Here is a 144179-nt window from a genome sequence, read left to right as displayed (position 1 = left end):
GTCCTCCATGTCCTTCACGATGGTGATATAATAACCCATCCATTTGCTTTTTTCCTCCCTATCACTCCAAATTTACCTGCTCTATCCTAACTTGCAGAACAAATTCAATGTCATGAAGCACCTGTGAACACAGATAGGTCTTAGGTAGAAAATATTTTTTAAGTACAAGTGGTTTTTTAAGTATAAAAAAAGGTGCAATGTTTATCTTGACAGGCTGAGAGAAGTGGGGCTGTTGAGCATGGAGAAGAGAGAGGGCTTTGAGGAGACCTCAGTGTGGCCTTTCTGTACTTAAAAAGGGGGGTTGTGGAAAGAGGGAGACTGATTTTGCAGATAGTGATAGGACAAGGGGGAACATTTTTAAACTAAAAGAGGAGTGATTTAGATATTAGGAAGGAATTCTTCCCTCTGAGGGTGGTGAGGACCTGACACAGGGTGCCCAGAGAAGCTGTGGCTGCCCCTGGATCCCTGGCAGTGTCCAAGACCAGGCTGGACAGGGCTTGGAGCAACCTGGGACAGTGGAAGGTGTCCCTGCCCATGGCAGAGCATGCCACTGGATGATCTTCAAGGTCTCTTCCAACCCAAACCATTCTGTGATTCAGGCTGATAAATGTCCTCCCACACAGGTGAAGAGCAGGTGAGGTGGAAATCAAGGTGTCATCTCTCTCATGTGAGCTCCCAGGCTGGATCAAAGGGAATGGCAGTATTCACCTTTCCATCACTCAGCCTTTCCTCCCACGCTGGAAATCTCTCCATGCCCTGGTCCCCTCTGGTTGGGCCATGAGGGTGTCAGGTAGGAGAGGTTTTCACAGCTCTTCTTCCATTCTGAGCAAACCTTTCCTGGGCTGTCCTGAGCTGACCTGCTTTTATCTCATCCCACATTTTCCCTCAGCGTGGTGCCAGGATAAGAGGACGAATTTCTCTGCAATAAACGGCCAATTCTTCTTTTACATGTTTATCTTTTTGTGCCAGTTGCCTGATAATTTATTTCTTATTTGGAAGGGTTGGCACCAGAATAAACCACACCCAGTTATCTTTGGGTTTGCAGAGAATGGATGATCCCCTTTTCCCCCCTCCTCTTGCCAACGAATTAAAAGCACACCATCTTCTGATGCACAAATTGCTCTGTCAGATATAATGATTTTTATCCCAGCTCTTAATTTGCTTAATATGTTAAGGCTGGTGCCAAATTCACTCCTGCTCCGATAGTCAATTGCTCATGTTCAAGCAAAGTGGGTGTAAATTGATAATCTTCCTGATTAACTTGCTGGGACAGTCTGCAGAGCTGAGGCATTGGGGAATCAAGCTCAAGGCTTGAATTTCTGCACAAATTCAGCTTCACAGGCTGTCAAGGGATGCTGTGATTGTTCATCAGCATGGGCTCTGGTCTTTTTGGCCAACCTGCCGTGTTTGGGTTGTGGCAAGCCCAGGAGGATGCTGAGTGCTCATCTAGATGAAGGCTGAGTCCATGGGAAAACACCATTTCTGTCTGGAGAGGGGAAGGAAGAATTCTTCCAGAGGTTAATCCTACACACAGAGTTTAAACATAACTCATCATAAAATTCTTTAAAGGCACCTCAGGGAGAAATCTGGGAGCAGGAGTGATGACAGAAACAAGTTCACTTCATGGTGGTCACTGCTATTCCTCCTCTCCAGAGATTCTGACTGCAAGGCTGGCATCCACACCCAGGGCTGCCAGCTTGGGAACAGCAGGGCTTTAACAGTGCTGCAGCCACAGGAGGGACCCACTCTGGCTGTTCCTGCTGCTCTCTGCTCTGGGAAAGCAGGTCCTTTACCTCCCTGGGCTGTGAGTGCACAAATCAAGAACAGGACACAACCCAGGGCAAAATATGTGTGTAATTCAACGCCTTCAGTGGGATGTTCTCTCCCCACGCAGCAGTGACTCCAGCAAACAGCAGCTGGTAAATCTGCTGCTGCCTCTGGGTTGCAAAAATCAGCTTTTTTTTTATCTGCTGTACGTGGTGGCTCTTGATGTAAGAGCCAGAAGAATGAGGTTTGTGCCTGTTGGAGATGACTTGGCCAGGAATTCAGTGTTACTCACACAGGACTCATCAGTCATTTCAGTTATTTCATTTGTTTTAACCCCGTGCTTTCAGCAGCCACAGTTTGGGGTGTGGGAGCACTTTCAACTCTGTCCTTAAGCAATGTTCCTGTAGCTCCAGGCATCCTTTTCGAAAGCCCTGTGATGATTTTTATTTTTTTTTTATATAATAGAAAAATATTTCATAGAATAATTGAATCATTTAGGTTGGAAGGCATCCTTAAGATCATCAAGTCCAGCTGTTTGTACATCTCTCGTTGAAAATCATCCAGCAGCCGGTGTTACCCCAGCGATACTATCATCAAGGGACCTCAAACAAACTAAAGAGCCTTTTATCCTGGATTTGGGAAGGTTTTTAACACGGGAAGGTGGAAGAGGCTGCCCTCGCGTGGTGGAATTGGCAAAACATCCCTTTCTAACATACGGCTTTCCCAAATTTAGGGGATTCCCTGGGAAAGGGGAATCCGGAGGGGCATTCCCTGGGTTACATCTGCATTCCAGCCAGAGACACTGGGGATTCAAGAGGTGAGTGAAGGAATAGCCCTCTCCCACAGTTAATCCAGGAAAGAAACACTCTGAATTAGTGTTGGTCAAATTAAAACCAAAGAAAAATCCAACACCCAAACCACAAACAAAAACATCAAAGAAGTTTCCAAAAGCAAAGCAAGATCACATCTCAGCAGGTGCTGTGATGAAGAAACAGGTTTGGGTTTTTTTTTCCCAAAAGTATTGAAACTTTTGTGCAACCTCTGCCTTTGCTGTTACCTTGGTGTTTCCTGCTGTGCCCTTGAAAACAGACACGGGAAAAACCTCCAAAAACCACAGAACCACAGAACAGTTTGGGTTGGACAGGACCTTAAAGAATCCACTTCCAAGGGACACATTCAAAACTCCATATTGAAGCCCTGTCCAACATGGTCTTGGACGCTTCCAAGGATCCAGGGGCAGCCACAGCTGCTCTGTGCCCCCTGTGCCAGGGCCTCACCACCCTCACAGGGTAGAAAATGCAGCCTTCATTTGGAGAAAATTCAGCTGTGTCCCCAGCAGGAAGATGCTCATGGCATCCCCAGGCAGTATTTTTGCTTGTCCAGGTGGAGCAGCTTTTGTTCCCCTCTCCTGCCACCCAAGGACATCTTCACGTTCTCTCCCTTCCCTTCCAGCTGTGAGATCTCCAGAAGAGCAGGAGGTGCTGTCAGAGGGGAGCAGGGACACAGCTGTAGGAAAAGTGCTGGCACCACTCCTGCCTCCAACCTCTGGCTCCTTGTGCACTGATGGGCATTGTCCCCTCCTTGCCTTGGTGACAATCCTGGATTGGGGAGCTGTAGGGGGGGATCTCCGCTGTTTCTTACACAGCAATGTCCTTGTTCCTGTGCAGACACGCCTGGTGGGGGTAGATGGGGTGAAAAAGCAGCACAGCTGAATGCAGGGACCCTTCTGTGTCAGACTCTGCTGTGGGGATGATGGGAGCATGCTCTTTGTTGGCAGAGTGACAAAACTATTCTTTGTGTCCAAAAGAAAAGAAGCCCAGGAGTTTCTCTTTTTGATTAGGTGAAAAAGGACACCTCACAGGCTTAGGGGACTTCACCTCAAACTTAAAGATAGTTAATTGGACAGAAGCTAAAAACTCTCGCCTAGGTAATTAACTAGAGAAATGAGTGAACAAAAAAAAACTAATGGCTTTTGTAAGGTGTTTTACCAGAAGCAAGAACGTCTGGCACCTGGCTCAGTTTTTCTCGGTTTGTTATTTTGCCTTTTAGTAAACCTTTTCGTTTCCAACACTGCAACAGAAGCCATCCTGCTGATTTTTATGCCTCCAAGAGTAGCTGAGCTATCTTGAGTGTGTTATTAGCCTCCGAAAGCTTATTTGACCTAGCTCAAAGAAGTTCCTATATCAGCTGATCCAGCTGAGGTCTCTGTAGGAGGAAAAGGCATCAGTTCTCCTCTGTAGGAATGAGGAATCAGCCAGGGATGAGCTTCTATCCATTGCACATCTGCAGAAAGTTTGAAAGTCCTTAGAAATGGCAGAGCCAAGCCAGGTCTCCACTGGTTACCCTGGTGCGCTTGTAAGAGAAGCAGAACATCCTCATTTCACAGATGAGGGAAGCTGAGGCACGGGGGAAAGGCTTGTCCCACCATCTGTGAGGAAAACAAATGAGCCCTGAGGAGCTTGTTTGGAGATGTTGTAATTATGGATTTTTGACTCTGTTGAGTTCACAGTGTTCCTTCCACTACACAACCCACACAAAGCTTTATTGCACAAACAGAAGTTGGCAAATTTCCTAAACAACCCAAGATGGCAAAACCCACCTGAAAGACACTTCCATTTTCCTGGGAATCTGCCCTAAAAAACTTTCAGACACTTTATAACCATTAAACTGATTTACATGTGGACCCACAAGCAGCCAGGAGGGTGCACCACGTCCTCTCAGTCCCATGACATCATAGTGACATTAAATAGTGACATTGCTGCTAATTCACTCATGCTCTGAGTGATGCTGCCTGAGGCAATGGCTGGAGCAGGGCCAGAGGAGGTTTAGGTTGGATATCAGGAAAAGTTTCCTCATCCAGAGGGTGGTGGGGCACTGGCCAGACATCCCAGGGAATGGGCACAGCCAGAGCTCCAGGAGAGTTTGGACAACATTCCCAGGAATGCACAGGGTGGGATTGCTGTGGTGTCTGTGCAGGGCCAGGGGCTGCACTGGATGATGATTGTAGGTCTCCAACTCAGGGTATTCTGTGATTTTATGGTTGCAATGCCAGAGTAACTGACCTCAATAAATATCCTGTTTTGTGGAATGAATTTTTTCCCCTTCCTCTTGCCCAGGAGCTGATCCCACCCAGTTTAGCGCCCTGTGTTCTGGGAGCCCACTCTACTCACCCCTCATCAAGTGTAAATCCCTCTTTCCCTGTCTACCACCAACATTTTACAAATCAGACCTCTGTCTCTCAAGCTCCTCCAGCATTTCCAGTGCTTTCCCTGCTAGCTGTGACACTGGAATTAAGAATTAACACAGCCCATTATGGAAAGCTCAGCTTTTCTCTGCTCTGGTACCCCCAGCTCTGGTTGTGCCTCTTCATTGGAGAGAGGGGCAGCACCAAACGGTGCCTGAATGATGCTGAGGTGAATTCTCCTCTTCCTCCTGACTTGGAGGTGGCTGGGATTTTGGAAATGGAGCACTTTGCACCGCGGAGAGCTGCCAGCTGAGGGCAGGAGAAGCCCGTGCATCGGCGCTGGGTGTTCGCACAGTCTGACTGAGAAGAGGAGGGGGAAGGAGATGGGGGAGGGAATAAAGCAGCGCTGTGTTCAGCGTGCCTCCTGCACTGATTGCCCCTATTTTATATCGCCACAACTCAGGGTGATCCCAAAAGAGGGCCTGGAGAGAGGCTGGGGTGGGAGGTGGTGGTGTTGAGCACCACAGAGCTGGAATGATGGAAGAGAAGGAGCTCTGGGGCTTTGCACTGGAAAAATGGAAACGTTTGGGTTGGAAAGGACCTTAAAGATCATCTCATTCCAACCCCCTGTCATGGGCAGGGACACCTTCCACTATCCCAGGGTGCTCCAAGCCCTGTCCAGCCTGGCCTTGGACACTTCCAGGGATTCAGGGACAGCTTCTCTGGGCCCCCTGTGCCAGGGCCCCCCACCCTGGAGCACAAAGAGAAGTCCCCAAGAGCCTCAGGGGTCACTGTCCAAAGACCCTGGGATGGAGCAGCCCTGCCTGGGACCCTGCTGGGACTATCCCACCCCAGCAACTGGTGGATAATGAGCTCAGGCAGGCAGAGGCAGCCTGATATCCTTGGATCTCCCGTCCCTGAGGAAGGATGCTGGCCAGGCAATGAGCAAAGTTTTTGTGATGGGAACAACTGGGAGTAGTGGTCCTTCTGTACTGCTTTCCCATCCCAAGATGATGTGCAAGAAGGATGGTTAAAATTTGCTCTTTGTACCCTTAATTTTAAACCTGACTCCTGAAGGGTTTTGTGTTTTTATCAGTATCTTCTTCTCAGATTAATCTTCAGTCTTCAAAATTGCTTTGCCAATCCACATTTTCCTGCAGCTTTGTTCCAGAAAGTTTGCAGGAGTCTCATACCTACTGTCTGTGAGTATTTTCACCTTAGCAGGAAGGAACAGAATTTTGAATCTCTGGCAAAAATTGGTCTTTCTCCCAAGTCTGATGCTGGAATTTGTGTTAATTAAGAAATCAACCCAAAATAAAGGGGTCAATAAAGGGGTCTAAATTGTTTGGCCCCTTTTTGCAATGACTGTTCCCGATTCACCATCTGTACAGATGCAATAGTGTGTTCTCTTGGAAATATCATATTTTCAGTGCCTCAACCAGCATCCATCTTCTCTAATTTTACTCATCTAAAAGTTAAACAGCCAAATTTTAACTGATTACAAAATTTCCTTCCGAGGGTAAATTGAATTTTGCATTGACTGGGGCACATCAGCCGTTCCATTACATTGAGATGTTGAAATGATGTTTGATATTAACAGCAAAAAAAAACCCCCAACAACAACAAAAAAACCAACCCCACAATTGTGATATCTCTATATTAGAAAACTGGTTATGTAGGAAGAACTCATTTCAGGTTTGAATCAAATACAAAGGGAAACTGCAATCCTAATATAACCATAGCAACGCAATAATATGTGCTTGAAATGATCTGTGTGGTCAAAAAGAGCAGAATATCTGAATGTCTCAGCTAGAAGGGCTAGGAAAAGAGTATGGGAAAATAAGATTTGAAGGAGCATGTTTAAAGAGAGGTGGCTGTTGGGAACTTTCTGGGGTGAATGTTTCTGAATGCACCCGAGGATAAAACCTTGGTGGGAAATAACTGCATGTATTCTAAGCCTGGATTTCAACAGAGATTTATCTGTGGGGAATTGAAGCCTGATTGACCTGAGTTGGAGCAAGATGTGCTGATCAGATCCTTTTAATGTTTCCTTCTGTCTGATGGACATCAACTTTTGGGCTTTCCTCAGCACTCAGACTGGGAAACCTCCCCACATTCTACAACAGAAAAGAGTTTTTGCCCCAAACCATAGAAACAGAGAATCACAGAATGGTTTGGGTTGGAAGGGACCTTAAAGATCATCCAGTTCCCTCCTCTGTCATGGGCAGGGACACCTTCCATTATCCCAGGGTGCTTCAATCCCCATCCAGCCTGGCCTTGGACACTTCCAGGGATCCAGGGGCAGCCACAGCTTCTCTGGGCACCCTGTGCCAGGGTCTCACCATCCTCATAGGGAAGGATTTCTTCTTGATATCCAATCTAAATGTGCCCTTTACATCTCTAAAATCTCTTAAGTTTTGCTCACCAACACCAGAGTTTCAAGGCACACCCCACCAGGGCTGTGCCCAAATGATCTCAGGAATGGCCCATGGAAGTGCAGCAGGTACCACTTGTAACACAGACCCAAATACCTATGAAAAATACCCAAAGCAGAGCTGTTTGCCATCACTTCAAGCTTGTCTTGCACCCAGCCTGCATCCCTGGGGATGCACAGACAGAGGAAAGGACATCTGTACCTTCTGACTGTGCTTGATTAGTTAAATCACCTCTAGGAAATAATTTGCCTTCTCTGTTAGTACAACACAGCCAATTTTCTTCTCCTTGCCCCAGGGAGGCAGCAGCAATGTCTGTCAGTGCTACAAGGCTGGTGGCCAGACCTGGAAATCACAGAAATCCTGTGTTTCAGTAAAGAATTCAGCCTAATCACTGCAGAATGGTGTAAAAAGCCACTTCATTCCTCTCTGTAAGTCCCTTGGAAGGTGCAGGGGGGGATTTCTCAGAGCAGAGAGTTTGACCATTCAGCAAGTAAAAGATCCATGCAGCTGGCATCCATGGCAAGGAGAAAATCATTTGTGAGTGTTGAAAACTGGGGAAATGACACTTTTAAAACATTGTACTGATGGAGGGCGGAGGAGAGAAAGATAATAGGGACCAGGTGGATTGTCCTCTAAGGAAAGAAAAACTGGATATCTCTTTTTCACAGACCCTCTTGTGCCAGCCCAAGCCCGGGATTTAACACCAGGATGCTCAGGGCAAAGCCACAGGGATGTGGGAGGTCAGGGAGCAAGGACAGAATATGGGCTGGGGTTTGAGGGCAGAGCCTCAGGCAAAGGGCAGACTACTCAGGTTAGAAACAAAGGCAATGTTTTTTTTTTTCCTTCTTAGGATTTGCTTTAAAAAATTGAATTAAAAAGAGAAACAGAAGAACAAAAGAGCGAGGAAAGAACGCCTGAAATACAACATGCAAGTCTGCCTCTGTTTAGGGCCTGGCTGGAGATGAAACCCGAATGTTTCTGAATTAGAATAAAAACAACAAAGTGAAGGACATTGTGTTTTGATGGGTTTCATTTTATCCTTTGATAATTTTTCATTTGTATCCCGCAATGGCATTTCATTTGGGTCTCTGCCTGACTGCACATTTTATTCTGGAGCTTGATTTCACTCTATTACTGCATACATCAGTGGCTCCCCAGATTCAGTAACTTGGTCCTGCTCCTTAGCAAATAGACATGTCTGTGCTGTGCTTTGCTGTAGATACTTTTACAAACCATTTCCCCATTGTGCAGGCTCATAAATATTCCTCTGGCATGGCCTTTTCTTCTGTAGGAAAAAAAAAAAAGCCCACGGCAGTGAAACTGAGAGTCAGTAAAAACTAACCAATTTGTCAGTGGCATCTTTGGACAATTAAGAAAGCTTGTGTCTCTCCTTGGTTTTTTTTAATCTTTCAGAAGAATAGAGAAGTACAGAAATGAGAGGAAATGCACCTGCTGGTCATTTAACTTAATTAAAATCCAGGAATAAGGGGAAAATGCAAATGAATTGGATGCTTTTAATACTGGATCTTCTAAAAACAATAAACAACTGATATTAGGAATAGCTGGGAATAACAGAGGCATAGAGAGTCTTGGCTTTGAGCAGAGGGGAGGGTTTAGAAAACCTCCAAGTCCCTTTAAGCTCTGTTTGCTGATCCCATTTGATGCTGAGATTTGGAGAGAAGCTGTGTCAGAACACGAGTTCAGTGCTCTGTGTCTCAGTCAACCCACCAGAAAAATAAAAGTGCTCCTTCTTTGTGACACAGGCAGTTAGTCAGGGTTCAAAGCCCTGTGCCCTCCTCCTGAGAGGAGATGCTCAAGTGGTCTGCACTGGCTGTGCAGTCAGTGTGCATAAGAAGAGGTGAAAATTTGCAAATGTTTTCTGTTCTCCCAGTTTGCTCTTTCTCTCTGACATTGCCATCAGGATTCAGAGGTGTCTCTGCATCCAGCTCTTGGGCCTCAGTACAGGAAGGACTTGGACCTGTTGGAACAACTCCAGAGGAAACCACTAAATTGATCACAGGGCTGGAGAATCTTTGTTATAAAACAGGCTGAGTGACTTGGAGATTTCAGCCTGGAGGAGAGAAGGCTCCAGGGAGAATTGAGAGCCTCTTCCAGTACCTGCAGGGGCTCCAGGAGAGCTGAAGACAGACTCTGGACAAGGGCCTGGAGGGACAGGACAAATGGGAATGGCTTCAAATTGACAGAGGGTAGGTTTGGGTTCGATACTGGGTAGAAATCCTTCCCTGGGAGGGAGGTGAGACCCTGGCACAGAGGAGGAGCTGTGGCTGCCCTGGATCCCTGGAAGTGTCCAAGGCCAGGCTGGACAGGGCTTGGAGCACCTGGGACAGTGGGAGGTGTCCCTGCCATGTCAGGGGGGGAACTGGATGGGCTTTAAGGTCCCTCCAACCCAAACCATTCTGTGGTTCTCAATCTTCAACTTTTCTGGCCTCTCCTACAATACAGAGACAGAGGTTGTGGATCCATCAACAACCTCCAGGGAGAGGTCCAGCCCAAGGGAATGCCATCCTGAGGCCCAGCATGCTGCAGATTCCACTTCTGGGGGACGTGGAGGGTTGTGAACCTCCCTGGGGACATCTCTCTGCACACTGGGGTGTCTGCTCTGCCACGGAGGGAGAAAATGGGAGAGGAGCAGAGCAGGTCAACAGCACTTGGAAAAGAGCTGAACCTCCCAGCTAATGCAAATATTCCCTTCACCATGTCCTAGAGCATTTGGCCTCCCTAAAGTTGATAAAATATCTCCAGGAGCAGCTGCTTCCAGCATTTCCCTTTGAAAACAGTCAAATATCCAAGAGACTGTTTGGGGAGCTTTCCCCAGCCATCTAATATTTTAACTCCACAGTCCTGCCCATTAACCTGTTAAATAAAGCCTTTTATGTTTTCCTGAGTAACCCCACTTCCTCTGTCCAACCCACACCCATCCCATGCTCATCTTGGTTCCCTTGGTCATTTCCATTTGGCCAAAACTGTTTGGTTCTGCAGGGATGGAAAGCTGACCTGAAGTCAGGATTTTAGTTTCAAATTCTCTCCCTCTTCTACCAAAAATGGATCCCTACTGAATCTTTCCTTGAGCTCATAATTTCTGGTTCAGACATGAAGAACAGAGTCTGTGCTGCAAGTCCTTTAGATACCAGGATTGTGCTCCCTCAGAAAAGAACCCCTTCCTACAAATAGTTCAGCCACCCCAGTTACAAACAGTGTGGTCACAATGCCAAAAAGTGAAATTTCTTTTGGCTGAAATGATAAAGAATGGTGAGTTTGGGGCCAGGGAATGGTGTTTTATGCTCTTGTACTTCATGCTGCTGATTGTGGCTGTGATTTACAGCCTGGGATTGTACTGTCCCCCCAAAAATGGCAATCTGAGCCCCAAAAATGTGACCTTCTAAACTGAGCAGCCAGACTGGAAAAAGGGGAGTTATTTATCTATTTTGTATAAATGAATCCCCGGGAGTTCTGTAATTAATAGATGTAAAATACACTGTGATCCTGTGGCCAGGTGAGGCTCTGAGCCCAGATCCCTGCCCAGCAATCACAAACCCTTCCCTCCTGTATTCCCAGTGCATGAACAAAAGGTCTCTGTGACCTAGAAAGATCATTCAGTGACTCACTTTTCAATCTTCCAGCGTCCTCTTGGAAGGGAGGAGGGATGGGGAGAGAGGCAGAGCTTTGGTTATTGTTGTTTTCCATCTTTTTAATTTGCAGCTACATTGCTTGTTAGTCTAAAAGCAAATTGAGACAAGGCTGAAGAAACCATCTCAGCAATAAAAGCTCTCTGCCAGAGAGACAGACCAAACACTCCAGGAAAGTGCAAGCAAGGGGGGAAAATTGGCTGCTGGAGCTAAACAGCTGCTCAGGTTGACTTTCAAAGGCAGTTGAATCTCATGTCCTGCAGGGGACACCCCTTGATGTCCCCTCCCCACCCTTCCCACCTAGATTTAGAGCCCCTTTCCTGCTCTGGGTCTCTGTGGGACACAGCTGGGGGAGCAGATCCGTGTTGTGCTCACAGGGATATTTTGCCAGGTGTTTTGTAAAGTGGGAGATGTTTGCTGGGCTGCTGTGATTAAAGCAGTCCTAATGCTTCCAGGCAGGCAAATTCCATGTAATTCCTTGTCATTCCTTGAGGGAATGTCTTGTCCAGGCAGCCCTTTGGCAGCAGGGAACCTCAAATCTCAGGTGTGGGAGGGAAGGAACCAAGTGTCACACTGGGGTTTTGGTGGGAGCAGACACTCAGCAGGATTTCTGGCTAAGGGAGAGCAACATCCTCTCCTCTGGAACCCCAAAACTATCAATTCTCAATAACTTCACCTTTGCCTACACAAATATTGAAATCCCCAGCCTTTCACCCTAGCTTGAAGGGGTCTATGGAAGGGAGGGAGAGGGAGGTGGTATGATGGGCAGACAGGGATAGGACAAGGGGCAATGGTTTCAAACTGAAGGAAGGCAGGTTTAAGCTGGATATTAGGAACAAATTCTTTATTCAGAGGGTGGTGAAGCAGCTGTGGCTGCTCCATTCCTGGAAGTGTCCAAGAGGGCTTGGAGCAACCTGGGATAGGGGAAGGTGTCCCTGCCCCTGTCAGGGTGTTGGAACAAGATTATCTTTAAGACCCCTTCCAACCCAACCCATTCTAGGATTCTATAACCACAACAACAAAAACTTGAAGAGAAATTGAAAAAAAATTAAAAATCCTAAAGTCTGAAAATATTCATATAACTCCAGAAACAGAGGCTCCCAGAAAGCCACAGGAGTCAGCAGCCATCAGACTGGTGGCTTTGTCTTTAAGCTCAAGTTCCTCAGGAAATGTGATCCCAGACGTGATTCCCTAGTAGGAGCCAGAGTGGTGCTTTACTTGGAGGTTTCCATGGGTAAATACAGAGTATTCAAGTGAGAGTGTGAAAAAAGGACCTGCAGAATGCTTTCACAGCTCAGCAGGGAATGTTCACTTCCCTGCAGAGCCAGGGGATGGTACCAGCCCCACTCCTGTGCTGGGGCCAGGATCTGCTCTTTGGTGAGGGGCTTTTCCTCAGCAGCTGCCTCCTGAACAGGGGATGCATGTCATTAATGTGTGGCAGCTTTTCCAGATTTATCTGTACTGACCCTCTCAAGGCTCCCTCCCTAAACCCTTCTGTCTAATGAAATAATTGGATTAATGGGCAAACAGCAAATCAGTGAGCTTAACTGATGTTCCCAGGTAAATCAGCACAGGTAGTGCTTGTGTTTAAGGGCTGTTCCTGAAGGAAAAGCACAACTGAATTAAATCCTTTTTTGCTGCTTTCTTATGATGTCTGAGACTGATGTGAAAGGTTATCATTTTCTCCCCATTTGATTTTTGCATTAGGAATAATTTTGGTCTCTCCTGTCCTGTTTGTATGTGCCTCAGACTCCTGAAAGATACCACGGGTGACTGGAAAACTGATGGGGCTGCAATGCTGAACACTGAGAAGTGTGAAGGGACTAATATTTAGGGATGGAGAATTTTTTTTTTCCTAGCCCTGGTTTAATTTGCACTCTTCATTTACCTGCATGTAGCTGAAATGCCTGTGGGATGCTTGAGAGGAAAAGCATTTTTGCTTCAAACCAAACACCCTGGCTCCTTGTTAGAGGCTGTGCAGGAATCAGGAGCTTCTGCCTCTGACCTCCCAAAGGAACATTCCCCCAAAGAGGGAAAATCTTCATGCCACCCTGCTCTTCCTCAGGATTGAAAAAGCACAGAAAAGAATTCCCCTATGTTGAAATAATGCTGTTAAGAGCAGAAACAAATATTCCAGGCTTTTCAGACTCCCTTTCCAGCTTCCTGTCACAGACAGAGCACTGCTGCTGCTGTTCCAAAGGCCTTTTAAATCAGGGGAATTCAGGATGTAATAGAAAATATCCTAAATTAAAAATAACCAGGAATTTGGGATGTAACATCAAACATCCTAAAGTAACTATGCAATATATATATCCCAAATGATCTCTCCTATTTATGCTAAATAATAAGTTTTACACCTTTAAGACTAGTTCCAAGAACAAAGATGGGGGGGGGGAAGAGAAGAGTTTGTTTTCAGAAACTACACTCACCCCTTCACATTCCAACCCCTTAAGGTGGTTTTTCAGAGACTCTAGAGAGACACCACAGTTAGCTGGACCCCTGTGCTCCACCACAGAGTCTGTCCCCAGAGAGAGGGACAATGATGAGCAGGAGGGGACAGGGGAGAAGAGAATGGCCTGGTTTGGGAGCTGAGGTCAGAGAGAGCACAGCAAGGACGGGAAGCTCTGGGGCAGCTCTTCCTCACAGGGATTTCTCCCTGCCCCAGAACAGGGCAAAACTGTTTGAAGAAACTCTGGGACACCAGAAGTGTCTCCCTAGAGGTTTGTTCTGGATGGAGGGACAGCCTCTCTTGCTCCTTGGGGCATTTAGGGGTGGCTCAGAGCCTGCGTTAGGAGGAAAACAGGCAAAGCTGATGCACAGGCAGAAACCTTCCTGCATCCTTTGGATTTAGAGCAAGGCTTTCCTCGCAGCCCTTCACCTCAGGAGTGAAGTGAAAGGAGTCCCTGCTCCAGGGAGTTATTCTGAAGTTTTTACAGCCGTCCTGGTGCCTCTGCTCCCTGCGAACAGTCCTTGTCTCCGGGCTCACGATGGCAGCAATGCGCTGCGGCAGAGCACAGCCCGGCACTGCCTTCCCCCACCCAGAAATTCATCCTCCTCCTGGAGCATCCTGGCCCTTCCCTAGGGCTGGGAACACCAGAGGGCAGCTGAGCCTGTTCCTGCACCCCGGGGTGAGGAGAAGCCAGGCTGGACAGAAGCTGGGACCTCGCTTCCTTGGGGCAAGCAGAGTCTCCATCCAAAGGAGCTTTTTGCAGCTGAATTCTCCCCTTTTTCGGGACAGACCCAAGGGGTTCCTGTTGTTTGGCCCCTGCTTTTTCCTGGCTGCTGAGCTAAGGCAGTGGTGGCTTTGTGGGGAGCAGACCTTGGAGAAATGTCACTTTTGGGAGCTTCCCAGTGAAGGGACATGGGTGTCTGTGACTGACACCCTGCTCCACCCTGGCTTCGGTGAGGAGGGAGGTGGCTGCTTGGTCCAGCAGGAGAGGGCAGCAACACCCTCTGTGCTCGGTGTAACTGCATTTTGTGCCCAGTTTGGCACAGGTGCCTCAAGGTTGGTGCCCTGCAGAGCCCGTGGGTCACTCACTGCTCTCTCTTGGGCAGCAGCTCCCGGCCAGACCCCACAGAGCATCTCCTGCCACCATCGAGCACCTTCCTCTGTCATCCTCCTGCACCTTCCTCCACCTCCTCCTGGCCTAGGGAGGACAACAAGGATGGTGGGGCACAGGAGATTCCTTTTCTGCTCCTGCATTTACCATCAGCTTTTTACCTGGCCATGCACAGGCTGTAAAGCCTTTCCCAGTGTGACCTGGGAGGGCTGTGAGATCCCTCTGGGAGCTGGGACTGGAGTTTGGGAAGTGCTCAGGCAGGGTTTTGCACAAGGCAGGACGGGCTGTGTGAGGACTCCAGGCAGCACTGGGACAGAACAACAATAAATAATTTTTTTAAAGGGTCAACAGATTTACTTCCTTCTGATCTGGTGTGTATGCTTATCTGGACCTGTGCTGGAGCAGTCCAAGACATTAATCTGCCAGAAACCCAATATTTTTTCAGTTGGGTTTATTTTATTCCTCTTTAGAGAGCTGGGCTGTCACACTGAGGTGTGTGCAAGAGCCAGAGTGTCACCAAGGATGGTCAGAGTGAGGAAGGGGCAAGCTCAGAGGATTTTTTAGACCAGTCCTGCTGGTGTAGTGAAGCCACACTTTCACAGGGCCAGGATGCTGCTGCCTGAGGTCAGATCCAAGGATTTGCTCATCCCTGGATGCCTGAGTGCAAAGACAACCCCACAAGTGAGCTGCTTAGTGGAAACCATCCTTTCCCCTAGAAATAATGGTGTCACGAGCCATCAGTGACCTCCCATGCACCAGACCTCTCCCCCAAAAGTCATGCAGAGGTTTCCCAACTCCTCCTTGTGAAGGAGCCTTAAATCACAGCCAGCAGTTCTCACAAACTTGCCATTGATTTCTGGCAGCTCGCGAATACAGCAAGTGGCACGGAGTTGATACTGCAGATCCATAATTAATGCTTTGTGATCCCACATCTGAAGGCCCTTTCACAGACAGAGGGACTGTTAAACTGCCCCTGAAGATGAGGGATAGAGTCGTGGAAGGGATTAACAGCCAAGCCAGTAATGAGCTCAGAAAAAAACCCACAAGCATGGGAGATGAAAAAAAAAAATAATCGGCGAGTGAAAAACATCCATTTATGAAGTGCTCTTTTGCAGAAGGCGAGTGCTGCTGAAGCCACCTAAAGTTCAGATATTCTCATTGCCTCTGGAAGCCTGAGTCAGACAGTTTGGAGCCTAGAATTCCCAGGATGTGGCTCAGGCAGAGCTAGCTGGGAGGAGGTTTGGGGGCTGCTGTGCTCAGTGCAGAGGGCAGAGCAGTGACACAGCTCCCCAGGCTGGGGGATCCATCCTTGGGATCCTCTTTTTAGGAAATGTCCCAGTGTTTTTTTCTTATGGTTTTTTCACAATTGCATGGGTGGCTCTGGCTGGACAGTGGGGGAAGAGAGTAAAAGGAAGAGAGTAAAAGGAAGTGGTGCATGGAGCTGAGTGAGGACCCAGCAGGAAGAACCCTTATCCAACCCCTTCATCCTAAAAAATCCCAGCAGACAACCTGTTTATTGGGAATGTCTGTGCAGAAGAGCTTTTCCCTGTTTCATCCTGCTCTGTTGTAAAATGCTGCACCCAGAGCCCACCCTGTGGTGTTGGCACCCACTCTGAGCTCACCCACTGTGGGGCTGGTGACATTCAAGTGGCAGATGGGCCATTGGAGGTGTCCTCTCCTCACCAGAAAGGATAGAGCCTGGTCTTGTCAGGCTGGGTGATGGATATTCACTAAAACTTAAACAAACATATATATATAAATAAACACATATATAGAATAATCGTAATTATATAAAAAAATTATTTACAGGCAACAATTCCAATATTTTCATATGGGTTGTGGTAAAAAAAGAAAGAAAAACAGACAGTGGAGAGCCTTTGAGGACAGATGCAGGCAGTCTCCCTCTTAGGAATATTGTCTATCTTGAAAAAGGAGGGATTTATATCAGCTGGAACCAATAGGTAGATAAAGAGCCCACTTCAACAGGAAAAAGAAGCCATTATCCATTGCATAGTTAGCTTATGGGAATGAAAAAAGAGCATTTGGAGAAAATATCTGCCCATTAAATATGGAGTTAAGAGCTTGGCTTAGGCTCAGAAGGGGAAAAAAAGGCTTTTGATTAACCAATAAAGCCAATGGTGATGTTGAGATTATTCAGCGTTTATTGCTTTTATGAAAAGGGGAAAAAAAAAGAAAAAAATGAAAACAAAAAAAAAAGAAAGAAGGAAAGCCAGTCTGTTTTACATTTGTTGGGACTGCAGTAGATTGCTCTTGCCAGGGTAATAAACAGTAGCTTGGATGCATCATGCAAGGCTGGTTATGAAGATGAAAACATGCAGCTCTTTGGGTTTTAAAATGCTTGGAGGCATTTCAGCTGACAGTTCCCCCTGCTGATGCCTCCATGGAGGGAAGATTGACTGCAATGGCCTCGTTTGTGGTTACTTAATCTCAGTGCAATTCTTCTACTTGATGGATCAATGCGAGGCCTTCAGCTGGGTTATGACATTTAGATGGACCCATTAGAAAAAATCGAGAGGAGAGAGATCCCAGGGCTCCCTGTCCATGGGGAAAGGTGGGAGGACGAGGAATGTTTCATCCTCTGAGGTGGGGGCATGGGAGGCACCACCCCCCAAGCTGCAGAAGACCAGCACAGAGGGAAGGGAACGTGCTCTTCTCCATGGGATAAGTCAGTGTCTTGGTTTGAAAAGCCAGGTGTCTGCTAAGGAAGGCAGGAGTCTCCCTTGACATAGAAAATGTAAACCTCTCCCTCTGAATTATTATAATTTTGAAATTAAGGGGCTCTCAGGCAAAGATATGAGAATAGGAATAACAGTTCTTTACTAGGAAAATTAGAAATACAAATGCAATAGTACAAACAAGAAACCAGCCCAGTGGCAGAGTGAGCAGAGCAGTCCCTGTCCCCTGTGTGCCAGGGTGGGGGCACAGCCCCATCCCAGGGGGGCTCAGCCCTCCTGCAGTGCCAGCTGTGGCTCTGCTGCAGCAGGATCCTGCACAAGGGGGGAGTTTTCCTCTGCAGCTGCAGGGCTGCTGGAGATGGGCCTGCTCTCCCTCTGGGAATGCAGGGCAGGAGAAAGCTGCTCCTCTGGGAGTGCAGGGGGCAAAGGCTGCTGTGCTGTTCCAGGGCAGATTGTATCCAGGGAGGAATGCTTGGCTCCTGCCCTGGGCGCAGCATCTCCCCATGGGATGGTGGAATTGGATCAGCCCTGCAGGGACACTCAGTGGCCATGGACAGCAGAGATCTGCTGGAGGGAGGATGGGCTGTGGGAGAGAGAGAGAAAACTGCCCCATGGACAGAGAGAACTGCCCCAGCTCTGACAGATGGGGACAGAACAGACAGCCCCAGCCACATGTTGTAACCTAAGACAGTCAGGAAACTCTACAGCTCTACAGCACAATCAGGGAAGTCTCAAATAATGACCTGTGAGTAATTTCCTAAGGGGACACTGGAGATGGTCTGGGATGGACTGAGGAATCTCACTGCAGGTTAGAGGCACATCAGCCTGCAAGTGCCCAGGCTTGGCAATGCAGGGTAACACAGCTCAAGGCTCCTCCAAGACTTCACTGTCCAAATCAAAGCTATGGGTGGCATAAAATGTGGAAACTCCTGCCTTTCAATGGACTAATGAACAGGATGCAACACTGCTCAGGCCTCTCTTACAGCAAAGCAAAGTTGCTGCTACCTGGAAAGTGAGCATAGGTAAATATGAGTGATAAATAGAGGCAAATTATCTTAAAAAGTAATTTTGAGATTAACTGCTAGAATAACCTGCCAAAGGAGCCACTGCATTCCTCTCTCCAAAGGGAGAGTGGATTGTCCCCTAGTCAAAATTGGAAGTAAGTTTTGGAGAGGTCAATATGATTTATGCAACAAGCACTGTCTGATTTCCTGCTGTGGGCATTGTAGGAGCTCAGAGTTATCTGAGAGGTCCTTTTTAGCCTAGAGTTATCCCCTGTTCCACTGAGTCTATCAGCTCTGGTGTCCCCTCAGCCTGGGGCTCTCTTCATTTTGAAGACATCAGTCACACAGAACTGGACTCTGGCCATGCCCAGGACTTGACACCCAGAGCAGTCAGAGCCTCTTACAAAGAAGGATTCCCTTCTCTGGTCCTGACAGCTGAAATCCCATCAGGTTTCAGCCCAAGTTCCCTCATTTCAGCACTTTTTCTGGTCTGAGTCTGGAAAGGCATTAGGACTCTTCTGAACTAACTATGAGCATCCTATGGGGCCCCGGTAGGCTTTTAATTAAAGCTTTAGGAACCAGGACAGATTAAAGGAGAAACAATCACTGTAGAAATCCAGTTTGGCTTTGCTGAATAATAGGAAAAAAACAGGAAAGAAAGTGGCCCCTTTTTTTTTTTTTTTTGTTTTTTTTTTTTTTTTTTGCTTTTCACCTTTCAGAAGACAATTGTCCAAGAGAAGATCCTGGCTGTTTCTCCCAGTGCTCCACATTACGTGTGCCCCCAGGTGTTTTGGAGGTCCATGTTGTTCCTGAAAATAGACACATTATTTCCATAGGAAAGTTCTCACAGGAGACCATAAAAATGGTCTCCCATTGCTCAGCTCGGTCCTCCTGGCTCCCCAGAGAATTCTAGAGACACTGGAGCTGGAAAAGACTTCTGAGGTCATCAAGCCAAACCCAGCACAGCCAAGGTCACCAGTGACCCATGTCCCCAAGTGCCACATCCACATGGCTTTAAATCCCTCCAGGGATGGGAACTCCACCACTGCCTTGGGCAGCCTGTGCCAGGGCTGGACAGCCCTTCTAGTGAATAAAGTTTTCTGAATATTCCATCTAAACCTCCTCACAACTTGAGGTCATTTTCTCAATTGTGGTTGATCTTAGAAGGCTTTTCCAACCTTAATGATTATATTCCTCTCATCCTGTCTCTTTTTCCCTGGGAGCAGAGCCCAAACTCCCCTGGATGCACTCTTCTGACAGGGAGTTGTGCAGACCAGAAGGTCCCCCCCTGAGCCTCCTTTCCTCCAGGCTGAGCCCCTTTCCCAGCTCCCTCAGCCCCTCCTGCTTCTCCAGACCTTTACTCAGCTCCATTCCCTTCCCTGGACAAGCTCCAGCACCTCAATGCCCTTCTTGCCAAAAACAAACCCAGAATTTGAGGTGGGGCCACAATGCTCCCAGCCTTGAGCAGCTGAGAGCCTCCATTTAGTGGTGAATGACCAGTGGGATGTGAGACTGACCCACCATCCTGCAGCCACCACCAAATCATCCTCCAGCACCCCGTGGGAGGAACTCACCATCCTTTAGTGAGCACCTCCAGGCAGGTTGCAGCACACCCAGGGCATCCCTGCTGTCCCCAGCATGGCTCCAGTCCCAGCCCTCCACTCAAGGTGTAGGGATTTCAGGCTTGACCTCCTGGGCTGGGTCCTGCATCCCACTGCCTCTGCCCACAGCCTCTCTCTAATCTCTGCCTGCCTTCCCAGTGGCTCCCTGCAGCCATCAGCAGAAGCAGGGGCTGTGTGTGCTGCCAGGATAATTAGAGTGCTGCAGGGTGCTTAGTATGCAGGCAACGACTGTGCTACTGCTGGGGAAAAAAAAAAGAAAAAAAAAGAAAAAAAGAAAAAGAAAGGGGGAAAAAAGCAACTGAAAAAAAAGCCCATTTGCCCAAGCTAAAGAAAAACACTTTTTACCACTTGTTTCTCTGTTTCCTCAGGAAAGCCAAAGCTCTGCACAGAGGCACTTCTGGCTGCCATGGGAGGCTGTCTGTGCAGGGATTACCAGGCATTTTTTTGCCCCAAAACATGGCAATGCTTTCTGCTGATGACTGAACAGGGAATGGCTCTGTCCCTCTCTTTCTGCCATGGAGAAGCCTGAGATGGAGCAGGGGGAGGGAAGGTTCTGTGCTCCCTTCAACAGCAGGGGCTGGACTGGAGTCTGATGGAGCTGAAACATTCCAGGTTTGTGTGTTTAGGGCCAGCTGTGCAATGCAGACGTGATGCCCTCCTGGTGTCCTTCATCCTACACAGGATGGGAACCAGCTTGGATGTCCCTGGTGTGGGAAGCAGAATCCAGACACAGCCCCAGGGGTGAGTGAGGGGGCACCTTCTACCCAGGGCCTCGTTCTTCTTCAGGAATTAACAAGGGAAATCACCTCTGGTTCAGTCTGCTCCATGATGAGAAGGGAGAAAGCAGGAGAGGCCACTCATCCAGGAGCATTTCCACAGCAGATGGTAAGCAGGAGGCTGGAAGCTGCCTGGTTGCTGTGTTTGGGAAGGGAATGAAGCAGAGACCTGATGCTTGGCCAGCACGGAGCAATCACCACCTGCCTGCCAGCAACCTCCAGTTTGCAGTGCCCAAGGTCCTCCCCTATTCCCAGCAGGCACTCCACCACAAACCCTGCAGCTTTCAGCTGGAACTGGTGGCTTTTCAGGTGGAAGTGGAAGGGTTAAACTCCTTCCTTCATCTAAAGCACATGCACAAGGCAGGGAGTGTAACAGCAGAGGTTGCAGCAACGCCTCAGAGTCTCAGGCACTACTGGAGCCCAGCACCTGCACACAAAGGCAGCAGGAAGCATCACCCACCTGTAAATCCCAGGTGGAAACAAGGGAGGAGAATGAAAAAAGGGACATTCTCCTTTTTCTGCTCCCCACGGAAGGGGCTGAGGTTGGAGGGGATCAGTGCCATGAGCTGGCTGTGGCATCTCAGGGTTCCTTGATACTGTCAAGAAGCCAGAGCTTCCAGAAAACACAGGCTGGGAAAAGACTTTATCCCCCCTCCCTTACCCTGCAGCCACCAGAGATGTACCCACACCACCTCCTGTCCCTGTTTCTGTGGTGAAAACGTTGCTATTCAGCATCTTTTGCCATTTTGGGTAGCTCCACATTGTTGTGGCGACCCACCAGGGCAGGCAGAGCGGCTGGCCAGCGTCCAGCAATCCCAAGGAATGTCACTGTCACTCCATGGGATTGCCTGTGCCCGTGACACCCATGGAATTGCTGTCTGTGCAGATGTGAGCAGGCAGAATAACCTGTCCCAGCACAAAAGGAGTTGCTGCTTTCCCTCCCCAGGAGCCTCCTCCAGTGTTTCACAGCCTGGGTGTTGAAGACAATTTTCCTCATGTCAGCAACCCTTGCTGGAAATTAAGCAAACTAAGCAACTTGGCTTTCTTGGAGAGCTCCAGGGACAAATGAAAGGAATTGTCCTCCTATCTGCACAAAGTACAGAAATACTCAGTGTTCTCCTTTGTACCTCCCAAAATGAATTTGCTTTCAGCCTCCGAGTGTTCTCCATTCATGTCCCTAATTCTCTGTTCCAAATTTCTGCCTATCCCATCATTTCCCTTTTTTTCAGTCATATCCAATTCTCTTTCATAATTTCAGCCACTTGCACTGGCAACAAGGGGCAAAAATTCCTGGATGAGGAAAGGACACACTCAGGACCATTCCTGCACTGCTGGTGCTTTTTGCCTCTTGTTTTCAGTCCTTATCTCACTGGGCAGGATTCAAAGCAGGTAGGTGTGAGGGAGGGAAATGCCTTTTCCCAAATAAACTGTATTTTCTTCAATCAAACATCTGGAAATGTTGATTTTGAATCCAGCCAGATTTTCCTGACTGGAGATGGAGCAGTGGGCAGGGTGTGTATCAGAATTACAGATGGATAATGCAAACAGCTGTCTCTCTTGCACATTTACTGATACTGATATCCCAGGCAAAAAGTTCTTCTGATGGACCAGGAACTTTGTGAAAAAAGACTCCCTGGGCTTTGGTTGTGATGGTCTGACTTTTTCTCTGGGAACCTCTCAGCCCTTGCATGGTGGGGTCAAATTAATTTCAGTCCACCCCAGCAGACAAGCCTTTGGAAACCTTCAGGTGTTCCTTTCCTCCACTGGAGAGCCCTGTGCTGCACAACCCAAAGCAATTCACCTCCCAGACCTTGTCTCTGTGCAGCTGAGCTGACTCTTAACCTATTTCCAGCAGTTTGTCTCAGTTTTGTTTTCCTCACAAGGTGTTGCTTTGGGCTGTAGACTTGCTGTCCAGGAGTCCTTGATCTTGGGCCAGGAGAAACCTTCCCAATGTAACAACACCTCAGACCCCTCATAAATGCTGCCTTAACAGCAACCAGCTTTTCCTAGGCTTTGATGCAGAAATTGGCTTAAATCACATCGGCTGCTGAGGGATAGATTCTGGTGTCTGGCTCTGTCCCAGAGAGGGGCAGGTTCACCCCTTCTCTGTGGAGAGTCCCAAGCACCCTGCCACAGCCTGGTGGAAGGGAGAAGGGCTGTTTGTCATGGCAAGGGAGAACTGATGCCTTAAATTTCAGTTTTTACATTTTCCAGCTCCTGCCCTGCATTGGTGTGCAGCTCTGAGCTCCATGCAGTGTTTGTGAGCTCCCTTCACAGCGTGGGCAGACAGAACAATCCCTCTGCCCTGGGAACCAAGGACACCTCACAGCCTCAGGCCCAAAAATACAAACAAAAGTGACCTGGGAGGAGCAAACTGGGGGAATGTGACTTCAGCACCTGAAGCTGCAATTGGACAATTAACCCCTGATGTGCAAATGGACCAAACTCATATCTGCCCAAAACACTTGTGACCTTGTAACTCGTGAATCTTGGGAACCCCAATTACAAAATACCACCCAAACCTGTGAAGAAGGTGGTGAAGAAGGTGGTGAAGAAGGACCAGCTACAGCCCTAAACCCTCCATCTTAGCTTTATATATTTTACTCTATTCTAAAACCCCAAACTCCAAGTTTCCCACCCTGTGATATCACGCACTTCTAATCAACTACACACTTGTAATCTCAGTTCTATCATTTAATTTAGAACCCTTCTCCAAGGCCTCAGGTGAAATGCAGTGCTCTCCTGGGAGTCAGAGTCTGTCAGCACAACAAGTCTCAAATTCAGCATCCAGAACTCCAACACTGCCTCTGCCAGGCTCTTGCACTGCCCAGGGTGTATCTATTTAGGCCTTTAATAAATCCCCACTTCATTCTCCAGCTCTGTCCAGCCTCTGTTCCAGGCAGCCAGTCCAAGGCATCAGGACAGGCAAAGCCAACCTGGGGTGCAGTTGTGGATAATCTGAGGAGTGCCTTGGCCTCCTCCTCAAGATCCACATGGACAAGAGGGAAAGTGAAGCACAAGGTCCCTGTTGTGCCCAAGCCAGCCAGGATGTCCTGGGCTATGGGGACTGGCAGTCAGCTACCCTGGAGGGACACCAGGAGATGTTTCTGCACATTGGTTACACCTGGATGATGAGTTCCTTGGTGCATCTCCTGATATTGGTGTGTTCTGGGGCTGGGCAGGCAGGGATGAACCTCCACACCAGGTAATAATGTGTGTTAGGAAAAAGTTCTTCCCCCAGCAGGTGGCTGGGCACTGGGACAGCCCCCCCAGCAAAGTGGGAATGGCACCAAGTCTTAGAGAGTTCAAGGAACAATTTGGAAAATGCTCTCAGGCGCATGGTGGGATTTTGGGGGTGTCCAGCCCAGAATGTTCTCAGATTCTAAGAAGCAAGCTGGACTCAGGCTGGTTCAGATCCCACTGTTTCTTATGTAAGCAACCTCTGGGCTCTCTCAAGAAGGGTCTGGGGCTCTTTTCTCTGTGAGCCATAAGAAATCACTGCAAGATGCCTTGGAGAGGGCTTCCTGCCAAGCCTCAGATGAGTGGAACCAGGGAGCATCCACAGGTTCAAAATTCCCTTGAAAGCTCCATCACCCCCTGGAAGCTGGATGTCCCCAGAGACTCCCCAGAGTTCCCAGGGGAAACTCGTGCAGGAGAGTTTGTTCTCATGCCCTGCACAGCCCCAGCCCATGAGATGTGCAGACACCAGGGCTTGTGCTGGTTTGGGGGCTTGGGGGAAATCTGATGGAGAAGAAATCCTGAGGGACTCCAGGGAGGAATGTGAAACACCTCCTCTAGGAGCCAAGGACAGCTGGGCCAGCAGCTCCTGTGCTGAAGAGAATCCCAAGCACATCCTTGCTCAGGCAAGGGGAGCACAGACAGACTGACCCCACCCTGCAGCTCGCTGGGAAAGAGGGATTGCCAAAATTTTCCCATCGAGTTTTCCTCCCTCTCCTTCTCTGCACCAAGTACTGAGTCATGGTGAATCATTCAGCACTCCGTGGTGTTGAAGTCACTCAGCACATTTTTGATGGGTTTTCCTCCAGCTGAAGGCTTGTGGGACGTGTGGTACAACAGATAAGGCTGTGAATGGGGATGTAGGGGAGTTTGGGAATTCTTTGCCTTGTGCCTCTGTTCCTGCCTTAACTCGAGATGATTCCACATCTGAGGGACCCTGTGAATCGTGACAGCTTTGATGAGGGTTTGGGCTCTGGCCCTGCTCCACTCCTGGAATTTGTGTGTGGTGTGAGTCCCTGTGTCCCTGCTGCCCTCCTCCAGGGAATGAGGTGATCCAGGTGGAAGCTGGTGCTGAGAGGTCTGGCACAGGCTGGGGGGTTGATGGAAAGGCAGGGAGTGATTCTTCTGTTGAAAGCAGGATTTGGGAGTGCAGGATTTGGGCAGTTCTCAAAGGGAGAGGCACTTCTCAGCTGTTGAAAAGTGAAATTTCTTGTAAAAGCGAGTTGTCTAAACTTCTTGGAGGAGGTGGAGGAGAGACAAATGCGTTTTCAGGGAAAGTTTTTGTCCTGCCTCTCTCCAGCTGGGCTAACAACCTTCTGGAAGTGTCTGTCTCTATCCATCTGCTATCAAAGTGGCTGTTCAACCTGGTGAATTTAGCAACCTTGCTAAATTCCACAATTAGGTGGATCCTAAGAGAAAGGGAATTCCTCCAGTGAGGAGGGAGTTGTTTCAGTGCTGGAGACGGGCAAGACAACGTGGAACATTTTTGGATATTACCTGTGGAACCCTCTAAGGGAGAAGACAGTTATCCAATTGGTGAGAATATGGGATTCTGAGCAAATTTCCTCCCTATTTCCTTTTCAGTCTTATTCCTGTCAGGGTACACTGCAAAGCTCAGAGTAGCTGGTTGCCCTTCCTGAGAATGGCTGGTGTGACTGAAATGAGAACAGAGACAGCTTTAGGGCTTCACATTCTTCTTTCTCTCTGCTCCTCCCCGTCCCTCCAGCAGCAGGGAGTTGTTTGAAATCCGTGCTGAATCCCTTTCAACACCTTCACCCACCTCAGCATCTCTAACAGGCACGTGCACAGGCAGGCACAAAAGCTACCACGGTCTTTGTTGCTGCTGCTGTTGTTTTGATGCTAAACAAAAGTCCTGGCTCCAGCCCCCCTCCTTACTGGATCACCTTCAGGAATCAATGCTGCAGATGTTGACTTAAGCCATGGTGCTAGCAGGAGACTTTTAATACATTTCAGATACAACAACAAAGAGCAGATGCCAGTTCATAGGGAGGGAAGGGAGATGTTTTGATCTGGGGTTTTTTGGAAATGAATTTTCATGCAGCCTTTATTTCAAATTTTATAGTTTTTTTCTTTTCCCTGGAATGCATATTAAACGCTGATAGCCTGTTATCCTTGACCTTTAGAGCCTGTGAATTTGAAAATCCAATTCCCTGTGAAAAGCAATGCATACAATATGGACTTTGAAGAAAATGCCAGTAAGTGAGTTATTTTCTTTATGGCCCTGCAAGAGTCTCCTAATGACTGAAAAAAAGCAGGAGCACAACTTGGGTGTGATAGAGGCAACAAGGAGAGAGGTTTCCATGCTTTGCAGGCCGGGGGTCTTGTTCACCCAGTGGGTAGGAAGGAAGATTAAGTTGTTAGGAGAGATAATTCACATTCCTGTTTCTCAGCACTCCAGTTCTTGTGCTTTTTAACTCCTCTAGTGCTGCCAGATGGGCTCGGAGCATCTCGGTAGAACGTGGCACCAGATGTGCTGCTGTGTCCTGGTGGGATTGTCTTCAAACACTGAAAGATTATATTGGGAATATCATAATCACCTTTTCTTTCTGGTGTGCTGATAGAGTTCTGGTGACCTCCAGTCCTGTCAGTGACATCCCTTGGAATCTCTTTTCTGGATGTGCTGGAGATACCCCAAGGGAATTCTCTTCCAGCTGTCCTGGGAACATCCCTGGGGAGTTTTTCCAGGTGATGTGGAGATAGGTCACAACACTACTTGTCCAACAACCCAGCAAACCCAGTGCAGTGCTCAGTTTGCCAAATATTTCCCTTCTCTTTTCCTCAGCCTGTTACAACTTTTTTTAAAAATGCTTTTGCTTGGGCAGAGTTGCCCTGGCACTTACACACTCTGCTTACAACAGCAGAATTCCCCCGCTCTCCAGCTTCTGACCATGCATGATGGTCACCTTATTCTTGCTTTTAAAAAATATCCCATGGAAAAAATATCCCATGGAAAAAATATCCCATGGAAAAAGGCTGTGAGGAGTGTTCAAGGACTGTGTTAAACCCATGACTGTATTTACCAGTGACAGTCATATAGCTGTGTGGTTGGTAAGATGGGAAATCCAGATGTTTTGAGAGCAAAATAAGATATTTCACAAGTAACAGGGTACATTCATCAGTGGCAGTCCCCACAGACCTGCTGTCTTCTCTGAGCATTAGAAGACCCTCAAAACCAAGGAACAGGAGATGGAATTTACAGAAGAAATTCTTCCCTGTGAGGGTGGGGAGGCCCTGGCACAGGGTGCCCAGAGCAACTGTGGCTGCCCCTGGATCTCTGGAAGTGTCCCAGGCCAGGCTGGACAGGGCTTGGAGCACCCTGGGATAGTGGAAGGTGTCCCTGCCCATGACAGGTGTGGGAGCTGGATGATCTTTAAGGTCTCTTCCAACCCAAACCATTCTTTGATTCCATGAGGTTCCACTCCTCCAATCCAGGAGTGATCCTGTTGTTTTCCAAGCTGTAGAATCTTAGCAGACACACAGGACTTCAGCAGGAGGAATTGGAATTACCCCTGTGTGCAGGAACTGCAGTTCAGGACCAGCACAAAGCACAAATTACTTGGGATTAGGTTCTCTGACTTTTATAAGGAAGCCAAATGTTGCATGAAATCCAAAAGCTGTAAAGCCACGTGGACCAAAACTCCCCAAAGCCAGGAGCTTTCAGAATCGTTTTGCTGGCAGCTAAGCCCTGTCTCAAATAAGACACAGCTCCTAAGCCCCTTTGTGCATCTGGACCTTTTCCCCTCACCCAGGCTCAGGCAGGGAACCAGGTCTGTCAGACTGCAGGATGGGTCTGTGATGGGTGGACACCTTGCCTCTGGCTGTGCTGCCTGTGAGTGGCATGAAATGAATCTTCAAAGGGCTCTGTGGATCCCCTGCCCTCTCTCATCTCAGTGGGGGCAGCCCCTCAGGTCTTTGCTCTCAGACAATGACACCATGGGGTGGTTGGCACACACAGATATTCTCTGCCATGCTTGGCTTTTCTGATTTTTTTTTTTCCTCCCCTTCTTATTTTCTCCCCACTCTTTTCCTTCTAATTTAGAGCTCTAGATTAAATTCAACTTAATTAGAAGGATTATACATCTTATAAATTTAATATTTAATATGCAAGCATAGGCTTTTATTAAAGGTGTCCTAGGAGGAATGGTAATGAGTTATTGCACAATAAATAGTTGGGCGGAAATGAGTGTGATAAAGGACTGGAACTTCTGGAGAAAGGGAGGGGGAAAGGGGATGGGAATGCTTAGGGAACATCTCTGGTGACTGCTCAGACTGCTGCTGTCATCTCTCTGCTGCTCACATGGTGACCCCTCCAAAAGCAAGGGGAATTTTCCTTCAGCACAGGCAGGAGAAAAGATTTGAGAGGCCACGGAGGGCAGCAGGGAGGGAAGGATGTGAGGAAGGTCAGGAATGAAAGGTCCTTGCAAAGAGAAGAAACTGGGATGTAGGATCCTGTCCAAAAGCCATGAGTAGGAGCTGTAAACTCACTGTCTCCAGAGCAGATAGAGGTGGCAATTTGGGTCTGTTTGGGGTTGTTTTTTACCCATCTAAATCTCCTGCTCTCAGGAGCAAGAGCCAGTTGTGGCATGTCAAGGAGAGCCTGCTGGGGAACTGGAAGATCCCACTAGGCTGGTCCTGTTGTCCCTCACATCTGCTTTTTTCAGAGCTCATCCACTTACTGTGCCCAGAACAGGAGCTGGGTGATGGAGGGATGGATTCTGTGCATCCCCCCCAACCCTGGTGCAGGGAGAGCTCAGGTGGGACTCACCTCCTGGAGTGTCTCAAAGGTGGGTGGCTGTGAGCTGTGTTCCCACTGCAGATAAGAGGGATCTAATTAACGCCTCATCAGGCTGGGCTGTGAGTCAGGGGCCAGGAGTGGGTGTTTGTTTTAGGATGACACAACTTGTGCTCTGAGTTCTGCACAGGAGGCTCCTCCAGGGACTCTGAGGGATCAAAGGCTTTGTTTGTGCTGGTAAATAAAATGGGCCAGGGATTTGCCCTCTCCAGCCCTGAGGGCAAACAGAGCAGTCTGACTCACACTTGGCATTGTCTGTGAGAGCTCCAGCAGGTCCCTTCACCTGTGGCAGGATGTTCAGCAACAAAATCAAGTGGATGCTGTGGCTGGTGCCTGGTACCACACCCAGTCCCTTTTTGCTTCCCGGGGCAGAGATGATATTTCATGTTCAAACTTAGGTGTTTATTGTTTTTTATTTATATTACAGCCTTACTAGGTGTGAGTTTTGCAGTATTTTATTAACAAGGTACAAAACGGCTCACTATCTTTTTCTATAAGGCCTTTTAAGGCTACACTATTTAATTAAGAAATGGTACTTAAATGAATTTTACTTTTAACCTAATAACTAATCACTCAAAGTCTGCAATGCGGGCTTTTCTGTCTAATTTTAAAATACTGCTCCAACTCATGAAGAAGAAGGAGGAAGAAGGTGAAGAAGAAGGAGGAAGAAGGTGAAGAAGAAGGACTAGCTTCTGTTCTAAAACTTTTATCTTGCTCTATATATGTTACTGTATTCTAAAACTTTAAACTCCAAGTTTTCTACCCTGTGATTTTATATACTTTTATTCAAATGACACACTTGTAGTGTTATTAATCAATTTTGGAAGCTTTCCCTACAGCTTCAGGTCAAATGCAGTATTTTCTTGTGGGTCTGTGCCTTTTAGCACAGAAAGTTTAAAAATTCTCAGCTTCCAGGGTTCCAACAAGAAACCACTGCCCAAACACCGCTGTCCACACTGAAGGCACTCAGGTGAATTTTTCCCCTCCTGTCAAAGGATCTTCACCACCAGGGTTGAACTGGTGGAGTCTCCATCCATGAGGGATTTAAAAGACGTGTAAGTGTGGCACTTGGGGACGTGGTTTAGTGGTGGCCTTGGCCGTGCTGGGTTAATGGTTGGACTTGGTGATCTTGGAGAGCTTTTCCAAGCTAAATAATTCCATGATTCTCTTCTGTCTTGGGTGCCATGTGAAGGCACATCTGGGGTTGGGAAGGGGCTGTGGTCCAGCAGTGAAACACCTCAAGGGGTGTCTGGTGCTGGGGTGGGGACAGAAGGTGCCAGCATGCAGTGGGGCTCAGGGTGAGGGTGTGGGGAGCACTGGGGAAGGGCTGGGAGCATGGGAGTGTGTGATGGCAGAATGGGTTCTGCTGTACCTCCATGCAAACTGGCAAAAACACTGGGCCTGTCGTGGTCTGTGAGGGTAACTGGGATGGGAAACTGGTGGATTTGTGACTGGGAGAGCATCTGGGGCCAAATCTGCCTTGGTTTTATGAGGTCAGCCAGGGGAGAAGGTACCTTTTCCTGGAGGTGAATTCCAGCCAAGGCTTTGGGGAGCTGGAGCATCTCGTGGGGGTGGTCATGCCTCACTTCATTCCTGTACTTTCAGGGACCATCCCCTTATTGTGCCAAAGCCTTTCCCTCCCACTCACCCAGGATTTTCTCAGCCAGATGAAACCTTCTCCATCACTTCCCCTCTGTTTCTGTGTGGGAAACTGCTCTGTGGAGGGTGCACCTGAATCCTGGTCTCCTTGAATCTCAGGATTCATCTCCATGTGCCCTAGTCTGCCTCTAAGGGATGAACAGGATGTAGATAAATCTGCCACCCGTGTGACAGGCAAGCCAGGCCTCAGGGCTTGTGCAAATAAACACCTTTTTATTTCCATCGGGGTGGGAAGGCTGCCCTTGACAAGAAGGGAGTTAAGGAGCCATGTAAATACACAGTGTTAGGCCCTTTGGATTTATGCAGCAGAGCTGGCAAGTAGCTGGAGCCATCTCTGGTCGCTCTGGTCAGCAAACAGGGCAGTTTTTATCTGCCCAGATGGCCCCCCCGGCCCCCCACGCCTGATATTTGTAATTACAAGCAGGGATTATGCAGGAAGGAGATGGAATCAAGTATGAAAGCCCAGCAGGCAGCAGGGGAGCTTAGACACCGGCTGGTTCCTCCTGATGGAGGCAGAGATAGCACCAAGCCCTGAGAGCAGGCTTGGGGTGCATATGTCAAACCTTTAGGGATCCTGATAGAGGGATTAAAGCCAGGAGGAGGGAGGGGGGAAACGTCTGATTAACATTTCTGATGCATGCCCAGGGCTAACATGGTGTGCTAATGAATCCTGGTGCAGGAGCAAAGCTTTCTTAGTGCCCTCTGCCCTGAACAGCCTCCCAGGGAAGCTGGACATGGACAGGATTTAATTCCTGCCTTTTCAAGTACAGCTTGGGACCCTTTGACAGGGACCTTGTGGTGACACAGCCCACAACCTGTCCATGTCCTCGGGAAGTGGGGTGGTGGAGTCAGCAAAGAATCCTCCCAGGGACCAACACATGGCACCAGCTCCAGGAGAAACTTTATCTCCTTCTTTCTCCAAAGGAATGCAGTGGGGATGTCAATGCTCACTCCCACCCTGAGGGTAAAACCAGCACAATTTCCCAGGGAAGCTGAAAGGTGTTCCTGCAAACAGCCAGGGGTGTTTAACTCCCTCAGGATGGTAGGGCTGTAGGAAAAGGGGCATCCAGGCCTTTCCATGGGGTGTCTGCCGTGGCTGAGGAGGTCAGGATAACAGGAGACCAACCAGATTCTGCACAAGCCCAAGGCAGGATGGTCCCTTTGGGCTGGAAACACAAAGCTCCCTTGTCTTTAGGCAAGAAGACACCTGGGGAATGTCAGTCTTGGCAGGGGATGAGGAGATCATCCCATGATGGAGACCTGCAGCAGGCAGTGCCCCCTTTTTGGGCTCCAGCACACCCCACTGGCTCACACTGCCCTACAGACTGCAGGAAACTCCCCTTTTCCTTCCTTCTGTCTCTTCCCTGTGCCAAGGATTGGGAATTCCTGCATGACAGGGAGTGAAAACAGACAGAAAATACGGGTGACAACTCTCTGCTACGTGTTTTTATCAGAAGGAAAGGGAAAATTTATGGTAAAAGAAAAGGAGGAGGAGAGAGGGCGAAGACACTGTGTGGGTCCAAACTGTGTTTTCAGTTTCCTGCATTGTCTTTTTTCCTCAAAGCATCCAAACAAGACAACAGGAGCTGATGATTCAATAATGCAGAGCCAGGAGACAATGGGGGGAAGAACAACAACAAAGTGAAGAGGGTTTTAATAACTGCTTATTGAGGCTGTAATTAAATTTTGGTGTCTGTTTGGAAAACAAGAATCTCATTTTGTGCGTGCCCCTGTCTCCCCACCACATCTGCACCCTTGTTTTCTCCTGGGCAATTACTGAGCATGCTGTGAGCTGATTAGCAAATACAGGTGTGGCAGGCAAGGGAAAAGGAGGAGGAGGAGGAGAGGATGAGGAGATTTTTCCAAGTCTGGCACCCTGTGCAGGTGGGATGCAGGACCCTGGAAACAAGGTGTGGAAGCAGCTTGGCACTTGAGAGAGATGAGGGAAGGTGTGAACAGGGGGGAAAGTGGGGCTGACCCCGCTTTCAGTGGTTGCCAGCCAGGCAAATTTGGCTTGGAAAAGGGATTCAGTCCCTGCAGAAAGGCAAAAGGATGCTCAGAGTTGTGGCACCAAGGGTGTTACAGTCCATGCGCTTTCCAGGTGGGCTAAGGAAAGTTTTTGTGTGGCTAGAGAAAGTTTTCATAGGTGTTGTCATGGATGTAACACAGCAGGGCACATGCCCCGAGGCTGAGGGCACGTAGTACAGATATTTATGTCCACAAATCTCTTCTCCTTTCTTCCACCACATGGTCTGATGGGCTCAGGTGGTGTCCTTGCCATCTCCTCAACCCTGGCAGGGTGCTGTGCCAGGGGCTGTGCCAGCAGCTGTTTTCCTGGCCCTGCACCCTGTTTTTACAGGCTTATTCTCAGAGATGGAGGTTTTTGCAGAGGGATGAAGAGCATGCCAGGAGCACAATGCCCTGCCCACGTGGAGACCCATGGCAAGCCTGGGCTAACACAGCTGTGGCCAGAAAATGGGAGACAGAAAGATGCAGCTCACTGTCCCTCCTGGAGAGAATTCCACTTGGAGCTGCTCTTTTCCAGCAGTTGTCTTTCCTCCCTGTGCTCTCCCAGCCCGATGAAATTCAAGGAATGACCAAGAAAAAGTCAACCCTGGCTGGAGCAGGGTTGCAGGGCTCACTGCCTGGTTTCTGCCTGGTTGTTAGGAGGCACGGCAGTAACAGTGCTCTGGTCACTCCTCAGAGCCCATCCCCTCCTTGCATTAGCTCTGCCTGCTAATTGCCAGGAGCTGGGTGGAGGAGCAGCTCCTGGTCCCTGCCAGAGTTTTCCCAGGGTGGAAGGGCTGCACTCGACCTTCATTTCTATTCTGGGAGCACCACTCACTTAGCGGTATCTCCTGCCATCAATAAACCAATGCAAACAGAGATAAGCCAGATAAAGAGAAAGTAGGTCACTTCTGCAGCACAATGACATCCAGCTCCCTAATTCCTCACGCAGCCTAAAAGTTAACTCTCCCTCCCATCACTGCATTTCTTTTCTTGATTCTTGCTCCTTCTTGCCCAGAGCAGCCAGGGAGCTGGGGCAGGGTGATAGGGCAGGTGTGAAACCCTCCCCACAGCCCCACCACCCACGAGGGCACGTGGAGGGTGTTCAGCTGTGTGCTGGAGGAGCTGATGGAGGGGTTGGTGTCACTCACAGATTCCATCTTTGTTGCTTTTTTACCAATTAAAGCCCTGGAAAGCTGTTTCCTGGTGATGGCTGGGGGAAGCTGGCTTTGGTCCTCTCAAGAGCTGTTCTCCTTGGTTGTCACCATCATATTTTCTGAAAAATCCCTTTGCCAGGATTTCTTTTCCTGGGAAGCTGAGAAGCCTCAGAGAGAAATGAAACCAATGATTATCTGATTTGCTTCTCCTGTGTTTTGCTGCTTTGGAATGTGGTTGGAGATTGTTTACCAACTGGCCATTGTTTGATTGGTTTCCTGTCAGTTAAAACAATTCCTGTGAATTGTTTTAACTTAATGACCAATCACAGCCTGCTGTGTCGAGGCTCTGCAGAGTCACGAGTTTTTCATTCTCATTCTTGTTAAGCCTTCTGTCTGTATCCTTTCTCTATTCTTTAGTATAGTTTTAGTATAGCATTCTTTTATATAACATAACTATCATAAAAGAATAAATTATCCTTCTGAGAACATGGAGTCAGATTCATCAATTCCTCCCAAAAATACCACAAATGGTGACCTCAGATGTTGGCTGTAGCCTGAGCTGAAGAACAGAACCACACTTGATGGCATCCCTGGGGGTTGGAACTGAATCATTTTTAAGGTCCCTTCCAACCCAAACCATTCCATGATTGTGTGAAGGACACAGATTCTGTGCTCTGGAAGTGAGATAAGATTTCATTCCTGTCAATTACATCACTGACTTCTTCACTGAGAGCACTAAGAGCTGGTTAGTGTCCCATAAAATGTCACTCCTGTAACATGAGATGATGGTGGCTTTCTCTTGGTGTCACCTGTTTGGGCTGCTAGCACGAGGTGAAGCTTTGTGACCAAGGCACCACCACCAGACATCTCAGTTATCAGTAATTTTCCTATCAGAAGGTATCTGTGCTGTTTATTGGCTGCTACATAGATTTCAAGTGCTGTTATAAAAGCAGAAGAACCTCTGGAGATGCTTCTAGGACCTTCTAACCCTGCAAAGGAACGTAAGCATTATGTCAGTCTTGGATGATCTCCAGGAAACAAGACAAGCAGGAGTGATTCAGTGCTCCTTTTTGGAGATTTGTGTAAATGCTCTCTTCATTAGCATAAATGCTTATAGGAAATACATTTTAAAATGTCTCGTTTAAGAGTTTGTTCCTACAGAAAGGGGTCCTAAAAGTGACCCTCATCAATCCAAGAAAACAGAAATTACACCATAGTACTGGGCATATCACCAGCTTGAGCAGCAAATAATCTCTGTGCTACCTCTGCAGCAGCAAAGAAACTCATTGCAGAATAAAAATATAAAGGAAACAAATCTCAGAAAGCAGCAGCCAAATTTACAGGTATCAACCAAAACATTTGTCTTGCTCTCTGAACCTTGCTGAAGGTTCCAGCTTCTCCCAAAAGCCTTGGTTGTGCCTCTCTGATGCCTGAGGAAGGACAGAATACCTAGAGAGGAGATGTCTGGAGGGTCTTGTCAAAGCTCTGAAAGACTTTTGTGTGTCCTGAGATGCCCTTCCCCTCAGATATCTCAGTCTGTGACCCTTCAGGCACCATCTGCCCTCCTGATACCCACTGTCTGTGTTTCAGAGGCAGAGGGGGAGCAGGAGTGCTCTGCTTCTTGCCTCAGAGGGGTGGGATGGAATTTTCTCCACCCTTTTCAAGGAGGCAGTGGGGACTGGCACTTCCACAGAGGAGTGCCTGCAGGACAGAGAGGATCTTAGTACGGATGGACTTTCTGTTTGGGCCTGCTACCCCTCAGAGGAGCCATCCTCCCATCTCTGTCAGCTGTATTTCTTCTAGAACTGTCCATTTTTCCATTAAATTTGCCTCTTCCAACGGCCTCCACCCTGCTGGGCTCCTGGGCCAGCAGAAATGCCATGGAAGCCTGTCTGTAGCCAAAGGTAGGGAGATAGGATGCACCTGGCTGCACATCCCCTCCCCTCTGCTCCCTTGGCATCTCCTGCATGGCAGTTACCCAGATGACCTTTCTCAAGTCTCTCTTGGAGCACCAAGTTTATTTACCAGCAGAGGTCAAGTGCAGGGAGCTGAGACAAGAATCCCTGGGGTTTTGTGCCAGATTCTCTCCATCCACTCTGCCTCTCATCCTTCATCCAAGCCTGCTCCTCCCACGTGTTTGCCATTACCAAACTCCCCAGGAGGCAGCAAGGAGCTGCTGCCACATCCTGCCACACCCCAGATTCTCGGGTTTCTGTGATTGAAATGACCACAAGGTATTAAAAGTCTTTTTTCCCAGCCCTGTGACCAAAGAAGAAGTCGAGATTCCTCAGTTCTGCTTTTCAAGGTTGTTTATTTTTTCTTACCTGTTCCATTCTTTCTCTGACCCACTGAGGTCTGTCCAGCAGGTCGGGTTGTGGCACAGTCCCTGCCCTTGGGGTGCTGTTGGCTTTTTATACTCAGAACTACGTGTGCTTTATTTACAATAATTTCCCAATACCCATCACCTGTGTTAGACAGTCTGTCTCTGCTCTAAACCAATCCAGAAGTGTCACCATCCCAGCAGAAGATGGAGGACAAGAAGAAGAAGGACAGGACAGTCCCAGATTCTTCCATCTTGCCTCTTGAACCCCCATTCTAAATCCCCAAAATTCTGCTTTTTCACCCTATGACACATTAACTATCATTCTACTCAAACCCTTGTGGCTTGCAACTCCTCACACAAAGTTGGGAATTGTTTCCATGGGCTAAAATCAAAGGCACAGGTGTTTGTGACTCTGTGCCAAGGTCTCTGAGCCCCCTGCCAGGGTCTGGAATCTCCCAGGGCAGCCAGAGGGATGTCCTGGGTTCCAACAGCAGATTTGGTGTGGGATCATCCCTGCATCCCCTTCATCTGCTCCTGTTTGGAAATGAAGCTCTGCTGGCAGCACGTGGTGTGGGCACATGCCTTGTCTGGCAATGAAACCTCCTCCAGAAGCTCTCCCATCTCCCTCCTATGTTACTATGACCCCGATGGCCTCATTAGTCCTAATTTGTTTGGCCACCAGATTTAGAGGAGTGTTCCAGTGATAACGTGAGACCTGGGGAGTGCAAACAGCAACTAATTAATGCAGTTAAAATTCCTGCCCAGGGTGGCTGTGGAGGAGGAGGAGGACAGTGCTGGAAGGCAGATTTTTGTGTACCTGGATGCTGCTGGGCACAGATTCACAGCTTCTGCAGAGGCTCAGAGCTGGCAGACATCATCTGCAGCCTGGTCTGGAGAGAGCTCAAAGAACCCTCCCAGAAATCACCAAGGCAGGAGCAACACCTCAAGGAGCAGGAAAAGCACAGAAATGTAGGGATCAATCCAAGGGGTGATATTGGGTCTTGGAGAAATAGGATAGAGGTGAAATGGCTCGCTGCCCAGTTTATCTGGATTGTCTGGACCCAGTTCACTTCAATGGGCTCTGAGGAGCTGCCTGCAGAGGCTGGCCCCAGACAGCATCCTGCATGTCAGCACAGCAGAGGGAATTTGCCCCTTCATGTGAAAATGTGTGTCTGGATGGAGGAGTCTCGGGAGGACAGAATGCTGGCCAGGGCAGATTTTCAACTTTACAAGGTATTCCCAGTGGAAAAATAGCTTCAAATGCTTCCTCTTTTGCATACCTTTGCTCTGTCACAGTCCCCGGGGTGTCCTGCTTGGAGTCCTCTGATAAATGAGGGGAAAATAAAGCAGAGAGCAGATGTACTAGAGGGCTTTTTTGGCTCAAGAAAAGTCTCTCAGAAATAGTTGGTCTGTCCTGAATTGTGTTCTTGTGATAAAGTAAATATCCTTCCCTCCTTCCTATTCTCTGTAGCTTCCTGAGGACTGGATTAAATCACTGCAGCCCTTGGATGGACACGGTGGTCCCTCCTGCTCAGTACAGAGTATTCTGGTTCAGACCTTGCCTGTGGCCACAATATTTACTGGCTGTCTTCCAATCTGAAACCTCTTCCTCCTTTTCTTCCATATTTTCCCTGCACTTTGACATTCATGTCCCCCTTTCTGCCTGAAACAAGAGATGAAAAAAGAGAGGACTGTCATAGCAGCAAGTTGGCTGATTTAGCTTGGATTTTATTGCTCCTGAGAAAGACTCATGCAGTGCCCAGCACTGGTTTACTTTCACTGAGGGCTGCATGGAAACTTTAGCCAAGTTCTGGGACAGAGGGACTCGAGCCCTTCTTCATCTCCCGCTGTGTAAATAATATTTTTTATCCTAATGGATTAGTGGCTCCTCTAAGAACAGCGATGCTTGAAAAGAAGAATGTGTGGGAGACTTCCCACCTCGTGTTATCTGTTCCCAAAACACTGAGATTGCTGCAAGCCTTAACTCTATCAGAAAACATCATCTCACCCTTGGCCCCACTCCCGTGCTCCTCCTCACTGATTTCATCTGGTGTCAAACACTGCTTTGCTTTTGCAAGCTGAGAACAAACCCTCTGTGCAGCACTGCAGGGAAATTCCTTTCCTCTCCACGAAGCAACAGCCCCCAGTACCAGGAGAGAGGCAGTTCACCTCTCCCTGTGTGTTTCCTGCCCTGTCTTGGTGGTGGCTGGTCCCCAGAGCAATAAAAGGTGTGTATTTCACAAGGTTTTGCTCTGCTGACAGGTTAAGGATCTCATCTTTGTGACAGAGTGTAGTCACCAGTTGTTGTGGTGTTGTGAGGGTCCCCAGGATGAGGGGAGAGATGAGAATTGACTCCAAGTTCTCAGAAGGCTGATTTATTATGATATGATATGATATGATATGATATGATATGATATGATATGATATGATATGATATATTATATTACATTATATCATATAATATCAAAATTATATACTAAAGAAGGAGAAAGGAGACATCAGAAGGTTAGAAAAGAAAGAATAATAAAAACTCGGGACTGACCAGAGTCCTGACACAGCTGGCTGGGATTGGTCATTAATTGGAAACAATTCACATGGAACTAATCAAAGATACACCTGTTGGTGAGCAACCTCCAAACCTCATTCCAAGCAATCAGATAATTATTGTTTATATTTCTTTTCTGAGGCTTCTCAGCTTCTCAGGAGAAAAATCCTGGTGAAGGGATTTTTCAGAAAATATCATGGTGACAACAGAGACGGCAATGGTTGGAAGTTTCTGACTGTCAAACCCAGCAGGTGAGGACTCATCTGGGCTCAGATTCTCTTTGTTGGGGAAGGCTGAGATGGGGGTGGTTCAGCCTGGGGAAGAGAAGGGTCTGAGGAGACATCAGAGCTGCTTCCAGTGCCTAAAAAGGCTCCAGAAAATCTGGAGAGGAACTTGGGACAAGGGATGGAAGGACAGAACACAGGGAAATGGCTACAGCTGACAGAGGGCAGGGTTGGATGGGATATCAGGAAGAATTTTTTGACTGTGAGGGTGGTGATGCCCTGGCACAGGGTGCCCAGAGAAGCTGTGGCTGCCCCAGGATCCCTGGAAGTGTCCAAGGCCAGGTTGGATGGGTTTTGGAATAGCCTGGGGTTGTGGAAGTTGTCCCTGCCCACAGGAGGGGGTGGAACTGGACGAGATTTAAGGCCCCTTTAAATCCAACCCGTTCTGTGATAGTCATGAATCAGTGGAATAATGAAACCTGGAACTGCCCCCAGAGCCAAATCCCATGCTCCTGCTTCCAGCACAGATCCTGCTGTAGTTAAATTAACCTGTATCAAACCAGGGATGCTAACAGCAAGCCATACATCAAGATTATGTCTTCTCTATTAATTAAGTCGAGGTCAAAGCCCTTCTGCAAGCTCAGGCTCAGGACTGTTAAGGACTCACTTAGACATGAATGGTGCCTGAGCTCTGGAAACACAGCAAGAAATGAGTGTACACGAGCTTTGTAGTGGGTCCCAGCCCTGCATTTTGCGCCCTGGGTGTATTTATTAGGTGTGGGAACAGTGGGCAGGTCTCTGTTCAGCTCAGAGGCAAATGTGTTGGCTGCAGTTCTTCACCTGCCCCTTTCACACCTGAAGCTCCTTCCAAAGGTTGTCAGTGCAGGTGTTTATGATGCTGCATGGATGGGACACTGCTCCCCAGCTCTGGGACTCTGGATTTGCTTCTTTTTCCCAGTTTCAGCCCTGACTTTGGCAAGGCTGAGAGCCAGCACTGTCAGGAACACCAGACAGAACACAAGTAAACGCTCATCATTTTGCAGTTTGAACATATCCTTAAGTTACTTGTGCTCTCTGATATCTCTTCTGCACTGTTTGAGCAGGATCCTCACCATCTGAGCAGTGTAAAAATACCCCCAAATCCACCCACGTCCAGATCCTGAGCGTGGCTGCTTTAGTCTGGTACCTTTACACACCTTCTCCCACCTTCTCTGAAGGGCAGAATTCTCTTTTCAGGAGACAACAGCAGCCCTTGCTCTCATCAGGTCACGCTGCTCATCATTAGCTGTCATCACACAGCATGGGCCAAAGTACAGCTCAGCTAAAGCAGGGCTGACACAATTGCTGGAGGGTTCATTAGAGCCGACCATCCTGGGGAGATGAGCGCCTAAAGAGACGCCGAGGTTGAATTCATGAGCTGCCTGTCTAGACTCCTGCTTTAGCTGGAGCAAAACAGGTGCTCCCAGGGCGTGATTAATCTCATTCTGAAGCAGACATCTCAAATAGGTCAGATGACTCATGTCCTGGCAGGGCTTGTTTCTCTCTGCACGCTCTAAAGGTGTCTGAAGGTGACCAGTGTGGCTGCAGACCACCAGCGTGGTGCACAGCAAGCTCCAGGTGAGATGAATCCCACCCCCAGAGACAAATCAAAGCCGTGGAATTTGCAAGCTGAAAGGAAGAGGTTAGAGTTGTCTGTCTGGCCAGGTGAAGCCATTGGAAAGAGGTGTTGAGGGAGGTGAATTTAAAGAGATGTGGCCAAGGAAAAACAGCTCCTTGTGTGCCTGTTGTCTGGCAAATATTGCCCCAGGAGCTGTATTTTCAGCAAAGAAGGCAGGGAAGCTGAGGAAGAGGGTGGAGCAGAGCCTGGAATGCTGGAGCCAGTGCAGAGGGTCCAAAGAGGTCAGGTGTCATAGTTGAGATGGAGACAATGCAGAGCAGCACACTCCATTTCCAGAAGGCTTCAAACTGTTTTTATTCCAGCCTGCTGCTTTTTATACATTCTTACACAACTGATCCATTTACACTTTACTCATTGGTCAGAGAGACAAACAAGGGGCTCATGGGAACAGCAGCTGCAGTTTCTCTAATTTATCCTTCCTTCTGTCTTGGTTTCTGTGTCAGCAACCTGGGCAGGAAATTCTTTCAGGGGTAAACATGGATCCTCTTATCAAACACAGATCCTCTTATCAAACATGGATCCTCCCATCAAACATGTATCCTCCTATCAAATGTGGATCCCCTTCTTATCAAACGTGGATCCCCTTATCAAACATGGATCCTCCTATCAAACATGGATCCTGTTATCAAACATGGATCCTGTTATCAAACATGGATCCTCTTCTTATCAAACATGGATCCCCTTATCAAACATGGATCCTGTTATCAAACATGGATCCTGTTATCAAACATGGATCCCCTTATTGAACACAGATCCTCCTATCAAACACGGATCCTCTTCTTATCAAACATGGATCCTCTTCTTATCAAACATGGATCCTGTTATCAAACATGGATCCCCTTATTAAACACAGATCCTCCTATCAAACACGGATCCTCTTCTTATCAAACATGGATCCTCTTCTTATCAAACATGGATCCCCTCATCAAACACAGATCCTCTTATCAAACATGGATCCTCCCATCAAACATGTATCCTCCTATCAAACGTGGATCCTCTTCTTATCAAACATGGATCCTGTTATCAAAAACAGATCCCCTTATCAAACATGGATCCCCTTATCAAACATGGATCCCCTTATCAAACATGGATGCTCTTCCCAAACACGAATCCTCCTATCAAACATGGATCCTCCTATCAAACTTCTCTCTGGCTCACAGAAATTGCTGTAAAACCTCTTCCACACTCGGGCACTTCTCACCCCCGCCGTGGCCATCCAGAGCCTCTGAGGGCAGGGACAGAAGTGCAGGTGGCTCTTTGAGAAGACACAAACAGCTGAAGGGCAGTACCTGCAGAGTGAGGGGTAGGCAGGGTGAAACTCCTCAGAGTTTGGAAACAGAGCCTCTTTCTCCATGTTCAGTGCTTCTGCCACCCTCCAGCCCCAGCCTGTGTGTGACATGGGGCTGCAGAGCACGGAGGGGAGGAGGCACAGTGACCTGCCCCTCTTACCCTGTTCAAGGAGTAGACTCTCACCACTCCACAAGGCAGGCAAACTCAAGCCTTGAGGCGTGTGACAGCAGAAAGTGCTTCCAAAAAGCACATTTTGTCTCTGCAAGCGCATTTGGCAGCTTGGATGCATCTCCCTTTCACTGGTGTGCTCAAGGAAGGACCTTACAGCACCCACTTTTGCTATGCTCTGGAAAGTCTTGTCCATACAAGAAGCCTTCCTGTCTGCTGGAGAGGTGGCCTGTGTGCAGCCAGAGCAGCTCACAGCTCACAGCTCCAGGTCTCCTGATCAGCTCCAGCTCTGGCATCCACCGTGGCTCAGCTGCGCTTGGCACGCACGAGGGAGGTGAGACGTCTTGGGACAGGTTTGTTCCAACTGTGCACCCCGGCTGCTGCCAGGAAATCAGCTCCAGCAGCTTATCCAACCATATGGGAACCTTCTGGGGTGTCTCCATGGGATATCCTTGCGCTCTTGGCTTTGCAGGATTGCCATTCCCTCCCTCCTGTGGCCTGCAGTGAAAGCTGGCAGGGAGGGGGCTGAAGGGTGACCCTTCTGTATGTTTGAGATCAGAGATCTTGGAGGATTAAAACCCAAAAAGTGCATATTTAAAATGTGTGAGATTTCACACACTTAAAGCCCTCCCATATAATCAAAAAATATTATAAATATATGTAGATATATAATGCATATTATCTAATAAATTTCTTCTAGCTCCCATTATATTTTAGCATCTGATTCCCTCCCTGTGGGGAGACCTTCCTTCTTTACCTGTGGGGCTATTGAGTGGCATGACACCAGTCCAGGGGTCCTCCTGTTTCTTTCAGTGATTGGCAAAGGAACAAGTAAAAATATCCTCTCTGTCTAACACCTGAGCTTCCTCCCCTACAAAGCCCAGCCCTGCTGTTGTCTGGGCACAGATCCCTTTTGGAAGAGAGCTTTTAGCTCCTCAGGAGCCTTTTCTTCCCAGGAGGAGGCCCATCCCTGTGAGCAGAATTGTTGGTTAGTTAAAACCTCTTGTTTGAGAAGTTCAGATTCACTGTGCTTGGGCTGTGATTGCAATTCATACCGAGCCATCACCGTGTCAGCTGTCACAAAAACAAAACCCTCAATGGATGGACAGGGATGGGCTGTCACCAGAGCTCCAGGGATGGACGTTTGCTCAAAGGGAGATGTCATTCCTTGCTTGACAGGACCTAAATAGTCCCAGGGGCTGCTGGTCCTGGTGTGTCCAGACTTCCCTCAGGCCTTTGTTCTTCCCTGATGCCTGATCCAAGTTACAGTTTTGCCTGACAAGCTCATCAGAAACCCTGCTCTGCTCCTTTTCCTGCAGCATTTCCACCCAACCTGTCTTGCTGCTTCTTCTCACAGGTTCACTCTGCCTGCAGATGAAGGTGAGCACCCATTTTAGGAGCTCCATGTGTGTGCAAGAAGCAGATTTCTTTCTGGTCCCAGGCTGACATGGTCAGCCTGTGGTGTGAAGACAATGTCCTTGTCCTTTTCATGCACAGGAGTTGAAGGCTGGATAAGCCAGGATTGTGATGATGGAGCAACTGCTTGAATTGCATCCTCCTGAGAGGAAACAGAGGGCAAAAAGTCACCCACAGTCAGGCTGAGACAGGAGGTGGTGGGTGTTGCATGGCAGAGCAAGCATCATGGAGCTGAACTTCCCTCTCCCTGGTGTGAGGGATGCTGGGGACAATTCTTCCTCTGGAAGAGGCTGGAAAGGATGGAAAAATAAGAATCTGAGGAGCTGGGAGTGTTCAAATAATTTTAGGAACTCAGGCTTTTACTAGAGAAGGTGAAAGCTTAAATTCACAGAAAATCAACTTTTAATGGAAGTGTTCAGTACATGCCAGAAAGGAAAACTTGCTGTGTGGCTAAAGCTGTATCCATCCAATGGGATGCAGTTCCCTCATCCAAAGTGCCTCTAAAGCAGTAAATTTGGGGTAAATTTGGAGACTGCAAATTTACCAGATTGCACCATCTGGCCCAATCCTTATGCCCAGAGTATGTCCAAAGAGGCTGCTCAGCATCTCTCTGCCACCCTACTCTGCACTGAGTGGAATGGAAACGCAGAACATCCACAGGGGAAAGCTTTGCAAGGTATGGATTACTGCAATATGGAATATGGCATTTGCTGGCCTTAAACTGGCTGTCACATCCACAGAAAGGAGATTGCACCTTCCAAGCAGGGCTGTTCTCTTCCCTTTAGGGGATCAGTCTGCCAAGGGCAACAGTGAAGCAAAAATTGGGAGAACTTATTGATACTGCAAAGTTTGTTGCTTTGCCCAAATACCTCAGTGAATGAGGTCATTGTGTGGTTTTGTTTGGAAAAGGGGCTTGGGGAGGTTTGCAGCATCCTCAGAGGGCATTGCAAATGTTACTGTGAGTTTTATACTCATCCCTTCCTCCTTACCTTGTGCAGGAGACAGTTCCTCAGACAAGAATTTGTTCCAATTTGTAGGGGAAGTTCAGGTTTATCAAAAGATTTAATTCAGAGCTAATGGTTACTCAGGGGAGCTGATGATTTAGAGTTGTTCCCTCAGGTGACATATCCCCATTTGTGATCAGAAGCATGGTGTCCACTGAAAGGCCACCATCCACAGAGTGACCTTCTCCCCAAAAGGACACTGCAGGCTGGGAATGTCTCTGTCGTGGCTGAGGGCTGTCACTCAGGTTTTAGAGCCGAGCAGGTGCAGCTGGGAAGTGGGGATGGTGTGAGAAAAGTGACTTTAGTGAAGTTTCAGAGCGGAGTCAGGAATAGAAGCGATGTCCCTTGGCCCTTTTTGGGATGAATCATCCTTGTAAATCCGCTTGCCTTGGCTGATCTGGTAAATATAGGGTGTGAGAAAGGGTGATTAAGTGACTTATCTGAAGTCACATGTGGCATTTATGGGATTTGGACACAATCCTAAACTGGCTCCACTGCTTTAACTCCTATGCTTTCCCTGCTGTAGCTGTGACCCTGAAAGCATGCAAACACCATCGTGTATTAGAGCAGCAAAGAATAAATTCACAGCCAGCCCGGAAAATCAGCTCCCTAAGGAAATACAAGATTAATCCCATACGGGAGAAGATGCAATCTAAAGCAGCCTGTTAATTAATTATTATTATTATCTTAACCAACCCAAGTATGGAGTCAGGGACACAAGAAAGGTTACAGATTTTGACAGATGCAGACTGATTTCTTAGAGCATCCGCACCAGGCAGAACAGCTAATCCCTTTCACAGAGGTGCAAATTGTTAATCTGATTTGCATGCTTGGCTGGCTGCTTTTGTCCCACCACTAGGCAACAAACAGGAGGAGCTGGAAGAGCTGGAATCATTCAGCAGGAATTTGATAGTTGGACTTGCTGATCCTAGAGGCCTTTTCCAAGCTGAATGATTCAATGAATCTGTGATTAGGAGATTGGGAAGTCACTGGAGTTTGATGAATAAATGAGAAGTTGTGACTCGGCTGCCACCTGAAATTAATTTTTGATTGACTTTGGAAGGCGTCTCTCTGGGGCTGGTTTCTGTCTTCTGAAACAAGGCAAACCAAAAAAGGGGGGAAGGAGGTAGGTGGGGCTGGGGGGAGAAGGAATGAAATTAAACCAAGAACAGCTCTTAATTAAGGCCTAGGAGCACATCTGAAGATCCTGACAGGTGGTAGCTGGCTTTAGTACCTTGCAAGTGAACTCATTAAACACCAGCCTCTCTCTGCATTTTTAATATCTGTGAAGAAGGTGATTGAGTCTCTTCTCCAAGGAAAACAAATGTGTTTAGATTTATATTATATTTAAACCAGTGCTAAAATTGTGACTGGACCCCCAATCCTGTTGAGCCAAAAGGCACAGCTCAACCTGATAAACAATGACTTGCAATGAACTAAACTTTTTTCCCCTCTTAGTGTCTTTCTTATTGCTGATGAAAGTTGGTCTCTTATTTTATCTTTTACTCTTAGGCAAGTGATTTTATGGTCAGTTTGTACACTGCATAGTCCAAATCTCCACACCAAGGGCTCAAACAGGCACTAAATGTGGGTGTCTCTATCTGTGTATCTATCCAGCCCTAACCCTTGATATCAAACCTGTAGATGTTTACAAATGAGCTTTTCCCTTCAGGCTCCTGCAATAACCAGTCAAATGTGACTTTCTGCCTTCTGGAGTAAAATCCTATTGGTTTTGCTGTGTAATTTCAGGGCAAACTCCTCTGACCAAGCTGCCAGTGGAGGACTTGCACTCAGCTGGATTTGGGAGCAAGAAGTGACATAACAAAGCCTGGGTGAGCCAAGGTGGGCAGATCCTTTGGAAGTCAAAGCTCCATGAAGCAGAGACACCTTGAATTGTGTTTTTCCAGCTGGTAAGAGCTTTGCAGACCCCCTGAAGTGATCACCCAGCCCCTGGGATTTCCACCTGCCCCATCCTCACACAGCCCCAGCACAGATCAGTGCAAACATCTCCATTGGTTTGCCCAGTGCTGGAGGTCAGCTGCAAAGCTGAGAATTGAACCAAGTTAAATTCCCAAGCCATGAACTTTCCCTCCTTGCCCAGGAAGATCCAGAGGTGAACTCTTGGTGTGATACAGCAATTAATCCTGCCTGATGCCTGGCTACCACAGCAAGTTTGATGGCTGCAGTTGGTGACACTTAGTTACCCAGAAGTGCTATCAGCTCTGTAACACAATTTGCAAGAAGTCACCATTAATTAATGCTAAGTTATGAAGCACTTGTAGGGAAAGTGACACACCAAATCGACATCAGTGCAAGAGGAGTTCATTATGGCTAATGTTACGACAATAAAAGACAGAGGAATTAATGATGAATCTCAATGTTAAGTATCACTTTTCCCATGCTTTAATGCCTTGTCTCAGGAGGGAGGGGGCACTTGGAGAGGAGCTGGGAAAGGACAGCATAATTTAGCTTGGGTAAAAAAAAAAAAACAACAAAACCCAAATCATTCCCCAGCATTTCTGTGTATGGAGTGTGTGCAGTCCCACTCACATGCCCCACTGATCCTCAGCCCTGTAAACACACCCTGAAGTGCTCCCTCACATCCCATAACTCCCAGGAATCTCTCACAGCTCTCCACATGGAGCAGGTTTGACATTGACAGACCTATCTACAGCACCCAGCCTTGTTTTGATGGCTTAAGCACTCATCATTTACTCAACTGCTGCTGTGTCCATCCCACCCCACTGCAGACAGGCCCCTCTTTCTTCTCCCTGTCCCTCCTCTCTTCCCCCTTGCCTTTCCCCTCCAAAATCTCTGCCAGATCTTTTGTTTTTGCCAAATTCTGACAGATTTGGTTTGGTTTTTTTGTGAATCAGCCTGAATGAGTGAAAACATGAGGAAGAAGGCGGTGATTTTAGAGGTTTTATAATTTTTTTTCAAATTTGTTCTCAGTTGGATTTACAGGCCAGCATGAAGTCTCAGAAATAAAACCCCTCAAACATTGTGTTGAAGAAATGAAAAGTTTTCATCTCCACATAGGTTAAAAATATGAAGGAAACCACCTGAAGAGCTGAGCATTGACTAACAAACTACTGCAAGGTGTATCCACATAAATAACTGCACTGCAAACCTCTGAAGGTTTAGTGTGGCATCAAGAACTCCAAAGAAATTAGTCCCAGGGATTAAATCACCCCAGGATGATAAAGCTGTATGTTTTATTTTAAGGAAGCAGATGTTTGGTATCTTCCATTTCTGGCTGAAACAAGCTTACTTTTATCACTGCTACCCCAAAATTGCAAACCTGCATGAGACTGTAGAACAGAAACTGTCCTGCCATGGGCTGTGAAGCCAAACCATGGCAATTCCCTCAGTTAATCAATACACAAAGTGCTGCTGAGGTTCTGATCTCAGGCATAGCATCCCCTCATCACAGAGCCCTGCCAGATCAAACCCAGGAATTCAAGAGAAAACCCACTCCAGCACTGCAGAGCTGCACTTCTGAGACAAAACAACATTAGTGCTGAAGTGTTTGATGGTGGCAGCCCCACTGAGCAACAAAGACCCTCCTGTCCTGGGAACAGGCCCTAAAAATAATAATAAAAATCCAATATGCAGGAAGCTGGGAGGATCAGATTGGAAACAAGGAGTTGGTTTGCAGTGGGTCAGAGCTGGGATGCCTCACTTCTGCAGGCTGGATCCCAACAGCAGGAAATGTGGGGGGACACAGCCAGAAGCTTGGAGGTGAATGATTATAGTGGCCCTCAGGAGGAGAGCCTGAAAGAGAAAAGTGTTTCATCTGCATTGTTCCAAATCTGGTGAGATGTACTTCCTTAAATTATCTGAAAGGGAATACAAGTGTTTGTCAAACTGGATTAGGGTTGGAAGCTCCATGACATAACAGGAAAAGGATTTACCCAAGTGAATTTGGGGAAAGTATTTTCCTTTGACTCTGTTTTTCCTCCTTTTGCTTGGTCTTTGATATCCACAATTTTTTTTCTGTTGTTATTGTTTTTAAGAGGACAGGGACATACCTAAATCTCATCTTCTCCTCTCTTTCAATGCCTTGTGGCCCTGCACACCTGTTCCCAGGTGCATTCCCTGGGAGGATGCTCTGAATCTCTGTTGTCCCTTCCAAGGTGCCTCTCTACCCCAGCAACTTCCTTCACCGCCTTGCCCTGCCACCAATTGACACCTCAGCGGATGAAATGCCTGAATATTTTGGTTTTTGCTCACTCTGAGACCTCTTGTGAAATACAAAGCTGTGTTTAGTGTCTGGCATAGAAAGGAAATGTGTGTATTTGTGGTTGCAATATGTGTGGACACCAACCATGGGACGGCTGCAAATTCTAATATTAACTGAGGAAAGTAAAGCATGGAAGAAGGTCTCTGAACCTGGCCTGTGTTTGCAATTAACCTGGATTAATTTAGGAGCATTTGAATTACAGCATTCGGGATGCTGCTCTTTGCTTGCAGTCAGGCCTTAAAGACTGCTGCAATGGTAACCTTTTTAGGTATAATTTTGGAATATTGATTGTATCCTTGAAACTATAGCTTTGGAATGTATAGAAAGGAAATGTGCTTATCTCACTCCTTAACAAAACTGAGAAAAACAGCTTGAGAAAGGAAGAGGGACATCCTCTGAAGGATTTACAACTTCAGCAAGGGAAGGTGGACATCACTGATAGCCCTTGTAATAACAAGGGGGACCCACATCTGGGGAGCTGGACATCACTGATAGCCCTTGTAATAACAAGGGGGACCCACATCTGGGGAGCTGGACTTCACCAGATGGGATTTGTCATTGTTCTTGCAGAAACTGGACCAACATCTCGGAGGCTGCCACCACCATCTGGGGATCCTCCTTTTTTGGGACACATCCTGAGAAAAACTAAATCACAATAGTGTATAGAATTGTGATAAAAACAAGTAGAAATAGAAACTGCTGAGAAAGCTTCTGAGTACCCCTATAAATACCTGTAAGCCCAAATATTGGTGTGCAGCTGGAGGGAAAACTGCCTCCACTGTACCCAGCGCTGTTTTGCTCATACTTTACCATAATTAATTAATAAATTGATTGTTGCTTGAATATTGGCCTAGTCAAGCTTCTTATTTATAACACTCTTCCCTCCACTTTCCTGCCTCCTGGGCACACATCACCTCTTTGGGTGCACATGTGCCCCGTGTGCTGCTGCCCCCTGCCCACCCCTGCATCCCCCCTGCCCACACGCTGCTACGGTGGCAATGAGATGGAGATTACAGCCACTAATTGCACACAAACAAGTGATTAGGGGGACAATTGCAAAGCACACCCCACCCTTGCACTAATTCTTCATTCCCTGCATGGAGAAATGCCCTTTTGTTTCCCTGCATAAGTCCCTAATGATGTTAGGGGGCATGCAAAGAACACGGTGGCACCAGGGTGAGCTCATTAATGAGATTAGCCGAGTTTTAATTTAGATGAAAAGCAGGCAAGGCAAGGAACAAGGCCTGTTATTATTTTGCATTACAAAAGGTGGGTTTGGGAAGCAGGGAGGCGTGGAGGCAGCTGGATGAGGGCTGGGCTGGAGACCTTACAGAGGGAATGGCAGCAGATGTCCTGGTGACTCATTCGGTATTTCTGTGCTAGATTTGCTGACCAGCACGTACCTGTAGGTTGAGGTGAGATAGTGAAATTTCTACTTTATTTATGTATTTATTTATTTATTGTAGAGCTGTTACTTGACTTAGCTTCCCCAAGAAGTTGCTGGGTGTGGAGCTGGTCCAGGTGCCCTGTGTGAGGCTCCTGGTTTTGAGCTGAGGGAATTACTGGGGGATGTTTCTCTTCATGGCTGGGAAGTGACCACTCTGCACCTCAGATTTTTTATTTTGCCTACCAGGGCTTTACTGGTAATCCTGGTCCCTGTGGCTCATTTGACAGAGGTGGGGTAATGAGCTGGTGCCTCACCATGAGTTTAAAATGAGCCAGAACCTCTCCCTGCTGATTTCTCTAAACCACCCAAATTTCTTCTCCTGAGCCAGCCCTGAGGAGCATCTCCAGAAAGAGTCCAAATGCCACATCAGCAGAATCTGTCCTATCTCCTGCTGTGAGTGAGGGTCTCTGGAGTGCTTGTGGCCAGGGAAGTTGTCCTTACCTGCAGCTTGCCCACTCCAGGAGCTCCATGCCAGGTTATCTGGGGATGCACTGGCCAGCCACACCTGGTGCATGGGCTCCTGGAGCTGGCAAGGAGCTGTGACTCTCCTCTCCTTAAGAAGTGTTCCTTTAATGAAGAAGGGTAGGGACCTTTGCTTTCCTATCCCGGCTGAAACACAGCTCAGCTTCCCAAAACAAGCCCCCAGGGTTCCTTTTCCATCTGCCCTCACTCTTCCTGGGCTTCCTCATGAGCTGTGAGCATCTCTGCCCCCACCACAGACCTGGGATGAGTTTGTTAATCCACATTTTCCCTTTGCTTTGCAGTACTGAGAGTTTGGACAGCACAGGAGGAGTCAAACCTGTGCCAAACTATTCCCACTTGGCACTTTCTGAGCAGCTCACTAGACTTGGAGCAATGCAAAAGAAATAAACAATAAACAAAGAAATAAAAAGGTGTAGGGTGGGACATTTGAGGGATCCACTAGAATCAGAACTCTTGGAAAATGAAGGAAAGAGACAGACATATTGTCACCATGATATTTTCTGAAAAACCCTCTTTGCCCAGGATTTCCTCCTGGGAAGCTGAGAAGCCTCAGAGAGGAACGAAAACAATAATTATCTGATTGCTGCTCCTGTGCTTGCTGCTTTGGAATGTGGCTTGGACAATGTTTACCAACAGGTGAATGTTTGATTGGTTCCATGTGAATTGTTTTTAATTAATGACCAATCACCATCAGCTGTGTTGGACTCTAAATCAGTCACTGGTTTTTATTATTCATTCCTGTGAAGCCTTCTGATGTATCCTTTTTCTTTCTTTAGTATATTTTTAGTATTGAATAATATAATATAATATAATATAATATAATATAATATAATATAATATAATATAATATAATATAATATAATATAATATAATATAATATAATATAATATAATATAATATAATATAATATAATATAATATAATATAATATAATATAATATAATATAATATAATATAATATAATATAATATTCAGCCTTCTAAGAACATGGAGTCAGATTCTCATCTCTCACCTCGTCCTGGGGACCCTCACAGACACCACAACATATCAAGCAATACTTTAGCTGCATTTTGCAGACTGTGGATGCCACCAGAAAATGGAAGGCAGGAGCTGACTCTATTTCTATCAATTGCTGGTTGTGAATTATGCAGGACTTTTAATGGTTTGCAGTTAGCCCAGGTAGAAGAGGTCAACTACAAAACATTGAGAGAGAAATCTGAAGGGCCCTCCACTCTTGAGTAAAAATGCAACCTGGGAAGGAAAGATGAAGTGTTGCCTCTTTTTCCTGAAATGAGAAAGGACAAAGAGGAACAGCAAAATGGGGGAAAGATGGTGATTTGCTGCAAAGATGAACAAGTTCTGTCCCCTTTGATGACTCCAGAGGCCACAGAACCACAGCACTGCCTCGATAACCCTGCACCACAGAGACAGAAGAAACATCCTTTGGGGCTGACATTAATTTTAAATAAGCCTCTGTCTCCTTGCCTCTCACCTTACAGACAAATTGCTGTTTACAAACTTGGGTTTCTTTCATTTTGAGCTTTTTTTTCTTTTCTTTTGCAGGAATGGGGCTGTGGGAAGGGGTATCCAGTTTGGGAGGTGTCTGTCTCCACGGGCAGGGAGGGCTGCAAAGGGTGAGTCAGATAACAGGGTCACTGTGGATCTGCAGTCAAAGGCACGAAGTGCAGAGCATTGATTTTTGTGTCTGTGCTTGTTAATGGCACCTCTATGAGCGTGATGACTCTGGCCTTTGCTTGTGCCATCTCTCTGATGATATAATATTGCTTGTGTGGAATAAGGAATAAAATCCTCTGTGAGAGTTATTGATGAAGAAATGAAGCTCCAAGGAGGTCCAGCAGTGTTTCTGATGACCCTTTAACCTCCCCCCCCTGCCCCAACTGTGTGTTGGAAAGGCCATAAAGGATTTTTCTGTGTTGATAGAAGAGATGGGAATTGCACAGGACCCATGCCTTAGCTCCAAAATCATCCAGCTGCAGAACAGTGGAGAATAAACATAATATGTAGCTTGAGTTCCTCTCATCTTGAGACAGATCCATCCCCTCCTACAATGGAGACCTTTCCCTGGCAGAGCTGGTTAAATCTGAACTAAATCTCAGCAGGGAAAATTTTGCCAGTTCTTGTTTCTCTTCCTGTGGCAGCTCCCAAAATAAATAAAAATACTGAAGACCTTGCTTGACTTGCTTTTCACTGCTCCACAAATGGGATTTGGGAAGAGGAATGGAAAACTCTGGGGCAAGGGCTTGGTAGGAATAAAAATCTGTTGGGATGAGCAGCCTGGCACAGAGATGAGCTGGGAGGGTGATGCTCAGGGACTGTGGTGCCTGGATCAAGGCAGGTTCCTCTGTCACCTGTCTCCATCTGGGCTGGCTGCAGGCTGGGGTAGATGGGGACAGCACCAGAGGTGTCAGAATAACTCCTGAGACTCTCTGGGCATGGCAGAGGAACCAGAGCACAGAAAAACCCCACCTGTGAGCGTGAAAGGAATGCCAGCTTTGAGGTGATGCCTATGGGCTTGACCACCACTCAGAGGCCAGGAGGGATTGGGAAGGCCTGAAAGACTCAGCTGGAATTTTCCAAAGCACATGGAAAACCTCTGCTTTGACCCCAGATGTCAAACTGACATCCAACCTGACCTGCCAGACCTGAAGGACACTTCTTGGAAGCCAAAGGGTTTTTTGGATCACCCACGAGGGGGAAGAAGAATCTGTGCTGCCAGGGGATGATGTGGGGAGGGCTCAGATCCTCCAAAGAACTTACTGATGGCAATGGTGCAGGAGAGGCACATGAAGCAAGGAGGAAAATCAAGCACATGGGTCTATCAGTACATGCTTGTTATTGTCATCACTGTCTTTCTTGTGAGTATTTGTTCTTTTGTCCTGAATTCCCCGTGATTCAGGGATAATCCTTTCATTAGAAGAAAAAAATAGTTTTTTGGTGTTTTTTTTTTTTTTTAATTGACAGAGATTTTTAGGCTTTATCCATGATTCATGGTCTGCCCTGCCCTGTCTCTAGAAGCCAGAAAATATTTATCCTAGGGTAACCTAAGGGTGAAAATCCAGGATGCAAATAAAAGAAGCCCGTGTTATCACATTTAATCTTTATTTAGTCAATTTTGAGCCAGTCTCTTGATGTTGAGGAACCTGGCCCTCAGTTTGGGCTGCTGGCCAGGCTGTTGGAGGTGGAGCTGGCAGATGGCCTGTTGGCTCTGCTGGCAGCACACTGACCTGTCACACCAGGTCAGGGAGAGCACAACACTCCCAGGCTGCCAGGTGTGGTTTGGGAAAATTCAGTTTGCCTGCTGAACGCTGCTGGGGTTTTAAGAGACAGGGAAAAGGGATAAAGACAGCAGGGAGAAGATGCTTCTGTTGAAGATACCTACATAGCAGCTCTGCCTTAATAGCTTTAATTGATGTTTGACTTCAGTGGGAGCAGAAAGATAGAGATAAATGAACGAGCTGTAGAAAGAATGATCCTTGCAGGAGCTGCCTGGTAGGGAGAGACAGGGAAAGCACGAAGGTTAAAAGTCTAATGACAAGCATCCTTAATGATTGCTCTTCCTGTATTCCCTCTGGGTAACATTTCCTGAGACTAAATTGTCTTAAAACCACTCTAACGTGGCTGAAACATTTCTAAATATAATTCAGCTCAACTAATGCTGAAGAATATAATGGAATTTCAGGAAAGAAAATCAAGCACAGTAAGTTTTTTAACCATTACATGTCTTTCAGGGCAGGCCAAATGGTGCATGAATTTGGGTAAATAAAGGGGGAAAAGCCTTTTTTTTTTTGGTGTCATCTGGAAGTTCACCTGTCTGCAGCAGTGCTGAGGGTCCCTGCAGGCTGTCTCCATGGATCCACGGAATGTGTGGCAACAAGAGAAACCCCACCTATAACCCTGGGGGAGAAAAAAATCAAGGCAGCTCGCTGAAGCAACACTAAGAGTTGCCACAGATGGTGATTTTTCAGTGCTGGGCAAACTGATGTGTTTGCTGGTAGCCATAGGTGTCCAGGGGAGGCTGCATCACCCCTTCTCCAGCAGCCTGAGCTCGCTGGCTGCTCCAAAGTGACAGGGAGATGCTGCAGAAAATGGCTTAAAAGCACAATTAACTTTCTGCAACAATAGCCTCTTTATTCTTCATTATGAAAAGGCCTGAAAGGGAATTTGTTTTCCAAGAGAGATGTGAAATGAAGCTCTATCAGAACAAGGAACCTTGCAAGCCAGACACAATAGCCGGTATCTACCCATCGCTTCCTCCCTGGCCCTCCCCAGGCAGTGCACAGCAGCTCGCTGCAAGCCTGGTTTTGTCTGCTCCCCCTGCTTATAAATTACACTCATTAATATTATTTTCATTTCTTGGGAAAGCAATAAAATAATAAATGTGCCTCTGCAGTTCCTGCCCCACTCGGGGCCCAGCTCCAGCGTCTCCCGGGCAGGAAGGTCAGAGTGGTGGGATGGATTCACTGCTGGGTTAGAGGCTCTTGGAGCTGCCACCCTCAGGTAATGGCACTGGCTCCCTCCCCTGACCCTCCCACATCCAGCCCCAACGCTGATCTGTAACTTAGAGACTCACAAATAGCACAGATTTAGGATGCGAGCCCCAAATCCACCTGATGGACCCATTTGTGCATTTCCACTGCAGCATTGGAGCAGGTAATGCAGAGAATGGCCAGGCTCATGCTTTGGCTCCATTTCTCTGTAGCAGATGTGAGGGAAAACACCTGAGACAGCTTCCCCTCTCCTTGAGGGACTTCAGAGCCAGACCTGCCTCTAAGCATTGCTACTCGGGTCTGTTTGCACTTTCCTACCAACAAAGGTGAGGATGATGCAGCTGCTTTTGGTATTGTGGAAATATTTTCCTTTTCTCCTTTTGGAAAGCCTGGAAGTAAGAACAAAACTGGAATGAGAGGGATCTGGAGAATAACAATTGGGATTGCTAATTGCTATGTGGGTTTCAGGACCAGGAAATAAAATTCATTGTAAAAATATGGGACAAAAACCCAACAAAACCTTCCCCAAAATCAACCAACTCCCAAATAATGTCAGTCAAGAAAAGCTGGTGACAGAAAGGTGACAAAGGACCCTTAGGCAAAAAATCCAGTGGGGCAGTCTCCAAGCACCAAAATTGGATTGGTATTTGCAGAGTAACCAAAAGCTGTGAGTGCCTCAAAAGAAAAGATTTCTTAGGAATTTAGGTGGGCAAAGCAGGAGGAAAGGGTTTGTTTTCCCAAGCTTTCTCAGAGTCTCAAGAGCAGAACAGAGATGTGAGCTGTGCTTCCTGCTGGCAGCAGCACACTGGACACACCTCTGGGGTGAGGTGACCCAACCCAGACATTCCAAATAAGGGGCTCAGTGGCATTTAAAGGGAAGGATAAATAAAATAAATGCTGTGGTAAAAATGCTGTGTTCCCTCATATCAAATTGATCAGGAAAAGGTTTTTGGGGAACTTGTTGCTCTTGCAAGGCAGGAAAGGGTCACACCTTTTCACTTCAGTGTAACAAGACTTGGCTGCTGACTCCCTGGTGTCTACAGACCTTTTCAGAGGTCTGACCTGTAAAAAATAAGGTTTGCTCAGCTCTGAGGCTGCTCCCTCCAAGTGGGCTCATTCCCCCAAAGGCAGTGGTGCTGAAATGAGAGCTGCAGCTCCAGGCACATCTGGAGGCACAGCTGGAGCGCTGTAGCCTGGGACGGCCCAGGGCTAGAACAGCCAGATGGGGACAGACAGAAGGACAGGGCAGAGTTAACTGGACTAAAGCAGCCAGCTAACCAGGGCCAGAGCAGTGCTCTGTTTACAGCAGTGTTTTGACCAACATCTGCTGAGCATGGTCTCATTCCATGTCTTAAGGGATAACACATGCTAAGAGCATCCCACCAAGGCTGCCTCATTCTGGTGTGGGGAAAAAAATTAGTGATATGGATGAGAGCAGTGCTCCCTGGCCCAGGAAATTGATCCCTGGCCTGTTTTATTTGGGAACAGAGCCCCAGAGTGACAATGCCTGTGCAAGTCAGCAATCAAGTCACTCTGCCTGCCTGACTGCTCAGCTCAAATGACTGCTGGCTGTCCAGGGCATGCATTCCTAGAGCAAGGAGGAGTTATTAAATCCTCCCAAAGCCCATGGGTGCTCAGATCCATCTTCTCTGGGCACAGAAATAAATCCCTGCTCCCTCCAGCAGGTAATTATTTGCCTGCTCAGGTTCCTTGTACATGCATGTGCAGTCGTGATTTGCATGTGGCCAAGGCTGTCAGTCCTTCCTGTGACTGTGCAGGTAAAACCAGCAGGGAAACACTGGCTGTGGCTGTCACCAGGCTGGGTTCCAACTTCTCCAGAGGTAGCTGCTCTCTGTCAAGGCTCAGGAACAGCCTCAGGGCAAGAAGTGATGCAGGGAAGAGGGTAGGACTGAGCTGGTGATCCCCAGGCGACATGTAAAAGCATCTGCAGGAATTTAAATGGGAAGGGGGGATCTCAGAGGACAGAGGGGAGGGAAAAGCAGATAAAAAAGCACGAGAACAACAGGATTTATTCAGCTGAGGCTGATATTGCCACATCTAGAACCCCAGCTAGCGGATATTTGTAGTTTCTTAAACCTAAACTAGACTAAATAAGGAACTATACAGGTGTGTGTATTACCCTAAACTACGTGCTGACATGTTGCCCTCTGGAAAAAATTATGATTCCTACTCACCTTGTAAAGACCATGGGCTTTCCTACAAATCAGAGTGACTACAGCAAGCCAAAAGCCTTCCTTCCAGGCAGCCCTGCAGGACCCCATCCCTGCAGGCTGTGATGGGGAAGCTGTCCTGGTTTCAGGGACTGAAATCTGAAGCAGGAGGGCCCCACTGACACTTTTGCAATCTGCATCAAGGCAGGGAAAATTGCTGTCATGTTCAAGCTGTCTTGGAGATAAACTGAGTGGGTTTATTATAAACCTCCCATGTGACAGAAATACTGCACAGAGTGTCTCTCCTCTCTGAGGAACAGGCACACAAAACTTGGCAGCTCTTCTTTCCAGGACCTCAGGGCTGCCACAGGTCTTCCCAGAGCTCCAACCTTATCCTGGCCTGGTGGGAGATGCTCCATGGGCAGCTTGTGGGCATTCCCACCTCCTGCTTTTCTCTCTGCTGCTCCACAGTGGGTTGAGGTACTCACTGGGCTTCACCATTTCTGATTGCTGGGTCCAGCATGAGTCCAGCATGAGTTGGTCCAGCTTCAGCACCAACACACCCAATCAGTTTGCTGTCCCACCACCTCCCAAATTTCCCCAGTGGAAACGACCACAAAATCTTTCCCTGTTTCTGATAACAAGTGTGAGCTACAAAGGACCTGCATGGGGACAGGATGGAGAAGAACAAGCCTGAAGTTCACAGGGAGAGGCATCCAAGACAAGTTGTCCCAGCTGCTCCCACCACCCCTCTGCAGAGCCAGGTGATGTTTCTAGTAAGGTCACACAAGCTGCATTTTCACAAGCACGATGAACAGGCTCGCCAGGCTCCCTCCTGCTACAGCAACATATGGTGGTGGGAGGGTGATTGACTGGTACAATGTGATTTTCAATAAAATGTCTTGCAGACAGAAGAGTTCCAGGTGACTAGAAGTAAGCAATCATCGTGCCAATCTTTCAGCAAAAAAAGGGTCACACGTTGAGCACGGCAACTTGAGGGAATAAGGCAGCTTTTTATAGCGAGTAATATCTCTTCTGACAGTGCAAGTGAACTGCTTCAAACCACACTTGGCCGGGAATGTGCGAAGATGAATGGCTTTGTCTCTCAGTAAGTATTACCAGGAGCACTAGGAAGGATGAGAAATGGTCTGTAAAGTAAGCAATAGCTAAAAATCCTCCTCTTTCCTGACCTTATTGTAAAGAAACCTTTAGCAGTGCGGGGAGAAAAAAAAAAAAAAAGAAGTGTAACGAGGTGTCCCTGAGGAAAAGGAAAAATCCATCCTGAAGGGAAACCTGGAAGCTTTTAGTAAGGATTGGATGTGATGAGCTGGAGTCTCTGAGCCCACAGTGGCAGCAGCCTCATCTTTCAGTCCTGTTTACCTGATGCTTTGGTGGTGGACTGAGGCTTGGCTGGGTCTGGGAGCACAGTGTGCAAGGTGTTTGTCCCTCTAGGGAGCGACAGCTGGAGAAAGCTGCCTAAATAAATAAAGCAGGTACAGGGGGACTTTTATCCTCTTTTATTTTTTTTCAAGCCTGTTCAAGGTTACTCTGAGAAACTGAAGCCATGTGGGGAAGTGACCACAGATTCCTGCACCTTCACAGTCTGACCCTTTGGTGGTCACTACGTCTTTGAGGGCTCAGAATTAGTTTTCCTGGTGAGGACTTGGTTCTTCATAGCCTGAAGTTCAAAATAATGGTGCCTCCAGGATTTCAAGGGAAGTGTTGGCATCTTCACAGTTCTGGGGGGACTGGAGAGGGAGGCATATGAAAATTCTTGTTCAAGTTGGGGTGGGTTTATTTATGGGAGTGATGCACTCTGCCTTGTGTCTTCCCAGGTGTGATCCTGTAAGGATTGGAAAGCATGAGAGGACCTACATTCACTCTACAAAAGATCTTGCTTCCAGATTGGCCCCTCTCAAAGAAATCTCTTGGAAACAGGACTGGGAGCTGCATGGCATTGAGGCACCTTGGTCTGTGCCAAACCCATCTCTCAGTCAGCCCCAACACCTGCAGAATAAATAACCCCCCTGTGAGTGCCCACCTGTAACCAGCCCTCTTCGGGGGGCCATCAACCCCTCTTGCAGTCAAACTTTCCTTTTGCATATGGGACTGTCACAAAACCTCTCCTTTGCACTGGAGTGTTTGCATGCCCAGTGTTTTTGCAGAGTTTTCCAGGGGAAAGCCCTCCTAGCACACCTAGACATGCATTACTAATGTACAGAGTTTACTGATTATTGTCCTAATGCAAACTGGTTGGCTCGGTCTGCTCACAGGGAAAAAAAAATCTGGTGATGGTATTTTTCTGGATTAAGCAAGAGGGGAAAAAAGTGTGAGAGAGAGGAATTGGAGACACCACCAAACAACAGTTGTGTGTCTTGTGCTGTGGCTGCCTGAGCATATGGCCTTTTATGGGATTCCAGGCCCTGTCAACCCAGAAAGCAAATCTTCCCTCCCTGCTCAGGCTGAGAGTGAGTCTGCTCCTCTCTGACCCTGTCACCGAGGCATCTGGCAGGAATTATGAACTCTCTATCTCCTTGTGTTAAACCTGAGGTTATTGCTTGCTTTGGTTCAGTTATTATTTGTTTTTCCCTAGGGGGAAGAGAGGAGCAGGGGTAGACCTAAAAGAAGTTATAACCAGATGTTTGGTGTTTCCATTCCAGCTTAGGCTTTGCTCAGATGGAGCTTCCCCACTGATTTAATGAGGGCAAAAGTCCCTTCCACCCTTGTCTCCAAAACCAGCTCCAGCAGTTGTGGGTCTGCTTGTTTCCTTTTCCACAAGTGCATCCCAGATGTGCCCTTGTTCTGCACACAGAGGCAGAACATCTGTGCTGGAACAAGGAAGGAAAAATGATGATGATGTTTGGTTGTCTGGGATGCTGAGATCCTGTCAAATGTATGGGCCAAGGGGAGCCTTTGTGTGTCTAAATTAGGGGCTGCAGGACTTGGAAGGGCAGGAATCACTCATGGTTCTCAAGCCTGAACATGCAGATCCTTTTCCTTTCTATCAGGACAGTGAGCACAGGACATGATGCTCTTCATCTCCCTGACCAGTGCTTGGATGATGATGATGATGATGGTGGTGAAAGTGGTGGTCTGAAATCCAGAAATCAGGGGTGTGGCAGCTCTCAGGGGGACATGCAGAACTGCAGTCATGAAAACTGGCACGTGAAAGGTCAACCAGAAGTCATGGCTGGGCATTTTTGCCTCCCACAGATGTATGGCCAAACTCCTGCTTGTCACTTCCACAAAGGTTCCAACTGCCCCCTTTTAATCCTTCATTATCCAAGTCACACACCACCAAAATTACCTGCAAGCTCCCAGTACTATAAATTATATAAATTATTATTATGAATCTCTATTCCCCATGAACAACACCCAGGTGGACATTTGAAGAGTTAATGATACATTTTTCTGGCATAATTGATGTTTACTCCTTTTTTAGTTTGAGCTACAAAAATGCCTAGAAGGCATACGGGACTTTAGGATCTCTTTTATACCCTTAATTCCTGAAGATCATTACAATCAAGGAGACTTCAAATCCCCAGATAAGTCTCAGAAAAAAGGATGATGAATAGATAAGAAGCAGCAGTGTATTGCAATAATATTCATCCATAAATCTAACAGGGTACTTAGAGTGAAAGAAGAGCTTGCAAAATAAAAGTGAGGTGGGAGGAGGGGTGGGCATTCAGCCCAACACAAAAGTGTGAGCAGTACCCTGTGGATGAATCACACTTTTCTCACCAAAAACAAGCAGTCCCATGACACCAGAACGGGGTTTGGTTTCCAGAAGAACTTCATTTGGGCTGAACCAAACACTTCTTTATCAGTCTCTCCTCCCCCCAGTTTCTCCTTCTCTTTAAAACCTGTAAGGTGCTTTGTGATTTTTGGTTAAATTCAGCCAGGGTGGCTCACAGCTCTTTGAAAAGAAGATGAAGAGACAAGAGAGAAATTCTTCCTTAAGGAATCAGAGATTTAAGTCTGCCTGGCCTTTTTTGCAGCCCCTCCCTTTCAGGGGGTTTAGAAACATGGGTTTAGGGGAGTTTGGGAACATTGGTTGTCTTCCAGGAGGGATGAGAGGCAACAGCCTCAAACCCAAGCATCTCAGGCATCTCCTTGGTGCCTCTGAAGCTCCAGCTTTTCTCTGTGTGAGAAATCAGGACCAGGCCTGGAGGAGTGTGTGCTGCCCATGGGATCTGATTGTCAGAGACTTTCCAGTGTCCTGGTTTGGAAAGTCAGGTGTCTGCTAATGAAGGCAGGAACCTCCCTTGACATGGAAAATGCAAACCCCCTCCCTCTGAATTATTATCATCTTGAAATTAAGGGACTCTCAGGCAAAGATATGGGAATAGGAATAACAGTTCTTTATTAAGGAAAATTAAAAATACAAAAGTGCAAACAAGAAACCAACACAGTGTCAGAGTGAGCAGAGCAGTCCCTGTCCCCTGTGTGCCAGGGTGGGGGCACAGCCCCATCCCAGGGGGGCTCAGCCCTCCTGCAGTGCCAGCTGTGGCTCTGCTGCAGCAGGATCCTGCACAAGGGGGGAGTTTTCCTCTGCAGCTGCAGGGCTGCTGGAGATGGGCCTGCTCTCCCTCTGGGAATGCAGGGCAGGAGAAAGCTGCTCCTCTGGGAATGCAGGGGGCAAAGGCTGCTGTGCTGTTCCAGGGCAGATTGTATCCAGGTAGGAATGCTTGGCTCCTGCCCTGGGCGCAGCATCTCCCCATGGGATGGTGGAATTGGATCAGCCCTGCAGGGACACTCAGTGGCCATGGACAGCAGAGATCTGCTGGAGGGAGGATGGGCTGTGGGAGAGAGAGAGAAAACTGCCCCATGGACAGAGAGAACTGCCCCAGCTCTGACTGATGGGAATAGAACAGACCCCCCCATTTCCAACGCAAGACATGCAGAATGGAGAACAAGAATACCTTATTTATTTTGCTTTCTGGAGCTCTCAGACCCAGAAGAAGAGATTTTGCAGCTGTAGATTGGTCTGTTGGCTGTATCTTCCTTGTGAGGCTGCTCTTCATGAAGAAAGGCTGAGTTTCCTCAGGGATCACACAGCACTGGCTAAAGTGAGATGTCATCATATTTCTCTGCTATAATCTGGGATTTCAGGTACAGGAAAAGTGGTGCCACCCTATTGTTTTGCCAAACAAAACACTGGAGTCAGAAGTCAGCTCCTTTCAAAATACATCAGTAAGGAAACCCGACAGGAAAGTTTGGCTTGTTGTAATTCCATGGGTTTTTTCCCTTAGATTGGAAAGTCTGGTTTTCCCAAGGGCAGAGAATTATTTGCCTCAGCAAAATCTCTATGAAACTGTATGTATAATGTCCAAATCAACTCTCTCTGTCTATCCTATTAACACCTTTCTTTTCCACTGTTTCTGGTGAAACAAAAATGACCTTTCAAATCAAAGACTTCTGAAGCCCATTACAGAAAGCTTTCACTTTTCAAAATTATTTCAGCTTTGTAATAAAGACTGTTTTTTCCTTCCTCAATCTTCTGCTTCCTGTTCAGCACAAGGAGTAATGTTGTCTCAACTTTCCACACCCTTTAAAAAAATTTATTGTATTAGGTTTTTCCTTTCCAAGTCTTCCATCAAACTGTTTCTGGTGTTGGAAACAGTTAAATTAAAAAAAAACCAAACAAACAACCAAACAAGAAAGTGAAATTGGAGTTTGGTAATTGAGAACTTCTGCAAAAATTGCAATGCTTAAAAATTTGAAGTGTTGCAAAATATAAAATAGGAGAAACAACATGAAAAAAAGCTAAAGTAAACAAACAAAATGCTTAAATTGTTTGAAGTGTTTTTTTAACATCAAATATTTCCTACTAGCAACACTGAAAACAATGGAAAGATCTCTGAACTTTTCTTCTGGTAATTACATTCTTATAATCAGTGTGGGGCACTGATAAATACTGTGGCACCTCTTTCCTGGTCTATAATGGGAAACATTAACTCAGCATAAACTGCAGTTTATGTTTAAGTTGTCTGAATTCACCGAGCCTTCCCAATATAATCTGGTGGCACCAACTTTCCCCTGGGTAAGACCTTCATCCTTCTATTTCCCAAACTCCTGTGAATGTGTCTGCAAAGGTGGCAAAGAATCTCTTAGAAAAGTTAAGAAAACAAAGTAAAACAAAAGAAGGAGCCCACTGGCATTGATGGACATGCGCACTGTTACCAGCCTGTAATTTATAATTTACAGATCTCTGTGAATTTGACACGATTCTAGAACTGTTGTTGTAAGCTAGAGGGGGAGAAAACGGCAGAATCCAAACCGAAATAATTATTTGTGGGAGTCAGAAAATGAGTGTGTCAGTTGTTAGAAGAGAGTATCAGAAGCATGAAATATAGATCACCAACACTCTGTAGCTGCGAGCGAGTTGTCCCTGCAGTGTTCTGTCAGACTGCTGCAGAATATCCTTGAAATCTTTTCTTTTCAAGAGGCAGCAACAGCTTCAAACCCTTTACTGGCATGTCCAACCTCAGGATGCAATCCTTTGCCTGAGGAAGTTGTTGCCCAGAGAAGTTGTGGATGGTCCATCCTTGGCAGTGCCCAAGGCCAGGCTGGATGGGGCTTGGAGCAACCTGGAATAGTGAGTGGAACGTGTCCCTGCCCATGGCAGGAGGTGGATGGTCTTTAAGGTTCCTTTTGACCTAAAATATCCACTAATTCCATGATTCTCAGCCAGGATCAGAGCTAGGGAAGGTAGAGAAGTTGGTTTGCAGTGAGGTGATGCATGGAAAGCCCAGGATATAACTTTCAACTCCTTATTTTTCGGATAGAGGAGCAGCTCAGTCCCATTAACTTTAGACTTGCAGAGTGTGGGAAGCAGGTGTGGGCTTGTGCCCAGGGCACATTGCCACCATCAATCCCATTCCCAGGTCACTGAGTCACTTTAATGCTACCCAGGCGATTGCATAACATTTGGCCACCTAAATTTGTGGGATCATTGACTTTTTCACACTGAGCTGAGAGGTGCCATTCTGCTGAGGGAGGGGCTGGAAACCAAACATGTGCAGATGAGCTTGGCAGGCCTTGTCTGGGAACACTCTCCTTAATGCTTTTACTGCAGGCAGAGTCATCTTCACAGCAGCTGACCTTAAAAGTGGGGGCCCTGCTGGGGAGTTTGCAGCTTTAGTAAATCACTGGCAATAGCAGAAATGCTGTGATTTTCAGCAGTGGTGATGGGAAGTGTCTGTAGGTGGCACTTTTCCCAGGGAAATGAGGATGGTGCCCATTCTCTCTGCCTCTGTCCCAGCCACAAATCACAGGGGCTGCTATCTGAAGGGTTCCTTACATGAGGGCTCATTGCTCTGTGCTCAGGTGAATATTTAGGTCAGGCTTCTGCTAATAAACCAAAAAGACATTTTGTTTGCCAGCTGTTAGTAGAAAAGGTAACACCAGCAAAGAGCACTGGAGGAAGAAGTGAAATCTATTCCTTCAGTCTACTTGGGAGAAATGTGGTCACTAGATTTGATGGGGGTAAAACATTTCACACAAGAACTTAAGGGAATAGAAGAAGATTCCCAGTCACTACACCATTTCTCCTGATTCAGAATGGAGACAAGAAATTTTAACCATCATGGGCCATGAGCCTTCCTGCTGTGCCAGCTAAAGAGCTGCCTCTGCTCATGCCTTTCATTCCTGCAAATTCCTGCCCCTTCCAGTTGCTGTTTCATTCCCAGTGGATCTCTAAAACTAAAGTTATCTCCCAGTCATTATCAGGGGGAGATGCTGTCTAGCCACAAACTTAAAAGCAAGAGAGATCCATGCCATAACCCAAAGCACAGGCCATTGATTTCTACAAGAGTTATCACAGGAGAATCCCAGCACTTAGCAAAGAGATTAGGAACTAATGAGGAAAAAAATATCACTCACAATGCAAGTCAAAACAGGTCACTTTCCTTTTCCAAAGAGCTGAGAAAAAGATTAACTTTCCAGCAGAACTTTCTTTGTGTCAGTGGAGAGCTCCTGACCCAAATGTCTATTGATGTCTTCCTCTCTGTTGGCAAAACAGAGATCATCACTTTACAGAGCCCATGCTGCTGAAATGAATAGAACAAATTAGCATTAAATCAAATGAAGTCTCTCCATGGCTTTGGACAGCAAACTGCTGGGTCTTGATCTTAAACCTCAGTAATGTTTCCAAAATGAGCTTCCATAGCAGGGCTCTGTCAGCGGGGCTGAAGCTCTGTAGAGCTGGGGGTTGAGTTAATCACCAAGAAGGGATTCACAGAGCCACCAGGAGCAGGGATTTTTGTCTCCTGGGTGGGCACAGGCGGTCTCACAGTGAGGACCCATTAGTGGTGCAGCAAGACGTGTCATGGTAATGACTCTGAGCCCTGCTGCAAAGCCATAAGGCACTGGCAAGAGTTGGTGTGTGGCAGAAATCTTGCACATCAGAGGAGAAATTAAGGGTTTTTCTTTCTGCTTTCTGCAAAGAGAGGTGAAATGAGCTTCTGTTGAGTTCAGTGGTCAAAACTGAAAAGTGGCTGTCCTGATGCCTTGAGGAGGCTGACATAGAATAGAGACTAGATGGAGTTACAGAATAAAGCAGGGATTTATGAAAAGGATCTCCTCCATGGACGCACCTGGGGCAGCACCAGAGCCCAGCCAGGGCTGCACCCAAGATGAACCAAAATGGCCCCAAAATCCCCGAGCGCTGCCGGGGTCTCTCCCTGGGATCAGCTCTGCTCCATTTGCACCTTGCAGTTCATTGTCCCATCCCAGCTTCAGCCCCTGCAGTCCCACCCTGCTTGTTTTTCTCTCTGCAGCCCACGGGGTTTGTGCTCCTGGCTGAGATTTGGCTCATTTGTCCTTGGTGCCCAGCTGGAGCAGGAATTGTTTTGTCTCCCTGCTCTGTGCACAGAGCTCACCATCCCATAATACGAAGCCCAGACCCACACACTAAAGCAGCACAGAATGTGAAAAATAGAAAAGCCAGACCCTGAGGCATCAATGTGAATTTGTATCTCAGCTATTGCATGTGTGAGAGGTTCTGCAAGTTCAGGTGTGTTTGAAACCACTGGACCAAATGTGGAGAAAAGCCCTGGTTGAGACTTTGGGAGATGCTCCTCACACAGAGTGAAAGTAGAGTTCACATCTAAGACTGAACATTTAACTCAATGAGGGAAAAAAGGTTTATGGATGAAGAGGAAAGGAAAAATTTGGGTTCTCAAAGCAGTTCAATCCACACCATCTGTGAAACAAACTTCCCAGTCATAAATATGGAGTAATTTGAAAAATTTTCCTTCAGGTGATTTGTTCAGGGACAGTGATATTTGTGCAGCAGCAGATCTTGTAAGATCTTTTACTTCCTTACTGAAGTGAAAGGATTCACACGTGAGGTGAGTTCTACTTCTTAGTTCTGTCCATAAACCAAAGGAGAATTCCATGATATTCCCCATTATCATCATCAGTGTCAGAACTGCACACAAGTGTTGGGATTGCTAATTTACCAGCGTTAAATCCACCAGTTTCTTGCAAACCTATAAATTACAAGTGTCCTCAGAATCTGGATGTTCCCCACATGCACTGGTCAGGCCAGATCTGGGCTGGAAATGTCCTGTTCTGTAATTAACAGCTCATTAAGGGACTGAATCCACTTGGAGAAAACCAGCTGCTCTTTCCACACCCTGTGCTGACACCACTCCTAAAGACAGACATGGCATTAAAGCTTCACTGCCCACCAGGAACAATGACCAGATTTTCCCTTTAAACTGAGAAAATGCTTGGAATATCAGACTTGTACGAGACTGGTGTAAGCTGAATTTCAACCCATGATGGGTGTTTTGGGGTTGACCCTTGTTGATTTGCAGGGCTGTGATGATTTGTCTTTATTTCCATTTATTGTGTTCTGCTAGCACAGTTTCAACTCCTTTTTCCAATGAGGAAGAATCCTGGTCTAGCTCTGAGAGTTTGCCTGGGTGGTTGTAAAATTTTGCGTTTCCTGATGAATTTTGAAAAGCCTATCAATCCCTGTCCTGCCCTCTTGTTTCTGATTCTCACTTCACAATAAATGCAGGATAAAACCAGAGGAAGCAGCAGCCCCTGGAGTGGTTTAGAAACCTTTAACCAAGAGGAAAGGTTAATGGAGTAGAGTTAATGCAGTGGAGTTTATTTTTAATAGAAAAGAAGAGACTTTGAGATGACTTGGCAGAAATCTTCAGCCTTAGGAAGGAAAAAGATGATAGTGGATAGTTTTCTCTCTGATGTCATGGTTAATAAACTCAGGATATAATTTAAAGCTGAGATTATTTGGGAGATGTGCCACATCAGGCAAAGGGAAGAAGATATAAGCAGTGAATTTCTAATAACCCAAAAACTCCTCCATACTTGGGTTAACAGTCCTCTGGATTTTTAGGTTTGTTTGTTATCCAATAAAATCCACAAACACTGACCTTGATTCTTCACAGGGCTGCATTAATAAATTGTTGAAGAAAGGCAACTCTGTAATTATGCCAGAGAATCTTTCTGCAGGTAGGCGAGTATTTGGTTCTCAAGATAAAATAAGGTACCATATGTTAATGTTTTGGGGGATATATTACAGTTTTATGTTTTCCTGTGGCTTAGATTTTTCCCTCAGTAAATAATGGGAATGTGGAACGCCTCAAACCATGGACAGCATCAGTTGTTGGTTCATAAACATTTACAGAGAGCTTGGATGGCAGAGACTGAATAAGCACAAAGCATTTTTTCGACCCAGCTAAAGAATTTGTAACTTCTGGATTTATTTTTTTTTTTAATGTACCTTCCATTCAATCAATTTGCAATTAACTCCAGCCCTGACACTCCTGGCTGTTTGAGACAGCAATACATCTGTGTGCTGTCTGCTGGACAGCAACCATGTGAAAAAAATGCTACTTTTTGGATGATAATTTGGGAGGATGTTGGAATGGATGAAAATCCTGTCTTAGGGGCCTCATTCCCTGAGCCATCCCCCTGGAAGCTGGGTGGGAAAACCTGCCCTGAAGTGCATTAGCAGCTCCCCCCACACTTAATGTGAGCTCTGTGGGTCTGAAGTGGGGCCTGGTGGCATCACTGTGCTTCAAGCCAGGCTGCTCATTAGGTAATCTCAGGAGATGACACAAAGCTTTGGAAGCTCAATTAGCCCTTAATTAAGAGAACTTAAAGAAATGTAAGAGCTCTTAGCTGCTCTTACCACTCAAGCCATGATTAAAATGCTGCATCTAGCACTCGATAACCCCGTGCAAGGAGGTGGGTTTGTGCCAGCTGGCTGGGAAGCAGCTTTGTGGAGGAGGAGCTGGGGGTTTTTGGCAGCTCATGAGTCAGCAGTGCATCCTTGTGGCAAACTGTGCTCAGGGAAGTGTTCACCAGGAAATCCAGTGAAAGGACTCTTCACCTCTGAGCAGCAGTCCTGACACCACTTCTGCAGTGCTAGGTCCAGTTCCATGCTTTCCAAAACAACAAAGCCTGGAGAATTCAGGGGTGAGCCCTGCAAAGTGGCACCAGGAGGTTCAGGATCCTGGAGCACACAACATGGGAATGGCTGAGAGCTGTGAGTGCTCAGCATGCCCAAGAGAAGGCTTGGTGACATTCTGTCTTGTCTTGATATCTGCAGTGTCCAGTGTGGCCCTGCAGAGAAGGTGGATGTTGTAGTTGAGACAGAGACAATGCAAAGCAGCACACTCCATTTCCAAAGGCTTCAAACTGTTTTTATTCCAGCCTGCTGCTTTTTGTACATTCTTACACAACTGATCCATTTACACTTTACTCATTGGTCAGAGAGACAAACAAGGGGCTCACGGGAACAGCAGCTGCAGTTTCTCTGATTTATCCTTCCTTCTGTCTTGGTTTCTGTGTCAATGACCTTGGTAGGAAATTCCTTCAGGGGTAAACAGGGATCTTCCTATCAAACATGGATCCTCCTATCAAACATGGATCCTCTTCTCAAACACGGATCCTCTTCTTTACAAACATGGATCCTCTTCTCAAACATGGATCCTCTTCTCAAACACGGATCCGCTTCTTATCAAACATGGATCCTGTTATCAAACATGGATCCTCTTCTTATCAAACATGGATCCTCTTCTTATCAAACATGGATCCTCTTATCAAACACAGATCCTCCTATCAAACATGGATCCTGTTATCAAACACAGATCCTCTTATCAAACACAGATCCTCCTATCAAACATGGATCGTCCTATCAAACATGGATCCTCTTCTTATCAAACATGGATCCTCTTATCAAACATGGATCCTCTTCTTATCAAACATGGATCCTGTTATTAAACACAGATCCTCCTATCAAACATGGATCCTCCTATCAAACATGGATCCTCTTATCAAACATTGATCCTCCTATCAAACATGAATCTTCTTCCAAAACATGGATTTTCCTATCAAACATGGATCCTCTTCTCAAACACGGATCCTCTTATCAAACGTGGATTCTCCTATCAAACATGGGTCCTCTTATCAAACTTCTCTCTGGGTCACAGAAGTCGCTGTAAAACCTCTTCCACAGGTGGAGCCTGCCTGTTTGGGATACAGAAAGACGGGGTCGACTGAAGAGTTTAAAAGATGGTTTATTACAAAATCAGTCTGATGGAAGGGTGAGACTGTAAGGTTGTTACATCCAAAGCCATCACTTTAGAAACCTTGCATCAGAAGCTGTTATAATCCTAGTTACAATGTCTTTTATAAATCTCTTATCCAATCAGCTACTTCCACAAAGCTCGTTAGCATCTTCATAACCAATTGCTAATTGCTACGTTTTACACAATTTACCCCGATTTGTCTTTTTCTGTCCAATCACACAACTCTACAGAAACTTATTATTGTATCTTCTACCTTTCATCAACTCTACAACAAGATCTATTGTTAAACTCTAAAATCTTCTCCTATCTTGCTTAGCATATTTGTTCACTTTTATGAGGCCTATATCCTTGCTCAAAACATATTTCTGCTTAAACTACAAATCTTTGTTCTTATTTCATGTTGTTTCACTATTCTATTTGAAAGCTTCAAGCCTTCTCCAAGGTCTTAGGTCAAACACTGCATCCATCTCAATCTCTGAGCTTGTATTCTCAAGGTCTTGGGAGCTCTCTGTGCTTGCATTTCCTACATCTGTCCAGGCACAGGTGAAAAACCAGAAGTGATGCATGTGGGACATTCTTTTTGGATATAATGGCCAAAAAAAGGCACCCTGCGATGGCTGAAGCACTGGAATGGGCTTCCCAGAGAGGCTGTTGTTGGCTCTCCATCCTTGGAAACATTCAAAACTTGGGTAGACAAGCCCTGCTTGAGCATGGTCTCTTTTCCATCCTGATTATAATTAATATAATATAATATAATATAATATAATATAATATAATATAATATAATATAATATAATATAATATAATATAATATAATATAATATAATATAATATAATATAATATAATATAATATAATATAATATAATATAATATAATATAATATAATATAACAATATAATATAATATAATATAATATAATATAATATAATATAATATAATATAATATAATATAATATAATATAACAACATAATATAATATAATATAACAACATAACATAACATAACATAACATATATTATGTCATGTTATATTATATTAATAATATTATATAATATCACATTATATAAATGCTATTAATTTTATTAATTATATTATGTTAAATATACGTTTTATTAAGTATATATTAATTTTATTAGTTATATTATATCATATTATATTATGTTACATCATATTATATCATATTATACCGCATTATATTATTCCCTAAAATTGACTGCTGTCTCATGTAACAGATTTCTCCTATTATCAGCTGACAGAACTCTCCGGTGAGGTTATCCTAACCTGCATCAGTGAAATTGAACGGACATAATCAGTATATCTTTACTAAAAAATGTATTTTTGTCTGCAACAAGCCAAGAAATGGGAGAATTGATTCTTCCTGGAGAGGTTGTAACCTTCAGCAGAGTGTGAATAAAGAAAATCTGGGGGAAGCGATCTCTGGATCTAGAAGACGACTGCTCTCGACAGACTCAGATATTTAATTTTTTCTCACTTTCTTAAATCAGGCCAGCTCTTGCCTGGGGCTCTTTTTGAGTCGTAGCATACAAATTGCTTTGGGGGCAACCATACCATGGAACTTCTGCCATGGGAAACACATGGAATGATAATAAAGGCAGTGACTGGAGGCAGGGAGATTTTGAGTCTGTGGCTCCCAGTCTTCGAGCAGGGTCTCCGAGCTTGCAGCAGCCGGGTAGTGCAGGAGGAGCAGGCAGACACTGAGCTATCAGATTGAGAACTGTGTTGTTCCATGAGAGATACGAGCATAAGATGGGCTGTAGAGGGTCAGACAAAGCTTTCTGCCTCCAGAAATGGCTAACAGCAGATGCCTGGGGAACGGGGCGAGCGCGTGGCAGCACAGAGGGATGCTTCTCCAATATGTTCTGCCTGCCTCCAGCAGGTGGGTAAGGGGGCTGAGAATTGCTGTTATCTTTGTCTTTAGAAGCCCTTGATTTGATTTCTCCTCTGTGAGTGGTTTTCTGCTGCTCCTGGGAGTACCTGGGCTTTGCTATAGGTCGCGTGGATGCCCTTTGCTTCTGGTCTAAAGCCTAAAAATGTCACAGGATGAACTTTGGGTTTGGTATTAAGTTTGTGAACCTTCTCTTCATCTTCTTCATGCTGGTCCAGCAAGGAGATTATATTGGCTGGAGTTTCAGCTGGGCGCCAAACTGAAGATTGTGAAATGACGTGATGGTTTGGGTTGGGAGGGACCTTCGAGATTGTGTCAATTCCAATTCCAATTCCAATTCCAACTCCAATTCTAATTGACACCTTCCACTATCCCAGGTTGCTCCAAGCCCCATCCAACCTGGCCTGGAACATGAATGTTCATGAAGGTTCCATGGTTCATGAAGGTCCACCTGAGGTTGCTCCTGACCTCAGCCAGGAGGCTGGAAGGTCTCCTCAACCCCGCTTTGAGCTATGGCACAGCCTGGGGGCTGAGAAAAAAAATTAAATCATGGAGGGAACGAGTGAAAGTGAACTGTCGTGAGTTACTAACATTTGGGCTGACACCAGCACTTCTGGAGCTAAGATATCATCCCCCAGGGAGAGCAAAATATGGAAGGCCAGGCTGCAAGAGGTCTTGGAGGCTGGACCTGACTTCACTGCAGTGAAATAGGCAGCTGCCATGGTTGTGGTTATTCCTCTCAACATTTTTTTTGCCCCTGCTGCTGTTTAAAATGCATGGAGAGGGACTTGCCAGCTCCTGTTCCTGGTGTGAGTGCTGCCTTATTCCTGCATCCTCTGTTTTCAGAGTGAGTATATAATGATGGACCAGGGTTCAGCTCATTGAGAGTTTGTTACAGAGTTGGAGCCATTATTATGAAATTACCAAATAAAACATACATTTTCATTCCCACTGGTAATAAAAATTATCGAAGTACCTCTCCTGGGACAATTATAATGAGATAATGCAGAACTCCTGACTGATTCCTGTGGCTGTAAAAAAAATAAAATCAAAGAGCATTCAACAAGACATTAGTGTATGCCTTGGCTCCAATCACTTCCCTGTCTCAGGGGGTAATGAAGTTATCAAATTAGTTTTAAAAAGGTGAAAGTTCCATTTTTCAGCCCATCTGACAGGTTCTCCCCTGAATAATGACATTATGATGAGGTGCACAGGACAGCATGAGCCTTTATTGCTTTTGGTCTAGACACTACAGGACATTAAGAAATTTTGCCCTCTTGTCTCCACGGTGTAATGTTTATACTCAGAGTGTCCAGGCCAATCAAATGATAAAGAACAGGGGTTTAGGTTTTAGGTGTTTTTTTTTTTCCCTTCTGCACACCCAAAACATAAATACAACCGTATGTTCCAGCCTGCATTTGCAGAAATGAAGCATAAATGGCCTGCTGGGTTATATAGCTCATCTGTTTCCCATTACTGCTCTGCAGCAAATTACATTCTTTCCAAAGAGCAATGCCGGCATGGACAGCCTAACAGCTCCTTTCCCGGGGATCCAGGAGGGAGGTCATGAAACATATTCAGTGCTGCTCTAAAAACCAGTTTGTCAGCCTGGCACGAGCAGAAACCCTGCCCTGAGATGCTCCAGTGACATTGGAGAGAGCAAAATGCTCTGAGAAGATGCTTCAGCCATCTCTGGAAGCGTCCCCTGCCTTTATTGAGCACTGAGAGTAACGGGACACCAGCGCCCCTGATTCAGGCACTCCAGGCACGTTCCAAAGGCAGGGCTTTGCCCCAGGGCTGGTGCCTCCCACGGTGTTGAGTAAGAGGAATATTTTTCATTTTTCAAGCGTTGCCATCTCTCCATTTGCTGGGAAGTGAACCCCAAAGTTTCAGGAGCAAGAGCATCATCTCCTGCGGTTCCCAGCTGAACGGCTGGGTGACCTCCCCGAGAGCAGGAGCACATCCTGCATCCTGCACGGGTCAGGCTCAGCAGGGAGCGATTGACATACCCAGAGACACTCAGAGCCCCTTCTGGGAGCAGGGATGGTCTCACTGCCTGGCCGTGGTAGCCCAGGTAACCTCGGAAAAATGGAAATGGGCAGCAGAACTGCGCAACCTCCGCGTCCTCCCAAGCGACCTGTCAACACATCAGAGCTGGACACCCCCCCACCGTGATTCCAGCCACAGAGCTGTCTCATTTCCCTTGTAAAAGAGCCCCACAGGCAACAAATGCACACACAGAGCAACTTCTGTATTTACCTTGACACTACATGAGTCACAGCGCTCGCCTCTTGCAGAGCAGCCGTATTCATTATCATCGCTTTGGCATCTTGGTTGCTGCTCTCTCCTATTCTCCTTCTGTTCAGCAGAGCAGAGAGGTTGTTTAGGGTCCCCCCCAGCCCCTCATGCCTGCACTCCTTCCCAGAAAACCATTACCCAGAATTCCAACTTTCCTTGAAGCAGCACTGAACAAGCTGTGCTGTGTTTTCCCCCCTCCAGGCTTCTTTTTAAATTCTTTTTTTTTTTTTTAGGAGTTCTTTGCAGGAAGGAGTAATTTATCCAGAATTAAAACATCTGGTTATCGTGCTCCCTGGGTTAGTCAGCACTGAAATAAGAGGGAAACAAAGTGCCTGGCTGTCTCCATCATGGGAGAGGAGGAACATGACCCATGTTTCCACAGGATGGCCTGGGTTGGGAGGGACCTTAAAGAACATTCAGTTCCACCCCTGCCATGGGCAGGGACACCTTCCACTATCCCAGGTTGTTCCATGCCCCATCCAACCTGGCCTTGAACACTTCCATGGACGGGAAATTCACACTTCACTGGGTAACCTGTGCCAGAACTTCACCACTCTCACAGTAAAGATTTTGTTTCCTAATATCCAATCTAAACCTACTCTCATTCAGTTTGTAGCTTTCCTCCCTTGTTCTGTCACTCCAGGCTCTTGTAAATAGACTCTCTCCATCTTTCTTGTCAACTTGTTTCTCTTTTCCAGGCTGAGCAGTCCCAGTGCTCTCAGCCCAATTCTCGTGGCACTGTGTGGTCTCTTTGTCAGGGACAAAGCAGGACGGCACGGCAGGGGCACAAATTTACAAATTGTACAATTTACAAATAGTATAAATTTACAAATAGTTCAATGTGATGTCAAGTGACAGGGTGTGTCCAGAGGAGAGCTCAACTCCTCCACCCAAAATCCAAGGATGTGCCTGTTGGATTGATGCCTTCAGAAGGCTGAGCTAGAACAGAGGCTGGGCAGAGTCCCAGAATAGAGCAGGGATTCATGGAAAGGATCTCCTGCATGGATGCACCTGGGGCAGCACCAGAGCCCAGCCAGGACTGCACCCAAGATGAACCAAAATGGCCCCAAAATCCCCGAGCGCTGCCGGGGTCTCTCCCTGGGATCAGCTCTGCTCCATTTGCACCTTGCAGTTCATTGTCCCATCCCAGCTTCAGCCCCTGCAGTCCCACCCTGCTTGTTTTTCTCTCTGCAGCCCACGGGGTTTGTGCTCCTGGCTGAGATTTGGGTCATTTGTCCTTGGTGCCCAGCTGGAGCAGGAATTGTTTTGTCTCCCTGCTCTGTGCACAGAGCTCACCATCCCATAATGTGAAGCTCAGACCCACACACCAAATCAGCACAAAATGTGAAAAATAGAAAAGCTCAAACCTGAGGCATCAGGTGTGTTTGGTACGGGCTGGGATGGTGGTGCCACATCTGGTGCTGGCCTGTGGAGGAACCTTGAGCAAATCACTCCACCCCTCCACTCCTTCCCTCTCCTCCCATCTTTGCTGGGATGAGCTGGGGAAGAAACTTTCCATTCCAGAGTGCACCCGGTGTTTATCTCGCTGGTGCATCCTCAGGCTGCCGGCGTACCAATAATGAAGAGCATTAATAACTGGTTGCCAATCAGCACAGGATCAGGTTTGCTGTTTCCAAATCAGTTGGAAATTGTTTTTCTCTTGCTTTGAATAATGTGGTGGCAATATGTAAGAAGAAGTCTTGTTTCTTTTTTTTTTTTTTTTTTCTTTTTGGCTAGCAGCTAAAACACCCATTATCAACATTCCAAAATATGATTAATGCTAATCTTGACCTTTCCAGAGTTCCATGCCAGGTAGTTGATGATGCTTCTGTGTTGTAAAGAATCAAACAGAAGGTGTTTCTATCCACAATGAAGTGTTCTTTATTAATGAATGATTTGCTTACCAGGAAATCCAAGAATTCCTTTGCACTGTCATTTTTTTTTTTTTACAAGCCTGAGGGATTTTAATCATTTGGAGTGGATTGAAAGCATAAATATATTTATGAATTTCTCATCTCTTTTCCCCCTTTCTCTAAAGTCAGAACACGAACTCTATTAGTTTATTACTTTAGGTCAGAGATCGTTTTTTTTACCTTTCCAAGGAAAACACCTGGGTTATCAAGAAAATTAATGTATCAAATCAATCAACGTTGTGATATCTGGTGTCAGCCGTTCCTGAGACTCCTGACAACAAGCAAAGAATACGTCTGCAAAATGTGAAGCAGTAAAGGCTGTAGTTGTCCAGCTTCCAAAAAGGAAAATATGGAATAATTTTCCAGACTTGATTCAGGTGTAGGGATCTGACCCTGGTCACTCCAGGATGGTGACAAACTTCTCGTTCTCTTCTTCTGTGACTAAAGCAGAAAAGCCTAAACAACTTCCCAGACTCCCATAAACACCGTGAAAATATTTCAACCACTGCTCTGAAAACCTGTCAGAACCTGAAGTTTGACTTGTCAGGTCCTGCCAGAATTCTCAAGTCCAAGGTCAGAGAAAGTGGAGTGAAGATTATGGAGGGCAAAGTGCTTAATAGACAGAAATTGAGGGATCATTGGACATTTTGCCTTATGAATCCCCAAATGCAGCACATTAAGGTGACCAAAATCTTCCACTACCAAAAGAGTCACATGGATTCATTAAGTTCTTTGAGAGTCACAGACTGGGGGTATGAAAGAACTATAAAACATATTTTTTATTTATCATTATTCGTAATTCAGGCCACTTATCTGCAATCATATTTCTCCTGACTTCTTGTGTTCTCTGTGATGGGGATGTCTCAGGCCATTAGTGACTAACCCTCTGAATAATTAGGCTGTGAAAATCTAATGGCAGGATTTATTATTTTTATTATTATTACCTACTTTCCTCTCTGTTGTACTAAGTCCATTTGGTAATGGTCTGTTTTCTTGGAGAACAATGCTCATTCATATAAAATCTTTTCGTTGTTGTTGTTCAAAATGCCTTTCATCATGTGATTTAACAGACCATGAAACATCTTAACGTTGGTTTTTAGATTTTCAAGCCAGTGCCAATACTTTGATGACATTAATACGTTCCTTGCATCACCCCTGGAATACTTATATGAAGTCACTGTATTATCTTCTCCTTTTTCTGCTGTCCTTTGTGTCCTTTCCTCATTGTCCTCCTGTCATGCATTACAATTTCTGTGCTAGAGGTTTCACTGATGGGCTTCTTCCACCCTAAATGCCACCTTCTCCTACCACTGAGAAAAAAGTCACTCTACCTCTGTTTTATGAGCCCCCTTAAAGCACTGGATGGATGCAATGATGCCTCTCCTCTCCTCTCCTCTCCTCTCCTCTCCTCTCCTCTCCTCTCCTCTCCTCTCCTCTCCTCTCCTCTCCTCTCCTCTCCTCTCCTCTCCTCTCCTCTCCTCTCCTCTCCTCTCCTCTCCTCTCCTCTCCTCTCCTCTCCTCTCCTCTCCTCTCCTCTCCTCTCCTCTCCTCTCCTCTCCTCTCCTCTCCTCTCCTCTCCTCTCCTCTCCTCTCCTCTCCTCTCCTCTCCTCTCCTCTCCTCTCCTCTCCTCTCCTCTCCTCTCCTCTCCTCTCCTCTCCTCTCCTCTCCTCTCCTCTCCTCTCCTCTCCTCTCCTCTCCTCTCCTCTCCTCTCCTCTCCTCTCCTCTCCTCTCCTCTCCTCTCCTCTCCTCTCCTCTCCTCTCCTCTCCTCTCCTCTCCTCTCCTCTCCTCTCCTCTCCTCTCCTCTCCTCTCCTCTCCTCTCATTATTTGAAGACCAGATTTTTCCCCTCTCTCTCCACTCCTCAATTTTCAAACCAGTCCCTTGCATTTTCCATTCCCCTCACGAATCCCTCACTCTGTTGCCTTCTGCATTCCCTGCACTCGAGCAAAACTCTGCTCATTTATCTGCAACTTGCTGAAAAAAAAACCCCAACATTTTTCCCCCCCCCCACTGCAAAAAGCTGTTGTCAAAAGCTTCAAATCATCTCATCCATCAAGCACGGTGTGCAGGGACGAGTGTGTGACACGTCCAGCTGACAGATCCCTGCTCCTCCTGGGCTGGCTCCAAGGTTAGCTGGGTTCCTTGGGCTTTGTCTGGACCAGTACTGAGCTCAGACACAAACCACACGTTCCCCCAGGGCACTTCCACACTTCCCTTTTCCTTCATTTGGGGAGCTAAATTATAGGCACAGCAAAAAAAGCTTTGGTAGCTGTGAAAAAAAAAAATAGCAGGCCATTTCACCAGAGCTCTTGCCCTGCAGCAACCTTGAACCCTTCAGCCTGGGATTTGTGAGGGAAATGGGTTCCTTCTGACAGCCCAGCCCATGCCTCAATGCCTTCTCCTCACCCCATTTGTTGTATGAATTTATTTCTCCCACCAAAGGAGGCTGAAACAGCTGGGCTCTCTTTGCTTTCCTGTTTTTGCCTGTGCTGCTGGCTCATCTGAGAGCTAAATCATTGCATTTTGGAGCCAGTTTTGCCTGTGAGAGTCTAAATGCCTCTATTTCAGGAGGCAAATCTGTTGGTGAGAGGAGGGGACACCACATTTCCAAGGGGCTGTTCTGCCTCCAAAGTCGAGAGGTGACACCAAAATTCCCTCCCAAAGCTGCCACTGGCTTGGCAAAGCCACTTCACCTCCTGGCATCTCCTGGGGTGCTGATGCTCCACTCTGGCACACAGGGAGGGATCTGCTGGTGAAGGTTTGAGGGCACTGGGAGCCAGCACAGCCTCGAGCACGGAGCTCTCACGTGGCAGATTTAGCATCTTGCAGGGCCCTGTCCCATCTGTGCCTCCAGCTGGGGCTTGGAGGAGCTGGAATGTGTTTCCCTGCAGAGCTGTGGCTCTTCTTGGAAGAAGCAGAAGCAGAGGATGGTGGTTGAATGGACACTGGAGAGGTTAATCCCCTCAAATCTCCTTTAACTCTGCTTCCTAGAGGAGACAAAGGCTGCCCCATCCCTGGAGGTGTCCAAGGCCAGGTTGGATGGGGCTGGGAGCAACCTGGGATGGTGGAAGGTGTCCCTGTCCCTGACTGGATGGGCTTCAAGGTCCCTCCCAACCCAAAACATTCCAGGATTCCATATCAAAATTGAAATGATGTGCACACCTGCCTGAGCTTTGTGAGTGGCACCTCAAAAATTAGGATGAGCCCAAATCGCCTTGGAAAGGGAATTACCTCTGCCCCAGCTAAAAGCAGCTCGTTCTGCCATCCTGTGCCCTGACTCCTCCAGCAGAGGCAGAGTTCATTCCACATTTCAGATTTCATTCCACATTTCAGATTTCATTCCACCTTTTCAGATTTCATTCCACACTTCACTCTGTGGCCATTTGTCGTGCCCAGAAAACAGGAGTGGTTAATTGCCAGGTGAGATGGGAGCTTCAGGTGGGGTTCAGGGAAGAGCTGTGTGGTTTCTAAACTCACTTTACAGCCTGGAAACACAGGCTGAGTATCTTGATTTTCAGTGTCATTTTTGAGCAATTTGCAGAGCACAGTTTGGTTCTCCAAGGCACTGAGCCCTTTTTAGAGGACACAATTCCAAAAGGAACAGCAGTCAGGAGATGGGCAAAACCTGAGTGAAAAGAGGCTGGGCTGGAGGTGGAAGTTGAATTTCCAGAGCTGAACTCAAGCTGTGAGGACAGGGTGGTAAATAAGGGGGTGGCTGAGCATCCAGGATGCTCAGGAAAGGAAGGATCAGGTTTGCTGACATCTTTCCTGACTCATCCCTAACAAGACTTGCTGATCCTGCTTCCATAAGCTGCACCCATATCTGATGCCTATAAATACAACTCAGGAATGAGGCAGGCTCCCACAATAAATCAGGGAAAAAGCCATGTGGGAGACTTTCTCTCTTTGACTTTCTCATTTCTGAGTAATTATTTGGCCATGCTTCATTGGGACATAAGTTGTATCTTTATTACTCCTTATTATAGCTTTCTTTTTAGCTCTCTTCACTTTTTGGAAATGGGCACAGCTGTTGTGTCCTTGTGGGATGACCTTTCCACCAAAAGCCTTCTCCAGGTCAGTCCCATTTTCCTTGGAAAAATGTAATTCCCCATCTAATTTTGTCTCCCTCTCAGTCTCCCAATCTGTTTGTTTAAATCATAATCATTGATTTGGAAGAGGATATGTAGGCTTTTATTTAATTTTGGAATCATACCATTCTAAAAAAATTAGTAGGCTGGGACTTTTTATAATTTTTTTTTTTTTTAATTCTCATTTCCTCCAGCTATTTACTTTGAACTGGCCAGGCCTGGAGAATTTCAACTGAAAGGTGATGAAAAATGAAAGCAGAAATGTAATACTGAAATGTTTAAATAATGTCAACTGCAGCTGTCACCAGTTGCTCTCTGGGGAAGGAGTGAAGAGGGGGACCCTGTCAAACAACCTGGCCATATTTTATGGGGTAACAGATACATTTTGGAGACTTCTGTCTACATGGATCTTTTATCAGTTTGATTTCGGAGAACTCATGGATGCAACAATGACTTTTTTTTTTTTTTAATGAATTATTTTTCCTGGGAAATGTGTTTATATTTTCACTTCTTCCTGCTGCAAATGTGCAATAACTGGGAAGGAGTCTGCTGGGGGTGCTGTTCTTTCTTTGCTCTCCTTCAAATTTTTGCTGCTGTCGAAACCCCTCCTACCCTGCTGAAAACTGCCTCTTTCCCCTCAAGAACATTTGCAGACATAAGGCATTTTCACCACAGACTGGGGAAAAAAAACGAAAGCGTGCCTCACATTTTGAGAATATTTTGTTTTATTGCCCAGCTCTCACTCAGCTCCAGGAAATGCAATTCCCATGTTTGCCCTTTCCCTCACCAGCTCGCCCGTGCTCCCGTCTGCAGCATCTGCTCTGCCAATCCTCCCACCAGGGTGAGTTGCCTTCCCTCCATAAACTTCTTCCTTGGTGATTATTTATTTTCAGCTCTAAAGCTCTCTGGGAAGGATGGGAAGATTGGATGGACTTCTGAGCAAGGAATGGCTCTTCAAAGTGCTGTGGGAAGCAGTTTGCAGGACAGAAGCTGTTTTTTTTGGGAGCACCCGCCCTTGAAGGCATTGCTCACATCCATGAGGGAGCCCTCCTGGCAGGAAAAAGAGATAACAGAATCAGACCAAATGGTTTTTTGGCATGAACTGATTTTTTTTGCACGAGCTGAATGCCAGGAGAGGGAGGAAAGGGCACGCTGCAGCACCTTGTGCCTGCAGGAGCAGACCTGAAGTATTCCCACACGCTCTAGATACAAGATTCCCCTCTCCATCTGCTTCCAGAGCTGACTTGCTGCTGTCCCTGATGATTTCATTCCCAAAAATGCAGTGGGCTGCTTCTGCCACAAGTCATGTGGACAGGAGATGGCTGGGAGGAGGAGGAGGAGGGGTTTTACGTCACCAAGATAAAATCATGCCCCTAATGTGCTGTGATTTATTGCTCTGTCTTGTGGCCTCAATAACTTGGGTATCTTTGCACAGCATCTTCTCTGGATTCTTGAGTTTTACCCTGTTTTGTGCTGCTGCAGCAACTCAGACCTTCCCAGCCTCCAGGATATCACCGGGCCAGGGTCTCTGTGCAAATCCCAGATGGGATGGGGCTGCTGGGAAGGTGCCTTGAGCTGTTTGATTTCCCAGCATCAGCCTCATTCCATGGCCATGGCAATGGGAAGATGCCAGCAGCTCCCAGCCAGGCAGCAGAGCAAGAGCTCAGTGTCACAGCTCACTGTCACAGTGTTCTGGGCAGTCCCACAAAGCCAAAGCACAGGGACAGCAGCTCCATCCAGCCACTGCCAGCACACGTCCCTCTGGTTAAACAATGCTGCTGATTGCAGACACAGCCCCTGCTGTGAGCCTGACCCACAGTGCCCAGAGCTCCCTTATCCAGCCCAGAGCTACCTCACATCTCACTGGATGAACTTTCCTGCAGCTCAGGGAGTCATTCCAGACAAGCATTAACGCCCAGGCCATTGTTCTATTTGTCCTCCCTTTTCTGCTTCTGCCATCATTGTTGTGCTGCCCAATCTCATGGCTGCTGCTCAGCTCCAGCCACAGCTCTGCTGTCTCTGAGCCCTGCCTTTGCAGCTTTCCCAAATCCCTCTGATTTGATGGATTCCCACAATTCCCCCTCTGCGTTCACTTCTCCACACAGGAGAAGTTAAGAGGGGTCTTGATGCAGTGGTGTTGTGAGGGTCCCCAGGATGAGGTGAGAGATGAGAATCTCACTCCAAGTTCTCAGAAGGCTGATTTATTATATTATTATATGATGTTATATTATATTGTATGATGCTATATTATATTATATTGTATGATGCTATATTATATTGTATTGTATGATGCTATGTTATATTGTATTGTATGATGTTATATTGTATCATATCATATCATATCATATCATATCATATCATATCATATCTTATATTATATTATATTATATTATATTATATTATATTATATTATATTATATTATATTATATTATATTATATTATATTATATCATATTATATTATATCATATCATATTATATCATATTATATCATATCATATCATATCATATCATATCATATCATATCATATTATATCATATTATATCATATTACATTACATTCTATTATATTAAAAGAAATGGTATACTAAAATCAGACTAGAAAAAGAGACATCAGAAGCCTAGACAAGAATAATAAAAACTCGTGACTGACCAGAGAGTCTGACACAGCTGGCTGGGATTGGTCATTAGGTAAAAACAATTCACATGCTGGGTAAACAATTCTCCAAATCCAAAGGAGCAAAACATGGAGAAGTTGAGGCTTCTCATCTTGCCAGGAGAAAAAATCCTGGAGAACGGATTTTTCACAAAATATCATGGTGTCAGGGTCTCATCTCTGAGGTTTCCCCAAGTTTTTTGCAGCATCCCCCATCTCTGGGAGCCGCCTGGTGTCCTGGGGAGGGGTGTCCAGGTGGAGATTTGAGTTATAAACTCATGTCTGTGCCTTGATATCAGCCCTGAGGGCAGGAAACAGAGCCAGCTGTGGCTTTGGAGGTGTGGGAAGGAGCAGAGGGAGCGGTGGCATCACCAGGATGCCATCACCAGGATGCACCAGGGATCACCAGGATGCCTGCCCCAAACTCCTGAGGCAGTGGGGCTTTTCTTGAAGGCTTTTCTCTGCATCTGTTGCAGATTTATTTCCCAGGGAAGCCCTGCCTTTCCCAGAGTCTTGCAATCCCATTCACACCCGGACGTAAAGCCCTGGGACCTCTCCTCCTTCTCTGCCCCAGAGCACAAGAGCTGCAAAAGGATGGGTCAGGGAAATTATTTTGCTGTAAAAAAACCTCATTTTATCTCAACTTTTTCATGCAGGGAAGAATCCACAGTTGTGCCAACAGGGAATTTCTGCTCCAGGAGAGCAAATAGTCTCATAAACTCACTCATCTGTGGTGGTGGAGATTCAGGGCATGAACCAGCACAACCCTCTGGTAATTCCTACTGAAATGAAGAGTTCTAGCTCCACACCAATCCCCAGGACATTTTTCCAAGGATGGAGAAATTTCTTTGTTCTGTAACTGGCACAGCAGGGACATAACATTTGGCTTTGCAAATGCCAGGAGAACACTGATGGGGGGGAAGGGGAGTTTTCCTCTCACCTGCATTTCAGGAACAAAACTTGAACATTCTGAGTGCATCCCTACATAAAGCAGAAATTATTTTGAATTCTTGCAGGATGTAAAATAGATTCCCAACTAGATTTAATAGTCACAGACTCGTTGAGGTTGGAAGGGGCCTCTGGAAGTCACCTGGTCCAACCTCCCTGCTCATACAGGGCCACCCAGAGCCAGACACCTCCTGATCACCTCCAGGGAGGGAGATTCCAGAAATTCCACTTTCCCTGTGCCATTTCAGGGAAATAGGGACTCAAGCCTTGCAGTTCACTCTGAGAAACCCTCAGCCCTGTCAGCTGTTTGTGGATGCAGCACTTGACACTGCATGTCTTTAATTCCAAAGGTGTGAAATATTGCCTCGGGTCAATTTGGAAAGCTTTTTTTTTTCCACAAATTTAGCCTTGAAACCCACAAATCTCATCAACAAGAAGCCAAATGAATCTTTGAAATTGGGCAGCGTGTAGGGCCTGCTGCCTTAAATTCTCTTTTAACCTTTGCTGTGCTTCTGTTCTTTAAATTGCTGCTACAGCGACTTTATTTCCCTCCCCAGCATTTTGGTTGTTTATTGTTATTAGTATTGATGTTGAATTCTTATTCTTTACTATTACTATTATTATTACTATTACTATTATCTTGGTGTGGGTTTTTTTTTAAGGAAACAGCTCCAGTCCAGATCCCACCATGGTTCTACAGGCAGCTGGAAGTTCCCCACTGGAGATCCTCATCCCCTGCCCCCTTAACTGTGTGTGAAACTTATGACACAATCAGAAAGCCACAAAAACAGAAACAATCTCAAAATTCTGATTCATGAGTCCCTTCAATAGTTCTGGTGGTTTGCCTTGTGTTTTTTTGAGGGAAGTCTTTGGGGGATTTTCTTTATTGCCTCATTTTTTTTATTATATTTATCATGGAAACAGGAAATCATGGAACAGTTTGGGTTGGAAGGGACCTTAAAGCTCATCTCATTCCAACCCCTGCCATGGCAGGGACACCTTCCACTGTCCCAGGGTGCTCCAAACCCTGTCCAGCCTGGCCTTGGACGCTCCCAGGGCTCCAGGGGCAGCCACAGCTGCTCTGGGCACCCTGTGCCAGGGCTTCACCACCACCCTCACAATAAAGAATTTCTTCCTAATATCTAATTTATGTATCTTATCTTTTTAAACAAAGCATTACTACAGTAGGTGCTTGCAGGGACATTTCTCACCTTCTTCCCAGATGCTCCCCCTGCTGCCCTGGCCCTTTTCTTGTGCCAGGATGAACATTCCAGCACCCACAAGGAGCCTGATGAAATCAAAATCCACCTTAAAAAAAGCCCTGTCCTCTCCCCCTGCAGTCTGGAGCAGCTCCCTGAACAAGAGCTGCAGTTTGAGGCCGAGTTATTGCGTTATTATTGCTGCTACAATTGCTACTTTTATTTTTCTATTAGTGTTATTATTTCTGCTATACCCACCTGGCTTTCAGCGAGGAAATCTCTGACAGTGCTGTTTGTTTTTTTTTTTTCAAAAACTCATATAAGGGTACTTTTACCTCTGGAAGCAGCCAATGGTTTGGGTGCAGCTCAGTGAAATTTGCAGATGAAGAAAACTCATGGCATTTTCTCCCCCACCATGGCTTTCCTCCAACAGAAAGGGCAAGTTACTCCTAATTTTCTTTATTAGCACTGGGTTGTTGGAGCGTGTCTCTCTCTCTATCAACTCTTTGCAACACCTAGAAGAGCCAGGCACTTTCCCCAGGGAAGCCAGCTCCATTTAAAAATGGGAATTACAAGCATTTTGGTGCTGGATTCAGTTGTTTGAAACCATCTGCAGTCTTGCTGCAGTGCTGCTGTATCCTAATTCCATCTGTCAAAGCCCAGGAGGGTTGAGGCGATGAGCACGGTGCTGTGAAACAGCAGAGAGCTCAGGCAGGCAAGGGAATTCCGCATCCAGGGGAAAAAATTAGGGAATCTGAAGCTGTCACCACTGCAAATAATGCTCCCTGGTTAATGAAGGCAGGGACTGCTGAAATCCTGTGCTTAAAAGATGTGAGCAGCAGAGCTGTGGAAAACGTCCCGTGTGCTGTCTTCAAAAGCCTGTCTGAGGTGTCTTCTGCAGAGCTGTGCTTTCCCCTCAGCTTAAAAGCCAGAAAACTCCCCTTGTCTTCCCCAGCACAATCTTTATTGGAATGATTGCAGTGCAGTAACTCCAGCTCTAAAGCCTTCTCCCTCCAATTCTCCATGTCTGAGCCAGGTTAGTGGAGGTGGGGATTTTTTATTCTTCACCCTGGAATGGGCCAACTGAGAGCATTCAGATCCTGCTCAAGATTTCCCACCCTTCCAAAGACCTCCCAGGTGTCTTTAACTTTGCTTCCTAAACCCTCCTAGCGGCATCTCCAAACTCCTCAGCCCCTCTGATCTCCATCCTCTTCCTCCTCTGCAAAGCACACTAAATACCCTCTTTCCCAAGATCAGGAGGGCTGAATTCATTATGGCAGGGGGATGAATGGAGCTCTTTTCACATGTCCCTGAAGGGATTCTGATTTTTTGGTGAATGCTTATTGTTGTTCATAACTCTTCTCCAGCTTGTTTGGGGAAACAGCTTCAAACCAGGGAGTTCTTTCCAAGTTCTTCCTTCTGTTCCACCCAGGGCTGGTGGTGGCTTTTGGTACCAAGGGGGTGGCTGAAAGTTCAGAGAGGGAAGAAGAAAGATGGGAAGCAAGGAGGAAACAAGGAATTATAATTTATTTTTCACACTGCTGTCCTTCTTTTTAAGCATATGTGGGTATTTTCTGGGAAAATGAGCATTCCTTTAAAGCTGAATCCTTCTGTGGGAATGCTCCCAATGGATATGGACACTGTCACCCCGAAGAGCTGTCAGGAATTCAGAGAAGTGTGTGTGAAAATGGCAAATCTCACTGAAAATATTCACCTTTCTGGCTCCTCATCTCCTGCTCCTCCTCTTAGAGCAGCCATTCACCTCCCCACTCTGTTTTCTCTCACTGGGAAATCTGCAGGGGGCTGTGGAGATCAGGACACAGCTTTGGATGTGAGGCTAAACATCTGGAGCCAAGCTTCAGCTCAGGCACAGCCTGGGCTTCTTCAGAATCAAGGTCAACATCTGGATTTGCATCATGTCCTGTGAAATATGGGGCTGAGGCTGCAAGTGCTGGATCATTTTGTGTTTGAGAAATGGCTGGATCTGGCACTCAGTGCCATGGTCTGGTTGTCAAGGTGCTGGCCAGTCACAGGTTGGACTCAATCTCAGAGGTCTTTTCCAACCTAAGCAGTTCTATAATTTTAAGTTCAAAAAGGTTTTGCTCCTTGCTCTGCTTTCCTAAACTGCATCTTTTTAGGGGACCTCGAAGAAAACTCTATGGATCACGCCAAAGTAACACTTGGAGTGCTATTCCCAGGTTGCAGTGGAATAATCTGCCTTCACTGCTCTCACCTCAGCCTGGTTCTCTCAGACATGTTCCAGGGGATTTCAGGGCTTCTCACAGAGCATTGCACAGTGCACAGAGAGATGACAACATGTAATTACCTGCTGGAAATGTGTCACTTCCCATATCCATGGGGAACAGACAGAGCCAGGCAAGGTGCATAACTGTGTCACTCCACCTCTCCCCGAGCTTCACCTTGTCTGATGCTTTGGGAAAAAGGCACCACTTTGGCAGTGACAGGGGAAATTCTGTTTGTAAACAATGTGTAAACCTTGGAGGGGCATGGTAATGGAGTGGGTTAAGCACGGCGGGCTCCTCGGCAGAGGAGAACATTTATCAGGGCAAGAGCAGGCAGGAAGAGACAAACTGAGAGTTTATAAAGGAGTCACATCCAATCTCTGAGGGGAAGAGGGAGGTTGCAGTCCCGTGCTTGTGTCCAGCTGGAGATCACAGGGAGAGAGCTCAGGGAACATTCCTGCAGCGCACACTCAGGGGAAGGATGGTCCAGTGATTCGGGCATGCTCGGGGATTTATTTATTCCTCCTTCATCCTCCAAGTCCTCGTCTTCACTTGCACTCCTGAGCCCTCCACACAGCTGGGAAAGCAGCAGAAAAGCAAAACCTCCACATTATCCCCCAAATTGCAGCGGAAAGCCCTGCAGTAGAAGCTCTTCCCTTGGAGGATGCTGAATGATGGACAGATGGATCATTCACACGCCAGGTGCCATTCCCAGCATGGAAAGTAAGAGAAAAGCAACCCCTACTTTTGCTTTCCCAACTGAGCTGAGATGATCTGAAAGATACTGAGAATAAATAAATAAACCTGCATGGCTGTCTGTCCTTCCCACATCCTCACAGCTACTGGACTACTGCCATTACCTTAAGGAATAATTATCATTTCCCACCTGCATAAATCAATACTGGCCTCAGCACCAGCGTGGGCCACATTGTCTGAGCTATTTTAAGTTGTCCTGAGAGAAGGAGGGGAAGAAAAGCAAAGAATCAGGGAAATCCAGCTTTATTTATTAGGCTACAGCACTGCCACAGGCATGGCAGTAAGATCTCCATGTGAGGAAATCCATGCCCAGAGCTGGGAGCGAGGGACAAAATTCTGAGGAATCTTTGTGGTCCAGGACTAGCTTAGCCTGTGAAAATCTGATGTCCATTGCTTTTAAATGCAGCTCCCAGATAAATCTAATGAAATTCTTGATGTTGAGGAAGAGTGGTAGAGTAAAATAAGTCTTCTGTTGACAAGAGATGTGGCAGGGCACCGGTGACTGGTACCATTTACACCATTCCCTTAGAGGAACTTTGCACTGGCATGGTTTACACCTGGTCTCTGTAAGCCCAGAAGGAATTAAGGAGGGTCAAGGAGTGATACTGCCTGCAGGATCTGTGTGTGGCTTCCCTGCTTGCAAGAAAAGCCCAGTGCTTGAGTGCATGGGGGAATGAGGTTGGGGACCTCAGCTGAAGCCATTGCTGGAGCTTGAGTTTCTTTAGGGCATCCAAGATCTGCAGCAACTCAGAGCAGCTTTGACCCTACATCCCCATCCCAAATGAATGGCCAGTCTGAGTGCCCACATCCCCCAGGATGGGATTACTTGGCTCCCTCATGCCCTGCTCTTCCATAAACACACAGACAGTGCTTTGAGTGAGAATCAGCAAATTCCCTTCCTTCCATCCCTCTGCTCAAGACCCCTGAATTTTTCCCCTGTCTCACATATTCTCTACATCTGCAGGATCTCTGCTTTGCCTGGCAGAGCTCCCTAAAAGACTGCACAAATAATTTAAATGGCTGGTTTATTGTTAAAGGCATGTACCTGATTTCCCCGGCGCTGAGGCGGAGTGAAGCGTCCCAGCTCCATTGATTTCAGAATTAGAGTGTCAAGGATCCAGCCCACACCTTATTGAAATCAATATCAGTGATCAGGACCACACAGAAACTGCTCATAAGCTGTTATCTTGATATCAACCCCAGTTAACTGGCAATGACAATAAGTTCCATTGAATCAGATGGGCCATTAAATTTCAACACTCAAACTCCGGAGCTGAAATTCAAGTCAAGCATTAACAGGAGGGAGATGCCAGCTCTGAGTCTGACCCTCCTCACGTTGGACTGGTGTTACCAGAGGTTTTAATTACCAGAGGTTTCCTTTGGAGCTGCTTTATGAGCTTGCTGCTTTTGTGGGTTTTCTTCTTTAATGGAGCGTGGCTAGAGGAGAGCAAAAAAAAAAAAAAAAAATCTGCTCACCTGCATCTCCAGCGAAACCTCGGCCTCCCCAGGGCAGGCAGAGCAACAGTGCACACCAATAAAATCATCACATACCCAGCTGGAAAGTGATAAGACAAAATCAAACTGCCTGCAATAACAGAGGCAGAGCCTTTTGATGGCCAGCAAAGAGGGAGGGTGTCATTCTGCACATTTTATTACTGCGGCTCTCAAACCTCGCCGTGATGGGGATTTCATTCCCTGCCACGCTGGAGCTGCACCTGGAGCAGAGAGGGAAGGAGGGAGTTTTTAGCTACCCAGGGTATCCCTGGATTGGCAATCAGAGCCTCCTGGAGGCGGGAAGGGTGCTCTCACTTCGGCCACGCCAAGCAATTAAAGTGTTGGGCAGCTCAGAAAAGTTCCTGAGGACTGCTGAGCCCTCCTGCCCGTGTGCTCAGCCCTCCCTGGGCTGCAAAGTAAAACGTGTTTGATTAAAGGCAGATTGTTTATTGATTAATAATCCTTTTTAACTTGGCTGCTTCGGATGATTAGGAATGGGCAGCAATCCGAGCTAACACATTGCAGGTCCTGGTGGATGCACGTGTAGGAATAAAGCTCAGTTGGGAGGTTAAGCAAGAGTTCTTGGGTTTTTTTCAGTGAAGAGGGAGATAAGGGCATGTGAGCAGCCTGTGGGAGAAGCTCACTCTGCAAACCTAGGGAAGGGGAGGGTTACAGGGACAGGCCATTACTGCTGACAGGCAATAAGAGGTGAAAACGCCGGCATTGGAGCACTTGTGATTTTGTCCCCGTGCCCTTTATGTATACACACCTCCAGCTCAGCCTTCACACCAGGGGTTTTAAAGCACAGCTATGCACAAAATAATTGAGGTGGCCACTGAGCTCTGAAGGTCACCTGGTCCTTCAGAGCAAGGCCAAGCTCAGAATCAGATCCAGCTCCAAAGTCAGACCGTGTGGATCGAGGTCACGAGCCCATGTCCATGTCATCCTGCTTAGAAAATCACATTTAGGGCAGGGTTTCACCCCAGGGGATGGGAGCAGCTTTTCTGCAGTTTTCCCACCATCTCTGAGATGGTCAATATGGCCTTGAAATCAACAGGCATCTCCAAGAGGTCTTAATGAAACACATTTCAAAGGCTCTTCACACCTCAGCGCCATAAAAGAGACCGAGGCCAACTAAAAATTACTCTTCCCCCATCATTCACAGCTCAGGCTTATTTCTCACAGGAAGAAGCAGGAAGATATCATTTATGGGGAAGAAAAGGGGGAAAAAATCAACTTTTGTTCGCCATGTGCCAACAGGCAGTGATAAGGTGCAGCTAAAGTGGCAGCCTGTACTTCATGGGGGTGAACTAATACTCAGATAAGATGGAGGCAGGAGATCTTCCTTGGGCTAAGGGAAAAAATCCTGGTTTAAGGTTATTACACAGGAAGCGCCCTGCTGCATGAAATCTATGGGAAATTGCATATTTTGTCACATTTAGTTATTGAATCCCAATTTCATCCTAGCACGAGGAAAATATACATCACCCTCCCTTGTAGCTCTTATTAGATTTCACAGCCTCTCAATATTAAAATGCCAGCCCGGGGAGCTGTGCTTCCCTTTTCCATTTTCTCCCTCTTCCCCCTGCTGCCCTCCCCTCTGCGACACTGCAGAGTTGGAGGTGGGGTGCAGCAGCCCTGGCGGCACAGAATGAGCTGGAATCAGCAGCCCTGGGCACAAAGATCCCTCCAGATTTCTCCCTACCACTCATTTATCCTCTACAAATTCATGGACAGTCCCAGCAGTGCCCACCCCCATGCCAGACCAGCCTAGGGTTGCATCCCCTCTCTTTTTTTAGGGATTCCCCAAATCTTCGTGTTTTGCAGAGTGTTTTAGGTCCTGCTCAGACCTAGAGGAGCTTGAGAGGGGCCAGTTCACCCTGTTGTCCCCTTCCACTTGGATTTATCCTCCCAGCTACACCCTTAAGGCATTTGAGTTGGTTGATAAACCAATGTCCTCATGCAGGAGGAGGATAAATTGCCTGGCAGGCCAAATCCTGAGGGCTTGGCATGGATCCTTTTACAGTGGGGTGGCACTGGAGGACCCTTCTCCATTGCAGCTAGAAGGATCCTGTGATCAGAGAAGACCTGAGAGTTTAGGAATGTTTGAATGGGTTAAGTCATGCTCCCAAAGTTTGTCCAAAAACTGAATTCGTTTCTATGCAACCCCCAGTCAACCTCCAACCCCATCTTTCCTGCTGTCCCACAAGTGGGAGAAGGAAAACCCTGCTCTGGTTATGACCAAAAGGGTTCCTTTTCCATCCCCTTGTAAATCTTTCTTTTTTCTGCAGGGACTGGCTCTGGAGTGAGTGGGTGTTGAGGGTTTCAGAGAGGGGCTGTGAGTGCTGTTCTCTAAAGCTATCAGTCTCTCTCTAATAGAAACCAAAATGCAGCTGCTTCAGGGAAAAATATGCTGATTTCTCTAATATTAAAAAAAAAAAAACAACCAAACCAACACTCTGTCTATAAACAGATTGAAGGGAACAACTCATTTTCCCCAGTTAAATATTTTAAAGAGCAATCCAGGCTTTAGCTGTCACCTAAAGCAGGAAGGAGAAAGCAGTTTCAGGCTAAAGGAGTGGATTGCTTTCCCAGTCTGCAGGATGCACCTTGCATATTTAACCTGAGTGCTCTCTACCTGTGATGCTTTCCTGGCTTTGGAAAGGAGGAAAATCAGGATGAACTCAGGTCAGGTCAGGTCAGGATAAACCCCAGCTATCTGATCTGAATTTGTAACAGGCCACAGGAGAAATAAATCCCATGACTCCACAGCAGAAATGGGAAAAATCCTGGAGTGCTTGAGGCACAGTTCAGATAAAAGTTGCAGCTAATTATCCAAACAAAATATTCATATCTTTGAATCAGCATAAAACAGGGCTGGAAATGCAAAGGGAGCAGCCTCTCCTGTGATGTCTCAGTCTAAGATTTCTGTCCCTGACCCTTGGCAGGAAGGACAGAATTAAGAGAACTCCAACCAGAACTCAGGGAAGACCTTGCCGAGGGCCAGAGGAGCAGCTCACTTTTCTATTTTCCTCTTTAAAGAAAGAGGAAAATAATATTGCACGATCCCAAAAGCTTCACCAGCCCTGCTGGACATTTCCTAATCTGTTCCCATCCTTCTTAGGTGTGCTCTCTCCCAAATCAGAGCGCTGCCAGGTGAGACACAGAGGCACAGGTGTGACATGTGCTGCCTCACACAGCCCAGAAAGGATGAGAGATGAATTCCCTTAGTGCTCTTGGATGAGCAGCCATAAAAAAAAAATAAATTAAAAGAAGTACTAAAACCCCTTCTGCCTCTGAAGCACTCCCTCTGAATAAAAATAACAGTGCTGAAGCAGCACTTTCCATCCTTAAATCCCTGTGTGCTTTTCCAGAGGAAGGTCAATTCCACTGCCCCATTCACAGGTGTGGGAAAGGAGCTGCTGTTTTCCATAAAGGTTTTTCCACCCCACAGCCCAGCCCTGTTTAATGAGCCACTGGCCTTGCCTTTTTCCAGAGGCTGGAGCCAGTCCTGAGGGTTTCTCTGGGGGTTTTTATGCCCCTTCTTGTCCTTCCTCCTTTAAAAAGTGCAGGGTGTGTTCCCCTATTCTGGAGGGCAGACTGGCCTGACATTTGTTGTGTTCCCATTCTTGATCCAGCCAAAATCCCACAGCTTTACTGCAGTGAGCATGGAGCAAAGAGTGAATGAAGTGGAAGCTTCATGAAATTAGGATTTTGCTCTTCCTCGTGCCCTTTTTTGAGATGGCACCTAACCAAAAGTGCTCAGGTCTTGCCTGGCAGCACCTGGGTCTGAATGAAAACCAGACAGTGGGGCCAAACCCAGACAGTGGGGTTAAACCCAGACAGTGGGGCCAAACCCAGACAGTGGGGTCAAACCCAGACAATGGGGCCAAACCCAGACAGTGGGGCCAAACCCAGACAGTGGGGCCAAACCCAGACAATGGGGCCAAACCCAGACAGTGGGGCCAAACCCAGACAGTGGGGCCAAACCCAGACAGTGGGGCCAAACCCACCACCTTCTCACCTGTCCTACCCCTGCCATACTCCCTGTTTCTTTTGGAAGTGCTTGTATTCATCCTTCAGGTTTGTCTAACCCCTCCATCCTTGGCTTTCTCTTCCTTTTCAAGTTCATGGGCACCTTCCACTACCCCAGCTTGCTCAGAGCCCCATCCAGCCTGGCCTTGAACATTTCCAGGGATGGGGCATCCATAACTTCCCTAAGGAATTTGTCCCAGTCATGCAGTTATTGTTGAAAGTCTGATTCAAGTCATCCTAACTTATGAAGAAACAAATTCTACAAAGAAAGCAATTTTTTTCCCCCCTAGATTTACATTAATATGAATAGAATCAGGACCACATGTGCCATTTTTAGAGCATTAAAACAAATTTTTTTTAGCAGTCTTGCTAATGGCTATAGACTGTAATTCACACCCTGTCTGCTGAGTAATTTTGCATGGCATCAAAGATTTTTGCAGGCAGAAATATGGCCAAAATAACACTTCAGTGGATCAATACCACTGAAGTATAAGGCTATCCAGTTGCTAAAGAGGTCTATTTAGTCTCTCTGTCAGATGCTGATCCTGGGTAGAATCAGTTGGTTTTCCTTACAGGCATTAATACATTTTGTGTGGAGGACTCCTACCCCAGAGCAGGAGTGCTGTTGCTGATAGGGAAGTGGAGAAAGGGCTGTAAAATACATGCAGAGCATTCAAAAAAATTAAAATCTGTGATAGTTAAATGGCCTAACTTTGTGGAACTACTTCATTTCAGCAGTTTAAATTATGGAATTGTTAAGGATGGAAAAAACTTCTGAGATCATCAACGCAGCACCTCCATCATATTCACCATTAAACAACATCCTCAAGTGCCACATCCACAGGTTTTTTGAACACTTCCAGGGGTGGTGACACCACCACTTCCCCAGGCAGTCTGTTCCAGTGCTTGGTAACACTTCAGAAAAGAAATTTTTCCTAATATCCAACCTGAACCTCCCCTGGCACAGCTTGAGGCTATTTCCTCTTGTCCTGTCACAGAAAATAGATGGATGTCTGCTCCCTTGCTGATGGCCTGGGAAATAAAGAACAGAGACTTTTCAGCGTTGGTCAGACTGTGTGGATACAAAATTCTGCCTAGTTCAGGGAGAATATACAACACACATGGGAAAGGATTTAAGGAAGTGTAAAGCTGTGAAGGGATGGAGGAGGCTGAACTCCTCCTGTCTCTGTCATTTTTAATAGGTTTTTGAATTAGCATTGTGCCTGTGATGAAATAAATGTACTTCAACTGCTTTGCCTCAGCCTGTCTTGCAGTAATTACCCCAGAGAAATTAGAACTCCTTGTTTCGTCTCAAAAAATAACTCACGGAGCTTTTCTTAAAGAAAAATCCCCCAACAACTTCTCCCGATGATACTGCTGGATACTATTAATTAAAAGGGGGTCAAACAAAGTTGAGAACTTGGCTGGTGAACCTGAGAGGACCAAAGAGTTGGTGCTGTGGCCTTTGGAAAGGTCCTGTCCCCTGATTCAGCCTGTACCAACAGTTAAGAAGAGCATTAGGGGGCACTGGAGGCACTTTTGTAACTTATCTGCATGTTTTGCTTAATTAACAGCTGGTTAAGCAAGTGTTAAGCCACCTAAAAGCCTTTCAAACCCTGCAGTGCTTATCTTCCCAGCACCTGCAGCTTTCTTCCTGCCAGTGCAAACCTGCTCCTTTTCATTCCCCTGCATCAATTGCAGAGAGAATACAGCAGTTAAAAAAAAAAAAAAAAAAAAAAAAAAAGGAGATATTCACTGAGGTCTCCAGGTGCCAGACTCAAACTGATGAAAGCAGACACAGCTCCACACAATCAGGCCGTGGCTGTTATTTCCAGGAGGTATCAGCATTGAGGCCTGAACCTCTGTGGGTTTCTGCAAAGCCTTGTGCATCTCTGTGGGGAACGAGGCCATCCAGGAAAGAGATTAAACAGCCTTTAAACAGCCTGACACCGTCTCTGTCCTCAGAGTGCCAGCCAACGTCCAGCTAATGAGCTTGGGGAAGGGTTTCACTGCCTGGGAAAATTGTTTGGTGAGTGTCAGCTCCAAAGTCTCCCTGTCACCTAGAAGGGAATATCCAGCCAAGAGTGTTCCTCGTGGGGACACAATGGAGCCCCTGTCCATGAAACTCTGGCTGCCACTTGGATTCCTGGAGGTGTCCAAGGACAGGCTGGACATGACTTGGAACAACCTGGGATAGTGGAAGGTGTCCCTGCTCATGGCAGGGGGTGGAACTGGACGGGCTTTGAGGATCTTTTCCAATCCAAACCATTCTGTGATCCTGTGTGTCTATGAATAAAGGCTTTAATACCCCTGCTGCTGAGGGTAGAGGAACACATTTTCCATTTTGGACTGAAAACCTTCTAATATCAGAGCCAGAAAACAAAATCTAACATATAATCCCCAGTTTCTGCAAATGAAGGAAGGACAAACACAAACTTTTTTTTGGGGGGTGGGGTAGGGCAAAGTTTTCTGTTGCGTGGTTTGTTTTTTTTTTTTTTTTGTCAAATTTGAAAATGTTGTCAGCAATTTGCAAGTTCCCCACCTGTTCTGTGCTTACATGAGTTCCTGCTCCTTTCCAAGTGACTTTTAATGTATAGCAAGAACGCACAGTGTTGACAGCCCTCCAATTTTAGCACAAGCCTCATTATCCTATTTTTTAAGCTAAGGCCACCTATCCCAAAATAAAAGATGTGTTGGTTTTGTTGCTGTTGTTGTTTTTTTTTTTGTTTCTTATTTTTGGTGAAAATATGCATAAAAACGTCTATTTTGATTTTTTTCCTTTTTGTTTTAGTCAAGAAATTTCAAATGCATCAAGCAACTCTATTTAAAGATCCACCACCTTTACGGGGATCACAAGATTACTTGTGATTCTTGTCTTCTGCTTGGAAAAGGAGGCAAGAATGTTCCAAGCCTCCATACAGTAGGGCAAAAAATGCTTGGAATGCCATTTCCAGCACAGCAAAGCATGGAAAGCTTAGTCATTATTTAAATATGGGGTTTTTTTTAGAAGGAGTTTGCCCCATAGCTGTTGTATGTGTTGGATTTGGAAATCATGGAACCTCCGAATGGTTTGGGTTGGAAGGGGCCTTAAACATCATCCAGTTCTGCCTTGGGCAGGGACACCTTCCACTATCTTGGGTTGCTCCAAGCCCTGCCCAGCCTTGCCTGGAGCACTTCCAGGGCTGGAGAATCCAGAACAAGGCTTACAAGAAAGAACCAAAGGAATTTCTTATGACAGAGTAATGATACAAAGGTTGCAGCAAGGTAGCAATTGCCTCCAGGTGAAGGTAGGAATTTTGTCAGCTTGAAGTTGTGACAATCAGCAAAAATAAAATCAAATCAGAACAACAACAAGGCTTTGTATCTAGGTCAGCTGTGGGTGGACATTTCCATTGCTCTGTTCCTTGGTGGATCTCCTTGTCCTTAGGTCTGAAAACTGATATGAAAAGTTCTTCACATACCTAAAAAGGGAGCTACAGTGAGTACAGACTTAAGTCTTAAGGGCCTTAAATTCAGCTGGAATTCTGTGCTGAGCATTCCTGATCTTTAAATGATTGAGACTCAAATCCATGATGAACGTGGAGCTATGATGGAGCCCTCCTGGCTAAACTGGGAGTAATGGAGTTACACCCTCCTTCAGATAGTCTAGATTAGCTTAATTACCACACAGCTCCAAATGCAGCTCCTCACACTGAGTTCTTTGAGTCTTGACAGGTGAGTTTGTTTTGCTGACATGCATAAATATCTCTAAAAAGGCATTAATTTCTCTGTTCTCCTTTTTCCCTTACTGATGTTTCCCAAAGTTTCTGTCCCACCAAAAGTTCTCCAGGTTGGTTGCTTTGTTGCATCTTCTTTCCCTCCAGACCTTGGGTTTCTTTCTCCTCCTGACATACAATCTCCTCTTAAACCACTGCCTACACTCTTGAGCCCATATTTCCATCCCCTTTTTCTCTCTGGAGTGGGAGTCATGCACTCTGCCTATGGACAGCTTCATTCTGTGAGGAAGACTTGACTCCAACCCCTGTGAAGAGATCAATACAAAGTTTATTGACAGTATAAACACATTAATTTCTCTGTTCTCCTTTCCCTTACTGATGCTTCCCAAAGTTTCTGTCCCACCAGACAAAGTTTCTCCACACTGGTTGCTTTGTTGCATCTTCTTTCCCTCCAGACCTTGGGTTTCTTTCTCCTCCCAACATACAATCTCCTCTTAAACCACTGCCTGCACTCTTGAGTCCATATTTCCATCCCCTTTTTCTCTCTGGAGAGGGAATCATGCACTCTGCCTATGGACAGCTTCATTCTGTGAGGAAGACTTGACTCCAACCCCTGTGAAGAGATCAATACAAAGTTTATTGACAGTATAAACACATTAATTTTTCTGTTCTCCATTTCCCACTGATGCTTCCCAAAGTTTCTGTCCCACCCAAAGTTTATTGACAGTATAAAGGCATCACTTTACAGTATCTCCATGAGATTGCCTAAAGAGTTTGAGATCCTGAAGGACCCAATATTGCAAGAACTGTACACAAAATTTGCATTCTGTTTGGAGGGAAGTCGTGGCTTTCAAGCCCATTTTCCCTGAGAGCTCTGCCGAGGTCAGACCCAGCAGTTTTGGCTGACCCCGTACAATGAGAGGAGCTGTGAAATTCAGATCCAAAATTCGAAGCTGGTTTAGTTCAGGTTTTATGATTCCTGTCTTTGCCGTGCTGGTCCTGACAGATTAAGAGAATTACCCATGCTCCTCTTATTTACACGGCCGAGTTGGTTCGTGATCCCCCGCAGAGCTCATTTCCAAACCCCCTTGCGCCCGGCGAAGGAAGAAACTTCAGTAACCATCAGCTGTGGCATTGATCCTTCAGAAAAATTAACCAACTGAACTGAGACTTACTGTGAAATCAGTGATGCTCAGCAGCCACTAACTTCATTTGGAACTCACCAGTGTTAATGCATTTAAAGTATTGATCCTTCCTCGTGTGCTTTGCAGCCCCGGCTCCCTTTTGGCATTGTGAATACAAAGGCAGCTCTCTCCAAAGCCAGGATGAGCAAGCAAAACCCTTCAACCCCGAAAACAAACTCATTATTCAAAATGCTTGTTGGGCTCGCTGCAGCAAGTGAATTGATTGGGGGGGGAAAAAAAAGGAAAAAAACACCCCACGCTGTGGCAGATAAAAATCAGATTATTTCAGAGCATGGGAAAGGAACAGGCAGAGGAAACATCCTGATGTCTGAAGGGAACAAATCTTCCATCAAGTCCCTATAATTTTTTGCTTCATTATTGCATTATTGGGATATTGTTGGGTTTTTACTTATGTGTAGCACGTGGGATTGAGAAGAGGCACTCAGAGCTGTAGCTGTGCTCAGAATTGGATATTCAAAACCACAAGGACCACAGGATTTGCCTAACAGCACTTCTAGCACTTTTGCAGGTAGTTTTGGGGAGGACATTGCCCCTTTCACATCCTGGGCTCCTAAAGGGGAGGTTTAGGAAGTTTGATTTTAACTGATCACTGAACCAAACTAGCCCTGATTTTTTAAGTATTCTTTTTTTTTTCTCTCTTTTTTTTTTTTTGCTTTTGCAGCAATAAATGAGCCTTCAAATGAAAACTGCAGCTGAAAGCAGAGGAGCTGCAGTTTGCAGCCCACTCTCTGTGCTTTCCAGCATTCCCTGGGCTTTGCAGTGAGTTTGCTTACACAGTGCTTTCCCTTGCCCTATTTAAGTGCCTCTGCAGTGTTCTCATGATGAATTAGGTTACTCTGTAGAAAAGGATACTGCAAATCCCCTTCTCTGCTTCAGCTGCTCCCCTTTCCCTGCATGGCAGGCTGAGTGCTCTCTCTCTTCCTCCAGATTTTGGAAAATTTAATCCACGTTGTGGGGGCTTCTACACAGCAGAATTGGCTTCTCCCTTGGATTAGTTTCACTTCAGAAGCTGCTGGTTCTCCAGCTTCTCCACAGACTCCAAGGCTTCTCCACTTCCAGTTCTTAAACTGTTCCTAATTCTTTTATCCAGGTATCCTGTGCAATCCCAGGCTCCAGCCCTCAGCAGTGATTGCACTTAGTTTATGATCTCTGCCTTTAAATGTCACATCTGGGCATCTTCAGATGCACACATCTCACTCCTTAAAATATGCAGGTGTCTTATCCTGACCTTCATTAGTGCTGTGACAGATTCCAGCCACCCTGCTTGTTAGTGCATTATTTAGCTGCCTGTCAGCCACTCTCTGCAGCTCCCTGTTCCTTCTGATGCAGAGATGCAATAATTGGCTGCTTTGTTTTTCAGGCATCTTTAGCATGACTTGAACATACTAAACTCAGCCAGGCTGAAAATCCAGCAGTTTCCAGGCTGTTTGTAGAGGCCCCATTATTTTTAGTGATGCAGAATAGCTTGGGATGTGTGGAGGGGTGAAGGATCTGTGGCCCAGACCCTGCACAAAGGGGACTTCACTTACTTTCAGCAATGTCTGCACAAGGAAACACAGAGCAGTGCTGCAAAACTTCTCTGGCAAGAGCCAGGTAGCTCCTGATCCCTTTTCCAGCATAAACCACAATGAGGCAGCTCTAAGTGATCTCCTTAATAGAGACACACTCCCCAACCATTGTGGAAATGCTCCAAAAAAGACATTTCTTCTAATTCTTCTGACTGTACAAAAAAAAATCTGATTTTTTTTTTCTATTCTTCAGTAGTGCTGGTGTTTACACAAACTGCTCTTTGATACAAAAGCTCATGCTGGTTGCTCCTTTGTTTTTTATTATGTCCTTTCACCTGCATGCTCTGCTGCCTGGTTTTTTTTTTGGAATAAATAGGATCAGGTGTGTGGTAACATACCTGTAATCTCACTCCCTTATGGATTTGCCAGCACTGTGATGGAAGGGAGGCTCTCTCAGGGTTGGACAAGTGGGCTGAGCAAACCTGAGGTGCAAAAGTTCAGTGGAGAAGGGACAGGACAGGATTTTTCCTCCTGCCCCTTCTCCCCACTCCTTGAAGAAGGATGCTGGTAGGTGTGGGAACACCCAAGGCTGTGCCCAGCACTGATAGAGCAACACTCCTTCAGTGTATTTTTCTCCTTTTTGCTTTATTTCCCTTCCCCTGCCCACTGACCAGACACCATTCCTGACCTTTGGAGGACAGGGAGGTCACTGTGGTTCAGTCTGTCCCTGAGCATCAGCAAAACAGGAAGCCAAGACCTGCTGGAGAGTGTGCTGTGTGAGGGCTTGTGTGTTTTAGATACAGAGAATAAGCCTAATTTATTATGAAACAGAAGTTAGCTTTACATTTTCATAATTAGGGAGGATGCTAATGTTGCATGATTGGAAAATGTCACCCTGCACAACTAATTTGTGGCCTAATTGAAGTTCAGCATCATCTGCAGCTCCTCCAGTGATAACTTTTCTGCAAGGTGCTGCAGAGAGTGGTTAGCAGGGAGACATTTATCACCAGCAGATAGAGGGATCTGGGAGGAAATGACCAGAGAGAAGCAATCCCAAAGGCCCTGGTGGAACAAAGTGCTCCATAGAAGCACAAGTGACAGGGTTAATTATGCCAGGGCTGCTGCAGAGGACAGTGAATTCCTGGGGCATTCTGTCCAGCAGCTGCTGAGGAAAGTTGGATTGGGTGTGTCACTGTCACACCACCCTGTCACCCAGGTATGGATGGAACTGCCCTTATCTGAAGCACACTGGGGATTGCTTTGTGTTTGCAATAACAAGGGCCACAAAGAAGGCACAAAAAAAAAAAAAAACAAAACCACTCCAAGTCACATCATCTTTGCCATTCAGAATCTGTGCTACCATGGGGAAAAGCCAAGCCTTGCTCTGGTTTCAAGTGCTGTCAGACCACTCACGCTTAGTCAGGCTTGATCTAAGAAAGAAAAGCTGTGATTTTAACTCTTCTCAACATCCAAGGTTTATCCTTTCAGTACTTAAAGGGGGCTTATCAAAAAGAGGGAGGGAGACTTTTTACACGAGCAGGTAGTGATAGGGTAAAGGGGAATGGTTTTTAACAGAAAGAGGAGAGATTTAGATTTGGATATAAGCAAGAAATTCTTCCCCACGAGGGTGGGCAGGCCCTGGCTCAGGTTGCCCAGAGAAGCTGTGGCTGCCCCTGGATCCCTGGCAGTGTCCAAGGCCAGGCTGGATGGGGCTGGGAGCACCCTGGGGTAGTGGAAGGTGTCCCTGCCCATGGTAGAGCAGCTCCACAGGTTGTTCCTCCCAACTGGCTTTCTCCAAAAGTAGCTACAGGCACATAAATAATGCATAAGGACAAGTGGAGGGTTTGTGGAGTTTCCTCCCTGGTACTTTCCCTGCCTCCAGCCATTTGAGACTCAGGGACTTCCATAAGTTCTCCCTGAATTTAATAACACTGTCTGGATTTTTCTTTGAACTTCCCTGCTCTTCCCTGAACCCTCATTAACTTTGAGCACCACCTATATGCCCGTGGCAAGAAACTCCACAGCTTGATTGCACTTTCTCTGGGACCCCCCAAGTTCCTGCTCTGGAAGAGTCCATGAACAACCATTATCCATTCATCCTTTCCTTGGCACTCTTGATTTTATGTATTCCATCTCATGCCTCCCTAGTCATCTCTGCAGCATCCTAGATTATACTCTTACTCCTTTTGGAGAGCTCACTCCAGCTTTTTGAGCACCCCTGCATTTGTCTTTCCCTGAGTCCCATGACTCCCTCTCCTCTTTTCCTCTATGATTAAAGGATTTCCATTCACACCTGATGGTCTGGGAGCACTAAGGAGAGGGATCCTAGCAGGTCTCATGAAGATGAAAGCTTCTACATGTCTCCCCTTAACAAATAACCACTGGGAGAGCTCAGGTGTTTGCACTGATAATTTCAAATTAAGATAATCCTGCTTGGGCAGGATTAACAGGCCACAGCCACAAGAAAACAAATGAGAAGATTTGGCAGGAGGGAGAGAGGGAAGGCTGCCTATTGAGCTGGACTTCATCCCACTGTCATCCTGATCTAAGATCCTGGAGAGCTGGAGAAACAACAACCCAAAGGCTGGGCTCTGCTGCCTCTGACACAGAAAAATCATTTTGGCTCCAGCCAGGCTCCTTTTCCCAGAAAAATCTCCATAAAGGAGAGGATGCTATTGCTGTTAGCTGAGCTCCCCAATGCCCCCACAACATCTCCAACTCTGCTCAGTCCATTGAGGAGCCCCAGAACTCTGAAATCCCACACCCTCCTCCTGGTCTCCAGCTGCCTCCTTGCCCTGGGTTGCAAGATGTGGACAAGGGTGTGTATTCTGTCTCCATCTGTCAGAGCTGGGGCAGTTCTCTCTGTCCATGGGCAGTTTTCTCTCTCTCTCCCACAGCCCATCCTCCCTCCAGCAGATCTCTGCTGTCCATGGCCACTGAGTGTCCCTGCAGGGCTGATCCAATTCCACCATCCCATGGGGAGATGCTGCGCCCAGGGCAGGAGCCAAGCATTCCTACCTGGATACAATCTGCCCTGGAACAGCACAGCAGCCTTTGCCCCCTGCATTCCCAGAGGAGCAGCTTTCTCCTGCCCTGCATTCCCAGAGGGAGAGCAGGCCCATCTCCAGCAGCCCTGCAGCTGCAGAGGAAAACTCCCCCCTTGTGCAGGATCCTGCTGCAGCAGAGCCACAGCTGGCACTGCAGGAGGGCTGAGCCCCCCTGGGATGGGGCTGTGCCCCCACCCTGGCACACAGGGGACAGGGACTGCTCTGCTCACTCTGCCAGTGCTGTTTCATATTACTGCATTTTACTTTTATTTTTATATTTTCCTTATTAAAAAACTCTTATTCCTATTCCCATATCTTTGCCTGAGAAACCCTTAATTTCAAAATGATAATAATTCAGAGGGAGGGGGTTTACATTTTCCATGTCAAGGGAGTTTCCTGCCTTCCTTAGCAGACACCTGCCTTTTCAAACCGAGACACTCATCCATCCCAGTGCAGGGTCATCTCACCTGCTGGGCATGTCCAGCAGCTTCTGGTGGCCTTGGGACCCCCAGCTGCAGGTGGCTCCTGTTAGCCCCATCCTGAGCAGACAGCCCGGGATTTTAGGGTGTTTCTGGATGACACAAACACACAGCAGACTTTAATGTCCCACCCTCACACAAGGACAGGTATCCATTTCACTGTGTGGCCTCCTCCAAACCCCTCTAACGTCTCCCTCCCCACAGGAGCACCCAGAGCATGCCTCATGCATGGGTGTCCTCTGAGAGATTTAACATGGGCAGGGTTTTAATGAGAGACACACACATCTCAGTTTAATGTGCCAGTGCCACCCAACAGGGGAATCTCACCAGCTCTGCAAAGCCCCCTGCACTACATTAGGGGAGAGTTAATTCTCTGGAGGAAACTGTAATCTGATTTCAGCCTGACAAGCCAACATTATTATTCTTTTCCTTTTTATTCTTTCATGCTTAAACTGATCCCCTGTCATCCTTTGTCTCTCTCCATCTCCAGCCTGTATCACTCTCAGGGCAGCCTGTCTCCATTAGATTTTCCAGCTCCTAATATTCAATTTAATTTTAAAGCTTGTCCGTGCTCCCTCCCTTTCCCCCTTCCCCTTCCCCTCCTGACCTGCAAATCCCCCACCCCTCCCTGATGACACAGCTTTCTTCCTGATTTCCTCCCTGTGATTTCTCCTCCCTTTCTTCATTATCAGCATGTCAGATTAGGATCTGACAAGAAAGTGGAATCGACTGTTCATCCAGGGCTTTACAGCATAAGCAGGATTAGTTACCCTGATCTAAAGAACATTTTCATTTTTCTGTAGCTGGAATACATCTGAAGATTCCCATCATCCAACCAAAGATGGGGGCTCCTGGCCTTTTCCACTGGGAAATGGGCAGTTCATCCAAAATTGCTCCTTGGTGCTGTAGGACTCTCGGGGACATGAACGGGAGAGAGAGCTCGGGCAGAGGAAATGTGGGAGGTGAAATCCCAGGGCTTGATGGATGCAGATACCTGGAGTGGAGGATGTTTGGTCCCACAGCAGCCTCACCACGGGTCACTCTCATCCCAGGGGACGTTTTGCTGCTCAAAATCCCCCGAGGAACACCAGCAAGCCCCAGCCCACAAACATTCCTGCTCCCTCCTGCCAAGGAAGGGATGCCATCGACCAACCCACCTGAATCACAGGGTAAGAGACCTGCTCCAGGTTTGAAGGAGTGAACTGATTAACACATTTTAATGATGAGGCTAATTTCCATATCACAGCACAGATTTTCATGGTAAAACCCACTGGCCTAGGAACTCCTGGCCTGTAAAATCCCAGTGTTTAGTGCAAACTCTCTGGCTGGTTTATCCACAGTTCACAACAGTAATGATCTGTCTCAAGCCATAAACCTTTAAAATTGGAAAGGGAGCACAGGGGATGGCAATGCAGAAGAAGAATAAAGGCAGAGAGGGGTGGTGTTTCCTTGTGGCTGGAAGGACTGAGGGAGTGAGGGCTCCTGGGTGTCCAGAGTGGGGGATACAACAGGATAACAAAGGTGAAATTATGTTCCTCGTGGGCAGAGGGCACAGATACATCCCTGCTATTCTGGCCCACACAGAGAATTCAGGGTGAAGAACCCCAGGGTAAAAAACACATGAGCTGGGACCAGCAAGATTTTGCCTTCCTTTGCAGAGTTTGCCTTCTGCTTTCACTTTGGCAGCTGAGCTAGATCACCAATTAAACAGAATTAAGGGATATCTTCTGCCCTGTCACATAGGGTAACTTAGGCTGGGGGTGTCTATTCTGTTATCAGTCAGAGGTGGGGCAGTTCTCTCTGTCCATGGGGCAGTTTTCTCTCTCTCTCCCACAGCCCATCCTCCCTCCAGCAGATCTCTGCTGTCCGTGGCCACTGAGTGTCCCTGCAGGGCTGATCCAATTCCACCATCCCATGGGGAGATGCTGTGCCCAGGGCAGGAGCCAAGCATTCCTACCTGGATACAATCTGCCCTGGAACAGCACAGCAGCCTTTGCCCCCTGCATTCCCAGAGGAGCAGCTTTCTCCTGCCCTGCATTCCCAGAGGGAGAGCAGGCCCATCTCCAGCAGCCCTGGAGCTGCAGAGGAAAACTCCCCCCTTGTGCAGGATCCTGCTGCAGCAGAGCCACAGCTGGCACTGCAGGAGGGCTGAGCCCCCCTGGGATGGGGCTGTGCCCCCACCCTGGCACACAGGGGACAGGGACTGCTCTCCTCATTCTGCCAGCATTGTTTCATATTACTGCATTTTACTTTTATTTTTATATTTTCCTTATTAAAGAACTATTATTCCTATTCCCATATTTTTGCCTGAGAGCCCCTTAATTTCAAAATGATAATAATTCAGAGGGAGGGGTTTGCATTTTCCATGTCAAGGGAGGCTCCTGCCTTCCTTAGCAGACACCTGCCTTTTCAGACACAGGAGTTCTCCCAGCACCCAGGGATCTGGACTGTCAAAGCAGGACGCTGCTCCTGGCTGCGGTCATTGGCAGAGGGTTCAAAGAAAAGTGTTGGTAAACTCCAGGACAGAGGGAAAATAATTTGTTCCCCCATAACAAGGTATCGTCCTAATAACGAAGAGATTAATTTAAAGTCTGGAGCGTAGGATGTTAGATCCCTCCTGAGAGTTGTTTTATTTTACATCGGCTGTTACAACTTCAGATGTTTGGGTTATCCTCACAAATGTCTGAGCCATCCTTGTGTCTGGCTGAGTTCCTGGCCTCATTGACATCTTATGGAAATGAGTCCCTCAGTCTAATTACACTTTGGAAGACGAGAGATTTCCTTTGCATTGAATATCTGTCTCATTCCTGTCGTCTGAGACAGAGAGAGCCATTCTCAGCCTACCTCCCTCATTTTACGTGCATCCTCTTGTCTCTGCCCTTTCCCCCCCTTTCCAATATACCAAAGTGTAATTTCATTGGCTTTATTTGCAGAAGACATTTCTCAGGAAGTTAATCCTTCTTCTTTTTCTCCAAAACCTCCCCTGTGTCCTTCTACAGATGTGGTGACCTTCCAGGTAAATCATGGCTGCAGGGATTTACATGATTGCAATGCCAGATGTTCTCTAATGTTCACCAATTCTTTCCATGTGCCATAAGGAAATGCCCTAAGGATATGGTATAAGGAAAATATGGTCAGTAAAAATATGGCATAAAATATGCAACGCAACATCTGGGTAATTTTTGGAATACAACTGCCCATGAATCTGGAGCCTCTGCTGGGCTGACTGGGTCCTGTCTTGGTATAATATAGTTAAATGAGAGGTCAAAAAAGCCAGGGATTTTATTTTTTATCCATGATGTTTTATTCTGGGAGAGTAGATTTTCCAGCTGCCTGAAGCAGCCCCTGATGTTGCCAGAGTTATTGGGAGAATCTGATGGATGAGGAATTCTATAGAAGATGCTCTGAACTTCTTAGGGTAAGGACAGGTGAATATGAGATGTGAATGGGTGTTAAATATGTGCAGAAAAGGGATGGCAGAAAAATTCTCCAACCAGACCCTCAGAAATTTAGGGACAGGCTGTGACACTGACACTCCCATGTGCTCTGTATTTCTTTCCTTTAAGCAAGATTTCTTTTAATGGAGCTGATTTGGCTCAAGCTGAAGACTGAGCTAAACAGGCTGTGAGACACTGCAGAGAGATCCAAGGGAGTTAAAGGTAAGAGAAGGGAAATGCAAGAGCAAGAGAGGGGAGCAGCATGAGAGGGGGGCCCAGGTGAGAGCCTAAACCACGTTGTTCACATGAAAGGGAAGCCTGCAGAAACTCTGTTATTGTTCATGTGATTTCCTCCCAGTCAGAGCCTAGAAGTGAGAAGCAAAGGAATATCTTATGTTACATTAAAATGCCTTCATTTTCTCTCTGCAGCTGCTAATTCCAGAGTCATTAGGGGATCAATTGCCAAGGCACCTTTGACTGAAGTGCTTTTGAGAGACCAAATCTCCAGACCTCGGGTGGCCCTGGGACACTGAGTGTCCACTCTGAGCCAGCAGATCCCACTGTGGAGGCCAACAAGAAGCCTGAGGTTTTAGTCCCAGCTCGGAGTAACCAAGCAGAGGCAATTTAGTGACTCCCAGCTGTGGCTGTTCAGCCATGGAAGTGTTCAAGGACGAGCTGGATGGGGCTTGGAGCAACCTGGGATAGTGGAAGTTTGCCCATGGCAGGGGGTTGGAATGAAATGACCTTTAGGATCCCTCATCATGAAAAAAATCCTTCCTTATCTCTATTCTGTTATGACTTAGCCTAGAATCCTATAATTCACTTTAAAACCCCAAAGCAAATCCATCTACCACTTAGAAACACGCAAACAAATAAACAACCAATAAACCCAACTCAACCCACAGGCCACAGGGGTGAGATCTATGAGTTTTATCTCTCCATTTCCTTACAAATCACTGACTTGGGCAGACCTGAAGAGCTGGGTGAATTTTGATTGACCTGACACCTGCACTTATGGATAAGAAGCTCCCAGAGCAGCTCAAGAGGAGATGAAACAGTGCCAGCCCTATTTAAAGCAGAGGTTTTAAATTTAATTTCTTAGCTGGGGGAGTTGGGGGAGGGATAGAAGGCAACAGCTGTCTCATTATACCACAGAGGGTTCCTTAAGTGAAAACTGAATAGATTAGTCATGGAGAAAATTAAGACAAGGTCTTTAAGCCATCAATATCTCCCAATTTGAGTGCAGGAGGGTAGGGAGTTGGTATTTCACTTCAATCTCCATGACTGGGGGTTCAAAGTTTATTTTTAAATGTGTCTCAAAGCCAGATGTGAAATATTTTCTTTGCCCCACTCTTTTTTAAAATTTTCCAATCCAGCAATGATGTTTTTCCATCAGTCCCAAGACCAGTGTGTGGGATTGGAGAAGCTTGCAGAAGTCTGCATTGCGTTTTTAATCAATTATTTGAGTTTTCCTTCCAAGTAGAAAGCTAGGATCAGTTCTGCCTCCCACCAAGGGATTATATCATGGCCAATGTCTGCAGATCCATCCCATCACTTCAGCAGAAAGACCTGCAGGTGTCAGGAGAGGCATGAGCATGGCTTTGGGGGTATTTTTGATGTGTTGGAGACTCCCCTAAGCATTTGCATCTCCCCACCAGCACTCTGGGGAAATGACCATTGAATGGTCAGTGCTTCTGACCACAGGTTTGAGGTGGTGGCTCTCGTGTCCTCCACAGAACCACAGGATGGTTAAGACTGGAAAGGAACAGTGGGGTCATCAGCTCCAATATCCTTTCCTGATGTGCTGTGCTCCAGACTCCAGCCAGGTCTCCTCTCTTCTCTTCCTCTCTTTCTTGTCCTCTTCCTGCTCCCCCTTGGCAGCTCCCCAAAGTATTTGACTCAGCAAGATGAAATGTGGTAGAGAGGGACCCCCAAACAGATCTTTGCCAACTGCCCCAAATAATTTGGCTGATTTTTGATCGCACCAATTGCCAGTTTGGGGTGACCACGTAGCCAAGGCATTTACTGATGGAGAGGATGTTGCATGAGCATGTCAAGAGCTTTGCTGAGGTTAAGCTGTCTTACATCTGCTGCTGCTCCCCTGACCCACGAGGGTCATTACACTGTCATAGGAGGAAATTAGGTTGGTTGGATGTGATTTTTTCCTTAGAAACTGAGGCCGGATGCTACTTATCCCCTTGCCATTTTCTAGGTGCTAAGAGACAGATTGCTTGACTCTTCACTCCAGGATTTTTCTGAGCACTGAAGCCGGGCTGATTTGTCCCTAATTCCCCAGACTCTCCTTTCCTTTTACTCTCTTTCAGGAGGATGATGCATTTGCTAGGTGATAATAGCTTTACATTTCTACCAGACCTTCAGGTTCAAATTGACAGAGGGTTGTCTGCAGCGCCGAAGGTCCTTCCCGTGGGGTGTGGGCAGATCATCATTTGAAGATTCAATGATTTTAGTTGCCCCAAGCTGGTACAGTTTCTCAGGAGAAGCTCTGGGAAACCCACTCCTTATTTGCTTGTGTTTAAATCAAACCAACCTCTTATTAGGCAAAGCTGTTACAAAAGACAGGCAGGGAAATAAAAATGTACTCAAACTCCCTTTTTTCTTTTATTTTGTTGTCCAACCCAAGTATCATCTCTGTTGAGATTTTAATTATTTTTTTCCCCTTTAATAACGAGCCGCTGCATTGTTCTCTCCCCGCGCCCGCCTTGTTGTGCCTCTGAAAACACAATTAGAGTGTACAGAGTATTGCTAATTTAGTTTTGAAGGATGTATTGTGGGGAATTAAAAAATAAAGGCGAGGGGGGGACCTTGTGTTGGCCGCCGTTGCTGCAAACAAAAGCGAGCAGGGTTCAGACAATTGGCTGCCTGGGATGGCTCTTGTTCCCTGCCTGGAGAGAATGAGCAGGACACAGAACAAAGCCCGGGCTCAACATCTCCTGGAGTACGCTCTGATGGCCAAAATGTAAGGGTTGCTGTGTGTGAATGGCACGAAACAAAGGAGATTTTAATTGCAAACATTGATCATCCCCTTTGGTCTCTGGCACGGGTTGCTGTGGCTTCCTCACTTGGAAGCTTTTCTCCATGCAACTTTGCAAATGTTTTTCAGGGGGCCTCTGTCATGAGCCCTTGTGAAAATGACAGAAAGTTGCTTTCTTTTTTTCCCCTCCCCAAACAATCACAATCCAGCTCTTTTTTTCACCTCCTTTTTCTATTTTAAGGTTGAGGCAAAACCCTGTTAGCAGTGAGGATGCCACATTTCCACTCTCATCTGACCAAGCCGCAAGAAACCAGGACTCCTGTGACCTCGGGCTGAAGAACGAGGTGGTCTCTGACTCTTTCCCCTGCTCATAAATTCTGTTTAGGTAGATAAAGGTAGCAAAAGGTCTGTGTTATGGCCTCGCCAGAGATCTGCTAGCTGGGAGCTCTCCTGGGAGGCCAGGAGAGAGATTACATCTGCCTCCTGGAAAACCTCTGCAAATGCCAGGCTGCAGAGCAAACGGAGCAGCCACAGCCTCCTGTGAGCACTTGGCAGGGGAGGGGGACGTGCTGCAGGGAGTGGAGGTGGGTCAGGAGCAGCTCTGGGTCTGCCAAGCACACAGAGGCAGAAATAAAACAATCCAGGTATTGTGTTTGCTGGGTGCCCCGTGGCAGGGAGGAATGATGAATCTGACTCCATGCTCTGAGAAGGCTAATTTATTATTTTATGATACTGTATTATATGAAAGAATGCTATACTAAACTATACTAAAGAATACAGAAAGGATACTTACACAATGCTGAAAAGGTAATAATGAAAACTCGTGACTCTTTCCAGAGTCCCAACACAGCTTGGCCCTGATTGGCCAAAGAGTGAAAACAACTCACAGCAGAATGCACTGAAACAATCACCTGTGGGTGAACAATCTCCAAACACATTCCACATGAGCACAACACAGGAGACAACTGTCCCTCACATGGCTCCCACTTCCTGGGCCCAAAGCATCTCTGAAATGAGCAGTGCTGCTCTGGAACTACATCTGCAGGCTTTGCTGATGTCAGAGTACACCTGAGCTCAGCCACAAACGCAGCTCTGGTTCCTGTCCAAGCTCCTGGGTGCCCCATCTTCCCACCCAGCAGGAGCTTTCCATCAGCTTCCTCCAGAGCCACAGGGGAGGCTCTGCCAGTGCCCTGGTGGTGGAGGCTGAGGACTTGCTCTGTGCAATGGTACTGAGGAGGAAAGCAGTGTCAGAAATTACACATTTAGTGTTGTGTCACTGGGGGGAGGAAAAATCCTCAGTCTGACACAGTGCTTGGTGCTGTCTGAGGTGAAAACACAGGGTGAATAATTCCAGGCCAGAATTTATTGTGCAAACCTAGCCAGATTCTTGGTTTCATTTAGTAACCTTTTGTAGCATGAAGGGTAAAAAAAGCAGCAAAACTCTGACTGTTGATGGTCCAAGGGCTGGAGCAGCTGGGAGTGTTCACATGGAGAAAACTCCAGGGAGATCTTCCAGGGCCTAAAGGGATTCCAGGAGAGCTGGAGAGGGACTGGGGACAAGGGATGGAGGGACAGGACACAGGGAATGGCTTCACACTGATGAAAGGCAAGTTAGATTAGATATTAAGAAGAAATTCTTCCCTCCGGAGGTGGGCAGGCCCTGGCACAGGGTGCCCAGAGCAGCTGTGGCTGCCCCTGGATCCCTGGAAGTGTCCAAGGCCAGGCTGGACGGGGCTTGGAGTGACCTGGGACAGTGGAAGGTGTCTCTGCCCATGGCAGGGGATGGCACTGGATGATCTTTGAGGTCCTTTCCAACCCCATTCCCTGTGATTCCCTGATTGTATTTGGCACTTTGGCCACGCAGAGCTGTCAGACTGGGAGATGGACACTCCCAGTATTCCCCCTCCTTCCCCAAGTCCATCCACACACAAGGTCAGGGAGATATCAACAGCAATAAAGATCCAGGCTCTGACAAAGCAAAGGCCCCTTTGCTGGTGTGCAGCAGACACAGGGCAGAGTGCCAGGCTCCTGTTAACCCCTGACACCTCCTTTTTGAGTGGTCCTGGTGGTTTGTGTCTGGAAAGCAGACCTGATCTGTCCTGGGAATCTCAGCAGCTCCCCGGGGTCTTGACTGCAGTGCTGGGGCTGTGTGTGGCCCTGGCTGTAATGCAGCATGGGAAAGTACAAATGCTACTGCAGGGAGATCGTCTGTAATAAAATCTAGAATGTTTTACAGTCATTTACACAGAGATCTGCCAAATATCTGGAGTTTGTCTCTGATTTTATTTGGAGTTTCTCTCTGTGTGTGTGCAGGCACAAGTTCTGGCTGGGAGATGCTGTTGCTTTAAATTCCTACCAGCGTTTGCAAGTTTCCAGCCCTTCAGGGACAATTTCTCAGAATAACTCCAGCTCCCTGTAAACATCTGAAGCCTTCATTCAGCCCAACTCAATTCCCAACAAGTCCTTCTGCCCAGTATTCCTGATGGACTGGCTCTCCATGGCTCCCTCTGTAGCACTTTCCTTAAGCTGGCTGAGGGGCTGAGTCTCAAACAAAAAGGGAATTTAGGAGGGAAGTTAAAGCTTCCTGCATCTGGGCTTTCCTTCCCAAAGAGCCACGAGCACAGCAAAATGCTCATCATTTTCCCCCACCATCCCCAGCTTTGTGAAGGGGTTTTGAATTCTTTGGATGCTTGGAGACATCACCTCACTCATCCATTCCTGTCCCAACAAAACACTAAATGTATTTGCTCTGGTGAAAAAAAAAAAAAAACAAACCAAAAAACAACACCAAAAAAACCCCAACTCTGTGAATGGCTTTTTATTATGTTTGACTTAATGCTGGCATAAATTCTCCCAAATTTATTTCAAGTTTGCTTGAAGACCTCATTTGCCTAATTGTAATAATAAAACAACATCATATGCAGATGTCTCCTGTCTTTTTCAAACTCAGTTTATTTTCAATTAGCAGTGATTCAGTGTTTGTTTTTTGGGGGAGGCACGTGGATGGCTGTTAGGGGAAAGGTGTGTGAAGTCAGGTGGCATCTCAGAGTTGTTTGAAAAACAGCAAATTTGAGTACAAGGGACGCACAGAACCCATTGCCCTGGTCTGGCTGTGTAAATCAGCAATATTTAAATCCAGAGCATGAAAAAATATGATCTGGGAGGCTGGGAAGGGCCAGGAGAGGAATGTACTGTCCAGAGGGCTGTGCCATGGGCAGGGGCTGCCTACCAGCCTAGGGGAGGTCTGGACCACAGCGTGAGTCATTTGGGAGATGCAGCCATGCAAATTAGGGACAATCCAGAGAACATGATGAGATTATGCCAGAAAATGACTCCACTCCACCCTGCTTCAGACAACACTGAGAGTCCTGCTCTGCTCTTTGCTCCACAGCTTACGGAGGGCTGAGCACCTCAGACCACAGTTAAACCCTGCAGGCACTGGTTTGGGGAAAATAAATGGCATCAGCTTCATTTCAGAGAAACTGAGACAGAGCAACTCTGCCCATGGCAAGGGCCAGGAGAGGTTGTGTCCTGGGTTGTACAATATGTGTGTGTTCTGTCCCCATCTGTCAGAGCTGGGGCAGTTCTCTCTGTCCATGGGGCAGTTTTCTCTCTCTCTCCCACAGCCCATCCTCCCTCCAGCAGATCTCTGCTGTCCATGGCCACTGAGTGTCCCTGCAGGGCTGATCCAATTCCACCATCCCATGGGGAGATGCTGCGCCCAGGGCAGGAGCCAAGCATTCCTACCTGGATACAATCTGCCCTGGAACAGCACAGCAGCCTTTGCCCCCTGCATTCCCAGAGGAGCAGCTTTCTCCTGCCCTGCATTCCCAGAGGGAGAGCAGGCCCATCTCCAGCAGCCCTGCAGCTGCAGAGGAAAACTCCCCCCTTGTGCAGGATCCTGCTGCAGCAGAGCCACAGCTGGCACTGCAGGAGGGCTGAGCCCCCCTGGGATGGGGCTGTGCCCCCACCCTGGCACACAGGGGACAGGGACTGCTCTGCTCACTCTGGCAGTGGTTTTTCTTTTTTTACTTGTACTATTGTATTTATATTTCTAATTTCCCTAATAAAGAACTGTTTTTCCTATTCCCATATCTTTGCCTGAGAGCCCCTTAATTTTAAAATGATAATAATTCAGAAGGAGAGGGTTTGCATTTTCCATGTCAAGGGAGGCTCCTGCCTTCCTTAGCAGACACCTGGCTTTTCAAACCAAGACAGGTTGAACTGGATGATCTCGAAGGTCTCTTTCAACTCAATCCATCCTGTGACTCTGTGATTGTATGAGCTCACTGACTCTGCTGTGGCTGCTCAGAGTAACAGGATTATACAGAGTTATGAACCAAAGCCTGTCACTGTCATATTTTCTGGAAAAATCTCTTTGCCCAGGATTCTTCTCCTAGGAAGCTGAGAAGCCTCAGAGAAAAAGGAAAACAATATTATCTCATTTGCTTCTCCTGTGTTTTGCTGCTTTGGAATGTGTTTGGAGATTGTTTATCAACAGGTGATTGTTTCATTGGTTTCATGTGAATTGTTTTTACTTTTTGGCCAATCAGTGCCAAGCTGTGTTGAGGCTCTGGAGAGAGTCATGAGTTTCTCATTATTATCTTTTAGCCTTCTGTCTGTATCCTTTCTCTATTCTTTGGTATAGTTTAGTATAGCATTCTTTAATATATTATAGATCATAAAATAATAAATTAGCCTTTTGAGAACATGGAGTCAGAGTCATTCATTCCTCCCGAGGACAGGGGACCCAGAAAATGCCACAAAAGCTTTTCTCTCCATGTTGTGGCTGTTAACAGGCTCAGACCTGAGCTGATCGGGTGCTGAGCTGCCTTCATCTGCTGCAGGATTCCAAGTGACTTGAACCAGGCTAAAACCCACGTAGCTGCAACAGATCTGGGATAAAATCATCCACCTCCCTGACAGGCACCTCTGAAAATCTGTGATGCAGCAGCTGAAAGCAGCAGAGCAGCTGAAGCATGGCTGAGGTGCTGTGGCTTTGCTTCTTCTCTTCTCTCTGCTGGGATAAAGGAGGCAGAGATCTTCCAGGGAAATCAGCATTTTCCTGGCATGTGTTTGTACAGGAGAGGTCAGACAGGGCTTGCAAGAAGTGCAGGAACATGCAGGGAGAGCAAACCATCACTGACCTTTCCAGGTGTTTGCAGAGTCATGCTGGTCATGATGCCCTGGCATATGGTTGGAATTCGAGCCCTCGTACAGCCTTTGGCTATCTTGAGTTGTGCTGAATGAGATGCAAATGAATTGTGATGAGCATCTGGAATTCAAGGAAATTGCTATAAATAATGCATATGGCTTGCTCAGGTTTGTAGGTTTCCCAGGCAGAACTGTTCTGTAAATCATTTAGGGCCAGTGAAAGGTGCCAGGTCAGTGTTTGTGCCGAAAGAGGCTCAGGTTTGTGCCTCGATCAGGCTGCCCAGAACTGCCACCTTCTCTATCCACTTTGTCTTCCAAAGACTTTTCAGCTCTTAAACTTTTCCAAGACACTCTGGAAGAGTGTCCATTAGTGCCAGCTGCCACTGTGGTGTTCTAAGGTGGTCAGCAGAGTGATAAGAACATGTTGGAGAAAAAAAATAATCAATTAATAGGTTCTTAAAATCATAGGATCACAGAATGGTTTGGGTTGGAAGGGACCTTCATGAATATCCAGGGCCATGGGCAGGGACACCTTCCACTATCCCAGGTTGTTCCAATCCCCATCCAGCCTGGCCTTGGACACTTCCAGGGCTCCAGGGGCAGCCACAGCTTCTCTGGGCACCCTGTGCCAGGGCCTCACCATTTCACAGGATGCTCAGCAGCCATCAGCTGTCAAGCACCATCCCTACCATCCCTCCTGCCTCTGAGGACATGCTGCTATCCGAGACAAGAGAGCTCCTTTTTCCCATGCCTGGTCTTTCCCTTCATCAGCCTCACTCAGCTGGTAAAGAGGGATGGAGGACTCTCCCAGCAACGCTCTCACCACAGGAGTTCTGCTCCCTGCCTGCTGGTTTTAATTGCTTGGAAAAAAAGTGACGGAGGGTTTGTGCGCCCTGAAGCTCGCCCATTCCTTCCAGGTGCATGAGCTGATGTAGCAGATGATTCCTGCCTCCCTTTGTGCTGCAGATGAGCTGGGGGAGTTCATTCTCTCAGCCCTGCACGGGGTTGTAAAGCACCTTGTAACTGGGTCACTTGAAGGCTTCCAGCTCCGAGTGTCTGCGTAAAACCCAGCCCTGTGCCGACGCGTGAGGGAGCAGATTAGAACTGGGAATTAATTTGCTTTGGTTTTAGCTCTGTGAAATTTGTGAAAGCAGAGAAGTCTGGTTCTGCAGTCCCCAAGGAAAGACCTGCTGTTGACTCCAACATCCTGGCTCCTGCCATGGGACTGGGAGGTTTCAGAGCCATCTGCCAAAGGGCAGAGGGATACACCCCTGCTGGCTGGGGCACCAACGTGAGACTGAGCACACAAAACTCACACAAAGTCTGAGAGGGGCCTTGCATGCAAATTACTCCAGGATTAGTGCTTTTAGCATCAGGGTGAGGCTTTTCCTGAGTCTGGCAGGTGAAAATTCAGACACATTTTCACGTGCCTCCTACTGTGGTTGTGTTTTGGTTAGAAACATTGAAGAGAAAACTTTAAATCAGCTCCCTGCCATCTCTTTTAGCCTCTCCTTTGAAAAGGTCATTTATGAAATAGACTTAAATGCAATATTTAAGGCAGGATAGCTGCAGCTGAAGCAATAATGTTTTGTGAAATGCTTGGAGCAATCAGAAATCTCCATTTCCTATCAGCCAGTTTATTTTACAATGTCCCTGGGCAAAGAAAAATAAGAAGTTGACTTTTGCAGCTATGTAGGCAGGAGAGAAAAGTCTCATGTGGGGATGGGACTTATCATCTTTGCTTGTTCTTAGGCTGCAGATCTGGTCCTTCTGAGCTGAAATAAGACATTTCTGCAGCTCAGCCTGAGATGTTTTATAGGCTCTTTTCTCTGAGGGTTTCACAACAAGGATTTCAGGGAGTGGTCAAGCTCCCAAGAGACACAGGAAATTCTGTTAAAACATAAAAAAACCCCAGGTTTTTTGTTTGGTTTTTTTTTACTGAGGGGGTGACCTAGCAGTGCTATGGGTTGCCTGGGGAGGTTGTGGCCTCTCCATCCATGGAAATATCAAAAATCCAATTGGACACAGCCCTTGGTCAAACTGCTCCTACTTGAACAGTGGGATTTGGCCTGATGGTCTCCAGAGGTTCCTCCATACTCCAGCAGTTTGCAAATTGCAAATTTTAACTATTTAGACTAATCATTCTTCCACAGGTCCATAAGAAGAGAAGAATTTAATCTCTTCCTCACCATCCAGACCCAGGTGTGTTGGCCTAAGATGAGCATTACCACCCTGTTCTCAAGCTGCTCTGGGGCACAGACACAAGAAATGGTGAAAGCTCCAGTGCAGGGAGGTGATGGAGCTGATAAGATGAAGATGTGTTTTTCTGTCTGTCAAACTGACTGCTGAGCAGGAGCACAGGACTGGTACAAACCAGCTCATCAGCCAGACACAAAATTGGGAAATCTGGCGCGTTCCAGCTGTTCACCAGCGCTTCCTGTGGATTTGCACAGCGTCTTCCAGTGGCTGCAGCTGCTCTCTAGCACTTCTCCCTCTGCATTTGGAGTGGTTTAACAAGCCAGCTGCCAAAACCCAGCTGTTACAGATGCACCCAGCCTGCGAGCCTCTTCATGTTACCTTTAACAGCAATTTGTGCTTCCTCATCAGGGGACTGAGGCTGGTCAACCAGCCAGGGCATCAACCTCAGATTGACTCATCTGCTGAGCTACTGACAGCCCAGAAGAGAAGGCAGATGTCCATTCAGTTCAGATGATCCCAGCCCAGCTCTTAAAAAACCCCTAATCCAGAAAAAAAAAGAGGAAAAATCCAACAAAATCTAGGCTGCTTTTCTCTAAACCCATCTCCTTTCACTGGTACCCTCTGCTTGGTCCTATTTTCTTTTTCAGTCCCTGTGCTGCTCTGGTCCCCAGAATGAAGCTGATAGAAATAAAAACCTTGTCCCTTAGTTTTATGGGGAAAATTATGTATCTAAATCCTGTAATCTTTTGTTTGACCTTTCTTTTTAATTTTTAATTTTCTCAAACACCCACTCAGTTTTCACAGTCAGAGATGTGTAGTCCAGACTAAATTTGACCTTAGTGCTAAATGACCAATGCGTGGTATCTCTGTTTCTGTGCTGACCTCCTCTTTTTCTCTCATGTTCTCATTCCATGCCTCCTTTGTTCCACCTGATTTCTAATCTGATTCCTTTCCTCCTCTTCCCATGAATGTTGACTGCAGCCTGCCCTGCTAAACAATTGAATTTGTAAACCAATATATATTGTAATTACCACCTGAAGCTGATTTCCGGGATGTTATCTTTGCCCTGAGACTGTGAGGCTGGAAAATAATGAGCAGAGAAGGTGAGTTAGGATGGCTTCCAGGAGAAACTGGGAGAATTATCACAGGGTGACAGCCTTTGGATACAGGCAAGCATCATCCTTAACTCTGGATTTGGTTTTCCCTCTCATGGGTTAAGCAGGGACTCTGGGTAAGGCTGTTGCTGACCTGAGGAAAAGTCTTGCAAAACTTTCAGGAAGAGACAGGAGCTTTACACATCCACTACTTAGATTTTACTCCTCCATCAGTTCAATGGTTCCCACCTTTTGGACTCCTGGACTGTGTTGTGACTCCCGTAATCTTTGTGCTTGTTCACTCCAGATCACCAGCTGATCTGGAAGGCCATGTCACCTGATGTAGGTTATGGGCCAGTAGAGGCCTGAAGACAGCCAAAAAACCCCAGAGTTTTTTCATTTTGTCTATTCCTCTGTCCCAGGACAGAGCCCATCCTACCCTGGTTTCTGTACCTGCTTTCATTAACCTTCAATAAGGAGATCTCTACACCCGTCAAAGGCATTTTCCTAAGCATTAAATATTCTCCCAATTTCTTCCCTGCATGTCTCTCTCTGCCCTTTAAGCTCATTATTGTGTCCTCCACAGAGATCCCCATCACCAGCAGCAGGCACAGGGAGCAGTGTTGCTTTGATAATGATTTTTTGCCTGTTGAAGACCATTCTTAAACCACCTCTCAGTCCTGTCTCCTTTCTGCTGAGCAGCACTGACTTTCCCAACAGGATTTATTTTCTGGGCCCTTTGGTGGCCTTTCCAGACTCTCCACTCACTCCACTATTTGTTTTGGGGGAGCACAGCTTTTGCTGGAAGCTGTCATGTGCTCAAGAGTCACAACTTTATCCTAAGGATTTCATCCCCTGTCTTCCAGAAATTTATCCTGTGGCCTGTGACAGCTTTCAAGCATCATTCTGGAACGCTGCTGCCCTGCCCTAAACACAAACACACTGCCCCAAGAAAAGTTCTGTCCTCGTTCAAATTGCTCCTATTTTCTTTTTCAGTCCATTTTCTCTGCTCCCTGATCTTTCCCTTTCCTACCAGGTTTAGCACCAGGAAAGAGGGATGTTGACTTTTAAAGCTGGTAGGGGTTGTAACAGAAACCAGGTGGATAATTGTGGCAGGGAATAATAATTTCCCTATCAGTTGATTGCAGCTACTTTGAATTTGAAGCAATCCCTGCTGATGTTTCTCTCAGTGGATTGTTCAAAGTGATTTCCTGGAATGTGTCTCACGTTTGACAGCTGAGCTGTGCAGCCCAGCCATTTTAAAGGAAGAAATTCCCAGAGTCCTGCTCACAGAATGGATTTCGGGTGTTTTCCAAGCACTCTGCTGGAGCGAATTTTAAGCAAGGAGTTTGTGGGTACCCCTGGAATGTGCTCCCACCACTCTGGGTGTGATGAGGAATTGCTGCTCAGTTCCTCTGAGCTGTTCCTTCTGTGATGGTCTTGCAGCAGAGGATTTTTGGCTCTTTTTTTTTGCTGGAATGCTCATGGACCATCTCCATGGCTCTTCTGTAGTGAGACTGGGACACTTCCTTTGCTCACAGTAGGATTTTCTCCTGTGTTTCCAACACTTCCTCCAAATTCCCTCCAAGCAGACACAACTCTGAGTGTTGGTTTGGCTTTCAGGCAACCTCTCCTGGAAGGATTGATGCTCACAGAACCTTTTATTACCCAGCACCCACAGGAAGCCCATTTTGTCCTCATTTTGCACTCAAAAGACTCAGAATTTCCTCAAATTGCTTCCCAATGGAATCAGCAGTTGCTTGAAGATCCCGACCAAGGCTCCCAAGTGGTCACTGCAGGAGTGTGGCTTGGAGAACTCAGGGAATGTCACCAAGCACCAGTCAGGGCCAGGGGTGCAGCTGAGGACATCAAGGCTGCAGGTGACATGGGGAGGTATGAGTGATGGACTGAGGACAGATTCCAAGGGATGATTTTTTAAAATGGTGCAGTCCCAAACAGGCTTCAGAACAGGTTTAAGTCACAGTCAGAATGAAACAAGGATAACCGGTGGAACTTGGCAAAAACAAGCAAACAAATCCACTCAAACAAAATCATGGACTTCCCCACCCCCAGTTTGATGATGGTTTCTTTAATATAAAAGTGGCAGCAAATAGCCAAATAAATAGGATCTTAAACTCATCTTGGAAAGGGAAAAAAAAAAAAAAGAACCTGTAGATGCAGAAACAGAGAAATTAATTGTGTTTTCTGATTAACAAACACAATTAAGGCACCAAAGCAAGAAAACCTCTGGCAGTGCTGAGCAAGGTTATTTTTATATCATTCTGATTACATGAGACGGTCAGTGCTGGGTGACAGCTTTATTCTGAGAGCTATCAGAGGGACAGAAGCAGATAACACTAGCAACTAATTATTACTGCAATCTGTAATTTCTCTGCAGGGAACTGGAATTGCAGGGGACCGGGGTGAGAAAGAGAAATAACCAATAACAACAACAACAAACGCGAAATTGAGGGGATGAAGGAGGAAAGTGGAACCAATGGGGAAATTATTCTCATAAAGCAGGAGCGAAAGGATGGGAAAGTTGTTAAGCTGATTTCATGGACTAACACTGGCAGGTCTTTTAAGGTCAAAACAAAGATTAAAGAGTCCTGTATGAGGGAAACCAAACAAACCGTGCTGGTGTTGGGAGAAAATAATACATGGCTGGGTTATCAGCAAAAGCCAACAACTACTGCTGCTATTCCTGGAGATTACAGGGACCTTTTCAACTGTGAGGGAAGCAGGACCACACTGCCACTGCAGATGGGATTTGGGTGATTAAGTGTAGCCAGCCAAAGCTGATCCAGTGTTGGAACCCAGGACATTGCTCTGGCTGCCCTGGGTGATTCCAGACCCTGGCAGGGGGCTCAGAGACCTTGGAACGGAGTCAGAACCACCTGTGCCATTGATTTTAGCCCTTGGAAACAATTACCAACTTTGTGTGAGGAGTTACAAGCTACAAGGGTTTGAGTAGAATAATAGTGAATTTGTCACAGGGTGAAAAAGCAGAATTTTGGGGATTTAGAATGGGGGTTCAGGAGGCAAGATGGAGGAATCTGGGTGTGTCCTGTCCTTCCTCCTACTTCTTCGTCTTGTCCTCCGTCTTCTGCTGGGATGGTGACACTTCTGGATTGGTTTAGAGCAGAGACAGACTGTCTAACACAGGTGATGGGTATTGGGAAATTATTGTAAATAAAGCACGCGTAGTTCTGAGTATAAAAAGCCAACACCACCCCAAGGGCAGGGACTGTGCCACAACCCGACCTGCTGGACAGACCTCAGTGGGTCAGAAAGACAATGTATTAGAGAAGTGCAAATAAACAACCTTGACAACAAGAGCCAAGGAATCCTGTCTTCTTCTTTGGTCTTGGGGCTGGGAAAAAGAGACTTTCCAACACCTTGGGGTCACCTCGACACCAGGGACATCGTCAGGCCGGTTGCCCTTCGACACTTTCAGATGAGCCAACCATAAATCCAGGTTCCTTTGGGCCAGGGTCTAATCTAGGGTGACAGGACTGTGGGGAAAGGGGGTTTGCTTTGCTGGGAGCATCTCAAGGAGGAGAAATGACTCTGAGGTAATTTCAGCTGGAGGAGGGCAGGTTTATGTCACTGACATATTTTATGAAAATCCTTTCGCTTGGATTTTCTCCTGAGAAGCTGAGAGGCCTCAGAAATTAAATGTAGACAACAACTATCTGATGGCTTTGGAATGTGCTCTGGAGATGGTTTACCAGCAGGTGCATCTTCAATTGGTCTCATGTGGGTTGTTTCTACTTGATGACCAATCCCAGTCCAGCTGTGTCGGGATTCTGATCAGTCATGGTTTTTTTATTATCATTCCTTTCTAGCTTTCTGATGTCTCCTTTCTATTTCTTTAACATATCATTTTAATATAGTATCATAAAATAATAAATCAGCCTTCTGAAAGTCAAGATTTTAATCTCTTCCCTCTTCCTCAGGACCCTTGACCACCACCACAGGTTTAGATTAAATGTTTACTTTATATTTACCATAAAGGTAGTGAGGCCTTTGCACAGGTTGCCCGGAGATGTTATGGACTCATCCCTGGAAGTTCAAGGCCAGGCTGGATGGAGTTTTGAGCAACCTGGAACAGTGGAAGGTGTCCCTGCCCATGGCAGGGGGTGGAACTGGATGATTTTTAGAGTTCCTTCCAATCCAAACCATTCCATGATTCTGTAACTCTGTGACTCCTGCTCCTCATGGACTATGGCTGAACAGGAATAGCTCAAGGTTGGATAGAAAGGTGATTTTTTTTTTTTCCTTTTTGACACAATTTACAGACTAGAATGATCTCAGGGTGACCTGCTTGGGAACCCAATGTCCTTCCCACATCTAATGTCTCCCACAGCAGGCACCACCCACCCTATCTGATCTTGTGGTGGGATTGCCAAGAGGGTCTGCTGTTCCTGCTTCATGGACTGGTGGGATTTGTGGGCAGCTTGAACTTGCCTCAGTGAGACAGAGAGATCTTCACCTCCAAAATTGCCTGTGTTCATCATATAAACCAGTGGTGGGCCCAGACTATGTCAAGAAATTTGCTCAGTTGCTTTTTTATTGGTAAAAAAAAAAAAAACAAAACCCCACAAAAAAACTCCTTGGGATATTTAAGAGAGAAAAATCCAGTCATCAAAGCTAAGAGAGCAAGAACCCTGGGTTAGTTTTTTTTCTTTAGTCTCAGAATCAAAGCTGCTCTATGCCCATATTAGTATTAGATAGCAAATCCATCCTACTCCTGTCTGGATTCATGACAATGGAGGAGAGGACAAAGAACCTCCTGGGGCACCACACCAGTCCCGAACTCCTGCTGTGCCTCTTGGAAGTGGCCACAGAGATGGGAGCTGCTTTCCCTGGTGTGATGGTATTGTATTTGCAGAGACCCTCGTGGCAGGGAGAAATGGTGAATCTGACTCCATGTTCTCAGAAGGATAATTCATTATTCTGTGATACGATATTATATTAAAGAATATTGTTCTAAACTATACTAAAGAATACAGCAAGGATACAGACAGAAGGCTAAAAAGATAATAATGAAAACTCCTGACTCTCTCCAGAGTGCCAGCACAGCTTGGCCCTGATTGGTCATTAAGTCAAAACAACTCACAGCAGAATCCAATGAAACAATCACCTGTGGGTAAACAATCTCCAAACTCATTCCACATGAGCACAACACAGGAGAAGCAAATGAGATAAGAATTGTTTTCCTTTTTCCCTGAGGCTTCTCAGCTTCCCAGGAGAAAAATCCTGGGTAAAGGGATTTTTTCAGAGAATGTGAATGCCACATGATGGGGCAATCTTGGTGTCATTTTTCCTTTCAAAGACGTAACAGGAATGTATTAAATCAATAAAGCAAAGAAGGCTTCCAGAAGCTGACTAGTTAAAGGATGCATTGCACTGATCTATTGGAATTAGTTCCTGGTGTAAAAGGGGAGAAAGGACAGGTGAGTTTTGTGTCTGCTGGAACCAGAGGACAGGAATTCTGTGCCTTCTTTAATCCTGCCAACAGGCCTTAGAGACAAGATAAATCCATCTACTTGGCAAGATGGCCTAAAAATGGGTATTTTACACGATAATTCCAAACCTCTTCTCTTCTCCCCACTCCATTTTCCTCTTGAGATCTCTTCTGGCACATGAGAGCAGGGAAAACTGTTGTATGTGGCAACCCATATTGCTGTAAAAATAGAAGCCTACACCTGACAGCATCATGAGTGACATCAGTTATGGGATCTCAGGCAGAATGTTCATGTGACCCTTGGAACCTGTTACCCCCTCCTATACAGAGCTGGGTTTCCTTCTTGCAGCGTGGAAGGTCAAAATATCTCAATGTGTGGGTGTTGAGGCAGGTTGGTGAGATGGGAAAACAATTTGAAGGGAAAAGATCTATTTTTGTAAATTGTTAAGATTGGAAAACAACTTTGACATCATCAAGGCTAACCATTAGCCCAGCACTACCAAAGCATATAATTTCCAAATGTCATATCCACACATCTTTTCAGCACTTCCAAAGATTGACTTCACCACTTCCCTGGGCAGCCTGACCACCCTCTCAGTGAAGAAATTTTCCCTACTTACCAACCTAAACCTCTGAATGCTTTCTGAGGTGTCAACATCCTTGTGGAAGTCATCAGGAAATACTGAACATTTGAGCCCATCTAAGGCCTGATCCCACAAGAAGTGGGATCCCCTTCTGATATACAATAAATTATTTTTTCATTGATCCTGGCATTTAACAACAGTTCCCTGCTGGCCCATGATTTCACACAAACCTCACTCTATTGAAGGAGCCAGAAAATCCTTCAGGATGGGATTTCAGGTTGTCCATCACACCTCCTGCTTTCCCTGATCCAGGGGAAAGCTGTGCTATCAAACATTCTTCATGGTGGGTTGCATGTTAAATGTGATTTATATCACAGTATAAATCAGTTTATATCACAGTATAAATCATACAGATGTATGGGGCAGATGTAACCCCCTATAATAATTTAGAAATTTCCTCCAACATCATTCTAGGCATTGAGATTAGACTGCCCAGCCTTTTGCTTTTCTCTTTCCCTTCTAAGACACTTCCATGCTCACTGCTCTCCTGTCTTCTGGGGCCTTCCCTGCCCTCCCTGTATTGTTAAAAGGACTAAACTGCTCAGAGCCACTTCCTTTAGCATTCCAGAAGATTCCACAAAGTCCTGGTGGCTCAGATCCATCTGTGTTACACCCACACCACTTCTGTTTCCCTCACAGGGCCACTCTTTCTTCTCCATCAATTTTATAATTAATTGTATTATCTATCAGATCACAATTAACCTTTCTTTTTTCTTTTTGCAAGAAGATAGAAATGTCTTATCAACTTTGTGAAGACATGGTCTATTCAATGCCATCTCTGCATCACAGGATGTATATTTTCCTTCCAGGAAATACCAGACTTGCTCTTTTTTTCATCCCCAGATCTTTCTTTTGTTGTTGTTAACTCACTTTTATTCACTATCTACATGAAACTCCCTGGTTTTATTCCTCCATAGTTGCACTTTTCCTTTATTTTTTTCATTAAATTTGGAGCCTCCCTCCCACTTTATGTGCAATTTTTGTTTTTCCTTGCCCAAATATTCAGGCTTTTAAAACATTCCTGGTATAACCATCTTGGTTTCCTGCCTTGTTTTTTTTTCCTGTGACACTGAAGTTTGCTGATATGGATTTGATGGACTCTTTCAGCAAGAGCCAATATTTATTTCATTGCTACTGAGCCAGTTTACCAAGGAAGCAGCATTATTTCACATTTGTTGCCCACTTTGTCAAGCCTGTTTCTATTTTGCTTTTTCTACTCCTTCACTTCTTTAATAAAGTGACAGTTACTGCCACTAATATTTCCTGGGAAAAGTTACCTTTCACCTTTAGATTTTTAGCATTTTTCCCCCTGTATTTTTTTTTCTTCCCTTTGTGACATAATGAAAAAAAGACTGAAAATTTCAGCTCTCTCTAGGTCATATGCTGCTGCATTTCTTCTCCAATAAATATTCACATCCCCTGGGACTCACATGGTCTTGTTGTCTCCTCCAGCTGCATCTCCTTCTTTTCCCTACAACAAAACTGCAACTGAATTCAGTTGTTGGAGTTTTTTTGGGTCATTTGCCACCATATTCCTTCAAAAATGGTCTGAAGTGGTCCTGGTATAACACTCAGAGTTTTGTTGTGTGTGAAACAGAGCAGACCCCACATCAAAAAAATATTATTATTAGCCCATCTAAGTATAACGTGGAAGTTAATTAACTCACACTCATAATCCACACTGATACAGATAAAACTCAGTTATAATTACATTAAAACTGTTATATAAGGAAGCTGTCCAGTATCCTCCCTTCTTCTCTGGTCCTGCCAACATCCCTCTGCACTCAAGGGTTGGCAGATTCCAGTCTCTTCAGCACCATCAGAGGAAGGTTATGAAGATTGGCACCATCCTGAGAACTTTCCTGGATGATTTGCAATGTTCATGGTGGTTTTTTTAACCTCCTCACTCTTGGGTCCCACCCCCAGGGGCGTTTCCACCCCTCCCTTTCCCATCCCACCACAGCTGCAGAAATTCACAGCTCTTCCCAACTCCAGGAACCACCGCAGGAATCTTCCTGCTCTGCAGGAATTTCCATTCCCCAGCAAGCAATGCCCACTCCTGGGCTGCTGCTTTTATATTCCTACCTGCCTCCTGGAAAGTCACACAGAGAAATGTGTTTGCAAACAGAACTTCAGGTAGCTGATACCTCCCCCCAGCACAGAAGCTGGCAGAGAAGCAATTGCTGCAGGGAGGGATGTTCAGAGGCTTCCCAAACTTTGATGCCCTGTGATTTGCAACTCTCTGTAGTTGGAACTTGCAGCCTTGTCTCTGCTGCACAATCCTTCAGGGGATGGAAACCTGTCGAAAGGCTCTTGCTGATTTCTGTGGGGTTTTGACCAGATCCTCACTGAACTTTTAGATGACTTCAAGTGAGCTAAAACTTCACACATCCTCCTTTACCCCATGCAGTGGCTGACTGCTCCAAAGTTTCCTGGTTCTCAGCTTGCTGAGGAATTGCAGAAATTGTGTCACCTTGCCTGACTGAGAGCTGTCCTTCCCTTTTAGCTCCCTGCTAGGTATTTCATATGTTAGATGAAAATATTTGCCATGTTAGTGAGCACATCTCAGTGTCTGAGTGGGATCCTGTGGGATTCTGATCCTGCATGCAACCTTGGGCACTGCTGAAAGACAGAGAATAAATAACCACAGCACAGAATGGGGGACATGACTGATTTTTGCAGCTGTAAGCTGCTCTCAGTCTGGTCACTTCAAGCTTTATGAAATGTGCCATATAAACTGTCTGGAATTGGTTTTGGCTTCCTCCAAAACTGAAGGGGAGGGGGTTTTCTATTGAAAGGAAAAATGGTAGATCCCAAGGATGGGACAGACTTGTTCCTGGTATGAACTTTAAGGATCTTCTGTGACAATCCTGCAACCCACCAGAATAGTTCAGCTGCAGGAATATCAATGTCGTTAACATCCTATTTATTTTACAATTAATTTTCCATGCTCTGTCTTTGCTGATTGTAGCACTGTTGAAAGACAGAGAACAAATAATCACAGCACAAAATATGACTAATTCTGCAGCTGTGAGCTGCTCTCAGTCTGGTCACTTCTAGCTTTATGAAATGTGCCATACAAACTGTCTGGAATTGGGTTTGGCTTCCTCCAAAACTGGATGTCTGAAGGCTTGAGGCTTGGGGGTTGAGAGGAAAAATGGTAAATCTATTGAGAGGAAAAATGGTAAATCGCAAGGATGGGACAGATCTGTGCCCAGTATGAACTTTTGGGATCTTCTGTGGTAATCCTACAACCCACCAGAATAATTCAGCTGCAGGAATATCAATGTCATTGACATCCTACTTATTTGACAATTAATTTTCCTTGCTCTGTCATTGCTGATTGTAACTCCAAGCACAGGACACTCACCACACCTGTGTGGGCAATGCAAAGCATTGCACAAGGAATGGAAGGGGAAAATATAATCTTGCTGTTAGTGTGGCTTCAGATGAAGTTCAGATTGCTCTGGGAAGTGGATTTCAATGTGCTGAGAGGCAGCCTCAGGTGGGAAGGATGGAGGGGAACCCCTTGACCATGAAGAAAGAATGTTCAGAGAAACCTCAATTAAATAAAAAAGCTCCATCAAGCCCTGCAGGCAGGCAGGAACAGCTGGAGCTGGCTGCACCACTAATCTGAAAAGGGTCAGTGGCCAGCACCAGGTCTGGGGGAGAGACATTTGTAGGCAGAGATAAGGAATGATCATCACCCTGATTTCAAACAAGGTGAAAACAGCAATTAAAACATTTTATAGTGCTGGAACTGGGAGGAACAGAATCCACTGCCCAAAGCCATGGCCCACCCAGCAGCTAGGCTGTGTGACCTGAGAACACATTCTCTCCTCAGTTAAATTATCCAGGGATTAAATACCTATTTTTCTCAACTCCTGCTGCAGTCAAAGCAGGGAAATGTGGTAGTTTGCTCCTCACACCTTAAGCTGAGGTGTTTTCTTCCTCCCTCATGGGATAAATCCTCCCAGGATAAATTCATCCCCCTCTTCCCATCATTTTCTCCCTCCTTCCTGGTCCCCAGGTCATTTTAGTGTGATGCTCAAAGGCATAGCTGGTGTTCTACATTTGCCTGACAACATTAATGTCCACCTCTGTCATGTCCCAGAATGACACCTTAAGCTCTCACAAACATCAGCTTTGGGGGACTCAGGATGAGGCAGGAGGCTGCCCCTCATTTTTGTGTTTGCTGGGAATGTCCCGACGAAGGCAGGAATGATGAATCTGACTCCATGCTCTCAGAAGGCTGATTTATTACTTTATGATACTATATTATATTAAAGAATACTACACTAAACTATACTAAAGAATACAGAAAGGATACAGACAGAAGGCTAAAAAGATAATAATGAAAACTCGTGACTGTCTCCAGAGTCCCAACACAGCTTGGCCCCCATTGGCCATTGAGTCAAAACAACTCACAGCAGAATACAATGAAACAATCACCTGTGGGTGAATAATCTCCAAACACATCCCACATGTGAGCACAACACAGGAGAAGCAAATGAGGTAAGAATTGTTTTCCTTTTCTCTGAGGCTTCTCAGCTTCCCAGGAGGAAAATTCTGGGTGAAGGGATTTTTTTTCAGAGAATGTGAATGCTACACGTCATTGCTGTGGAAAAATGGGGAAAGGCCTCCACTTGAACAAATCATCTTCGTTGATACTCTGTGTGCAACAGGAGAGAAGAGTTTGATTCAGGTGGAGGAAAAACCAAGATTTGGGTCTCCACAGCCCAGGAGACTCTCCCAAGCCATTTTATGGATGGAGGGAAGAAGGAGCTGCTGCATTTTAAAATAAACCAGCAGCAGCTCTGCCTTTGGGGCTGCAGAGAGCCTCAGGCTGTCTGGGAGCTGCTGAGGGATAAAGGGATGCTCGGGGTAGGTTAACTAAAGAACAGGGGGATTTCTGGTGAGGAACTGCTCAGCTTTGCCATGACCAAAGATCTCCTGAACATGCCAGTACAGGGGAAAAAATGGTACCTGTGCAGCTCAGGAACCTCTGGGATCAGGTGATGGATGAGTGGGGATTTTCAGGCTGGCTGTTTCAGAGTTAGGTGCCCAAATTCCCTTTAAATCCCCCTTTCGGTTTGTAAATCCTTTGTGAATGCTCTCGGTAAATAGGATTGCTGCCAAGAAATACCTGGATCGTGTCAGCCATTCCTCTCCTCCAGAAATTAATCCTGCAAAAGAGGCAGAGTTGGTGAGGCTGTGCTGAGCCCCACACACTGGCAGCAGGAGGATGGAGCAGCAGCGCTGCTGCCTGATCACTGCTCTTGGAAATAAGGGAAAAGGGAGGGAAAAATGAGATTTAAGCCTCCCAAGCTAAAATTAATCCCATTGTAAACCAGGTGAGGGCAAAAAGAGGCAAACCCTGGTTTTGTCACACCACCAGGGTGCTGAGATCTGCCTGGTATTGGAGTCCTGCTCTCTAGGGCCTGGTTCCATCACAATAGATGGATTCTCAGTGCAAGTGAAATTCATTCCTTTAATTCAGGAATGCCCAGCATGGCCGGGGTCCCTGGTTCTCCCTCTGGCCACAGGGAAATGGGCAGAGATAAAGGAGAGTTAACCTCACACCAGGGCGGCTTCCCCAGCCCCAGCACCCCTCATTTTCTTCCCTTTTTCTTTTCCCATTTACATTTTTCATTCATTTACACGTGATGTTAATCTTTCCTTAATCTCCAATTCCTTGGTGTGTGTGTGGGGGATGAATTCCATTTGTTTTTGTTCCACTCTATCAGACACAGCAGCTATAAGATTAAATGATAACTGTGGACCTAATAATAAAAATACAATATAATGTAATGAAAGTAATGTAGATCTAATCCTCTATTTTATTGCATCCTGAGTGCCTTTGGTGCTATTATTTTTTTTCTTCCCCATGTCTCCGTCTTTGACTTAGCTGCATCTTTTCAAGGAAGCAAAGGCATTTGTAAAGATTATGGTATTATTCTGTTGAGAACAGCCTTGCTGTGGGGCACCTTTAATTACAAAATACTATCACTGCTTATAGGGCTGTGTGTTTCTATGTGTGCAAAGCAGATACTCCAAGCCCCCCAAAGCACTAACACCAGCTCAGGCAGCTGCACTGGGGAAACTTTTGCTGCCTCCTCCTTTATTTTTTGTGCTTCTTGTTGCAGTTCCTACACACACACACACACACACTCTTTCTTTCTTTGTTGTTATTTTTATTGTTTTAATCCTTGTTTAGGGAGAAACTTCAGAAGTGTTTAAAAGCAGGAGTGAAAAGCCCTGCTCTGGTTTCATCTGTGGCCCTGCTCTTTGGGCAGAGAGGCTTCAGAGGTCTCAGAGGCACCAGGCACCGTGCCCCCCTGACCTGTGCTGCCCTTGCTGTCTCCTGTCTGTCTGTCTGCCTCACGCTGGGGATGCCACTCTGAATGCTGAGAGTGGCTCCATCTCCCTGAGCAAAGCCAGCCCTTCATGGCAAGGGCGCTCTGCAGGCACTTCAGGTGAGGGCTGGGATGGGGAAACAGCTGGATGGGGGTATTGGATGGGGCCACAGCTGGAGTTTGGTGTGTCCAGCTGTGCTGGCCTCAGGGAGAGAGGGGAGGAGCAGGTGAAGTTTGTCCCTGTGCTCAGTGCAGTGATCAACATCACCCTGCTGCTGGGTTTGATCCTCTGATAAAACCAGGGACTGTGTGCAGCTGAGAGAGCCTCAGAAAGACCCTCACCTTGTATTTTATCAATCCCAGCCCAGGATTTCACAAACCACTTTAAAATGTGGGATATCTCCCACTTTTTTCTCAGTTTCCCATTGCTCTCACACAGCTTGTTCTCCTCCCCTAGTCCCCCTGGCCCACGACAGATTCAACCTGTTGCTTCAAACACAGGTTCAAGGAAATGACTTAAACATCAGGCAAACAGAAATCTACCATTTTTCTGTGCAGGAAAATAGTTCAAATGTAAACCAATTTTTTTAATTCTGCATTATGAAAACACTAAGCCATTGATGTGCTCCCCAGAGAGGGGAAAGGAGATATTTTCTACTCTGGATATCCCAGAACTCACCTGGGATGTGACATAGAAATCATTTTAATGTCACATTCAGTGGGAGCCCTCTGGAGCCATGAGTACTTTTGGCTCCCCTGAACTGGTGTTTGTTGATGCAAAACCAAATTGTGGGGAAAAGCTTTGACATTCCCTGAGAGCATGTGGCCTTCATCTTGGGCTGAGTGCTCCTGCCAGTCTGGCTGCCTGTGTGCAGCCTCCTGTAAATCAGCAGGTGGAGAGGGCACAGTTCAACTGCTCAAACACAGATTCCTATCTGATTTTTTTTTCCTAGAGCATCCCCAATGCCCCTGCAGAGAACCTGGGATTTCCAGTTGGTGTCATGTCACAGATTAGTCCCATGTGAGAATCTCAGGATGATGCCTCAGGGTTTAGTTTTTCTGTTTTTCAGATTCTGTGCGGATTTAGTCTGTGGGTCTGAGCTTCATATTATGGGATGGTGAGCTCTGTGCACAGAGCAGGGAGACAAAACAATTCCTGCTCCAGCTGGGCACCAAGGACAAATGAGCCAAATCTCAGCCAGGAGCACAAACCCCGTGGGCTGCAGAGAGAAAAACAAGCAGGGTGGGACTGCAGGGGCTGAAGCTGGGATGGGACAATGAACTGCAAGGTGCAAATGGAGCAGAGCTGATCCCAGGGAGAGACCCCGGCAGCGCTCGGGGATTTTGGGGCCATTTTGGTTCATCTTGGGTGCAGCCCTGGCTGGGCTCTGGTGCTGCCCCAGGTGCATCCATGCAGGAGATCCTTTCCATGAATCCCTGCTTTGTTCTGGGACTCTGCCCAACCTCTGCCCTAGCTCAGCCTTCTCAAGGCATGAGGGTGACATCAGATCCCATAAAGATTTGTAGATTTGAGCTTGGTTTCTGCTGCTACCTCAGTTTCCCCTCAGCAAACCTCTCTGCTCCCAGCTTTCCCCGTGTCTGCTCACCTGTCCAGGCTCTGAGTTTCCCCTGGCATGGTATTTCCAACACAGAGTTCATGTGCTTGAACAGAGGAAAAACAGATCCTGCAGGCAAGATCCAACTCCTTAGGCACTGTGAGTTTAGATACAGATTTCAGGAACCTGGTCTAGTGGAAGGTGTCACTGCCTGGGCAGGGGGATCTTTAAGATCCCTTCCAACCCAAAGCATTCTTTGATGTTTCTCTATCCCACATTAAAACCAGTCTAGCAAGTGTAGCTGGGTGACCTAGCCATACAATTCAGCCTCCTATTTACTATCCTGAAAATTATATTTTTTCAATTTTTTTTTCCTCTGGAGAGCTCCAAATGATGAGGCTTCTGGCAGGAGGATGTGAATGCTGTCTGTGAGCTCCTGATACACCTCCTGTGGTCTCTCCCTGTGGCAGCACCATGCTAACACGGTTCGTGGTAGATCCACAGGGGCACAACCTCCAGCTGCTGGATTTAAAGCCCCATCCCTGCTCTTTGAACTGTTGGAACATCAGCAGAATGCAAATCCCAACTGCTGGAGGATGCAGTCTCTAGAGGGAGACATGGCCATACCAATTTCAGCCAGGCATTTCCTCCTGGGGAGGTGAGGATTTTGGAGCACTAGGGGCCACCCTGCACCCCCAATGTCGACTTTGCATCTGGTCTCCATCACCTGCAGGTCCAAAATTTTGGGTAATTGTGGAAAATGGCAATTCCTTGGACAATAAACTCCACTCAGCAAACAGTTTTTCTCTCTTCCCTTTCTGCAGAGCAATGCACCCCCCCACTCTGGGAAAGTGCTCCTTAAACACGAGAATAATTTTTCCTGTAGTGACATCCTGAGTGATTTTCTTATCAGTCTCACACTTGAGTGTTGATGTCACCTGTCCTGATCAGTGCTGCTGTCTCCAACCTGCTGTCAGAACACAAGGAGGCACTGAAGCAGAAGGTGCAAGGCCCTGGATTGATGGAATTGTCAGGTTTGCTGAGCCGGGTGCCAGGCAATCACAAACCTCAGCTGTGGCTGTAGCCTGGCTTTGTGGTGATGTTCTGGCACTGGAAAATCACATTAAATGCTGCAATGATGGCATTTCAGTCTATCTGCTGTGGTAGATGTCGTGTCTGGAGGGTTTTTTGAGCATGTCTCTGCTCTTGATGCAGCTGGGTGATTCTGTGAGCTGCAACTTCCAGTGACTGCATCAGATTTGCATCTCAGAGCCACAGGAATCCAGCTGTGCAGTGACAGCACATCTTGCTTTCTGCAGGGCTTAGCACAGTTTAGTCCTTACCTCTGGAATTTGTCTGCTTCTGGGAAGGAAACTTTCATCCATCTCCAGTTACCACAGTAGCAAAAGGGAAAATTTTATACTCTACTTGGGCGTAGAAGCTCTAGTGACAAAAACTGGATTGGTTGACTTTCAGAGGACTTTGGGGAACATACAGATTTAAAAAAAGAGAAAATATTGACATTGTTGAAGGCAAATATTTCTGCCAACTCTTAACAAAATCATCATTTTAGGGGTAAATATTGCTGCTGAATGTCCAGTCTGGTTTGCATTGCCAGGGGTGTGGGAGGACAGAAGCTCAGACCCTGATGTCCTTCTCCAAGCACAGTTCCTACTGACAATCCCCTGGATTTACCAGGTCAGGATTTATCTTCTCTCTCCCTCTGCTGGTGTTCTAACCTGCCCTTGCTCTCCCCATGTGAGGAGATGGATATACCTGGACTAGTTTAGACCTTGGGACACCCAGGCAGGAGAAGTTTCTCTCTACAAAATTGAAGTCTTTGACTTTTCAGCTCATGGGAGGAGCTGTGGGATGCTTTTCTTACCCTGTCCTGTGTTTTTTGTGAGACTCCATAACATGCACCTGTGAGGTTCTTCTGCCTTGACCTTTAAATAAAATGGCAATAATACAACTCTGTACCGCCCTGGATGGATAAAAGCTCAAGAAAAAAGTTATAATGAAGGTAGATCCTGAGTAAAAGATTATTCAGTGCAGACATAGGGTGTGATGCAATGAAAGAGACTGGAAAAGAGCCAGAGAAAAGTGCCCTGAGCATCCCCTGCTCCAGTGCAGTGTGCAGAAGGACCCTTAATGACCACAGTGGTTAGGTCTGTGTCTTACATCTCATTTGAAAGGCCATCTCATGCAATTAGCCACCTATTACTGGTGGTTAATTGACATCCAAGAGACATCGGGATTACAGTTGGAGCTAAAAGTCAATTAATGGCTCCTCGCTCTGCTCCAGCCGTGTTAAAGTGCAGGAACAGCCACGGTCCCAGGGATGTGTGATGTGTCCCAGGCCCCCCAGCCAACAGCTCCCTCCCCTTGCCCCCCTCCCTGGCAGAATCAATTGTTATGATTGATGCTAAATGGTTGTGGTTTCCCATTATTGACAGATTTCCTCTTGGCCTGCGAGGGGTTTCTCCCTCCAGCAGGGAGCTCTTGGTTCAGCTGGGAATGGGGCACTTCAGCCCTCAGGTTTGCCAGCTTCAAGGGTTGCACTGGGGCTCTCCTGGCACTCAGTCTGGAGGGCAAAATGACATCAGAAACCCATGCAGGCACTTGGGTTTGGGACAACTGGGATGCACTCATCCCAATCAGGATTCTCAGGTGGCTTGTGAGGGGTAAAACTCTTATTGCAAAAGTTCTCTCAGAGCAGAGGCTGACTTGTATGATTTACTGCCAGTCACTTCCAAACTTGACAGAACTCCCCTTTGCCAGCAGCAGGAACTGCTCAGAATCAAAGAAGGAATAGTTAAGAGTCGGGGTGGGTGTACAAGTCAACACAGACATGAATTTACAGAGGGGTTCCCTCAGACTTGTCATAAACACACAGATCCTTGTTCCCCCTTTACAGTCCAATTTCCCTACAACAATTCATACCAAAGTCTGACCATGGCCATGTAAAGTTCTGACCAGTTTTGAGCAGGATATTCTCTGGCTCAGTCCTGCTTCCCAGATACTGCTTAGCCTCTGACAGAGGAGTCCACCAGATTTTGGGGTTTTGTCTGGGGATAGGGCAAAGAAACAATCTTGGTGTCATGGTTTGATGCTGCTGCAATGCCAGTGCCCCTGTGAAAATATATTCTCCCCAGTGGCTGCTGTGAGATGTGACCAGAAACAGAGCAAAGCAGGTTCCAGCTTAGGAATAAAGGAAAAAACTTTATTAACTTACCATATGTAAAAAGGAACACACACAGGACTGAGAATGAAAACCTTCCAAAACATCCTTTTTCTGTAAGCATTGTCATTGTGTTACAGAGGGCACCACCACACCCTCCTCACCTGTCTCTGTTCACACACTCCTTCACATCACATCACTGCACTCTCTTGGCTCCAAGCCACTGCCTTCCCCTAAAAGCAGTCTCTGTGTTACAGGAAAAATGGTTCTGTCCATGGCTGTACAAGAAAAGAGTCCAGCCAAAGGCCCCTCCATCAGCAAATCCCACCTAGGATTCTTCTCAACTTCTTCTGACATCTTTCACTTGCACAAACTTTCGTTACACTTGCCCATTTCCTTCTATTTCATCTCTGTCTCTCTTCTCATTTAGGTCCAGGAGGATCAGTATTTGCAGTGTTTCTACTATCCAAGAAAAGGGTTAAAATCTCGGGCTCTGCCCACCCAGAACTTCCACAGCTGGGGAGACAGTTGGTTAGGTCCTCACCAGAATAACTCAGGTTCCCTGACACCAGCTGGCACTGGAGTGCTCCCTGATTTAGCAAGGAGAGCCCAGACAGCCTCCACTGGCTGGGCTGGGTTTCCTTAGGGATAATCTCCCTCTGCCATTTGAGACTCCCTGTGACACCCAGTTCATTCCACAGGACCAGCAGACACAACACTGCATCCACTGGTGACCTGAGCCCTTCAGGAAAAAAGGCTGAAGGTAAATGGGACATTTCTGGGTGTCTCACATGACAGAGGCATTTGACTCACTTGTAAACAGACACCTGATTCAGGTGCCTGGATCAGTGAGGTGAGTCCTCTCCCTCCTTTAGGGAATGGGAATAGCTGCTGGCATTCACAGGTGGATGTTGTCAGGTAAACTGAACTCCACAGGAATGGCCAGTCGCTTGGAATGATGAACTTTTCCCCCCAGGATCATGACTATCCTGTCTCTAGTCATGGCCAGCAGAGGTAAACACAGGCACAGGCCACATCAGAGTCACCATTCTCCAAATTTAGCCTCTCCTCTGAAGTGGTTTATGAGTCACTATCCCATTACAGGTCCTGAAGTCTAAACAGCCTCACTTTTCCTTCTTAGGGTAATTTTCTCAGGTATGCTTTAAAAACCAACAGCCTTTTTGTCCACAGCATCCTAAAAATTATGAACATTGAGTACACTGCACTGGGACTTCTTGTCTTGGTTTGAAATTTGGGTGCCCGCTAAGGAAGGGAGGAGTCTCCCCTGAAATGGAAAATGTATCATAATTATATAAATTATTGTAAATTTATTTTATCAAAATATTATTATTTTATTTCGATATAAATTATATAGTCGTGTAATATAATGTTATACAAAATATAATTCTATCCATATAATTTTATCCAAATTATTATAATTTTGAAATTAAGGGGCTCTCACACAAAGATATGGGAATAGGAATAACAGTTCTTTACTAGGAAAATATAAAAAATACAAATGCAATAGTACAAAAAAGAGAACAGCCCAGTGTCAGAGTGAGCAGAGCAGTCCCTGTCCCCTGTGTGCCAGGGTGGGGGCACAGCCCCATCCCAGGGGGCTCAGCCCTCCTGCAGTGCCAGCTGTGGCTCTGCTGCAGCAGGATCCTGCACAAGGGGGGAGTTTTCCTCTGCAGCTGCAGGGCTGCTGGAGATGGGCCTGCTCTCCCTCTGGGAATGCAGGGCAGGAGAAAGCTGCTCCTCTGGGAATGCAGGGGGCAAAGGCTGCTGTGCTGTTCCAGGGCAGATTGTATCCAGGTAGGAATGCTTGGCTCCTGCCCTGGGCGCAGCATCTCCCCATGGGATGGTGGAATTGGATCAGCCCTGCAGGGACACTCAGTGGCCATGGACAGCAGAGATCTGCTGGAGGGAGGATGGGCTGTGGGAGAGAGAGAGAAAACTGCCCCATGGACAGAGGGAACTGCCCCAGCTCTGACAGATGGGGACAGAACACACAGCCCCAGCTGCACTTTCAACCTGAGGCACTTCCCCACTCTGCTCCTGTAGATCAGAGGCAGAGCTGTCCCCCCTCTGTAGCACCAGGGAGGTCAAACCCACCCCACTTTGCAATGAGGTGACTTTTCCCACTCCTCTGCTGCTTGTGATGCCTCCACAGCAATTTCTATTCCAGTTGCACTTTTGCAGTTGAAATAATTTGGCCACCAGGTGTTCAAAGGCTGTCGTTCTCCTGTTCTTCAAGGTCTTTCTCTCCATCATCAGGCACATGCCTGGAATCCCTGCTGCTGTGACTCTGGCCACAGCAAGGACACAAACTGTGCTCCCTATTTTTGTCCTGAAAAGGTAAATGAAGATAAACAAATCAATAAACGGTGGCAGCTGGTGAGCTGCCTTCACCTAGAAGATGCAGTTGTGTCTGTGTTTTATTAAAAACACATCAAAATGCAAACAACATGAGTGAAGAAATCCAACACAAGCCAAAATAAAAGCACCAAGCCTTTGGTTTGCACCTTTTCCAGTGGGGAAGCCACCATGCAGATTGATAGCATTTTAAATTGGGTTGGTCATGGATGAAGAAGAATTTTAAATGGGATCAATTTGTTTTCTTCTTCTGAAAGACAGTGTCTGCTCTTAGAACAACTTGTCAGGTGAAGAAGAAAAATAAACTCAGCATGAGATTTCTCCCTATTAATAAGATTTTGGGAAAGAGGTGGGCTTGGAAATTTGGGTTGTGCACGTTTTTATCTCTTTTTATTTTATTATGGGGCATGAGCCATCACTTTTGCATTAGGTCTGATAGATTGAAGGGCCAAGAAAACTGAAAAATACAGAGAAAACTGAGAATTTGCTTAATTGCCATAGAATCAAAGGATGGTTTGGGTTGGAAGTGACATTATAGATCACCCAGTTCCAACCCCTTGCTGAAGAAACCTTCCACTAGGCCACACTGCTCAAATTCTGACAAATGCTGGCAGTTCTTACAAGGTGAGGGTGGTTTGGTCCTGTCAGCTGTCTCTGTCCTTCAGCTCTTTATCTGTGGTGGGTTCCCCTGGGGAGGGGCAGAGCTGGGAACAGAATGGCTGCAGATCCACAGGCTTGGGTGTCACTTCATTTTCCTGCTCCAGACAGCCCACACAGCCACAGCCATCATTAATGTGTTATGAATCTAATTATTGTCATGTCTCCTGCAGACATCCCCAAGCATTTGAAAGGGCTGTCATCAAAAAAAAAAAAAAAAAAAAACACCCGTGTTCTGGGTTCTGCTGCTATGAATGGAGAGACTGCTGCTTTGTCCTTCCTACTTGTGCATCCATCTAGTGAGAACTGCCCTAAAAATGTTGGGAATTAAATAATAATTAAATAACTCCATTGTTAAAAGCATTTTTAGCTTTGTTTCCTCTAAAAAATAAGTATATTCCTTTTCAAAGAGCCACAGTCAGCGGGCCCTTTTTATTTGCCAACACATTTATGGAGAGGAGAGCAGGAGATTTATCCAAGTGTTGTCAGAGTTTTAAAGGACTTAAAGTATAACTCCTTTACACACTAGTGAAGAAACTGGAGTGACTCTTATTTTAGACCAGCCTAGCTATGAGCATGACTTTTCTTCTGGGGATTTGAAGAGGGCAGGTTCTGCTGGCTTATTTCCATGGGAGGGTTCCTGAATTTTGGAGATTCTGCCTGGTCTCATAGTGGCCAGTGATTTGGATTTAGAACCTTTCCTTCCCAGTGCTGCCAGTGGAACTTGGCTGTGTTTTGTGTTGGTTCCTCTGGTATGGATTATTCTCTGGGGATGAATGCATTACAGATGGGCTGTGGCATGAAGGAAGGCTTAAAAACACAGACAAACTCTCCGTTGGAGGTAAACTCAGTTTCAGTATGAAATGTTGCTTGCAAAATTTAGGGGTCCTCTCAAGAAAAAAGAGAGAATTTCCCTCTGGAAGATTACAGCCTCCACTCCCAGTTCACCCAGTTTCCCAGTGCAGGGGCTGTGCTGGGCTCTGACTGAAGCCAAGACCCAGCTGGGAGCTCTCCCTCCCCTCTTCCCCAGCATTCCCTTGTCTGGGAAGGTCACTTAAACCTGACAGGACTTCCTGGTGAATTATCTCATCATTCCCAAACAATCCTATTTGCCTGATGGGGCTGCCTCACCAACAGCCCCCCACGGACTATTCCCCCATCTCAGGCTCTTCCATGCATCTTCTCCTAATGACAAGCACTCCATTTGGAGCCTGCTTTCCCAGCAGCCTGATGGATGCCACGTGTGGATTGATTTCCAGCTGGAGTCACATCCTCCTCCTCCTCCTTCTTCTCCTCCTCCTCCTCCTCCTCCACATGAGAGGATTGCAGTGCTGTCCACTGACACCTCGGGTTCCTTCTCTTCCCTCTGATCCTGGACATTGAACCACCCTTAAATGTTGATGGATCACTGCCCAGTGCCTCTGTTTGGTTAATTCTTCACCTCTGCCACCTTATTTATAATTTTAATATTATATATTAATTTATAATTAATAGCCATGTCTATTCCAGCAGATGCAATGTGCAGGCTCTGCTCTTCTTGCTGCTGGTACAGCCTGGTTTCTCTGCCAGGACTGATTTCTCTTATCCCTGATAACACATTCCCCATCTGTACTACCCCTGGAACACCTCCCTCTTCAATGCCCAGGACTGGGCTATTCAGCACCAGTCAAAAATCAGGAAAATGCCAGCAATGGAAGCACAGGGCTGTGCTCAATTCCATCACAAATAAATCCCGACCCATTCTCACTGCTGCTGAAAAGCTCAGGAATGGGCTGGTGGGAACCTAACTCCCAGGAAGGCTTCTGAGATTAGGCTCAGCAGCAAGAGCTGTGTCCAGCCAGGGAACAGCTCACTCTGGGCATGCTCTTATCACCACCAGGATGTGCCCATACTCTGGAGACTGCTCCAGGCTGGGAGGGACAGACATGCAGATGCTTGATTGAAATGAATCAGTTCCTCAGCCAAAGCAGCACAGGTCAGCTCTTATTTTTGGCAGTTTATGCCAAGATTCCTGCTGTTGAAGATGGACTGACACTTTACAATTTAAAGAACGTGGAAAAATCCAGTTTCAGGCTCACAGAGTAGAACCTACCTGCAAGCTTGGGATCTGGAGGGGGTGGAGGCACATACACATTATGTCTACAAGTGTGCAGGCTCTCTAATTAACTCTTTGGAGGGTCCCTGAGAGGCACAAAATCCCCCTTCAATAATGGAACTTATTCAATATTTAATTGGATGCTAATAATTAAAATATACCTCCTTTCAGCCCAAACCTACTGAGCACACACGAGCTGCCACCGTAATTACGGAGCCGCGCTGATCGCTTCATTTCCACGGGCCTTGCTTTGGGAGAGGCAGCTCTGAGGGTGTGAGACACGGCTGCACTGCACAATTCCTGGGAAAAGAGGGCTCTGCAGCTCATGGCAACAGGCATCCATCGCTTCTCCCTGGCTTTTCCAGCCTTTTCTCTGTACTTGTATACCAATAATGGATGTGAAGGATCAGGGAGAGCTGATGCCACGAAGAGGGGAGCAACCACATCTGCTGCTGCTGGAACCTTCACCCAACAGAGCATGAGCTCAGGGAATTTTGTTGGTGCCCTTTTTTCCTCTGTTTGCTTGGTTTTGTTTTGGTTTAGCAGCATTTGGAGAGATTCTTATAGGGCATTTTCAGATCAACATCTGTAATGAGCCCAGGTTCAGGCATGGGCTACCAGACTACTGAGCTGAATAAATCAAACACTGTTTCCAAGGTGGAAGCCAGACAGGGAAAATTTTTTGCCCAGGTCTTGCCATGGACGTTTTGGGGGAGGTGTGAAACATTCAGAAGGAAGGAACAGAAAGATTCAATATGTGAAAACTCAGAACCTGGGGGTTCTTGTAAAATCAGTGAGAGCCAGATTAGCCTTGCAGCTATTTGTCTGAGAGAGATGGAATGGTGTGCTGCTGATATGATATGATATTATTATTATTATTATTATTATTATTATTATTATTATTATTATTATTATTATTATTATTATTATTATTGTCATCATCATCATTATCATTGTTGTTGTTGTTGTTATTGTTATCATTATCATCGTCATCAACAGTGTCCCACTTGAACTCAATGTAATTTTTAGTTAAAGAAAGTCCAAGGAACTGTGCTGGTCCATTAGTTCACTGTCTCAAGGATGACCCCAGGGATCAATAACAGAAGAATTCACTACACCTTAGCAGACAGGGCTCTTTAATCTGACCAAGCCTGAGGGAGCTTTTCCCCCTTTTTCTGCCAATGTTATGTTAGTGCAGAGGTTACTCTTAAACTGGCAAAATTATTGCCTGTGAAGACACACACGTGTTCACTGCCTAAGGAGAAAGAGGTGCCATGTGCTCAACTTCCCAAAGGCTGTGCTCTCTATCCAGAAGATGATTTTTATGGATTTTCCTGCAACTTCACAGAGAGTTTGAGCTGGTCCTGCTTTTCCATAGCCCTGCTGCAATGTTTGGGGTTAGGCAAAGCAGAGATTTAATTTCCTTCCTGCCAGGAGCTCCTCTGACCCCTTTTACAATCCCTTGGGAAGGACCTTACTCAGCTCCCTGAGCTGCTGGTCTACAACGATTCTTCAAAGCCAGGAGCTGGGCAAAGTGCCCTCAAATCTGGCATTGGGACAGCAGACCTGGAGCTGAGATCAGAGATGGTTTTTTTCATCCAGTTTGTCCTCAAGGGCTTGCAGCTTTTATGCCCAGACTTCCAGAGAATGAACCCCTGGATCAGCACTGGACTGGCATTAGAAAGAAACAGGGAATTGTCACAGAAATGGGCTGTTGAAGCTGTGTTTTCCCTACTTTTCTCCTTGGCAGGGACACCAGAAATGTCCTTAAAGCCTCCTGTCCTGCTTCAGACTCAGTTATTTCCCAGATCTTTATGCACACAGAAATGCCCTGCCTCTGCTGGGCTGTTGCTTCAATGAGCTTTCAAGAGGAATTCCTCTATCAGGTCATGTCAAATTATGGAATAAAGGATGGTTTTGGCAGATAACTTCAGAGGGGACTGGGTAGATCTACCAACACGTCCTTCCATTCATCATAAGGCAGGACAAACCTCTCTGGAGTGCTGGGAATAACCCAAATTACATCATTCACTGCCATGGCTCTTCATCTTGGACCTCCCATCTGTGAGGAGCAGCTTTCCCCTCTGCAAAGCTGTCACTTTTCCTCCTCACATGCACCCTTCATGATTTTTTGGTGGGTGAAACCTTGTCCTGTTCTTGTCCTGTTTATCTGCATTTTTCCATAATCTCTCAGCCAGAAATCATCTCACACTGACCATCTGCCAAGCTCTGTGTGCACACCCTGCTTGGGGTTTTTCATGCACACAGGAGCAACTTTGCAGAGAGAGGCTCTGGGACCCACCTAAGTTAATTTAAGAAAGGAAAATGTAGTTTGCAATTTCTTTTTTCCCTTCTTCTCCCTCTTCATTTGCCCTTGACTGGCTCAGCTCCTCTGTCACCAGTTTGCTGTCTGGCCAGGGCACGCTGCCAGGAATCCCTTGCCAGCCCTGAATAATAAATACCAGCTAAGTGATGGACTAATGCCAGGGTGAGCTGCTCAGAAATATTCCCCCTAGGTCCCAGATCAATAACACTTAGCTCTTGTTCTGTGATGGAAGACAAGCAAAAAAAACCACATCATCTCCCCAGGAGCACAGGAGGAGCCTGCAAAGAAACCCATTTACCCCTCCTCAGGTCCCCAGGCATCCACACGTGCTCTGAAGGCCAGAGCTCAGGTGTGAGCTTCTGTCTGGAAATGCTTAGCTGGGACATGATCAGCCAGGGGATGGCTGATTCCAGGAAGGGAAAGATGCCAGAGGAGAAATTTGTTTTTGCAGAGTGAGGGGCTTATCTCCACCAACATGACCATGGCAACAGAGTGGTCATGTGTTGGGGTGTCACTTACTTGGGGTCACCAAATGTGGTGGTGTTTGAGGGTCCCCAGGATGAAGGAAGAGATGAGAATCTTGGCTCCATGTTTCAGAAGGCTGATTTATTATTTTATGATATATTCTATTCTATTCTATTCTATTCTATTCTATTCTATGAAAATTATATGCTAAAACTACACTAAAGAAAGAGAAGGGAGACATCTGAAGGCTAGCAAGGAATGAATAATAAAATCTTGTGACTGACCAGAGAGTCTGTCACAGCTGGACTGGGATTGGCCATTAATTAAAAACAATCCACATGAGGCCAATCAAAGATGCACCTGTTGGTAAACCATCTCCAGAGCACATTCCACAGCCATCAGAGAGTTATTGTTTACATTTCTTATCTGAGGCCTCTCAGCTTCTCAGGAGAAAAATCCTGCTGAAAGGATTTTCATAAAATATGTCAGTGACAGTCATGAGCACCTTGGATGTATCCAAAACTTCCAGAAGTTCTCCAGACTGCTGGGATGTGGTCAAAACTGGGAGAACATCCCTTTGGCTCAGCAGCTTTAGTCAAAAGATGGATTTGTCTGAGTTATCAGAGTGACCATTCAGCATCCTGGATCCTCTTAACCCTGTGAATCAGGGTATGGCACTCCAAACTGGGGCTCTGGCAGTGACAGAATTAATATGGATTCATAATAACTCAGCAACCTTCCCAAAAGATGCTTTAGCACCTTGGCTGTGCGGTTTTGTCCCCCTCTTCCACAGGTGCACACCTTCTCCTGACCATGGGTCTCTCTGCTGCTGCATTTTTGATGAAACCAGCCTCACAGAGCTCCTCAGCCCTGGCTGAGAGTTTAACATGCCAGGCAGATCTCTGAAATCTGATGGCTTTTAAATTACTCAAGTGCTGGAAAATAATACATTGCTCTTCCTGACAGGTTAATTGGAAAAGCCCGTGCCCCAGTCAGTGGGAGAAGCTGCTGGAAGCCCCTGGGGTGAGGGATGGATGTTGGGCAGTGACAGG

This window comes from Fringilla coelebs (assembly GCF_963513975.1).
Source record: "Fringilla coelebs genome assembly, chromosome: 5".
In the NCBI taxonomy this organism is placed as follows: domain Eukaryota; kingdom Metazoa; phylum Chordata; class Aves; order Passeriformes; family Fringillidae; genus Fringilla; species Fringilla coelebs.
Note: the sequence above shows the minus strand (reverse complement) of the source record.